This window comes from Salvia hispanica, chromosome 1 (assembly GCF_029641045.1).
Source record: "Salvia hispanica isolate PSC_SH4W2 chromosome 1, Shi_PSC_v1, whole genome shotgun sequence".
In the NCBI taxonomy this organism is placed as follows: Eukaryota; Viridiplantae; Streptophyta; class Magnoliopsida; order Lamiales; family Lamiaceae; genus Salvia; species Salvia hispanica.
Genome location: NC_142692.1, coordinates 68641571 through 68785749, shown reverse-complemented (window position 1 = coordinate 68785749; position 144179 = coordinate 68641571). Strand labels below are relative to the sequence as shown.

At 33.4% G+C, this 144179-nt stretch overlaps 14 protein-coding genes, 1 long non-coding RNA gene and 1 pseudogene across 22 annotated transcripts; 7 read left to right on the top strand and 9 right to left on the bottom strand.

The window, feature by feature from the left end:
* Positions 1-2104: 2104 nt before the first annotated feature.
* LOC125218631 (growth-regulating factor 1-like) lies at positions 2105-4663 on the bottom strand. Of its 2 annotated transcripts, none has more exons than XM_048120345.2 (4): positions 4118-4663; positions 3214-3405; positions 2857-3076; positions 2105-2763 (listed from the first exon to the last, which is right to left on the bottom strand). In XM_048120345.2, exons 1-4 carry the CDS (start codon positions 4410-4412, stop codon positions 2244-2246), a joined length of 1227 nt encoding a protein of 408 aa, XP_047976302.1. In that variant the 5' UTR covers positions 4413-4663; the 3' UTR covers positions 2105-2243. The 2 variants fall into 2 exon arrangements, with proteins under 2 accessions (XP_047976302.1, XP_047976303.1); XM_048120346.2 differs by having other exon boundaries at positions 3214-3402.
* Positions 4664-30810: 26147 nt separating this feature from the next.
* LOC125185661 (homeobox protein knotted-1-like 2) lies at positions 30811-35432 on the top strand. 2 transcript variants are annotated; one of them, XM_048082227.2, is made up of 6 exons: positions 30811-31417; positions 31538-31663; positions 31743-31878; positions 33479-33538; positions 34193-34446; positions 35029-35432. In XM_048082227.2, the coding sequence occupies exons 1-6, from the start codon at positions 31139-31141 to the stop codon at positions 35230-35232; spliced, it is 1059 nt and encodes a 352-aa protein (XP_047938184.1). In that variant the 5' UTR covers positions 30811-31138; the 3' UTR covers positions 35233-35432. The 2 variants fall into 2 exon arrangements, with proteins under 2 accessions (XP_047938184.1, XP_047938185.1); XM_048082228.2 differs by lacking the exon at positions 33479-33538 and having other exon boundaries at positions 30813-31417.
* Positions 35433-41847: 6415 nt separating this feature from the next.
* Positions 41848-44494, top strand: LOC125223269 (uncharacterized). The gene is made up of 3 exons (XM_048126341.2): positions 41848-41981; positions 43581-44003; positions 44112-44494. Exons 1-3 carry the CDS (start codon positions 41937-41939, stop codon positions 44325-44327), a joined length of 684 nt encoding a protein of 227 aa, XP_047982298.1. The 5' UTR covers positions 41848-41936; the 3' UTR covers positions 44328-44494.
* Positions 44495-46010: 1516 nt separating this feature from the next.
* On the bottom strand, positions 46011-48363 carry LOC125185270 (uncharacterized; annotated as a pseudogene). Its single transcript, XR_016130761.1, has 2 exons — positions 47553-48363; positions 46011-47200 (listed from the first exon to the last, which is right to left on the bottom strand). The product of XR_016130761.1 is annotated as an uncharacterized LOC125185270 (transcript).
* Positions 48364-50542: 2179 nt separating this feature from the next.
* Positions 50543-52469, bottom strand: LOC125185135 (1-aminocyclopropane-1-carboxylate synthase 9-like). The gene is made up of 4 exons (XM_048081629.2): positions 52335-52469; positions 52113-52244; positions 51878-52038; positions 50543-51413 (listed from the first exon to the last, which is right to left on the bottom strand). The coding sequence occupies exons 1-4, from the start codon at positions 52467-52469 to the stop codon at positions 50543-50545; spliced, it is 1299 nt and encodes a 432-aa protein (XP_047937586.1).
* A 6768-nt stretch (positions 52470-59237) lies between these two features.
* On the bottom strand, positions 59238-62546 carry LOC125219797 (putative pectin methylesterase CGR3). Its single transcript, XM_048121866.2, has 6 exons — positions 62328-62546; positions 62176-62215; positions 61584-61622; positions 60501-60875; positions 59873-59928; positions 59238-59562 (listed from the first exon to the last, which is right to left on the bottom strand). The coding sequence occupies exons 1-6, from the start codon at positions 62448-62450 to the stop codon at positions 59410-59412; spliced, it is 786 nt and encodes a 261-aa protein (XP_047977823.1). The 5' UTR covers positions 62451-62546; the 3' UTR covers positions 59238-59409.
* Positions 62547-64583: 2037 nt separating this feature from the next.
* On the top strand, positions 64584-65292 carry LOC148934482 (EPIDERMAL PATTERNING FACTOR-like protein 2). The gene is made up of 3 exons (XM_089064129.1): positions 64584-64773; positions 64869-64906; positions 65000-65292. Exons 1-3 carry the CDS (start codon positions 64689-64691, stop codon positions 65267-65269), a joined length of 393 nt encoding a protein of 130 aa, XP_088920255.1. The 5' UTR covers positions 64584-64688; the 3' UTR covers positions 65270-65292.
* A 7672-nt stretch (positions 65293-72964) lies between these two features.
* LOC125218651 (uncharacterized) lies at positions 72965-73495 on the top strand. Its single transcript, XR_007175995.2, has 2 exons — positions 72965-73103; positions 73195-73495. It is a non-coding gene; the product is annotated as an uncharacterized LOC125218651 (long non-coding RNA).
* An 864-nt stretch (positions 73496-74359) lies between these two features.
* On the top strand, positions 74360-85204 carry LOC125224491 (uncharacterized). Of its 5 annotated transcripts, none has more exons than XM_089057713.1 (17): positions 74360-74431; positions 75435-75498; positions 75919-76000; positions 76946-77099; positions 77274-77388; positions 79145-79195; positions 79295-79466; positions 79736-79919; positions 80464-80565; positions 80674-81003; positions 81077-81160; positions 81405-81563; positions 82452-82535; positions 83364-83501; positions 83946-84058; positions 84280-84431; positions 84799-85204. In XM_089057713.1, the coding sequence occupies exons 2-17, from the start codon at positions 75459-75461 to the stop codon at positions 84900-84902; spliced, it is 2064 nt and encodes a 687-aa protein (XP_088913839.1). In that variant the 5' UTR covers positions 74360-74431; positions 75435-75458; the 3' UTR covers positions 84903-85204. The 5 variants fall into 5 exon arrangements, with proteins under 5 accessions (XP_088913839.1, XP_088913837.1, XP_088913836.1 ...); XM_089057711.1 differs by having other exon boundaries at positions 79136-79195; XM_089057710.1 differs by having other exon boundaries at positions 79145-79466.
* Positions 85205-87470: 2266 nt separating this feature from the next.
* LOC125222228 (inositol-tetrakisphosphate 1-kinase 3-like) lies at positions 87471-91383 on the bottom strand. Its single transcript, XM_048124734.2, has 10 exons — positions 90847-91383; positions 90266-90347; positions 90135-90167; positions 89158-89278; positions 88892-88984; positions 88645-88752; positions 88348-88524; positions 88135-88190; positions 87961-88045; positions 87471-87864 (listed from the first exon to the last, which is right to left on the bottom strand). Exons 1-10 carry the CDS (start codon positions 91053-91055, stop codon positions 87794-87796), a joined length of 1035 nt encoding a protein of 344 aa, XP_047980691.1. The 5' UTR covers positions 91056-91383; the 3' UTR covers positions 87471-87793.
* Positions 91384-95256: 3873 nt separating this feature from the next.
* LOC125223268 (putative inactive poly [ADP-ribose] polymerase SRO3) lies at positions 95257-97317 on the bottom strand. The gene is made up of 4 exons (XM_048126337.2): positions 96288-97317; positions 95864-96102; positions 95640-95773; positions 95257-95546 (listed from the first exon to the last, which is right to left on the bottom strand). The coding sequence occupies exons 1-4, from the start codon at positions 97235-97237 to the stop codon at positions 95451-95453; spliced, it is 1419 nt and encodes a 472-aa protein (XP_047982294.1). The 5' UTR covers positions 97238-97317; the 3' UTR covers positions 95257-95450.
* A 9202-nt stretch (positions 97318-106519) lies between these two features.
* Positions 106520-111256, top strand: LOC125221749 (amino acid permease 6-like). The gene is made up of 6 exons (XM_048123975.2): positions 106520-106933; positions 107547-107640; positions 107867-108081; positions 108240-108385; positions 110131-110358; positions 110589-111256. Exons 1-6 carry the CDS (start codon positions 106606-106608, stop codon positions 110997-110999), a joined length of 1422 nt encoding a protein of 473 aa, XP_047979932.1. The 5' UTR covers positions 106520-106605; the 3' UTR covers positions 111000-111256.
* Positions 111257-111429: 173 nt separating this feature from the next.
* On the bottom strand, positions 111430-114934 carry LOC125221748 (receptor protein-tyrosine kinase CEPR1-like). Its single transcript, XM_048123974.2, has 2 exons — positions 112412-114934; positions 111430-111994 (listed from the first exon to the last, which is right to left on the bottom strand). Exons 1-2 carry the CDS (start codon positions 114903-114905, stop codon positions 111594-111596), a joined length of 2895 nt encoding a protein of 964 aa, XP_047979931.2. The 5' UTR covers positions 114906-114934; the 3' UTR covers positions 111430-111593.
* A 693-nt stretch (positions 114935-115627) lies between these two features.
* LOC125219992 (uncharacterized) lies at positions 115628-118122 on the bottom strand. Its single transcript, XM_048122091.2, has 2 exons — positions 117767-118122; positions 115628-116839 (listed from the first exon to the last, which is right to left on the bottom strand). Exons 1-2 carry the CDS (start codon positions 118032-118034, stop codon positions 115917-115919), a joined length of 1191 nt encoding a protein of 396 aa, XP_047978048.1. The 5' UTR covers positions 118035-118122; the 3' UTR covers positions 115628-115916.
* Positions 118123-123526: 5404 nt separating this feature from the next.
* Positions 123527-124543, bottom strand: LOC125224507 (protein RESPONSE TO ABA AND SALT 1-like). Its single transcript, XM_048127916.2, has one exon. It carries the CDS (start codon positions 124359-124361, stop codon positions 123696-123698), a length of 666 nt encoding a protein of 221 aa, XP_047983873.1. The 5' UTR covers positions 124362-124543; the 3' UTR covers positions 123527-123695.
* Positions 124544-132178: 7635 nt separating this feature from the next.
* Positions 132179-134407, top strand: ZF14 (MATE efflux family protein). The gene is made up of 2 exons (XM_048121330.2): positions 132179-132477; positions 132571-134407. The coding sequence occupies exons 1-2, from the start codon at positions 132352-132354 to the stop codon at positions 134062-134064; spliced, it is 1620 nt and encodes a 539-aa protein (XP_047977287.1). The 5' UTR covers positions 132179-132351; the 3' UTR covers positions 134065-134407.
* Positions 134408-144179: the final 9772 nt, after the last annotated feature.

Below are 144179 nucleotides of genomic sequence, written 5' to 3'. Positions count from 1 at the left end.
AATTGTCAGTACTAATTTCAATATTTGTGTAACATTAGTATCTTTCATGAGTTTTGATGATTTAGAAAAGTCCACTAAGATCACCTTCTGTTTTTAACATTAATGCATCATGAATTGGTTGAAAATGATGAGTAATATACACATTAACATCGACTTAAATTGAGCTGTTTCAATGCTTCTCCTGTGTTTAGGTACTTTGTTAGGTATAGTACTGTTTTAATGATGGTGATGTTCCATATGAATTTGCTTAGCTGTTGTTTACAATTATGTTACTATAATGTTTATGCAGTTTGCTGCTAAAATCTTTTTGATTAATAACTGATTTTAAATCAAGGAACTGATTTTGAAGGAGTTGGTCACATTTGAAATATAGCAAAGTAGACACATTGTTTGCTGTATATTTGGCCTCTCCTCATATTGAGTTTGGTGGTGTTTTAAAGCCTGAATTTAACTGAAAATATACCAGAAATTTGGGTTACGCACACCTCCATATTCCAGAAAATGGTTCTTGTCCTTTTGATTCCTAAATTTCACTCTTTAACCTTCTTTTTGTTATAACCTCACATTTTGTAAGTATATTGATCTTTGATGATGCCGCAGGCTTTTCAAAAGCTTGCCATTGTGAAGAATATGTGCTGCCTTATCTGTATTGCTTATATTTCTTGTTATCCCAACATTTGTGTGGACAGGTACTTTCATGTCTTCTCTTTGCTGTTTTAGTGGACTCGATCTGTTACCTTCGAACCCGGGCTTTGATATTTTCCCGAATATGCTGGAGAATTGCTTACTTTTTGTGATGAAGCTTTGCCATTGGCTTGTTTATTCTGTTTTCATGTAGGTCTTTAGAGCACGTGATGGATTTGTTGAATAGATTCTTTAGGGATGGTTCAGAGTGAATTTGTTCTCTTGTGTTTTATCATCTGAATATAGAGATATCATTGGCTTAGATTTTACTATAGTGATGGAAGAATGAGGTCTTGAGCCTTTGTTTATTGTAAAAACAATGGATCATGTTTGTCATTTTATGGAAGTATCATTTTATCTTATTCTTTTGTTAGTCTTCTATTCTCTTTAAATAGCAACTGCTTAATGTCATTCTCCAGTATCATAATATACCTATTAGAATGCTACAATCTCTACTATAAATATTGTAACCAATCATGCTTTATAGCTAATTACTATCTAATTCTTGTCATGCCTTATTTTATCATGATACTAGTGTTTTTTAATCAATTATTCATTTTCTAGGTAGGGTTTAATAGTGACATTGGCAATTTGTGTTTGATCAGAGTCCCAAATCCAATAGAAGATTGATTTTGTACAAATATATATTCAACACAAATATTTCATATGCAAGAACCAACTAGCTTGGGTAAATATCTAATGCGTTCCATGGTCGAGTAGGATGCCAAAATATACGCACAACTTTGTCGAGAACGACAAGCTGCATAAATGTGACTCATGCTCTTTTTTTAGGCTCTTTAAATTCGGTCACCAACTAGCTTAGGTAAATGTGACCGGTTCCTGTCAAACTCGCAACATTTATGTAATTTTCTTCGTTCAAATTATCTACCATATGAGTACAAAAAAACATTATTTGTGGTGAAGTCACATTTATTCTTATTGAAGAGTAAAAGAAAAGTCTTAAAATGGACCACACGAGACTAAAGTAATGAAAAGAAAGATTTCTCAAGCATCCAAAAAGATTTTCATGGTCCAAACCTTTATCTACTAAGGGAAAAATCAAACTTATAACTTACGTAATGGTTTATTGCCAGTAAATCCTCAAACTATAAATGAATTTTTGGTTTTTAAATAACCACAAAAATCAACGAACTTTATTTAGTAGGTGAAAAATCAGAATTCACTGATATTTAATAATCAAAATTAAATAATTTTTTTAACCAATTTGATTTGGCCTTTCAATAAATTAGTGAGTACTACTTCTGAAAAAGTCAAGAAGCCTTTAATTGCAATATAAATACTAAATAGTGAAAAGATATGTTATTAGATGCCCCACCAACTACAAATCACAACCACAAAACAAGCATGCTCCCCTCCAACCAACCTAAAACAAAATCATGATATATCTCAAACTCAAAAATCCCACCAAACAAGAAGCCTATTTAGATAACAATAAATCAAAGAGTACCACACAAAATATGCATAAAAGTTTCAACTAATAATACAACAAATATCTAGCACTATTACAAGTGAATTGGTTGTGTGAGCAATTCTTGTTCTTAGAGCAGTGATGGATAAGTTGACACATCGTGCGGCGGGCTGCCGGCCGCGCTGCTGTTGGAGAGGGACGCGAAGGCGCCCCTCTGCAGGACTCCCGTGGGAGACGCGTCGAGCCGGGGGCTGTCCCATCTTTCGATGAGGTTGAGCTGTTTCGCGTTGCCAGTGGTTGTTGTTGATGTGTTGTGGAGGACCTCCCCGAGAGGCCCTCCGATGGCACTGGGCTCCCATGAGATGGGAGCCCAGTTGTTGTTGCTGCTTGGGCGGTTGCCCAAGCCTAGCCCCATCTCGAGCTCCCGAGACAATCCTGATCTCGGGGGTGAGGATGCCATGGATATGGAGAGCTGTGTCCGGTCCGCGTCGCGGTCGGGCTGGTCCATGAACTGGCGGAGCTCGCTCCGGTTTAAGGGGTTCACGAGCGAGTCGGAGCACACGAGGCCGAACTCGTTCCGCTCCCAATCTTGGCGTTGGGAGTCTTTGGGCTTGGTTTTGGAGAGAGTGGTGGTGTTCTCAACAATACTTCTACAAAGGGAGAAAAATGTCAAAAGTTTGTGTCAGTGGCGGACGCAGAAAAAAAAATATTTTAATTTTTTGAGTTTGTTGAGATTTTCCCACCTAGCAACGGTGGGCTTCGCGGTGGCATTGGAGGCGGCGGCGGATTGGGCTTCCACAGGCTTTCTTGAACGGTGGCGGCCTCGGTTCATGTGGCGCTCGCAGTACTTCTGGTCCACGACCGCGTCCCGCGAGCACCGCCACTTCTTCCCATCGGTTCTCCGGCACCGACCCGGCTCTGGGTCGGTGCTGGAGTATCCCAAATGGAAACCATTCCATCCCACTACTCATATCAAAAAAAGTGTTTGTTAGTTAGTTAGCTTATAAAAATCACACAATTACATATTCGAGACATTTGACCTCAGACATTAACTACGGAAACAAAAAGTAACCAACTTAAGAGAGAGAAGGGAAGCTTACAAGGATTGGATCTGAGGGAAGAGAAACCAACAACTTCAAAAGCTTTTCTAATGGGATTGAGAAGATAAGAAGGAATGGGGACATTGGCAGTGATGTATTTGTAGATCAAGGCTTGATGCTCTAACTCCATCCATTGTGATGGAGTGAATGGCCCCCTCACACCATGCTGCATGCTTCCACCATTCATCCCTACTACAAAAACAACACACACTTAAAAAGGTGCAATTACATGATTACATCCAACAAAATCACTTAATAAAACTAAAAAACAAGAATCTTTAAATAATTTGCTTTGTGGTGGTGTAACATATTGTCCTAAAATAAACCACAGTCTCAAACATCACAAATTCTTCTTCTCTTTTGTGAAAGAGATAGAGAGAAACAAACAGTGCCTCCAAAAATAGGGGGGATAAGATGATGTACTTCCAAGAAAGATTTCACAACCACAAAAAAATCTAAACCAGAGATGAATTCTTCAAAAAACAATAACAACCCAACAACCATACTAGAAAAAGGTAAGATCTTTACAAACCCCATTTCAAATTTCCTCAACTTTCCTTAATAAAACTAAAAAATCTTGAATCCCTTTGATTTGTGGTGGTGTAACATTATATCCTAAAACAAACCACAGTTCCAACTTCTTTTCTTTATCCTTTTCTTCTCCAACAGTGAGAGAGTGAGAGAAACAAACAGTGCCTCCAAGAATAGAGTGGATAAGATGATGACACAAAGCATATTTCCATAAAAAAATAAAAACTAAACCCAAGATGAATTTTTCAAAAAACAAAAAACATACCCAACAATCATACTAGCAAAAAGATAAGATCTTGACAAACCCCATTTCAAATTTTCTCCTACTTTTCATGCAACAAGAATGTAAAAAAGATAAAAATCCAATCTTTACCTGCATTTCTAGCAAATGCATTGGAGGAGTAGTGATAGTAAGGCAATGTGAGAGGCTGTGGGTTTGGGGAGGAGAAGCTGAGCATCTCTGCAGAGGAGAGACCACAGCCGTTGGATCTCTGCAGCGAACCCTCACCGCAAGATGAGTTCTTGGACATCTTAAACTCCCTTAAATCATCCTCATTTATTGCTCTGTCTTGCTTGAGAAATCCGAATCCGTGGCAGTATTTGGGCTTGTCGGCGTCGCCATTTTGCAAGGAGAAGGCTGTGTCGGAGGGGAGGAGGGCGAAATCCATGGAGAGAGAGTGGAAGAGAGAGAGAGAGAGAGAGAGAGTGGGGGGATTTAGGAGGGGGAAGAGACAGGGAGAAGCATCTTGTGTTTCTTTGCTTTGCTATCTATGTTTGTGGGTTTGGGCAGAGTTGAAAAGGGGGAATGAAGGTGGTGCTTGTTTGGGGAGTTTGATGTTTGTCAAAGGAAAAATTATTGGAGAGAGAGGGAGGAGAGAGAGGGGGAGCTGTCTGAGAGCTTTGTGGCATAAAACTTGACTAGTTGTTGGTTGCTAGGATGGAGGGCTTCTTTATATACACACACATTATAAAGAAAGTGTGTGTGTGTGTGTGTGTGTGTGTGTGTGTGTGTGTGTGTGTGTGTGTGTGTGTGTGTGTGTGTGTGTGTGTGTGTGTGTGTGTGTGTGTGTGTGTGTGTGTGTGTGTGTGTGTGTGTGTGTGTGTGTGTGTGTGTGTGTGTGTGTGTGTGTGTGTGTGTGAATTCTTTTTGAAAAGAAATTGGAGTATAAAGTGTGTTTTTTTAGAAATGGAAAAAAATTTGGTACTCCATGTATGTTTGAGAATAAGCTTTTTATGCACTCATGCACAATTCAAAATAAGTAATTTGTGATGCTCATTAGTAGGTTAATTAGTCTCTATTAGCTTGTTAGAATTATGATTAAGTTATTATTGTTAAACAAATTTGTCTTGTTAAACTAATCATTATGTAATCTCTTTGTAGATGAATTTTTCTTGCGATTTTTGGTACTAATAGTTTTGATGTGTTTGTTTCTTTTTTTCATCTGGGGAGATTTTCTGTGTTATAATTGTTATTGTTCTGCTTTGTTCGTTGTTCTTCGTTGTGTTCATTTATATGCTCTTACAATACATAGATGCAATATAAAACACTTAGTCATCAAATTAAAAGACAATAGTGCTGCAATATTTTTGTTGGCGATTGAAACTAAAAAACAATATTAGAATTATCTCATATCGGTGTACAAAGAGAACTGAAATTAATATATAAGTTTTATGGGCTCTCCTCCTATCATCAATTGGTTTTATGATGGAACCCATAGATTTCTATCATGGTATTAGAGTGGCTCGCCGATGGTGGGTCAAATTTAACTGACCCAGCAGTATATCTGGCCGAAACCGAAAAAAATGACCGACCCAGCAATATATCTGGGCTAAAAATTTGGGCTAGTGGTCCAACCGATCGGAAAAAAAAAAATTGGGCCAATCGTCCAACCGATTAAAAAAAAGTTCAACCCCTCCATGGTTCACCTTGAAGGGTTTGAAGGAGGGTGTTGGCTATTGAAAAAAAATAGTATTATAATGAACACTCCTCCTATCACCAATTGACTAATGGAACCTATGGATTTCTATCCGTTTTTACAGGAATCGTTCGAGCGATAGCACCACAAGACTCTCATTTACGAAAGGCCGTTTTGATTCAATCAAGTCGGCTTAAATATGATGTAATGTGTGTCTCGTTTTATTTGATATATTATAGTGGTCTTATCTAAATATAATACTCTAATTATCATCGCATAGTATAATATGGAGTATTACGTAATTTAAAAAATAATAACATGATTACATGAAATTAGAGTACTATTTCACTAGGTTATATAAGCTACTACTACATTAAATGTGAAGTTATGTTTCAATGTCAAAACGTTACGTATTAATTTAGGGAAAAATAAGAATTAAAATTATTCGAATCATCACTTCAATTATCACTTGTCACGTAGTCCTACTATTTATGTGGCTAAAAATCGAATTTCAAGATGTAATTATTAAAAGTTTAATGGTTTCAACATTTAGATATTGGTTAACTCTATATTGTGATACAATTGCGAAAAGGTCATTACTCAATTGTTTCGACCTAGAAATGTGTAGTACATAATTTTCCTAAAATATAAAATTAAAGATTTATAGTGTAATTTAGAGGTGTAATCCGATATTCCTTTTTATGATTTGGTGGGGTCATCGTAGTGGCTACTAGTTCGTGGCCAGATCTAGGTTTGGGGTCTAGGATCGGTGTTCAATAGTTCAGGCACTTATCTTCGTTAAAATGTTTGGTGGAGTGTAGATCACTATAGGTACGTGTATGTGCGATAATAGTGTTGATTTGTGGATTACAAGAGATAAATCAGAACCCAAAAGAAGGAATATAAATGAAAAATTGAAACGAAATTACAACTGAAATAATTGAAACAAATAAATCGTGAACAGTTGTTAGGAGTTTTCTTTCGGCAAGATGAGATACGCCCCGGTAGGTCTCTTCGGATTGACGTTTCGTCCCCAAAGATAAAACGGCTACGTCTCTGGTGAAGCAGCACCGCTATCAGCAAAGCTCCAGCGAACTGGATGGAGAAGAGGGCAGAACTTCGAAAGAAAGACAATGTAGAGAGGGAGAGAGCTTATGATGTGAAGGATTTGTGAATTGGTGTGGAATGCATGGGATGGCTAGTCTATTTATAATCATAGTCTACTGCAGGGGTCAACAGCCATGATGACTGTCATCATTGTGAGTCTAGTAACCGCAAGACAATGTAGAGAGAGAGAGAGCTTATGCTGTCAAGGATTTGTGAATTGGTGTAGAATGCATGAGATGACTAGCATATTTATAATCATAGTCCACTACAGGGGTCAACAGTCATGATGACTGTCATCATTGTGAGTCTAGTAATCGTCGAGCGTTACAAAACGTCTCGTCACAACCGTTATGGAGCTGGTGAGGTTAATGAGGTATGAGAATCATTTTGAGTCCTTCAACCTATGGGGAATGCATCTTCCAACTATAAATGAATGCCACACTTGTGTTGATTGTTGAATCTTGGAGGGGGCAAAATTTTTGTATTTATTCGTTCATTTTCCATTTATTGATTTTTATGTGCTTGTTTGTCTATTTTATGTGTTTGTTCATCGCTCTCAATTCTCATGATTGATGTTTCTATTTTTGCAATTGAGTTATTTTAAGTGAGACAATTTGAATTTATCTTAGACTATAATCTCCATCTAACATATTGTAATTCAAATACTATGATTTTATTACATCACCTCAAAGAGTATATCCACTTAAATACTCTATCCCTCCACCATTTAAAGTACCTTTTGCCATTTTTATTTTATCTACGATTTATAAAACCATTTACTTTATTCCACTTTTAATGTGTGAATCCAATATGCCACCAACTTTTTACACTCATAAATCAATATAAAACTAATACTCCCTCCGTTCCATAGTAATGGAGGCAATTCTTTTCGGAACGGAGATTAAGAAAAATTGTGTTAGGTGGGTTAAGTAAAGGAAGAGTAAAGTAGGAAATGAAAAAGGTAGAGAGATGTAGAGAGAATAAAGTAAGAAAGAGTAAATAAGTGAGAAGAAATGTGTTGACTTTTACTAAAAAGAGAAATACAATAATGGACGTACTGAAATGACAAAATGACTCTATTACTATGAAACGGAGGGAGTACTTTAAATGAGTCTCACATTCCACTCACTTTCTCCTTTTACTTTTTTTTATAAAGTCGAACAATTTTTTAAAATCTGTGCCGAGTCAAGATGACTCTATAAATAGTGGATGGAGGGAGCATTACATGCTACCAAAAGCTAATCACCCACTAAACTATGTGTGACAAGCTAGGGAATTAAGCAAAAAAGAGATGTATGATGAAATGAATATTTTGCAATGAAAGCAAAAAGGATGAGAAAGTAGAAATTGGTTAAATGCATGCATAGGTAGGGTGCAGACCCTCGTCACATCATCCCATTGGAATCCATCCCATTGAAAGGATATGAAAAAGGACAAGGATAAGAATTGATGAGTGAGAAAGAGAGATATATACACATTTTATAGAGATGGAGAGAGTGTGAGTTTGTACGTAAAGGAGTGATGGAGACGTGTCAACGGTGGGTGTGCGGCCCACTTACCACTACTATGGTCCCCAGACAAAACAACACATTTATTGCTTTTTGTTGTATTAACATTCATTAGCTATATGATAGCTTAATCTCGAGATAATATAAGATGAGTAATCGCTTCTTGGGTTGTTTAATCTTTGGTAAACTTGGTTCGATTTGACCTTGTTTAATCTTTGATAAACGAGTTCATTTGGATATGGTAGTATTGTCTTGTGATTAGGTTTATCTATGTTCTAAAAAAGCTCATTTGAGCTTACATAGTACAAGCGAGCCAATTCGGCAGATTTGTTTGAGTCTGGTGGTACTGTATCGTTAACTTGTCTTGTGGAATAATTTACTGTAAAAAAAATACTCCGTTCGTTTGCGTAAAACAAGTTACATACTAGTAAATGACACAAGATTTAATACAAAATTAATAAAATAAAAGAGACATATGACTATTCTCATTGGATGATGGAGTACGAGATACTCCATTTATAGGTGTAAGTACTATAGTTTCTACTCCCTCCGTATTCAAAAAATAAAAATATTTGAAACGACACTGGTTTTAATGTATAATAGGTAAAGTACATGAGAAAAATTGATAAAGTAAGAGAGATGAAAAGAAAAATAAGTAAAGTAAGAGAGAGAAAGAGAAAAAGTTGTGCAAGTAGAGTTAGTGTATTGTGGGGTGCATGTTATAAAATAGAAAGATTTTAAAGTTTCTATTTCTAAGGAACAACCCAAAATGAAAATAGTTGCTATTTTTAAAAAAATTGAGGGAATATAAAATCATATGATTACATACATATCAAATAATCAATCATTTACAAAATTCGTTTAAGTTTGAATAAGCTCGTGAGGTCTGAAGTCTAATAACGAACACTCGAGACTCCACTATACACAACAATTATAAAATAAAAACTTATTGAATTCACGTACAAATTCAATGGTTATAGTCAGAGTATGTATATATATGTCCAAGAGAATACAACACCATATCAAATATTCAAAAATCAGAAAATAAATTCATAGCAATATGGAGTAATATATAAAGTAGAGAAAGACACACAGTGGAGGGGGAGTGTGTGTATTGCTGCCGGGTTAGATAGAGCGAGATGTAAATGAGAAGTGGTTCGTTTCCCCTTTGCCGACAGGGATAGGGTGGGACCCATACACTCTTTATTTTTTTCTAATAATTCACCATTCTGATATTTTTTTCCTGCCATTCTTCAATTTAAAGATAACATTATTATTCCATTATTGCACCAAATAACTAGGCTAGATTTTCTCAATTAATTTGGATGTCAAGCACACGAATTGTGCCACTCACACTTGACTCATCTTTAAGAGCATCCGCGAAGGTGCAAGAGAGTGCACCGGACCGGAGCACGTGATGCAAGCGGAGATGCAGGTTGAACTGCGTCTGCCGCCTTGCCTACGGACCTATCAGAATCGAACATATATCAAAAGTGTAGGATATTGATTATTTGATAACTGACCGATTCTAATTCAGTTAGAGATTAACTTGTAACTGACCAATCGAATAATCAATTCTATTTTTTTAAAACTCTTACACATTAACAAGGTCTTATTTTCTTTTTTTACCTTTCTTTTTTTACTTTTTATCTATCCGTTTTAGAGTCTAGATCAAGTTGCAAATTTTATCCATCCATCATTTTTATGTTAAGACAAAGGATTCGTTTAGCCTTCGTATATAGTTAGGGTCTATATACCACTAATGACAAGTCTAGAAAACAAAACTTGTGATTTTAAACCTGATGAATAAACTCATTGTTGAAATTGGAATAAGAGGCAGTCGTCGCAAGCAATGAATGCTAGAAGAAGAAAAAAAAGAGGACCTTGGACGGAACTATCACATTGTACTATCAACGACAATCCAAAGAGCAAATCAATAGAATTTTCCGACTTTCATGTGCGACAGTGAAATCAGTCAATTCAATACTCAGATTGCAATTATATACAAGCAATAAAAGTCCTAATATAATTGCATACAATACAATATTCTCAAAATTTCTCCCTAATATAATGACATACAATAGAATATTCTCAAATTTTCTCCAACCTAATCCCATGTGGGCGAAATCGTTTTATTTCTTTGTAAAAGGACACCATATGGCATATTAATATACTACTATTAAATTGTGTTGTAAGAACGGTAAAATGTAGTAATAATGAGCTGTAATTAATGTTTTATATTCACGTAGCAAACCTAGTGGTGTGATTTAGGTTTATAGACTTCACTTTTTTTCTATAAACTGTAGCCTACACTATACTTGTAATTATACGTTCACACGAGTCAACTGTTGAATTAAGTTTTACCCCCTATATGCATTCAACCTACTAGGGTTTTAAGCTATTAATATGAAATTTTCAAATTTATAAGTGTATTGGTTTTCTATGTTCTGTGGGAAAAAAATGATTTTTTTTTTAGAAATTAGGATTCGAATTATGAAGGTCGGTTTTCTAGTGCAGTTATTTTTACCATCAATATCATAGTAATGAACCTTTTATTTTAGTCAATTAATTGAGAAGAAATTGACATGTAACTCAAAATTAAATATATTAATTTTTTTTATGTGTCAAAGGATGGAGAGAAGGATTCACACATATTTTATGATTAACCCAAATGATGTTTTACATGTAAGCTTTAGAACTTAATCTAAGAAAAACCTATCTTGGTATATAATTTACAAATTTTAATACCCTTATAAACACATACAAAATCTATGTGAATAGACATATTAAATTTTTCACTACCGGGAATTTGATAAAAAAAAATCATGGACTTCGGCTAATAGAATCCATAAATACATGAGTACGTACGTAGATGTTCGTATACTATCGTGTAATAACTCGTTTTGAACCCGAATGCACGAGCATTTATGCATTCATTAGTATAGGATAATTTCGTTGTGTGTTCTCTTTATGTTTTTTCAAAAAATTCGAATTTTTGCCTAAAACATAAATGGCTAGGATTAGTAATTTAAGCCTAGTTATAAAAAAAATATAACTCAAAATCACAGCACAAAAAAGAATCATGACCTGTAAATAGTTGGAAGAACAAACTTGATTACTTTCATAATTGCAGCTTTTGATTATAAATTGACATTAATATTTAATCATATTAATTTTTTTGGGGTACACAGAGTATGTATGTATGGGTAGTTACTGCTCCAAAATCTCAGTAATTGACATAAAGCAGAAGATTGCAGTGGATATAAAAAAAAATATTGTGCATCAATTGTGGGAATTTTAGGAAAAGAAAACATTACTTATATAATACTACTATTAATATTTAATACTCTTGATTGGAATTGCCCCAACGCTGACACCAGCTTATATAGTTATATATGCATTGGAACAACACTTGATTATTTTTAATTCAGTCTATTTAATTTTGTCCAAAGAAGAACATCATAAACCCGCGGGTATAGATGCTTGAGCACATTAAATTAGTAAATGCAAGAGAAATTAAAATTTTTTTGTACACTTGTGTGTAAATCCCAAAGGTATGTCTTATCATGTTGGTAAAAAATACTAACCAATAGTATTGATTACATGTGTGTATACATATATGTGTGTGTGATTGTGTGTGTAAATATGCATGCTTGAGGCACATCGAATTGGGTGTCATTTATATAAGTAATAATACTATTTTGTAATTAGGCTCCACATTTCCAAGCTTCCATCTCTAGGGTTTATACTCCACATGCCAAACACACACACACACATATGGATCAAATGCTCATATTGACTATTTGTCTGCCAATATTTTCTTTGATTTAGGTGAGAGTTGAAATTAATCTCAATAAATGTAATAATACATTTTGTCATGATCAATTACACTATCAAGATAAAGGGTTCTTTACACACTAAAGTTTGAGGTATTTATGCATAGCTAATCACACTTCCAAGATTTCTCAAAACACCTATGATAGAGAAAGAGTGCAAATTACAAATTGTAATTAATAGTAATGATTTATACTTTTTCTCAAGTCACCATTATCAATGCATAATTTGATAGGTGTGTTACATAACCTACAAAAGTACTTAAGTTTACTCAAGGTAAAATTCTTTAGGGTAAAAAAAACCATGATCCCCAAAGGAGTTATTTAAATGTCAATATTCTATAATTTGAAATTCTAGATTTAAATGCCAATATTCTATATTTTAAAATTCTTTACTTAATTTTGAAGCATGCACCTACCTAATGATTTTGTTTTAACCCTTGCCCTCCCCACACACACTCCACTTTTAAAAAATAACGAGTTATTTGTATCATTGAGTTATTCGTAGCATAGAGTTATCGATTTCGCTACAACATATGCACTATAACTAGTTGTACGTGTTCCTTATTTCCATGTGTAATTTCTATACATTTGATATGTAGTCGTCCACCAGGTCATATAGGTTGAAGTAGATTCCTCTTCAGGGTGCAATAATAGAATTTATGTGCGACCCGTTTAGATCATGAGCTGAAACAGAAGCCAGAGGTAGAATTGGAAGAAGTGGTTAGGCTTAAATTCAAAGATGAGAAAGAATTGAGGTGGTCCAGCTAATAGAGATTAAAAGAAATGTAAGTGTATACATATGTTTGGCTGTCCAATTTGACAAATTGCATTTATGCATATGTTTCTTGAATTTATTCTTCGATGTCTCAACAGCCCACATGGCACGTGACCACAAGAAAATTGGCCACTTTTATCTTAATTTCTTTTATATCTCATTAATTATAAAATATATTTCCAAGGCTAACCTGGATTAAATCAGGCCTGGAGAATGAGGCTGATTAGGTTGACCCTTTGGACCAAATTCCAAAGATTTTATTCAATTTACTAATGTGATTGGAATTTGGGAGCTACTCATGGCTACAACTATCTGTCTAACTAGTAATTTTACATAGCACAAAACCCTAGATAGGTTAAATACTATACTTAGTGTATTTTATTATTATAAATTAGTGGAAATGCATTGGGGAGTGAGATTATTATGAATATTGTTGGGTTGGCGACCTAAAGATGACAAAAGCTTGGTCATGCAAAGTGAGATTAATTGGGAAAACCACCATAGGTTTCAAAGTCTATTATTAGTTTAATAAATCAAGGTGAGATGCTTCTACCCTTAATTTAAAGTATTATAATTGATCTAAACTAACGAGATATATTTGATTAATAGTAATAATTAAATTGAAGCTCGATTCGTGAAACTATAGTGCTCACAATTAATTTAACATACACGAAGTTAGGTGGGGCTAGTTGAATGCTAATCTTCAATAAAATTGGTTGATTTTTAATTAAATATATCAAAAAAATCAACTAATTTTTTTTAATTTAATGGGTAAAAACGAGCTAGCATCTTATGGCTTTGTATTTCATCGCAAAAGGCAAGAATTGGGTCTGTCATCATATGTGTGATTTGTTTGTCTAATTTATTTATATCAAGCTTTATCATATTTCAATTCATCATACTGAATTTGCAATTCCAAAGAGAGAAAAAAACATGTAGTACCTTTTTTGTAGATGATTTCAATAATAAAATTTAAGATATCAAAATCAAAATAAATGTATAAAATTAAACGGATAAGTACTATACGAGAACAATGCCCATGTTTCAATTTAATTGTGTGCAACATAACATTTATATGTCTATGACTATAATGCATAACACTATTCCATTTTCTCTCCAATTTATTTTCTCATATATGACCCATTTTTCTGTTGATTATTTATTTAAATTTGGTTGATTTTTGAATGTGTTATAGTCACAATAATCTCAAAATTTTCCGATTTAGGAAGGGTAGAAGTGTGAATCCATTGAATTTATCCAAGAAAAAATTAAAATGAGGCAAACATCTCTATTGGTATTTGAAGAGTAGCACACACACATTTCAATTCATAAACATGCATAGTCTTCAAAGCCCAACATTTCGAGTCACTCAATTGTCACACCACATGCAATTAGATTAAAAATTCAAACAAGATTGATTAGATAAATGATTAAAAGGGGAGAGATTCAATATATATCTTTGAAACATTAACTTTATATTATATAATTTAGATTCAATTATCGAATATTCGCACGCATTAGACTTATATCATTATTGTAATAATGAATTAGTTTGTGTCATGTGACAAGATCTTGGGATTGAGTCTCTCTGCACGAGCTCAAGGACTAATCTTATCTTACCAACCCCAAGAAATTTAATTATTAATTAAAGATAACCTATACATTTAAATTTATTAAAATCTTTGTACAGTATCAAAATGTGTAGAGATCATTTTATTGTTTTTGTTGCACATGGATTATGGTTATTTAAGTGTTTCTTTCATTTATATTCCCCTCAAGATATCTTATCTTTTATTATCTCTTATAGTATATAGAAGTACTATTTAATTCTTTTCTATAACTTGAAGTACATTAAAAAAAAAAAAAATTGTAGTATTCAATAAAATAAAGGTCTAGTATATATTCGATCTTAAATGCAAGAGTTTAATTACAACACCCCAAAATGGTTACAAGTGCAGTTGTACACAAATATGTTCTCCATAATCTTGTTTTCATATTTTCTAATAGAGTATGTGTTACAAGAAAATTAAATGGACTTTTAATTAATGCACTAATTTTTAAATTTCAATTGTTGAAGTGGGCCTTATGCAAGTGCTAGTTTTTCTCTTCCATTAATCAACAAGCCCATGACCAATATCTAAGTCAATATAATAAGTCGAAGTATAGTTTTAGCATAAAATTAAAATCCCACATCGAAATTCTTACAATAAAAAGACATGTACATATAGACATGGCAAACAAGAATAGTTACGACCTTACTTGAACAGGATCTGTTCTATAGGCTGGACTTGTTTTCTAGTAATTCTTGAAATTTTCAGTCAATTAATGGACATGCCACTTAATCACAAAAAAAAAAAATTATTTCTTTGCTCATTTTCCCTTTAACTTTTTATTTGTTTAGAAAATATAACGGGATTAATTCTACCAAACAAAGTGAAAAATGTTTTTTTTATAGTTTAAAATATGTTCCCTCTGTTAGAGATGAGATATGTTCTTGTAATAGTGGCATATAGCATTTTTCAAATTAATCTATATATGGAATATGGCAGGATTAAGCTTGTCTGATTAAAATAAAACTATAATGGTCCTCTGTTATTTAAATTTTGAAGCGGGCCTCTTTTAATAGATGGGCCTTATGCAATAATGCAATGAAATATAACAACCTTTATTTTTTAATTATGGTAACCAAACCCAAAAGTGAACTCAATGGAGTGCAATTAGTAGGCTAGATTTACACTTAGATTAAAAGTTCAAATCATTCAAGATACATAACAAGTCCTATAGTAACTTCTCTTTAGACCAATTTCTATAACTCTTTTGCAATATACTATCCACACATGACTAATTAAATTTAGGGATATTGGTAAATACTATCCACACATGACTAATTAAATACTTCTCTTTATGGATATCATCAAACTTTTAAAAAGTTGAATTTTTTCCACGAATTTTAAATATTACAAACTTATCCCGGATTTGTTTTTTCCCACGAATGAAAAAATTAATGTTATTTTAATAGATTGAAGAACAATTTTGGAGGGTGTGCTTCAAGAAAAATTATCTTCAAAGATTGAAAAACTTGAACTCTCAAAATTGTTGTCAATAAATTACGAAAAAAAATCTGTATCATAATATTATTTGTGAGAATTTTTTCATTCGTGGGAAAAACAAATCCGGGGTAAAGTTCGTGATATTATTTGCCAATTTTAAAGTTCATAGAAAAAACACAATTTTTTGAAAGTTTCATGATATTAGACGCCAATATCCCTTAAATTCATGATATTAGACGTCAATATCCCTTAAATTTATCTATGGGCTCGCATTTTAAATTAGTAAAAAATGTATTTAAAGCCCATTATAGAATATGAAGCCTGATTTTGCATTTCTTGCAGTAAGCCCACTCCATTGCAAAGAAAATTTTTAATTTCTTTCCTCATTTCCCCTTTACCTTTTTTATGTAGGAAAGATATAACAACAATAATTCTACCAATATATAAAATAAAATAAAAGTTAGTAAATTAAACAAAGTGAAAAATGTTATTTTAATAGTTGAAATTATGTGACCTTTTTCTAGAGATGAAATGTGTTCTTGTAATAATGGCATAGTGGTCATGAAAGTATATGGAGTAGCATTTTTCAAATTAATTTACGGAATATGGCTGGATTTAGTTTGTACGATTATAATTATAATGGTCCTTTGAAATTTAAATTCGTGCTTCGAATCATATTTTCATAGAAACAAAAAAGTCCCTTCAAATTCTGTAAAAAAACCAGGAATTTTCAAATCAATATGCAGATTCACATCTTTTCATAGTCAAACTAAATTCAGACACTTCCATTGTGACATGACTTACACAATGTTCAGTCTCAGATGTCATCATTAAAAATAAAATTTCAAAGTTGAGGTTTAATTTTTAGCGTTTATTTTTGACAAGTTTTCAAAAGGTGGTTAGTGAGTAAAGTAAAAAAAATTAAAATAATAAAATATTTCAAAAAGAAATACAAAATCGAGTAACTTGAGTGAGTTATTTTAAATAAAATTTCTTAAATATTAGTAGTAATAAATTTATAAATTTAAACTCTATTATAATTCAAACTCACTGTTGTACAATAACATGCATACCACATAACTGAGATAGTGGGTCTTATAAAATATATGTATACCACAAGTATATTATAAAACCAAATTTAAATAAAAATACATTGATGAAATTCAAACTCGACATTTAATATCAAAATTATCGATAATTATTTTTAATTTATTTTAAGATTGTAAGTGGTGACACTTGAAACTTTGTTTGCTTTGAATTGGATACTCTCCATCTTGATGTTGTTAGATAAAAAAAAGGATATTTATCATCTACTATTTAGGAAACTTAGATTTGACGTATGTGGCTCTTATACACTTAACTTTACTTTTCAATTATTCAATACATTCAATTCGAGCTGCCCGCATTTACTTATTGTTATATGGATAGCCAAATATCGAAATAACAATATTCAGAACGTGAAAATCAAATTGTACTGAATGTGTTATATACATTGGACATATAAATAAAGTTTACATATGTGATTTTTAGGGGTGGGAAATACATCGATATATCTAATTAATTGTACCGGAAAATATCAATTTTTGTTATAACGTGATTTTTGATAAGGTATTTATGATTATTAGGGGTGGGATATACACTGATATTCAGGACTCATCATACCGAAAAAATTTCAAATTGATCATTTTCATTAGGATAGACCAAAAAAGAAAATGACTCATTACATTAAGACATAGGATGTTAGTGTATTATTTTCGTATGTAGGGATGCTATTACGCAAATGGATGTCTACTGAGAGGGCAAACCATATCCCACATCGGAGAATGAACAAGAGTTGCAAGCATATAAATGAGCTACCCTACCTCCATTAGTATAAGGTCTTTTGGGGAGTACCCCAAGAGCAAAACCGTGAGGGCTTTGCCCAAAGCGGACAATATCATACTAATGTGTAGTTCGGGTGTGCACCAGTGGTATCAGAGCCCTAGTTCAGGGCTGGGCCTGTGTGGCTCGGGGTTCGGTGGTTGCGCTTGCAAGTTCTCCGACCAAGACCTGCGGTGACCTGGTGACCTGTAACATGAGGCAGACACGTGGTCTTGGTTTGAGGGGGGAAACCAATATCCCAACATCTATTGTAACGCCATACCGTTAATCGCATTAGGGTCTGCCAGAAATTCCATGATCACATTCGATTCGATGTTCAAAATACTTTGTGGCATCTTCAGAATGCAAGAATGAGTCAATTTCCCTCTAAGTTGGGTCGGCCGGAAATGACATAATCACTATCGATTCACATCTTTTTAAAATTTTACATCGGTATTTACTCTAAAAATCCTACATCATACATCCTCGTTCGATTATACACACTACTTACCATTTACACACCGAAATTATGTTATGAAACCGCCACCACGTATACTAATAATTCATGTTATCACCATCAACCCTAGTCCCTATACATGATAATAATTCATGAAATATTAGCAATCACATAACCATATTATCCATGTATTACTATATGGGTGTATATATGAATTGTAGTTGGGCATACATTGTTGTCACACAATCATTTGGGAGTTGCGAAAATCACCGGTGCGACCCACCGCCCCTAAAGCGGCCGTGGCCCGCCGTCACATCGAATTGATAGACTCCCACCACCAATATCTTCACCACTATAAAACTAATTACTTTTCACTATACTATGATTGGACCAATGTGTGTTTATTTTAGTTTGGTGGGCCTAATCTCTTCACACACAGTTCCATTTTATGTCTGCCCCCATTTGCCCCCACTACCCACATGCCCATACACCAACCTTGCCGGACCTCTCTCTCATTTCATACAATAATTATCAACTCTAATTATTGCAATTTGCTTCTCAAATTGTTTCATGACTATGTGATTAGCTGGGGTAATTTTGCTAGGGTAATTTAATGGAGTGTTGTCGCTTACATTACAACACAATTTGTTTTCTTCCTAGTTTGGAAATAGTATCTGAAAACTTAGGGGTCATATAAAATGTTTTATCTTTGTTTTAATTTAATACAAAATGTATTAGGTTTACATGAATCGTAAAAAAAATTACATTAGTATTTTTAAATTAATACATCTTGTTAAATATTATAAATATCGTTAGTTAGTTTGTAATAGGTTCAACTTAGCGGCATAATAATAGAATAATTAGAGATTTAATACAATTAATCACTCTAAAAAATAACAGTTAATATCATTTCTTCCTGCAATTGATCGTGGTTTTAAAAAATTATATTTCTCAATATACTCTATTTTTATAAAATGTGATTAGTAATTTTACATATATCTAAATTATTTAAAGTTCACTCTACTACCATTACTGTTGTGTAATTAATCAAATTCTCAATAGGAATATAGTTAAATAAAACGGATGGGAGACACTCACTAATAAAACGGACCAAAATAGCAAAACAAACAACTAATAAAATACATTTCATCCTACAAAAATATTGTAACCATCAACCTATCATATTTCACTAAATAAATAACATTGTGTTGGTTAGTTAGTTACTTAACAAACTTCGATACACTATATTGAACACCTTTTATATTTTGAAAATAATGAATAAATATATAATATGATGATATATATAGTTAAGTGAGTGTGTGTGTGTTGAGGAAACAAGTCCCGCGGTGTTTTCGCGGGCTAAGAAAAGAGGGACCCTTTCACCTTTATTATCACCCGATATGTCTTGCATCGTCTACACTGTTTTTGTACTTTCCTTTCTACCCACTCCTTCCCCATTAATTCATGTTTACTTAATTAAATAAACTCATATCTTTATGTTTTTCCGGAGTTTAATTAGTTTAACCAAGAAACGTATTCGTATGCTCGAATTCGGGCGCTAGTTTCACCACTAAAATTCATCGCCGACGTGCGATTCATGGCTGAAGATCGGATGTTGATGAGCTTCAATACCCTTGTGTTCTGCTATCGTTCGCTGTTGATATTTAGGTTGGAATCATTGCGCATGACCGGCCAAATTTAATGACCCTGTCAATTTATGGCAAAATGGACCGATTTATAATGTTTTGAACCAAAGTCGTAAAATGTTTACTGGTTTAGGATGAAAATAGACTCTAGTCTAGTGTTTAAGTTACAAAATAAATCAACAACGCTTTTTATTCCCCACCCGTCCCAACTAAGTTGAGTCGTATTACTCTTTGGGATATCCCAACTAAGTTGAGTCATTTCCTTTTTAAAAAAAAATAAAACATCCAATCACTCTTACTTTATTTCATTATTTACTTTACTCTCTTTTTATTTTTCGTATTTTATTCTTCTCTCCATACTCCCTCCGTTCCAAGATAAGTGACCTACTTCTTTTGGGCACGGGATTTAAGGAATAATATTTAAATAAGTTAAAGTGGAGAGAGTAAAGTATGAGAGAGGGAAAAGTAGAGGAGAGAAGAGAGAATAAAGTAAAAGGAGAATAAAGTAAGAGAGATGACTTTTTGCTAAAAATGGAAATAAGTCACTTATAGTGGGACATCCCAAAAAGGAATACAAGTCACTTATCTTGAGACGGAGGGAGTACTTTTTAACACAATTTCTTAATTTTCATGTCCAAAAATTTTATCTAAAATCACAACCTTGTAATGTTTTGGACTTGTAATGTTTTAGGACAGAGAGAGTAATGTTTTGGACCTGTAAATTGTTATACATCCAGACTAAAAATATAAAATGATCATAAAAAGATTAAAATACTAGTATATTTTTGTTCATGGATTTTCATCCCTTAATGAGTTATCACTCCTACCAAACATGCCAAAGTATCTACCATATCAGACCGCGGGCTACACTGTTTATATTGATTTGGATTATGATTTTTTCGCTATAAATTTTTAATCATAACCTTGTAATATTATGGGGTCATTTGGATCAATCCTTGAATTTCATATTTAATTGACATCCTTAGTTATGGATTAGACTAAAATCGTAGATAATATCATTATGATAAAAAAAATCAACTACCACACGCCATATGAAGTGAAAAAGGGTAACTTAAAAAATAATCCTTTCCGATTATAGTCAATTCTTCTATCTAAATCACCATCAATTTACCTATTCAAATTCATTAGATAATCAGTCATCATACCTCTTTAGTCAAAGCAAACATTGAAATTTAGATTTATGGAGAATATTTGAAGCAACCCATAAATGACAGTTGTACATATTGGGATTAATTGAGTTACCAATAATGCTAAGCAGCTGGATGTTAGACAAATATTTAGACCAATCAATGAATCAAAGAATGATTAGTTAGGGAAAGTAATTAGGTAAATGATGGTAATCCACACAGCTATTTTACTATATAATATTTGTGATTAATTATTTCCCATCTGGTCCCTTTTTGAATGACAAGAATTAACAAGAGTGAACCCAAATTACCCAGCAAATTATATGATTAGATTTAGAAGAGATGGATCATGTTATTATGTGGAGTATACAATAGTGACTTCCACACAAAGTTATTTAAGTAAATATTGTACTTCCTCCGTTTCATAATAGATGTCACACTTTCCTTTTTAATTTGTCCCATAAAAGATGTCACATTTCTTTTTGTAGACAATGTTTTCTATCACATTAATATAATCTTTTTGTGGACAATGTTATCTATCACATTAATATAAATATATTATTTTCTCACTCTACTTATCACACAAAACAATATCTTTTAAAATCTAGTATCTTTACCCAAGTATACCATCTTTTATGGGACGGATGGAGTAATTAATATTCAAATATGTTTGTATAATTATCATATCCCACCAATTTTAAATAGATTATATGACTGTTGATTTATTTTCTTTCATTCTTCCCCTTCAAACTATTTAGAGGAAAAACTAAACTATGATTTAATTTATTATTCGATTATAATTCAGTAGTACTTTAAAATTGAAAATTTTATATTACAAAAATTGAAACCTAAAAAAATAGTCATCATTCAACTTTTTTTGTTAAATGCTTGGGCAACAAAAATTTGACTATTTAGGATCACTCTATTAGAGAACCTTAGTATGATATGGTTGAATTAAAAAAAAAAATTGATTGTTTATAGGATTCTTGAAACTATGCTTAATCAATAATTATATTTGTTGTGTTTTAATAGATTATATGAACCAAACCCTTTAGACAAAATAGTTGTAGTTTGTTTGTGATATGAAAAGAATGTTGCAAACTAGGAGTTTGTATAATCGTTTATTGATACACACACGTGTGTTAACAATTATAACCTTCGAATATTTTCAATCATTAGATCATAATGATCTATGATTAAAGACTGAAAATAATTTCTAATTCCTATCTTAAGAGAAACTTTTAATTATTCAAATTAACCCTGTATACTATTCCACATATAATACTTATATTTAATATTTTCCATTTTTAATCTATTAATATAGGGTCTATTTTTAGAACTTCCATAGAAGCTAGCTAGAGCTCCTAAATTCTTAGATAACATTAAATTTCACCTTATTGGCCAGAATATATTATCCTCATGCCTCAACTTTCCATCTTCATTTAGCTAAGATTATATACGAATATCATTAGTGAAAAAATGTTGAAAAAAATTATAATAAAAAAGAAAACCATATAGTTGGTGTAAGGGATAGAGATAAATAGAGCACTGCATATTCAACGGCAAATAGTGAAAAGTTCAGTGACTGAATTGATGTAATATTATGTGTGTGAGTCATAAGATGAAAGTAGATACTGTTTGTGATAAAAACAAAGAGTTTGCAGAAAAATGAATAATACATGCATCCAATTATATTATTCTAGAAAGAGGGTGATATTAATTAGCTATAATTGTCATGTGTTAATTTTGTGAAGTGTGTTTTCAAGGGAGACAAGTGTGATATATATGGCTGGGATGGGATGGAATGGAATAGGTGGTTATTAAATCCCAAGTAGCTGAGATTACATTAAATATTATTGTAGTTTGTTGAGCTTTGGTAATATCATCTTGAACAGTTAGGAGGGCTTAATTTTTTTCATAGGATCGGTCGAAAATATCATGACTGCCCCTGGGAACACGTTAAACGACACCGTTTGAGACTTTTTCTATATTAAGTAAATATATAAATATATTTGTGTTAAAATGACAACACCTCTTAAAGTAACACCATACCATTATTCATAGGCAATCATTTGTACATGTGGACGAATAATCAGCTGCCATGTGGCAATCATGAAAAATGCTCAAGGGTAAATTTTTTCGGACTGCAATATCCAATACGGTAGACTGCAACTTTTGCCCGTCTGCAATATCTAATACGCTAGATTGCAATCTATAGATTGCAGTGTAACATTTATACTATTACAGTGTGACATTTATAATATTGCAGTGTAGCATGGTGTCATAGTATCACTTTAATATGTAAATTATATTTGTATAAATTAATATAATCTCGAGAAAAAGTAAGAGCTAGTGATTGTGTGTCACCATAAAACCATAAATAGAATGAACAATTTTTTAGGAAACTAACTAAAATGTCTAAAATTCAATTCTTTTAATGCTTATAAGAATTTTTTTACTATAGCAGAAAAGAAGAGAAGTCTATATCAATTTTTTATTTTAATGAATCAAATCAATAGATGCATAATATAGCATTTACTTCATAATTTTAAGGACTTTATAAATTAAATCATGTGTGTCAAGTCATTATCGTAGGCTTATCATGACAAGTATACAATCATAATAAGACGTAACCTAACTTACTAAATAATTACACGTATGTTCATATTGAGTTTTGTGTCATGTCCGAAATTCTCAGCTCTTTGCAAATATTGGATCCTCTGTTTTGCTGTCATGAATTGTGAACTCTTTGTAGAGAGAATTATACAATGGTATTTTCTCGATAAATTATATTAAAAGCTTAAACTAATCAATAATGGTAGCAAAGGAGTACCACGTCTAAATGTAATAGATTAAAGGGTTTTTAGCCCTAAAAATCATAAACTTTCCCCGAATTTCGGTTTTTCCCATGAACTTTTAAATTTGTTTTTAAAACCATGAACTTTCGATTCGTATGCAATTTGCCACAACGGGTCAAAGGCGGGTCAGCGGTGAACTCCGGCGTGTATACGTGTCAAAAATAATCCTATTTGGCATATCAAGTGATAGCTGGATCCTGTTTGGCGTTTATCATGGCGTGTATACATTGCCCAGTCATTTTTTCGACGACCACGCTGGACTATTTCGTGCCGGAATTTAAGTGGTAATTAGGTATTCGGGTCGGGTGGGCAGATTGCATAAACATCTAGCAATATATAGCAAACATTAGTATAGTTTGTTTCACAACAAATGAAAACGATTAAAGAGAAACAATTGCAAAGTTGACTTGTTAGGTCGTTCTCAATCAATGAGTACTTTGGTGAATGATTTTGTCATCATCTCCTATATATCTCTGTTATACTTAATTCACTGTACATTGGTCTTTAGATAAACCATATTACTTCCTCCGTACTAATATTTGTCACTATTTGATCCGACACAAAATTTAAGAAATATAATAAAAAGTGAGATAAAATTTTTTTAGTGGAATCCTACTTTTATATACACCTTTCATCTCATTAAATATGAAATATTTGGAAATCGGCACAGAATTTTGTGTAATGTTGTTTTGTGAATTAATGATGAGAGAGTAAAGTAAGAGAAATGAAAAAATAGAAATAAAGTTATTACTGTTTTAGGAAACGTTTCATTTTTAATGTGAAAATCCAAAATGGAAAAACGTCTTATTTTGAATGGGACAAAGATAAAATGTTAGTGAGAATGAGTTAGTGGAATATAAGGTCTATTACCAAAAATAGTACTTCATCTGTCCCTGAAAGTTTGTCACATTTTTCTATTTCCATCAGTTCGACAAAATTTGTCTCATTTCACTTAAAACTTGTTTCTAATTAATACTCCATCCATCCCTGAAAATTTGTCAATTGTTCTATTTTTGTTTTATCTAAAAATTTGTTACTACCTTTTATTTTTATCATTTTTAGTAGTGGATCCTACATTTCACTAACTCATTCTCACTCACACTTTATTACAAACTATTACTCCCTCTGTCCCACTAGAAATGAAACGTTTTCCTTTTTGGTTGTCCCATTAAAAATGAAACGTTTTTTAAAATAGAAATAATTTTATCTCTACTTTTCCCTCTCTCTTACTTTACTCTCTCTTCTTTAATCACAAAACAACACTAGATAAAATCCTGTACCGAAAAGCAAACGTTTCATATTTATTGAAACGGAGGAAGTATATAAAAGTAGGATTCATGTTACACTAATTTTTACAACATCTTCTCTCCGTCCTATTCGCATTTCTCTTTTACTCTACTAATTGTATATTAAAATCTATGCTTTTAGTATAATGGAATATATTTTATCGATAAATACACACACAAATGATGGTTATTTACAAAGACACGCGCATTATTTGCATTAATTTCCCCGAAATTTAAAATAATAGAAAAATAAATTTAAAAAAATATGCATTTAGAAATATCATTTTTAGTTTATCGACAAAATCAGAATTGCATTTAAGTTGGTGTAGATGGGCGTAATTATTTCATGTAGTATTTGAGTATACTATTCTCTCTAAAATGCTTAATATTCTCATTAATGCACGTCCACATATTATATGACACAAAGTCAATGACGTAGCTACTATATATACTTGCTTTTGGTACAATTTGCACCTTGGATATATCGAACTGTACAAATACGGAACACTCCCTTCCTCCCTAATTATTTATCATCATTTGTTTAATTTTGAGAAATGTAATAGAAAAGTATTCAAATCACCTTTAACGAAATAGTCCAACAATTAGAAACATATACTCTCTTTGTTCTATAATAACGAAGGCGTTTTCTTTTTGGCACGAAAATTAAAAAAAATTATATTAATTGAATTAATTAAAGAGAGAATAAAGTGAAAAATGAAAAAGATAGAGAAATGAAGAGAGAAAAAAGTACTCCCTCCGTCCCGCTTTAGCAGTCCCATTGACTTTTCTGCCTTCTTTTTGTAAAAATAATAAAAAATAGTTAAAGTGGAGAAATGGTAAAGTAAGAGAAACAATAATGTAGATAAGACTCTTCTCTATATTATTTTTTTTTCTTAATTTAGCATTTCTCATCTTTAACAATTTTTTATCATTTTTTATAAAATAGGGCAGAAAAGTCAATGGGACTGCTAAAGCGAGACGGAGGGGGTAATAGAGAGTAAAGTAGGTATGGAAAAATGTGTTGACTTTTACTAAAAAGGGAATGACTCTATTACTATGGAACGTATTAAAATAGCAAAATGACTCTATTACTATGCAACGGAGGGAGCATTTGCAGTTTTGACCAATCAGACACCACCTATTATATAGATAAGCCAGCCAGGTATGCATCAAAATAGATTGTTAGAAAGAAAACGTTTTATCAACTGAGTTGCATTCGTGATCAATGGCCTAATCCATGAACTAAATACCTTATACTCCCTCCGCCCCCGATTAAAAGTCACACTTTGACCGGACACGGGTTTTAATAAATGTAAAGAAAAGTTGGTTGAAAAAGTTAATGGAATGTGTGATCCACTTTTTTATATTGGTTTTATAATAAAATGTGAGTAAAGTGAGTTAGCGGAATGCGAGACTACTTACCATTTATGATAAAAATGAAGAGTGACTCTTAATTAGGGACGGACCAAAATGGAAAAGTGTGACTCTTAATCGGAGACAGAGGGAGTAATAAGATAAGGTGTTTCTCCATTCCCCCACATAATAAATAATAAATGGAGTATATATATTGAAGATTGGTAGAGTTAACTTTTAGTTTAAAATGAATATAGGAGAGAGAGGGAGAATGTAAATGAAGGTGGGGTAGTGTCTCTGAAAGAAGAAACGTGGGGGCAGCAGTGGGTGAATAGTGCATACGAATACGCCCGGAAATTACGCGCTACAAATTAGGCACTGCTGCCAAGTCAGTGAATGCATGGGGTTTTTGGGTCCCATTTTGTGAACGAGGTGACATTGCATTTGCTCCTCTCTTTCAATCCCTCTTTTCTCAGTTTTTCTGCACTACTACCTAGATTGGACGTTTCCAAACCTCTCTTCACTCACCTCTACTCCTCTTCCTTTCTCTGTCGTACGCGTGTTCTCTGTCGTACGCGTGTTTTAATGTAAAATTGGAAAAATGCGAAGATGGAGAGACGAGATGATTAGAGATATTACAAGACTAATTTTTGTGGACGGTTCAAAATAAAAATAAAAATGGAACTATTTATTGCGGATGGTGGTGGTACTTTTCCTCCTTTTTTAAAGTTATGACTGGTAAGGATCCGGCCGCACGTTTAGTATGTAACTTGAATCTTCGACTTATTGGTTAGAGAAGAAAAGTTTGTTCCTTTTTCTGGTATGTAACATAGGCATGGATAGTGATGTTGTTTGACGCTTAAATCTTAAAAAAAATTCTGGACGGTCACGACATTTCCGGTCGTTCATAAGGGAATGTTAGGGCTTCCTGGTGGTCTGGGGCGTCGCCCTGATCGCCCGTTGGTTTTAATAGAGAATCGATCCGATATCCGAAAAATCGGGTTTCGGGTATCCAATTATCCGACATTTTCGAATTTGGATATCGGATATACAATACCCAATATCCATTTTGATAGACTTAGCAAATAATGTGTTAAAATAATGGGTCATGAAGAAATGTTCAAATTAAGATAAAATATCCACATTTTTCGTGGACGACAGTAGGGCGATTTGTTCACATTTTTTGTGCATGCACTATTTTTATAAGAAAATGTTAAAAGTAGTTAATTAATTAAACTTGTTTCTCCACACAAAAATAAAAAGATAGCTTTAGGTTTTTTGCAACCTCTCAAAGTAGCAATGGTGTTTAGACAAATATTCTAGACACATTCTTGTTTGTAGACTTATGATTATGACAAGATGATGTCGCGTGATCCAAAAAATAAACTCCCTATACATACTAATATTACACATCATATATAAATATATATAATAAATAGCACTATTGTGTATATTTGTAAAACCCATACTGAAGTGCTTTTTTGAGTTCGTCAATATACATATATAAAAATATGATAGGTTGTAATTTTTGACATGGTTGTGAAATTGCTTTTTAGGATGGCACATTGCTATCACTTAAAATGAAAAAAAAAGTTGTTTTTTTTCTTTCTTTAGTTTTTCTTATTGAAGTAGATTACTCTACCAACTTGACTTCGTGAACTTCCAAAATTTAATATTGGCCGTGTAAATTACTATTTATCTGACGTTACATGTTGACAAAATTAACATTTTCTTTAATTAGCAAAACATTATCACAAAACCTTCAACTAGAACTTAGTTTAGTTAGTGAGCTAAAAGGAAATCTACACATCTTTGGATAACATTTTATCTCCATAGCCTATACATCTATGTAATACTTATAAAGATACAAAAAAAATGTCATTTCAAATCTAAAATTATACCCGTTTATGAAAAATGACTCGAACTTTAATAAATAATATTTAAAATGACATGACATAAAACAAAGTAGTTTAAGCTAGTAGTATGAAATTTTGAGCCATGCCATTTAAAAAAATAAAAAACTAAACAATGACTTTGACAAGCTATATCGAGATTCTGAGGCCGAAAACTAGGCTCATGACATGATATTTGATGCAAAGATGATAATTTAAAATTTAAATAAACATTTTTGATAAAGCGAATTTAATTTCCAAAATATAGTGCATACTAGTACAATGGAGAATAATAGAACATCAATTGTGGTAAGTATAAGAAACAAAACTATAGAAACATATTTTTAGCCAATCTCAAATTTTGTAATATAAGTAAGTACATGCGATGATGCAATTCTATTAAGCCAAACCAATAAAAGTAAAGTACTCATTTTTAAAGTTGTCAATTTACAATAAGATTCAATTTTAGGCAATTTGCAAGTTTGGTTATAATATACGACTTATCAACTTTTAATTATACAGATAACATGTCTTAATTGCCTAGAATTTCTCAAATTAACTAAACTTCAATGTGACAACTCAATATAAACCTTATCATATATTATCATGATAATTTGAACAAAAAAGTTTATTTCTCAAGAAGGGATTCCAGTGATCACATAAAAATAACTAAGAACATATTATTCACAAGCCACAGAGCTATGCATTATTTTTGAAGAAAAAATCTGATCCATCAATAATTATGTTATAGTACTATATATATCTAAGTAGAGACAGCCTAAAAAATTGTTTTAGTATGGGATATATATACGTATAAATTTTGAGTTTGAGATTTCAGACAATAATTTTCTAATGTTTTATTGTTATCAAAATCAATCATAGTTAGAAGGATTTCAATAATTATCTATATATTCTGACCGCGGAGGATTGAACCTCCAACAGTTCAACGTATTAATTGAAGAGGAAACATCTTAACAAATTAAACTGTAATACAAGATCCTCTGAGTTGTGTCTTCCAACATAAAAAAAGATTTTTACACGTGTGAGAAAAATGACATTTATCAATATTATAATCTACATACCAAGTAACCTGGTGAACACAAAGGTGCAATGTAGCTCGCCTTACTTCCCATTCAGTCTTTTGATTGGTGGTTTTGGTTAATAAGTGTTTTGTTCGAAAGGTGCACTTCTTGGTTTTCTCTCGGTTGCCTCTTGTTTAGCTTGTTTATTTTGGTGTGAGGTGTTTTATTTTCTTGTCTTAAATGAACTAGGTTTTTGTTCTGAACTTTGATTCCTTTGCTCACCAATCCTAGAGCTGTTTATATCATTTTTCTTTTATAATATAAATACTATCTAATCTTCGAATAAAACATGAAAATGAAACTATTTAGGAATACTAACAATATCATACTCTCAAAAAAGCTATAAACAACTAATTAAGAGCATTTATTTATATTCAACCTTGCTTGTAGAACCATATTACTCATAATCATTGCAACAAACAATTGGCCACAACTAGAAACTGATAATGTTAGATGTATACAATGAATGTTAGATGTATATAATGGTCATATCTTTTAATACGAAGTACTTGAATTTAATGTAGATAAATCCATAGTGCTGTCTATTTTCATTTTATGACAAGATAAATTTGAAAAATGAACCTATAGTAAATTCTATCGGGACAAGCTAGAACCTTAACATTATGGTGGGATTCAAACTTTAGTTTTTTAGGAAATGAACACATGTCATCCTATGAATTATTTTCACCTTTTATCCATTATGGTTGTCGAAGGAAACTGTCATAAATTTCTTTAACCATGAAACTCTTGTAGTATCATTTTTCACAACACATACTTTTTGGTTAAATTTAAAGCAATTTCAACTTTCCTTTTTACAGTCGCAAAAATGCACAAAATTGATATCAATCGACGAGCAGAATTCACCGAAAAATATGACAATCCAAACAAAATAAAAATAAAGTTGGGACAACAATATCAAAGTTACTCATCTTCTTTAGCAAAGATATCGATCTCGCCAAACATCACATATGCTAATCCGTCGATAAATAGCAAGAAACAGAAAATTCACTAAGAAAAACATTACCTAATCCAAAAACCTAACCCGAACAAATCAACTATTGAAGGCCTAATATTAGAATTAAGTTAAAAAAAAGTCTCATGAAAGTTAGTGGAGGTAAGAAAATAAGAGTAATAGGAAAAGAAAAAAACATAAAAGGATAAAAGTAGAAAAAACTAACTGGATTAATTGTCAACTAGTGGTCTACCTTTCCAACATTTATTTCTCTTCAAGATTTTATATTTATATATATATTCTACAACTCCCATAATTTATTCTTTGATAAAGAACATCTCGTCACCACCCACCCACCCCACCCCACCCCCACACCGCCGTTGCTGATAATTCCGGCTTAACTCCGCCGCCAAATTCCGGCTTCTTTTCTCAAAATCAAACATGCTCACATCTCACACCTCCATCTTCCATCCAAATTAACAAAAAAACACCCTTTACTTTTCTAAATATAGATCAATCATCTCTTGTTTTGTGTCACATAATTTTATTCATTCAATCTCCACAACTCTTCTAGCTAGGGTTTCATTTTCCACCCTCACTTTCTCAAATTCCCAATAACAAAAAAAAGGGTTTTTCCACTTTTTCAATATCCGAATTCATCAAAAACTATGGAAGAATACAATCATCACCTCACCGAGACCTCCAATTCAAGAGGCGCCGCCTTCTTCTACGGCGGCGGCTCCAACGGCGGCGGTGGAGGCTTCCACATCCACTCTTGCTACGACTCCCCGGCCGTGAAGACCGAGGCCGGAACCTCCCACCCTAGGTTCCAATATCCGTCCACTTTCAATAGTCTCGATCCGATCGAAACCGACACCATCAAAGCCAAAATAATTGCGCATCCCCAATACTCCAATCTATTGGAGGCTTACATGGATTGTCAAAAGGTTACATTTCTTTGTTTTTTTTATTACAGCATCACATCAGACATTAACCACTTTACCGCTTATATAAAAAAAAAAAAAATTATTTCTCCTTACATGATTTGACAAATTTGACATGTGAAGGTTGGGGCGCCAGCCGAGGTCGTGGCGCGGCTAGCGGCCGCGCGGGAGGAGTTTGAGGCGCGCCAGCGGGCGGCGGTGGCGAGCCGAGACGAGTACTCGAAGGATCCGGAACTCGACCAATTTATGGTAGTACTATTTAATTTTTTTTTTGGTAAATTTGATTTAATAAATTTTGATCATATAAAAAAAATAAAAAATATTTCAGGAAGCTTACTATGATATGTTGGTGAAATATCGAGAAGAGCTAAATCGTCCCTTGCAAGAAGCCATGGATTTCATGCGTCGCATCGAATCGCAGCTCAACGTCCTCACCAACGCCCCCGTCCGCATCTTCAACTCCGGTAACACCTCTTTCTCGAACTCCTGACCTTTTGATTTGAGGGGAAACGTCTTATCAGCTAAGATGCGACTGCTTCTTACTTTTTTTTTTTTTGAACTCATGACTTACTGAATTAAAAAAAAAAACGTTTTATCAACTGAGCAGCTGGATTTTTTAAAACCCTCAAAAATGTGTTGTTTACGGTTCAAACTTCTGAGCTATTGATTTGAGGAGAAACGTCGGAATTGGGGGTTTATTGTCTGCAAAAATTTACTGCAACTGCTTGTTGTTGAATGAATAGTAGAGATGGTGGGATTTACGAGTGAACAGAAGTTTGACTGAAACTTCCAATTAAAATAAAACCCTAATCACGAGCTGTATAGTAAAAAGATTTGATTTGGTTCCATTATGATCAATATAATATTATCACCTTTAAAACAATCATATATAATCACTCTATTTTATTACTTCTTTCCCTTTTCATGGCTTCTCCATTACTTAATTCTTCCATCAGATTCCAATCTATTTTTCTCCATAATCATTGTTTAGTTACCTCTCTCTCTCTATATATATATATAAATTTAATTTGGTTATTGTGAAAATTTACTAACATGTTTGCTTTGAAATAAATCTTATTTTTCTCCATAATCTTCATTACCTCTCTCAAGATATTTATTTAATTATGTGTATGCTGTGAGAATTATACATTTTACAAAAATATGAGAATATTGTACTGAACATGTTGGTACTAAAATAACTGTATTTTTCTTACAAGAATACATTGAATATATATAGGGTTTGAATATTGTGAAAACCAAGTACATTCTTTTGTCTGAATTATTTTACTATGTTTTACTGCACTAAAAAAATAATAGTAATTGTTTATTATATATATGTATATAGTGCATTATGGTGGAATCTGAGAGTTATGTCTGAGATAGGTGGGTAGACATAGATGACACACAACCATTAAATTTGTCATATCTTTAGTTTTGCAATTTAGCTTTTTAGGCTTTGGAAAAATGAGAAACATAGGATGCTGTTCAAATCTGTGAGCTGCCCCATCCAGTCTCTGTACCAATTTAATTTTCAGGTTTTCTATTTTATAATATTTTTTATTTTATTTCTTTCCACTACATGCTGCCTTTTTTTTTTAATTTCTGCTTTTTGCATATATTTGGAGGTATTGTAATATTCTAATATTTTCTAAGGTGAAATAATACATGCCATTTCTATCTTATTCTTTTTATAGTGGTGTCATCCTTTTGTTGTCTTTTCTGAATTTATTTCATCAACAACTGTAGATTGAACCATCACTTCGATGTTCTATTGAGTAGCCTCTTTCTTTGGTTAATAATTATAGCCTATTGTATATTGTGTCATGACTTATACGAGTCACATTTCTTTTTTACTATTCGAAAATCACGACTTTCTGCGCGTTATGAGAGTATGCAACAACTATCTTTACACCCTATCTTTACACGGATTAGGCGTGATTTGTGATATTTTTTATAATGTGGAAATTTACGGTCGCAATCTTTAGTGCGCGTTGAGTGAAGCGCGCTATTTCAATGTGCATTAGGGCTTTTGTGATATTTTTTCTATGTCGCGAGCTTATGCAGTAGCTATCTTCAGTGCGCATACCGGGAAAAGCCCAACGTGTGAGATTTACAAAGACATTGGTGAGATTTGAATATGAGACATTTGGCTCTAGAAAAAATGATAAGGATTGATTATTTTGAACCGTTTGAAAATTTGTAGTGTTAAAACCATGATTAACTCATTACATGAATTTAGATCTTATTTTTATCTATATTTCCCATTGTGTTGCTACTTTAATTAGGTCTACATGAGCTTCACATCCCTTTTTACTATTAATGAAGAGCAAAAGGATTGAACAATAGAAATAAATGGTTTAATTAATATCTACACATCATAGCCTTTGTAGTTACCATCATTTTCTCATTTGTGCCATGAACTATTCTTCTTTGACCTTTCTTATCACTGATTTTTTCCTTTTCTTTGCTATCATTCATTCTTTATTTATTTTTACTTAGAATTCCAATTGTTTTTTGGAACTCTTCTTTCAGCCAGTGTTGTTGTGAGTGAGCACTTTTATCCCTTTGCTTCTGTATTCTTGTGTTCGTTTATTTCTTTATTTATTGTAAATTTTGGATAGAACGCTTGATTTAGATTTTACGTTAAATTTATTCTTTTTGTTGTTATTTCTATTCTGAACCGCTCGTCATCTTTTTGGTTTGAACATTTCAACACAAAAAAGTGCAAATTTTTTATACAACTTCAATTTTACTTACCTTGTTTGTATTGTCTGAAAGAGGACAAGAGTGAGGGCATCGGTTCGTCAGAGGAGGAGCAAGAGATCAGCGCGGGAGAGACAGGGCTGGCGGAGATCGATCCACGAGCAGAAGACCGGGAGCTGAAAACCCACCTCCTAAAAAAGTACAGTGGATACTTGAGTAGTCTCAAGCAAGAACTCTCCAAGAAGAAGAAGAAAGGGAAACTGCCTAAAGAGGCTCGCCAAAAACTTCTTAGCTGGTGGGAGCTTCATTACAAGTGGCCTTATCCATCGGTATGTCGTCCACGTACTTCCATAATTGTTCGACCCTCTAATAGAACAGAATAATGAACTTTGGTCAAATTCTGATTCAAAATTCCGCTAAAAAAGTTATATAGTAGGAGTAGTACTAATTTATATGATCAAAATTTTATTATATGGAGCGCACAAAATCAGAATTTGGCCGGGATTCATTAAGTTACATGTTGTTATTTATCCCTAATGAAATTCTAGATGGCTCCCCCTCCAATGAAATTATCAAACTTTGGCCAAGTTCTGATTTTGCAACTATATTTTAAACGATTATGATTTTATGTCTGAGATCGTTTTACCGTATATGGTGATGATATGGTCACATGAATATATCAAGGCCGTCACATCACCATAAATTCTGGTAAAATAAATCTCGATATACTAATATACAAGAAATGTCCTATTGTTGTCAGTAAATTATCGAACTTTGGTCAAATTCTGATTTTACTAATGCTATACTAATCGAGATCGGTTGACCCTAATTGGTGATGATAAGGTTACATAAATACATCAATTTCGGTAGAAATTAATCTCAAATTATTTGACAATTGTGTCTCCTTGCAGGAATCAGAGAAGGTGGCATTGGCAGAATCAACTGGTTTGGACCAAAAACAGATAAATAATTGGTTCATAAACCAAAGAAAAAGGCATTGGAAGCCCTCAGAAGATATGCAATTCATGGTGATGGATGGACTTCATCCACAAAATGGAGCCCTCTATATGGAGGGCCACTACATGCCTGATGGTCCATATAGGCTCGGGCCGTGATGCTACACATGCCTCGCCCTATGTATACGACGTCGTTTTGGGTGAAGTGAGTTGTAATAGTTTGCTAGCTCAACCTTATATATATATAGTTGTAAGCTATTGATTGTGAGCAATAACATTATGCATGAAATTAAGTTAATTTGCTTTTGATATTGGAAAAATATAAATTACTATCAATGTAATGTTGTTACTGGTCTTCATTTGGAAGTTTTATTTTATAATTTATGTGATGTGTGAAATTGTGTGGTGTAGCAGTGGATTAGTGCATATATATAAAGAATGATTTGTTTAATTGGTCGATTGAATTTGTTATTTTCAATTGTAGGAGAACTGATTTTGTTTTGATTTCTCATTTTTTTTCACTGGAAAATATAGAGCACATAGTGTCAATTTATAAATATATAGCATATGGTAAATCAGTTTATATTAAAGTAGAGCATAGGGTAAATAAGTTTATACTAATATTCAAAATTGTCCTATACATTTGAACAAAAATCTTTTTAGTCCTATGCAACAAGCGTGATAGCAAAACAAAAAAACGTTCGTCTTTCACATCAAGTGTGATAGTTTCTGATTTCATGTTCTAGACCATATGTTTTTGTTTATATTTAACGGTTTTATAAAAAATTGACAAAACCATAGTTTGAGTGAACTAATTAGGTAATTATAATTTTAATTAATCGTTTTAGCATAAATTAGTTAGTCATATTAACCTAATTATTTTATTTTATGTGTTAATATCTGTTGTATTTAAAGTAATAACTTAATTAGTTTAAAATGATTAACTAAAATTATGTATAACTCATTAATCTAGTGAAAATGCGTGAGTATTTGCTAGAACCATTAAATATGAACCAAAACATATTGATTAAGAAAAAAAAAATATCACACATATTATATAGTTTGAACAAATGCACTACAAAATCAATTTTAAATTTTATAAGTATTATTTTTGATGACCCTAAAAGTAGGAAAACATTTAAAACAAATGATTCATCAAATGGAAACATCAATCATCAAAAACATGATTCCAAAAGTAACCTAGGAGATAGTTTTAAAATAAAATAAAAAGTTACTAGCAGTGTACAACAAGGTTTGAATCAAAACAATAACAAAAGCACAAGAACAACACAATGGAAAACAAGACCATCCACCAAGACACAACAAACACCAACCAAGAAACAATCCACCAAAGCAAAAAAGGATATTGGAAGGTATAAACATCCAACAACACCCAAATAAGGTCACCTTAAGCATCAATCGATGAGTCTATTTTGGCTTCGGTTCCTTTCCTCCAAACGAGAAAGGAAATTTCGAGCACCAACCTCTAATCCTTAGCGGACTTAGTCCTTCGAGTATAGGTTAGGGTCAAGACAAAGTCTTGTGCTGAGGAACCAACTGAGGCCCTTTTCTTTTCTAATGGTGATTTTGTGTTCAACCACAAATCTACCAATTTCCACATTTCCAAAGTGGGAAGCAAAAGCCTTCCTTGCAAATATATCTCTACCTGAAAATTGTTGGTGTTAGTTAGTATTTTTGGGATAATTAATGTTTATAATTAACTAATAGGTTTATTAAATAAGAAATGTTTAATTGGAGATGGGATTGTATACCTCATTTTCACTGCGTAAGTGGAGCTTTTGCATGAGATACCTTTTGATAGACGAAATTGTAACATTTCCATCCCTGTAAAATATCCACAATGAAATCAAATGAAAATTCGTTAATTGTTCTAGGCTTCTAGCAACATTCATCATGCAATCCAAATTTTACAATATTCTTTTTTATCATTTAGAAATTTAATTCTATTCATATATATTTCCGTGTTAGAAAAATATTATATTTGCAACATTACCATTATAAATAAGGGATTGTATTCAACCAAACAAAAACATAATGAATTCTCTATGAAGCCAAATAATTAATTTTTGTGATTAACTTACCTCAGCCTTATGTACCTATGTGGTATTTGCTCCAACGGCACCTTGCATTTCCTATAATAAAAAACAAAAGGTCAAATAAAATAAAGAATTAGTTAAAAATATGAATTTCCAAAAGACATAAATATTTGATATGAAAATATAGTATAGCTCACTGGTTTTCAGAAGCAATAAGAGAAAACCAAATTGTTTTCACTTTTTCATTGTATTCATCATCATCGTCGTCGTCCTCGGTATAAGATATAGTTTTAGTTGAATTTCTTGATCTTCTAAGTGCAATAATTGAATTTTCTTCTCTTCTTCTTGGCCTTAACTCTCTAGTTTGATAAAATGTTCCATCTTCATACTCAACAAGATATTTCTGTAAAAGCAATACAACGATTGATGTACAAGGTAAATGTAGAATTATTCATAATAAAAAGAGGAACATTGCTAGAAAAACCATGAATGTTGGTTTGTCTCGCGACTTTAATCAACCAAAAAAAAAAACGAATTTTACCAACATTTTTCTCAATTTTACAATAACGAAAGAAAACAAAACATTTGCAAATGCTCTCGTCCTTGTAGAATTTTTCGAATACCACATTAAATGCAATCAAATTAGAATTCATGGAAAAATTAAGGAAAAATTTAAAATTCACAATTTTTAATGCTGATTTATAAAATTGCATGACACATCAGAATTTGACATAAATTCAAATGAATTTTTTTTCCAATTTTGACTTTATAAAAATAATAAAATGTGAGTTAGAACAAGAAAAAGTTTAGCAAATGGATTGAAGAAATTGGCTACCTGTTTTTTTGATCCCTTCACATCTTGTTTTGAAACTTGAACAGATTTTGCCAATTCAAATTCCCTATTTTCTCTTTTTCTGGCCAATAATATAATCCAGTCAGTTAGATGAATGAATATAATATAAAAACAATAAAAATAAAAACTAATTATTCTAATTAATATTCAAATACTTTTACATACTTAGATTCTCCAACCAACCATAAAACAGAGATTTTGATTATTAATATAGTTTTCCTTGTTATTCCCACCATAACTTTTTAGATACAAAAACTAAACTACAATTAACTTTTAGTTTTATCCCATATTAATTGATATTCAAAAGTATATATTCTTGCATGGTGAAGATGTCTCACTTTTTTGGGGATTATCCCAATAAAAATGTCATGTCACACTTGCATTTTTTGAAAAAGAGGTAAATCATCATTAATATATTTAGTTGTATTTTCTATCTCTTTATAATTATTTAATTTGACCTTTTTCTCCTTCCATTAATACAATTAACTACAACTGTCTCAATCTACGAAAAACCGTCTTGTTTCCGCTTTGATTCATTCCTCAAAAGTAGACTCTATTTATTTATGGCAAGATTCTCTCTAATAAGTGATTTCCATTTTTCATTAATGGTATTTATATTTCGACCACTTTTTATCTCTATCGATAGCTTACTGTATCAACTCTACATTGAAACTTGTACGTCGTGTCGTCCACTACCAAAATTATTTGGACCAAAACTATTTGTAAGAACATGTTACATTATTTCATGAACCATATCTATATATTGAAGCCAACTACATGCTATATAGCAATAAGAGAGAAATTAATTTTAGAAAAAAAGAAGTGAAATTGAAGTTCAAATTTGTACCTGAGTCTTTGAAGAGGCTCAGAAGCAAGATCAACGTTACATATCGGACAATTGTGCAACCCCTCTTCAATATCTTTTGTCATGCACTCTTCACATACTATATTTTCCAAAATAAATAATTTTAATAATTAAATATTCTGGTAGTCCACGAAATAATGACTCATTTTGGTATATTCAAATAATCCCCGTTCTCATTTGATTTTCAATAATAATATCCTACACAACTTGATTAATTATAATCCACAACATTAAATTTTATTTACCAGTACTATAATCATTGGACCCACCACAATTATTATTCCCTGATAAAAATGAGATATTCAATCAATTTAAATTTACAATAAAAGTAAAATTCTTATTAACACACTCAATTAATTTCATTACTACAATTTTTGCCAAAAGCAAATTGGGTCATTTAGTCATTACTTGAGAGATGGGATGGGATAACAAAAGTGGTCTGCTTATTCAACTAGAGTACATCCAACCAAATCATTCTAACTTAAAATTACACTAAAAAATAAAACCGTTATATTCATCGCTACGCACTCAGACAATTTTTTAAATTACGCGCGAAAAGCAAATTGGGTCGCTACGTGGTAGCCAAAAGAAGGATAACAAAAGTTTACAATTAATTAAATTACGCACGCAAAAGCAAATTGGGGTCACTACTTGTTAGACGGAAGGCGGATTGCAAAATAAAGATTCTCCGTGATATTTTATTTATTCTGATTATAAATTTTGATTGGTATATGTTAAAAACTGACTTTCAAATAAAATTATGCCTTTTGACATGTAAAATAATCTTTCTAAAGAAGAAAAGTTTCAATCGAATAGGTAATGAAGCATAACACAGAGAAAACAGGCAACACGAAAAATTGAGAGGTATGATAAAAAATTAAAACTCACATAGATGACAACATTCTTCAAGATTTGTGACTTGTCTGGGAAGCTTATGGCAGATTGGGCAAGACATAGATCTCCTCAAATTGCTTTGTCTCAAAGCTAAATCCATTGAAAACCTTTCTTTTTCTCAGAGAATGTGTTGTATGTATGAGAGAGGGATAGAAAGGGAATGGGGTTTTTGTGACAAAAATTAATGTATAGAGTTTTGCATTTGTGTGTTCATAGCTGTTAAAAAATGAAATATCTTGGTAATAAATCGGCAACACTTTATTGCATACTCGTTTTAAGTAGGTGTGATATAAAGCCATGTTTTTGTTTGCATGTAAAAAGATTTTCAAAATGGGTAATTTTATTTTATTAAGGTTAAATAGGAAATATAATAAAAACTTTTGCAATATTGAGAGTATTTAGATACTCCTATCACAAAATTCAACACGTACTTATTTCCAAAATTGTTAAGTACGGAGATCTTCTAATAAAATTGTTTATTTTAGAAAAGATCGAATAAAATTGTTAAAATCTCTCAAGGAACAGAAATTTCATTTAAATTTAATTTTATACAGTCAATGAAATAATTTTAGTATTTTTAATTTATGTTAAAAATGTTTTGTTTTTTTATGTTAATATGTCCTATATGGAGTATATTTTAGGCTTTATACGTACATTCGACGTAAGTTTGGAGTATTTTTGTATTTAACTTCAATAAAATATACATATGGGTAATTTAAATTGTGAATTCATCATGCGCCATATATTTTCTACAAAATTAATTTAATATCTATATTTGATGTGTGATCGAATTAATAAATTTCGTAATGCATGGTAATATAGATATAAACCCATTTTCGTGTGATGACTAAGAGCAACTCCAAGAGGAGAGGGTAAATAAAAAAGGTATATCATGTTTATACCTTCTTAAAAAGTGTAATATAATTTTCAAAATATAACCAACTCCAAAGAAAAAGGTATATTGAAATGGTAAATAATTATTTCCTTAAACATATTAACCAATAATCTAAACATAAAATATTAAAACTAAACAATACATTTATCAAATAATATAAAGTGTTAGAAAAATATTTAAAATATAAATCAGCCGTGAACTAATCAAATATAAAGGCATACGCCTTATCTATATGAACCCAATTATATATTTAACAAATAATATAAAGTAACTAATAATTTAAAGTCTTAAAAAATATTAAAAACATAAATCAATCCTAAATTAATTTTGCCGTAGACATTCTGTTGCGTTCTCTATATCTCGCCAAGATAAAAAAAATAAATAAATTATTTTTCTCTTTTACCTTCTCTTTAATGGAGAGGTAAAGATACCTTCTCAAAATGAGAAAAGTTATAATACTTTCTTATATACCTTTCTTCTTGAAAAATGTTTTTCCATAAAAAAGAAAAAAGCAAATTTGATACTACCTCCGTCCCTGAAAATTTGACACAGTTTACCATTTCGGTCCGTCCCTGAAAATTTGACACACTTCACTTTTACCATTTTTGGTAGTGGACCTCATATTCCACTAACTCATTCCTACTCACATTTTATTATAAAACTAATACTTTAAAAGTAGGACTCACATCCCACCAACTTTTTCAACTCACTTTCCATTACATATTTTAAAACTCATGTCGGATCAAAGTGTAGCAAATTTTAGGAGACGGAGATAGTAGTTATCATACTTTACCTTCTTATTTACCTATTCCTGAAGATGCTCTAGCCTCTAACCAATGAATGTTTGGTAAAAAAAAATAAAGAGAATTAAGTAATCAGTGTTTGGTAAATTAAATGTAGATAAAATAAATAATTTAAAAAGGCTAAAGTTAATAAGATTGATGATAGTGATAAATGGCCGTAATTGTATTATAAAAAGAAATGATTTTACTGCAATAAAATGATTGAAAAAGAATTATTCAACTTGAGTAAAATTCAAAATAAAAATGCATAATCTAAAATAATAAAGTAGCAGACAAACAAGAAAATAATTGGTAGAATATATCAAGATTATATTTAATTTTTCCCAAACTCATTATTTTATTGGATAAAACAACTTTTGTTTAGAAATAAGGTTAATTAAATAACTTAAAAATAATAAGTGTAAATTCTGCTAATAAATTTATATTTCAAATAATCCATTTAAAGCTTTACTCATTTGCACCCTCACCGCCGCAACGACCTTCAACGACGGCGAGAATGGCGTCCGCGGCGGCGTCCGCACTCACTCCTTTGAATTCACCTGTAAGTTTGTACAAATTATTTACTCACATATATCTTCGTCTTTGTGTGAATGAGTCGCATTACAGTTCATAGAAGGGGAGATAAACCCCTAGGTTTTTTGAACTCAATTGTGATGGGAATGGGGGAGTATCACCATCGCTCAATGCTGCAATTGAGAAATTAGGGGGAAATTAGAAGTAATCAGTGTTATTTACCCCCATTTGTTTTAGTGGATTTGCTAATTGAGATTATGCCGTTGTAGGATTTCGATTCAAGCTTCGATATATTAGGCATTTCACATTTGATTGTGCTGAGTGAGAATTCAGAGAGAGAGATTGTTGATTTTGATGTGAAATTAGGTATATTATGATTTAATTGACAATGTGTAATCATAGATGAATTGGGTAAATCTTTGTTCTCTGCCTGTTATCTTACTCAAGAATGGTTTTTGATGCATATATACACGCATAGAATTCTTCGATCCGATACAGTATAGAGAAAGTCGGATGTTTATTGATATTTGATAAGATAGATTCATACAGAATGTTCAGTGGAGTGCAATGAATTGTAACTAGACTATGCTTAGTGGTAGCCTTCAACAAACCAAGTGGTGTTGCAGGCTTGCAGCTGACATAGATCCTTCCCGACTAACTTCCAGCTAGCTTCCGTTCCTCTTTGGTCATTAAGTTGTTGAATGAATGCTTACACGATCATCTTCCATAGAAACGACAAGGGGCCTAGTTTGTTTTTCCCTAGAATTCCAGCTATAAATCTGGCATCAGTGGTACATTTTGTATCACTTCATTTTTTATGAAAGTAGTTTAGTCTTACCTCTTATTTCCGAGTTAAAGGTATGATTCACTTTATTTTGCTGTGGAGCTACTTTCAGGAGCGGGTTGCATGTAGTTCGGTAGTAGTATGAGTATCTATAATTCACAATACTAGATTCTGAAGAGTCCTTTTTGCAAATATTGAACTTCAACCAGATATATAAATGGTGTTGATTTACTGTCTATGACTCTCTGTCTGCACCTGGTAACTATTGAAGATTTTGATTACAATATTATTCACAAATATAGTGGAAACTTATTGAAAGACAATATTTTGCATTTTCTTCTGATGGAAATACCAAGCGAGTCACCTTGGTAGCTTGTCTTTTTTATGTAGACAGAAAAGTTCCTATTCGAAAGTATAGTACGGATGCATTTTTGACGTAAATCTTTTCAAGCCATCAACATTGAGCATGATCTGTTTGTGCTGTGACTGTGCTAGCTCAAACTTCTACATGTTGAGAATGGTGATTGATTGAAACAAATTTCTCTATTAATTTGGCTGATGGGTACATATCTCCGACTTATTTCAGGCTTGAACATAAAAAACATGTATATATTCGTTTCTTCGAGCTATTTTTGTGCCATACATGTTCGTTTCTTTTCCTTATCAAATTCAAATCTGTATATGCACAAACTGAACATGGTAATTGATGAACTATTCTGTATCTGATCACTAGAAGTGAACTATGGTTCTTTGCTGCTTATCATTCTACCAAAATCTGGTTGAAGCATTGTTCATTTCACTTCCTAATTATTCATGGATTTACATCTGTTTTGTGTTGCACAGCTTGCATCATCTAAAAGCCAACTGCATCAACTCCGTAATCCCTTTCTGATAAATGTCCCGAAGAAACACATTTCAGTGTCCTGCGTTGCAAAATTGCCAGGGATGGAGCACTTCAACGACCCTTCTAAGCTCGTAGTCATGTTGAGTAATACACAGAAGAAATTGTGGAACATGATGCCGGATTCAGTTAAACAATTTCCTTGGAAGAAAGCAGAGACTGTTGCGCTAGAAGAGTTTTTCGCCTTAGCGAAGGAGGCACTGAAGTGGTGTCTGCTTGCATACTTTGCATTTAGCTGCCTATCTGATATCTCATATTCTATCTCTAGAAACAAAGAATTGGTTATCCCATTAGGTCTCTTTGTCGGAATCATGACAACCAAATTGTTCGATGAGATATCCCGAGAACTCATGCCTGACCACCAGGTAAAACGCCCAAACGGGTCATGACACTATATAAATCAGGATATTTAACCCGACATTTGATCTTACACAAGTTTTTGTCAAATTATTAACTCAGTCTTCTTCCCTCAGGATGGATGCGTTACTTGGAGACTTCCGAGCATAGCTTTGTTCTTCGTTCTTGTGAAGGCTATATCAACATATTTGCTCGGAGTAAATCATTTTCTTATGCACGCTGCAAACGGCGGACTGATGCAGGTCCTGTGGAATTGGAAAGACGTCCAGAAACACGATGGAGACGAATCTTATTCCGATGGCTCTTCGAGCCCTGTTGATGCTGGTAATTAGGTACTCTTTGAGCTTGGTTAACTTCCAATGTTGTAGTTTTTGTGACGTTTTTGAATGATATATATTGAATATTAGTGTCATTTAGGTATGTAGCCCTCTCTCAAAGGCATTAATATAATCACCATTGTTGATTTCATAAATATATGCAAATTATGATTCTAAATTAATCACTACAAGTTGTTACTTTATGGGCTTGTGACAGACTGTTTATTTAACTATATGCATGTTTTACGATGAATAAAGTTTGTATTGACATAGTGCACCACATAAGTCCTCAAAGTGACGAAGATTTGTACAAATTATATGTCGAATTTAGTTTACGTCACTTGGAATTGATTTTGTCAACATTGATAGTCAAATTTATCATTATCCTTATTTTATGAATCACTTTCACTAAAAAGGGTAATTGAGATGTACCATGTCTCACAAATGCTATCAAAAGTATGCACCTAAACAAGTAATATAGTTGTATTTCAATATTTTATTGCGTACTTATAAAGTTTTGTCACATCTTAAAATATTGCAGCAAGAAATTACAAATACCAATAGTCAAACTAATTTTTTTTCAAAACTTTAGACAAATCGCTCTTAAATATATATACGTCATAGTCTTGAATTAGACCTTAATTAACTTATGTGGTGAAAATTCAATGGAATTATATGCTTTAATATAGTTGAATATTGTTATTATTCTACTAATAAGAGTATATAATTTTTTTTAATTTAATCTCATTTTATTAGATAAAAATGTTTATTAAAGTTCGATGTGCTTCACTTTCAACATATATTCCGTGTATATAATTTCGACTGACACATCAATATCCCGCTAGCCGAAAACTTTATGGAACATTTTTAACTCAAATATGATACCTTTTGGGATTAACCTAAATAGTAGGACAATTTCGAGTAAACATCTTAAACGATGCGATAACATCGACCATTTATCTTGAACTCAGTCTAATGTTTTACATTATAATGATTTATATTTTTTATAAGCAAATAAAACAACGGATAGGATTAAAGTTTGTATAGTTTGTATTATAGGGGGTTTGTATTTGATCATAAATCAAAATTGTATAAAATCGCCGAATTTAAAATATTTCATTCATTAGGGAGTAGTAAATTCTTCAGTTAGAATGTGACACAATCCTGTTTTTGTAAATCTTCACGTTGCTTTGAATTCTTATTTTCTATATATTCATTATATTTTGTATTTATTATTTGAAATTCTTATGTTCCGTGTATAATACGAATGTTAATATTAGTTACTCTTATAATCAACTATCACCATGCCTATACCATCATGCCAAAGAATTAAAATAACATACATATGTAAAAATTAAATACTTATGTTAATAAAGAAAAATAACATACATATGAATACATTCGGTTCAATGGGTAAGCCAACTTTGAATGCTCTTTGACAATATTCCAAATCATTTTTAAAAATCGAAATACTCTTTAAATAAAATCCCCAAAAAATAATTTAACTGATTTATTTCACACTTGGGGATAAAATCACATATTTTCAGATATAATTCTCGCACTAGAAAAATGCAAAAATGCACAATTAATTCATTTGGCTCACAAAATTCAAATATTTGAACTTAACACACATTTGAAAATAATATAATTCACATATTTTTAAAAAAAAGTCGCACCAAATTTACCTCAAGAGTCGGCTGCTCATATCATCCATTTGTTTCACACCGCATGATCTACAACAAACAAAGAAGCACAATGCACATTGAAATCCAGGCCAATCATACCAATCTTGATGACATAGGTCACATCTCTTTTTCTTAGTTATGATTTGCAATCTAAGAGGATGGCCATGAATACGGGGAATCACATATTGTTGCGTCCCAAATTTGATGTTTCTGTACCGACCCGACATTGCAGGAAAGCATTTGGGATGAAAGGATTGATCGCAGTCTCGACAATGGTACATCCATTTCCTGGGGTTTATTTGGCCTTCGCAGCTGCTACAGTAGAAATCACCAGGACGGTTTACATAGGCATCATATGTCAACGACAACAAGTGATTCTCCAATCTATGCTTATTTGTTGCCGGTAGAATCACACAACTACCACACACAAGGAATCTGCAGCTATTGCATTTGTATTTTCCCTTATGTGAACTTACATATAGATGACAGGAATCACAAAAACCAAACAAGACGTTGGCCGAAACTCGATCGAGATAATTATGTCGTGGGTGGGCTGCATGTTTGATGGTATTAGGTAGAGAAGCACACTTGATGTCTATTGTGAACCAACAGTGTTTGTAGGTACAAGCGTAATAGAGACCATTCGTATAAACCACACAAATATCACATTGTCTCCAACTTGTAAGCATGTCAGCATTTTGAAGCCTTAGGCTATGATTTTTGAGAGGATGAATTGGAAGAGAGGGGATGTGTAGTGGTAAGTTGAAGCAGGATAAATGGAGAAAGTATTTGCATTCATCACAACTCATATAACCACTCTCGTACCCATCACCATCTGTTTGCTTCTTTTCATATATAGGCAATGTGCACCCATCGCATGTTAATTCCCATCTTAGAATACTATCAAAATCATCTTCATCAACATCATCATCATAATCTTTTTTATAGTGGGCATGAGAGGATGATGATGATGTTGAAGCTGAAGAAAATGTAGTAAACGTTAGTAGATGATCAGGGTGATTGAAGAACCTGTACTTGCCACCGATGTACTGATTGTCATGATCATAATGAGGGATGATACTTTGTCCTCTTTCTCGCTTAACGAAGGGTTTGATTATATCCTCATACATGTCTTCTACTGCTATCGGAAACCTAGTAACCTCTTTCTCATCATCACTTGCGTTTTCATTCTCATCATCAAACCTGTGAAAAAAAATCAACATAAATTAATTAATTAAATTATACTCTTTGTTCCCCAAATATTGTCTCTTTTTGCTGTTTTAGTTTGTCCTACAAAATTAACACATTTTTTTAAAATAACTTTTCCATCACACATTACACTACTAATGATATGGGTCTCACTGTCTAGGACCACTATTTCATATTATAGTACTTAACAAATTAGCACTATCGTTTCCGACTTATTTATTTTTAGAGAACAGAGAAAGCAAAAAGTCTTGGGCCTAAATCATATTGACTCAAAATCTAAACATGCATGTTTTAACACATCTAAAAAAAACGGTATGAGTAAATAGTAAATAGTAAAAAGTATTACTTGGAGGTGGCACAGTTGAGATGGACAACATATTTGCAAAGGCGGCAATGATAAACCCAATGTCTCAACGGCAAAGTTGAGCTACATATAGCACAATCAAATCCATATTCGATGTACTCAGATGGAAGAAAAAATGCGAGGGAGAGAGGGTGAGCGGGGTGAAGACGAGGGAAGTCCGCAGACAATGGGAGGAGCGCGCAACTCTCGTGTATGCAATAGTCACATACAGTGCAGGTGTAGGAGTCCCCTTTCTCAATGGCACCACATGCATCGCAGGGGAATGGGCACCACCTTGTTTTCTTGGAAAAACGAAGCTGATGGTGAGGGTGGCTTGGGTGGTGCACAAGCGGCTGCTTATAATTAAACAACCCCGCGGTGCATCCCAAGTGGATCCAGAATCCATCACAGCCCCCTTGGCTACATATGTAGCCCAACCTACGCACACTCTCTTTACAAACTTCACATTCTTTAAAATTGGAAATATGCCTTCTATCAAAGAGTGTGAGAGGGTGAGAAGGATGGATAGGATGCATAATCTCTCGCGGCATTTCCATGCATTCTTTGTGTAAAAACCACTCAAATCCACACTTGAGATTGCATCCATACAGTAGATCTCCACTCATGAAGCGTCTTCCACAACCATAACAAAAACATACATAACGACTATACTTGGAGAAGTCGGAGATCAGACTCAGCGGGTGTTCGTGAAAAATATGAGAAAAACTCTCCTCCTCCATACTTTTTTTTCTCTTAAACAATTTTTTTTTTATCACTACTCACATTGGAAAAGATAATGCTTCTATATACATGGACTGGAATTTGAGGAAAGAATAATTTTGAAGGATGACAAAGAAACGCATCTTAATTTTATTACACACCTCATGAGTTAATTTTCTCACTTTTCTATATCTTTAAAGATGCCCAACAAAAGAAAAGAACAGAAAAGCAAAAGTAAATCTAAGCTTTAGAAATATGAGTAATAATGGAATCAAGCAAATCCGGAGATATCATTTGGACAAAAGAATAATGAGACGACAATTTGTCTTATCAATTTTTTAGTTATAACCACTTTCCAACAGTTTTAGCATTATATGAAAAAATAGAAGTGTGACATTAAGGTTGGGCTATATAGATTGCATACACAAGAATTCGAATGAAAAAATGTGAGAAAGAAAAAGAAAAATAAGTGCTGAGTGTATTATACACATAAGAGTAGCTAATTTGAATTTCAGTTAATATAATTAGATGCGACGATACTATATGAAAAGGAAATTAAATCATATATAATATCGACATGTTAATTAAACAATTTGTAAGGAATTTCGAATGTGGAGTTATTAATGCAGACCCATATTAATATTATAAGGTAAAGAAACTGATAAAGAAAAATTGCCCAACAAAAGAAAAGAAAAGTAAAGTAAAGTAAAAGCGGTATTAAAATACTTCAACACTAGTATTAATTTAGTGATAAAGAATAGTACTATGAAAAATAGTACTCCTACTACTAAAATTTATTGGATCGAAACAATTGTTTTAGTATTATACAAATGACTGATTAAATGTTACGACCCAACTTTGCTAATTATAGCAAGGTTCGATATACCGTGACTGTGGTGGATATTAAGAATGTGGGTTGAGTACGAAAAGAAGGATTTGATGGTTGAACTTTCTGTCCGCAGAACATTGCTTTGTTCTTCGTTCTTGTGAAGGCTATATCAACATATTTGCCCGGAGCAAAATCATTTTCTTATGCACGCTGCAAACGGCGGACTGGTGCAGGTCTTGTGGAATTGGAAAGACGTCCAGAAACACGATGGAGACGAATCTTCTTCGGATGGCTCTTCGAGCCCTGTTGATGCTGGTAATTAGGTAGTTTCTGAGCTTGGTTAACTTCCAATGTCGTAGTTTTTGTGACATTTTTGAATGATATATGATGATTGATGAATATTAGTGTCATTTAGGTATGTAGCCCTCTCTCAATGGCATTAATCACCATTGTTGGTTTCATAAATATATGCAACTTATGATTATAAATTAATCACTACAAGTTGTTACTTTATGGGCTTGTGACAGACGGTTTATTTAGCCATTTTATGTATTTTTAACGATGAAAAGTTTGTATAGACATATTGCACCACATAAGTCCTCAAAGTGACGTAGATTTGTACAAATTATATGTGCGAATTTAGTTTACGTCACTTGGAATTGATTTTTTCAACATTGATAGTCAAATTTGTCATGTAGCCTTATCCTTCTTTCACTAAAAAGGGGTAATATAGTTGTATTTCAATATTTTATTGCGTACTTAAATAAGTTTTGTCACATCTAAAAATATTGCAGCAAGAAATTGCAAATACCAATAGTCAAACAAATTTTTTTCTAAAATTTAGACAAATCGCTCTTAAATATAGATACGTCATAGTCTTGAATTAGACCTTAATTGACTTATGTGGTGAAATTCATACTTTTTTTTAGATTGACTTGAGATTCAATGGATCATATCTCATTCACATAATTTAGTTTCTTTAATTTCAATTTATATGCTTAAATAAAATTGATGTGTTTATTATACCTTATAAGAGTATATAATTATTTTTTTTGAATCTAATATCATTTTATTAGATAAAAATGTTTATTAAAGTTTGTGTTTCACTTTCAAATATGCACATGTGGGGTAACCGAAAACTTATGGGACATTTTTTCCGCAAAAATGATATTACCTTTTGGGATCAACCTAATTAGTAATGTCTTAAACGATGCGATAACATCGACCATTTATCTTGTACTGTTTTACAGACATTATAACGATTTGTATTTTTTTTTAGAAAATAAAACAATTAATTTAGTGACCGAGCATAACACATAACACACAAAAAAGTAGGAAATCAAATCTCAATAAAAAAAAAAAACTCGACTATATTTACATCCATGCAAGTAATGCAACAACATATTGTTACATAACATTAATCTCCTTACAACACAAATGGCTTTCACCGGCGCACCCCGGCATCCGCCACGACGGCCTTAATCCGCCTCAACGCCTCCCTCAGCGTCTCCTCCGCCACATTCGCGAAGCAAACCCTAAACCACCCCGGCTCCGAGCAATGGCACGACTTCCCGGGCGCCACATTCACCCCAAACTCCATCACCATCCTCCTCCACAGCTCCGCCTCCGCCTCGAACGAGGCCGGCCCGGGCCCCATCGCCCCCCTCATATCCACCCAACAAAACAGCCCCGCCTCCCCCCTCAGACAACGCAGGCCGGCCTCCCTGAGGCCGGCCCGCATCACCCCCCGCCTCCTCCCCAGCCTCCTCCTATTCTCCCTCGCGTACCCCCGGATAAAACCCTTATCCGCGAGGATACGCGAGAGGAGGAACTGCGACTGCGACGAAACAAGCCCAAAGCTGGACATTTTCGTCGCAGCCGCCACAAGCTCCACATTGTGCGAGTATATCGCGCCAATGCGGAATCCCGGGAGGCCGAGGTCTTTGGATAAGGAGGAGACGACGTGGAGGCGGGACCAGGCCGGGTGGAGGGGGTCGGGGAGGAGGCGGGAGAGGGTTTCGGTGAAGGAGGGGGTCGGGAAGGAGGCGGTGGCGGTGTAGATCTCGTCGCTGACGATGTGGAGGGAGTGGGAGAGGGAGAAGGAGAGGAGGAGGTGGAGTTCTTGAAGGGAGAGGGCGGTGCCGAGGGGGTTGGAGGGGTTGGTGAGGAAGAGGCCTTTTACTTTGAGTTTTAGGGTTTGGGCTCTTTGGAAGGCTTCTTGTAAAGAGGGTTTGGTGATGGTGAAGTTGTTGGAGCTTGAGGTGTGGATTGGGATGATTTCCACTCCTGTTCTCCACTTCAAGTCCCTATCAAACCTTAGGAGAGAAAAATAGATGAAATTAGAGGGATGATTTTTTGGTTAGTATGCAAAATGTAATTTTGGTCCAAGTTCAATAATTTGGTGTAGGATGGAGGGAGTTTAAAGTCAAAGGAATTTGACTATTGAAGTGACAAAATAGATTTTATTCTTTGTTATACAATAAAAGGATACTCATTTAGGCAAAAGAGTAGGTAGAAAAGTATCATATTTAAGATGGTAGTTGAAAATGTAAAATCCACCATCATATTTATGTTTTATGAGTAAATCATCATACTTGCATATCTAAATAATCTTTTGTGATATGAAATGTATGTGTGTGTGTGTATACAGTGACGGATCCAGGTGGGGTTCTTGGTCAGGTGGCAACAACCTTCTTCATTGTGTTTTTCGATCCCATAAATTATGTTTTGTGAATTCGTCGTTGTATATATTAGTATTTCGGAAGAGTTGTGTGGTTACCCTGGATAATATGGAGTCGGGATCAAGAACGCTTCTCCCGGTTCGGCCAGACAAAACATGAGAATCTCATTTGCTGAGGTTGAACCGGCTGTGAGAACCAGCTTGTCCACATCAAATTTCACCTTATTTCCTCTTATTTCAGACATGTATTCTGCCAGCACCTGAGATATATGTACATATATATATATGAGAGAATGAGAGATATAGAGAAAGAAATAGAGAGAGTTATACACACTTTCTTGAATTCAGGAAGGCCATGATAGTCTTGGAAGAGAGCTAGCTCCCTAAACACAGATCCACCTTGTTTTCGATACCAATTCGATTCTTGATTTTCTTCGATCCAAGACTCAAGAAGATCGAAAGAAAGCTGCGGTTAACAAGCCAAAATGTTAATATTTCATGCATGAAAATGTTGCTGTTTAAGTAGGGGCGGACGCAGAAAAAAAAATATTATTACCTGATTCTCGGCGAGGCCCATCTGGATGATCCCGGATGGGTTGTGGATGGGGTCGAACGGGTTTTTCTCGTATTCTTGCCATCCTAGGAAGTAGGAGGAGTCTTGGCCATGTGATGTAACTTTCCTAGACAACATTTTGTTTGCTATCCTTAACACAACCTAGCTTGGAATAAAATTTAGTGGGAGACAAAGGTGTTGTGGAAATGTGACAAATTGAGGGTCTATTTATACAACAAGAGATGGATTGAGACAAAGGGCCGACCATGTTCTTCTTCAACGGTCATTAGATTTTTGACTGATGATGCATCATAAGTAGTTGCTTTGTTGGACTTTTTGTGAAACTATAGTCTTGTCGAAGTTAATGCCCCATTTCTTGGAAAGAAAAGAGAAAAAGAAACTAAATGTGATTAAGTAACATATCTTTTGGTTTATGGTGTGTTGGATTTGGATATGTGAAAAATGTTGCCACTTTAAGAAACTATGAATTATATGCCCGAAAACTATATTTTTTGTGAGAACGTGAGATCAGTGCACTGAATAAAACGTATTTAAGTTGTATCGAGAATTGTTGATGTATCAGATTGACATACACATGAATAACGAAAGGAGTGGATTCACCTGCAAGATTCGACCAAACTTATTTAAAAAACACAACAAATAAGTAATCGTATCGGTTGTGTTTAAGTGCTTAAGTGCAAATTGATCACTCTATCATCACTACAATATTTAGGGATTCTCATGTAAACTCTATCTCCTATATTTCATGGATTACTTCATGGACACCCAAAAAAAGAAGTGATTAGTTTGTGTCTGAGATCAATCATGCATGCATGTTTTTTCCTTATGTGGAAGTGGAACCTACAGTGTTAGACTCTTATCCATTGAAACTAATTAGTGCAAAAAAAAGAAAATACTTTAAGCTCCAATTTGCTTTGGCAAAGTGAATCATATTTAGAAACACATAATGCCTTAGATAAAACATTCTTTAGTGAGACTTTTTCTTTCCAAGATAAGCTAATCAGCTTCAGAGACTGCAGTGACTAATCTAGGGTTTGCACCTCGTCTCTTCTTCGATGAAGACGACGGCTAGCTTACTCGCAATAGCCCGGACGATCCGATTGATTAGCTCGAAAATAGCCAAAATCCGATAAGATTGGGCTAAATTCCTTGTGGATAGAACTGATAACCAAAAAAAAAAAAAAAAACTAATTAAGTAATTATCAAATTGCAATATGATCACAAAATTACTTTCCTAATATTATACTAGTAAAACAATGGTTTCATATCTAAGTGGATAATGGGATTGTGATTGATTCTTGAGTCTTAGAATAATGAGGACAAAAATGTTGTCACAAGACCATTATAGCTTACGATGGTATAAGTCATGTCCTAATTGTGACACAAAACCGTTACAAGTCAAGTTGAATAATTTCTCTACATATATTTGACAATCGTCACCATTAATTATTCTATTCTTGAGGCCTTATATCTCACATCATTCTCCAAATTAAAATGTGATGAATATCAAATTACATACTCCATATAACTTGTACATATCTCCACTCTTAGAGTCTTAGTTAATAATATTCGAGACGATGAAACGAAGGCGTGGAAATAAGTACCCCATGCTATATTTGTAACTATAATGTCCTTACATGTGGCGCTCGTTTGCTTCTGTTTCCATGTGATTTTAGATAGATCGCTACTTTATTGTTATATTTTGAATTATTTACAATGTTCACTCACTATTATTAATTTTATTTGATCGCTTTATACTATATAAAAAATATGATATTCGGGCTAAATATATCACCAACGGATCAAATTTCAAGCTATTTTTCAAGAATAAGCCTAACTTGCATATATGCCTTTAGACAAAAGGCATGACTAGACAAACTAAGTCATTGATGCCTACGCAACAACTTGTCCTCCGAAAACATACTACATGATAGAAATTTGACTATTTCATCAACTTTGCATAATGGGACTTTAGTGAAATTTATCCATGCATACAAGTAAGCCAATAATGCACCATTTCCTTTAATGGAAAAACTGGAACTTGGCCCAGCAACACCCCACTCCCATTGGGAACTTTCCATCACCAAAAAGGTTTTTAGTTAGTCAAATGAAGTGATTATTTGCACATACTAATAATACTTCGAAGACCATAGTCACCAATTTGCAGTAATTTCATCCCAATTATGAAACTCTAACTATATACTTACTATGTTAGTGTAGGATATATAAGTGTGGATTTTGGTTTAGTTTTCTTTCGCTTTAGCCATTTAACCTTTTGGATAAAAATTACTAGTATATATAGTGTCATTGAAATTGAGTTGAATTGGAAATCTTATCCAATTAAGTTTGTGTATTTTTAGTTTGTGGTGTTTATTATGGATTCCACTCAATAGTGTATTAATTGCATTTATGTCTTTCATCATTTTCGAAATGAAACAAAGGTAATTATAATGAACACTTAAAGATCGACAAATCCTATAATATAAAATAGCCCCTCAATTAATTAATTATACTATATATTCCTTTTGTAAATGTTGAACGTGATGAGACATGACTACATGCAATATTTCTCACTTTTATGGAACAAGGGGACATTATATATATATATATTGGTCGTGATGAGATAAGTAATATTGCAACAATAGAAATAATAGTATAAATAATAGTTTTAAAACCAAAATATATCCCTCTCTGATTTAAATAGATAAAAAAGAATATCATCTGTATGATTCCTCTAGTTAAATTGGGACTTGAAAATTATTTAAGTGCATTTTTATATATATATATCAATATGGTTTGAGTTATATATGGGCATTGGGTCAATAGGATTATTTTCTTATATATGATTTATTTAATTCATAGTTAAAATATGGAGTAATACTTAAGTCATATTATCTCGATTAAGTTCAAAATTTCTTAGTGATTGTAGTATTTTTTGTCGTTCGAATCTCTTGTTGGTTGTAGTCTGTTATCTCTGTTATCTCTGTTATCTTATCCGAGTTACATTATTTTAGCGTTCCACATGTGTACACGAGGCTCGCCACATTTAGTGATTTTTATATTTTAAAAAGAAGTGTTGGGTGCCGGTCAAGTCTTGACACTCAACTTGTAGAAAACGTATAGAAGGAAAACTAGCAAAGGCTTTTAATAATCTACCCCTTATTGGAATCTTGCAATCTTGTAGAGGAGTTGAGTAAAAAAGGTGTTGGCCTATATAAGGGTATGAAACAAACAAGTTTAATAGTAGAATGTCTAAGAGGAAAGGTCCTTTTTGGTCCTTAACATATGGCGATTTTTTGATTTTGGTCCATAACATTATCTTTTGAATTATTTGATCCTTAACAAATAAAAATCGATCACATTTAGTCCGAAATGGACGGAAATGGTTAAATCTAACGGTCAACGAATATTACTTGAATTTTGATCGGATTAATATTCAATCAACTATTTTTTTAATTGAAGTAATTCAATGCCCAACTATAAACAACTCATGCTCACTATTTCAAACTAAGATATAATGTTGCACATATATATTCTGGCACTAGTGTCACTTCTTGGAAACTTTACAGAAAATGAGTAGAAAATGAAGTTGGTGTAGTTTTTTTGGTTTAAAATGGCAGGGGCCACTTTTCAATATATTTAAGTGTGCTTCATCAAATGCCAAGTGTAAAGAATTTGATAGTTTAATTTAGTTTCTTAGGCCTAGGATATTCCATTTTATATCCCTTTTTCTATTAGTACTCTTTGTTATGGTTATTTGTTTTATTTCATATAGTAGCTAAAAATTACTTAAAATTAAATTTTTGATTTAGTCGTTTTGTCTATAACTTTAAGTAAATGAATAAAATAAAAATTTGAGCCATTTTATGTTAACTTGTATAGTAATAAAATGTCGATAACAATTTTAATGTGCTAGAATCAAACTAAATGCATAAAATAAAATAAATAACGTTAATAATGACTAAGAGTAGTGATCACTGATGATGCTCACATAAAGTATGTTGCATAATATATATCAAAGTACAGTAATATGTACTCGTATATATATTATGCAACATAATTTACTTGTGGGTTTTTTGTTTTGTTGTTGTTTTTATTTGATATCTCTGCTGAATGAGGATAAGTATTCCGCTAGCTAGTAGTGTCAGAATGTGTGTTCGCTCATTAATTTTTTTTTTCTTATGTTCGTGCAATGCTTTCCTCCTGTAGTTTTCAATGTAGTGTTAGTCATTGTCTATATATTAATTTCGTTGTCTATATTCTTCATTTTAATGTGAAGAGAGAAATGCATAATTTCTTCAATCTAACTTGAAATAAATAGCTTATTCGATTTAATATACGAAGAGGCACACTTCATCTCTAGCTAGTTAAATCCTAATCAAAGATCATCCCAAATGAACTATTTGTTCTTATACTTTGCAATTCACATTTCATTATTATTAACAGTAATAACATATACGATGCATGAGAAAAAGAAAAAGAAAATACTAGAAAATAAAAGTTGTTCATGTGCTCACTCTTAAGAGAATGCCAAATTTATTAAAGGATAGAAACACATGGTACAATAATTCCATAATGAAATTAACAATATAATGTGAGGCTGTTGGAACTAGATAAATATAAGTATAAGTATATCTTAATTGTGGTGACAATATAACATGTGTATCATGATTTGGTTTTTTACTTGGGCAAAACCGACCAATTGACAACGATAGGGGAAAGCTAATTAAATCTCTTCAACTAGATACATATTTCAATTTGTTATAATAGAATTTTTTATGTGTCTATTGTGTTTCAAGGATTTCATTCAATTGAAAGTTAAGAAGAAACGATTGTTTTGGCGCCTTAAAACTTAGCCGGAAAGTTGGCGTCCATACTTCCCCTTCTCGTCGGAACATATTTGTTGGTTTTGTTGCTTCGTCGGCTGTGCTTTTTTATTTGATTTTGGTTTTGTTGAACTTTGATTGGTCCCGATCCACCTTCCAACATCGGCAACAACCTTTCTTAACTGTGTCTGATCGCACGAGTTTTGTTTTCTGGATTTGTCATTAAGACCAAATAGCATAATTCTATTAAAAATTAGTACTACAAAGTAAATGTAGTGGATAATATTGAAGAAGCGTGGGTTGGTCGGCACACTGAAATAGCTAAAAAAGGCAAAGCATAAAGCAATGGAATTTATGAGGTTCCATATTTGTATAACCCTTCATCCATATTTCAGTCTACCATTTATAAATGGAACCAATAATTGACTTTGCAGCCTACTTTTCCCTCTCTGCGTTCCCATTTGTCACGCACCTTTACTACATCATATAAACCCTAATTCATTATATTCATTATATTCATCGATAGGTTTGTGTTAAAATGACAATTCCTCTTAAAATGACACCGTGACACCACTTATACAACAATATTATAAACGCTACACAACAATCTATAGATCGTTGTATAGCGTGTTACATATTGCTGGCTAAGAAAAATTGTTGTATAGTGTATAACATATTGCTGGCTGTCTTTTTCAGAATTTTTTTTTTTTTTTTTTTGCCACGTGGCAGCTTATTATTCGTCCACGTATACAAATGATTGACTAGGAATGGTGGTATGGTGTTATTTTAAGAGGTGGTGGCACCCTAACATTCCCCTTCATCGATATTCATATATGTGTGACGCATGTATATTTATCTATATTCAATCTCCATATATTATATACTATATAATATACATCATATCCAGAAAAGAATGAAAGTGAACCTCAATCTTGAAGAGTCGGACATAGAGAAGAAGATCGTCACTGACATCCAACGCAAAGACGGTGTAGCGGTCGTCATTGGTGATAGCTGACAAAGAATGAAAGTGAACCTCAACCTTGAAGAGTTGGTGCGGAGCTCAGCTAGCTGCCGCACTATAGAATCGGTAGAAGTTCCAAAAACCGAATTTAATTTAATGAAATTTTCCAATCCTTCTAGTTGGATCAGTTGAGTTCCAAACAATACAATATATTTAAACGATATAACAAGTGTAATTTAAATTTTCACAATGCAATTAAAAAAATTGCTTTACGTGAAGACACAATAGATCTTGAAATTAATTAACTCAAATCCATAAAGTATATTGTGTCAGTGGAAGATATCTTCTCTTGTCAGATGAAATAAATTGTTGAATATTGGGGTTATGTTTGAAGAAAACGTACAATTTGTGTTTGTTTTTAACTACATTTTGCTGTGTTTTTTGTCAACATGTTTGATGTTTAAAATTCTTTTACTAAAACCAACTTGAAAACAAACTCTAATGTTCAAAAAGTCACCTTTTTAATATCAAGTTGTTTGTACGAAAAAACATGTGAATCTAGTTATTTGATCCACATTTGAATATCTCAACATGCCTTCTTATTTCGTATTTTATTTAGGATCACATGAGCGATGTCACCTCCGGGAGCACATTCAGCTCGAGCAATGGGCCTGTTTTGATACCATGTTAGAGTTTTATAGAGGCTGGATATAGTCTCATTTATTGGGTAACGTTTCATCACCAATTGGCAATCGAAGGAGAAGTTTACTAGGTATTTAGATTTAAAAAAAATAATAATAATTATAAAAGACTAATAATGGTTCTGACTTACCTATATAATAGTAGTGATTATTCTAACCCACAACGTATTGATTTGAAAAGGAAACGTCTCACCGCAAAGTTGTTTAGATTGATCGTTTTCTACTTTACACTTTCATATACGTGGAACAACTCATATGTGAATATCTCCGCACATGACATGTAGACAAGTCAATCGATTCACTTTCCATCGAAATCAATGAGCTGCAAGAAACAATCTCTCTCTCAATTATAAATTTCATATTTGAAAATGAACCTATGATTTAATAAAATATGAAATGAGAAATGTTCTACTTTCCCATATATTGTACTCCTAGTAATAAAAGAATATGACCCTATTTTGGGATGAAACAAAAAAAGAGAAAAATGAGACAAAATTTGTGGATTTCTTTCTGAACTATTCAACATTTACTTGATATATATGCAGAGACATTCTACACCTACTAGGACATCATCGGTAAGACTTGAGATGAAGTATTTGGCAATTTGAGGTGAATGAACTCTTTGCTGCAGCTTGCTCAAACTTCTTCGTTGCAGCTTCGTTCTCCTCTAGGCTCATCTGAAGAAAATATCTTATCCACCACGTCGAACTCCTCAACTTAGCCTATTAGCAAAGCATAAGGAAATGGCCTTAAATTGCACGCAAAATAATGTGTAGTTTATGAGCAAAATATTAGGATAACATATTTCCAAGAATGATATCTTTGAGGAGATTAGGTGTTTGGTAAGAACATCAAGCAAGTTCCCATTATCGAAGCTCAGATTTGAAAACCTGAGCATCCAATTACGGAGAAGGTTGCTTAATCCGGTTGGCCATATTTAATACTACTTGATATATTGTTCTCAACAGTCCTTGAGCAAGAAAGGGCAAAGTTAAAATGGAGGAAAAAAGCGTGAGATAAAGATAAACTTACAGAACGTCCATATCTGGCTTTATTAACAGACATTGCTTTTTGTTTGTGCGGATACCCTACAAGTTTATAGTAAGGTACTAGTTAATATACAAGGTCATGGAAGCAGTAACAGCCATAAAAAGGATGACTTGAGCAACATGAGGAAAATAAAGAAGTAGAGCCGAGCGCGAAAATGCAGAACATGTATGTTAATACATCTAAGCCAAGGTGATTGAGTCCTCTGCTACCTTTAGTGGCCAGAAACTTGAAGTCACAATAAGGTAGTTCCATAAATCAATGAAAGTTCTAAGATCAGTACTTGCCAAGCTACTATCTTCCAATGAATAATGACCAAAGTTGGCTTTTCCCAATGGATAATCACCATCATTGTAGGGAAATGACATAAGCAAGAATTTGTTTGTTGTGGAACAGGATCCAATCTAGTTGGTTAATATAATAGGTTGTACAAGCCATGTATAAATCAATAACCGGTAGTCCAGATTAGTTTTTCGTCATGTATGATGCGTTCTATGAGGATTTTTGGCTGTAAATTTGGAGATAAAATGAAATAGACTAAATCCCATAAATTCAGCTAACAAAAAAAGAATTTCAATAAAACATGTAAAGAAACATGGCAGTAACTACTAACCTGTGAATATGACCAGACCATCAGATGATAGCCTTGTTAATGCAGGCAGGCTCCTGTTGAGATATCTCGGAGACAAGTAATCCAACGCATCCGACACAATGACAAGAGGAAATGATTTTGCCTTATAGGGAAGAGGAAATTTGATATCAGCCACACGAACAAGGCCTTTGTGCACCAGTCTCTTGCATGCCTCATCAGCATCTTCAACATCATATGGTTCCACACCAAAAGCTTCAGTGCCTTCCTCCTTTATCAATCTTGAAACAACAAAACAAGTCTCTGGACCAACATGCAACACCTTGAGCATACTGTTACCATATACTTTTTTTAGAATTGGAATGGCACGTTCAACTTCAACAGTGCATGAAACATCTCCTGCATGTAGAACATGATATTGAACATCAAGATAAATGTCAGCACGCCTACCAACCTTCTATTCTGATCGTTAATCATTTACGTGAAATCTCCCGAAAAATTGATAAGTACTACCTCCTGTTTTATTGTAAAACCCTTCATACAAGTGTTATTTCAGGTAAGACTATATGCAGACGAGTCAAAATACAATGAGACTATTTTAGATTAGATAGGGAAGAATCAAAGAAAGTTTAACAAAAGCTGAATAGCCATTGACTGTTCTGGAGCTCTATATGATGCAAGATTTTAGCCTAAATCAGCAGGCAAACTCATGAAGAAACTAATAGCATGCCAATCAAGTACAACAGGTAAATAAAAACGGAGCATATCTTACCCGAGAAATATATTCAACCAGCAAAAGGTACTAATTTGATGTGTTAAATTATGTAAACTGCTAAATAGAAGTGTCTATTCATGAACACTGAAATTTCATGAAGCCTCTACCCCAAAGTCAGTATTCCTTTCTCAACAAGAAACAGGACAAAGCAACCTAGACCATGTTCCATTTATATTCAAAAACGTCTCCATCATAGTGAACTATAGATCCACCATCATGAAACAGGTTATAGACAACAAAAGAATCAGAACTTAAGCCCCGTTTAGATGCACAAGATTTAAGATTGCAAATTTACAAGATTAAAAAAAATAAAGAGCTCGCAGTATGATTACCTTCCACGCGATTCAGAGCTTTAGGATTTCCAAAACTACCTATCAAGAAAATCATTTCCTTTCAGTCAAAGCATAATAAGTATAAAACACATCAGTCGACATAATAGCATAGAAGCACAAAAAGCACGATACCGAAGTATCTCAAGCTGTTCAAATATAACACGATAAACCAACAGGTCAGACAACCAAAACCGAGAAAACTATTACCATGCTAGTCATTTGGAACACACAAAGCTGCTTATCTTCTAATATTTGAAAATATTAGCCCTCTTACATTCGCCAATATCAGATTAAATCCTAAATGTCAATATAAGCACTTCCCTTCATGTCGAAACATCACATCCATTATATAAGAGCAAAATGATATACACCACTACTCAAGTTTGCAGACAATTTATAGCAATTCAAAAGCAATTCATAGCAAACCTCCAACATTTTTGCAGCACTACGCATTGATCATCAACTACTACTAACATACATTTTCAGCATCCCCAATCTACATGAATTTGATTTCACTTAAAATCCTTCTAATCAGTAACCTAATGCACAATTCCAGAAGCAATTAATTTTTTTTTCAAAAAGCAATTCGAACCTTGGCCGCGATATAGATAACCAATCACAAACAATGCCCCCTGCAAAATCGAGATCAAGCTGAACAAGTCAAGCAAGGAGCGCGTTCAGGTTCAATTTCGCCAATCAGAATCCGCTTCATTCAAAAACAAATTGAATCACAAATGAATATACCAGAATGAGCGCAATCGACAAATAAGAAGGAGAGCGGGATCTGGACTGCAACGAAGACGATGATAAAACTGCTCCAGTCTCTGATATGCGCCGAGAGGGATTAATCGGCCTTCTAGCTGCCATTTCTTTGCCAAGCTAGAGCTGATGTGTGTAGATTTTGTGGAAAAAAAATCTTCAAAAATGAAAATTGAATCGCTGCAGTGTGTGAGAAGTGATGGAAGATTGATAAAACTAATTCATTAAATTTTTTTTAAAATTTTACATAATCATCACTTATTTTGTGTTTATGATATAATTATCCCTAATTAATGACACGGCAAAAAGACAATCACAAATTTAATGATAATACAAACGGATTTGATACGAGACTATAATTAAAAAAAATAATTAAAAATCTAATTCAAATAGAGTCGATTAATAAGGCATTTGGATTTATCGTTAAAGGAACGTGATCAAATGAAAACTCTAAATACTGTATAAACTCAAAACTATGAGCTGGACATTAAAAATGTCAACAGATCACAAAAAAACATCTAAAGGAAAATGTCAACAGAATTTCAACGGTAGTCAATTATTAATGTTGTGTTGATATCGTGTTGACACTGTGTTGACATTAAAATCTTGAAATTTTACACTATGTTGATATTGTATTGAAACAGTTGTGGTTGAAGAGTTTTGAATTTGGGTTTGCACCATATATAAATTTGCATTTATCACTAATCATAATATAAGTATAAAATTATCCACAAACAAGTTTTACAAATTTTAGAGTGGGTTCCAAAATTGTAAAAAGTGAAATTTGTTATACACTTTCTTTTGCAATAAATTTTCTACCAAACTACAATACTCTCTTCGTTCCAAAATAAGATTTACATTTTGTTATTTCAGGTTTGTCCCCACAATAAGAGTCATATTTCACTTTTACCATAAATGGTAAGTAGATCTCACATGAAAATCAATATAAAAAGATGGACCTCATTCATATACCTCTGATTATTCCAACACATTAGTTTTTACAATTCATGCTCACATCAAATATGAATCTTATTATAGGACGGGGTGTGTACTTAAAAAAAAATTCATAAATTATACTCCTATTTATTCACTTCTCCATCATTAGTGAACAAGGAATGTTCTTCCGACGTTCCAACTTCCAATAATTTTCTACTTTTAAAGATATGATGGAATTTAATTATCAAAGAAAGATATACAGAGGATTAAGTAAATAATTGACACATGAGTTCTTGAGAGGTCGTTATCAATCTGGGATTTAAGTACGAAACATATAGTAAAATACACAAAAATTTAAAAACTTGGGTCCTTAGATAGTAACGTTTCTAGATGAGCCAAGAGTGGACCTAAGTTACAATATATACTATACACATGCATTGTTTAAATGTACCTGGAAAAATAATTCACTTGTTCACTATAACTTAAAAAACTTCATACAGAATCAATGACAGATTTAGGTGGGGTCGGAGGATCAACCGATCCCCAACACCAAACATAAATTACCTTTAAATTCGGACTTTGGAGTTGGAACCGACTCACATTGCGACAACAACATCCATCATTTAGGGCTATGATTCGCTTTCGCCCTTCGACCGCCATTCATTGCGAGCTAAACTCGTAATATATACCACTTTACATTCTGAAACCATCAATGACCTTATTTAGTGTCCGATCTTACAAATTATGTTTACTGCATCCGCCATTATTCAGAATAATGTCATTGTTTGAGATTGATCCGAGACATACATGACATTCTCACGATATTAAATATTATTGTACTAAGAACTAACCATGTATGGCCTATCTAATCAACACATTCGTAACACATAATCTTATCTAATATATCAAACCGAACAAAAGATAAATACACTTCTCTAATGTGTATACATTTTCAAATATATGTGGTGGGGACATAACGAAATTACGCAAAATCCATGAAAATGAAACCCCATAAGCTCAAATCCCTATCTTTCTTGATCCAATAAAATGTCACCATTATATATCTTTTTTGCAGGCAATTTGAAAAAAAACAAAAATCCTTTTTATTCTTTTCTTATTGGTATCATCCTTTTCTCATCATTCCCATATTTTGCAGCTGTCTTCCTTGATTTTTTTCTCCATTTATAAGGACTCATAAATCTAGGACACATTGAAAAGGTTGTTTCCCTTTTGGGAGGGTTGTTTTCACACTTCATCTTTTGCAGAACACCCTTTTGTCTTTAAACTTCAATCATTAATCATTTTTTTCTATTTATATTCTTGTTCATTCTTTTTTCTTCTAAATCCACCCCTTTGAGAAGTTGAATTTGTATCCTTCCTTTTCAACTTTCTCTCCCTCAAAAAAGTTCAATGGCATGCATGAAATTCAAATATTTGCTGGCATTGGAGTTTTTGTTGTTACTAACTTTGAGCCCACTCCATTTCATGGTTGAAGGTAAGTAAACTTATACTACTAAGTTAATAATTATACATTTTTACCAAGCATTTAGCTAATTAGTGTGATATGCTATTTATTATTTCATTTTTCAGGAAGACAAATCTCCAAACTGTCTAATGATCTCACAATGGTAGGTTTAATTTCTTGAAATATTTATAGCAAGAGTTTGAATTTTAGTAGTAAAAATTATTTTGTATACTGAATTGGTTATGTATATATGCAGAAAATAGGTGAAGAAAAGGTGCTCAAAATGAGACCATTGATAGGATCAAAGCCTCCAAGATGTGATGGTAAAAAATGTAAATCTTGTGGAAATTGCGAGGCAGTTCAGGTTCCAATTGTGACACCAAAGAAAATCATTTTCCCAAAACAATTATATTCTCCAAGAATTAATATTATTGCATATTCGAGAGGAGATTATATTTCAAATTATAAGCCAATGTGTTGGAAATGTAAATGTGGAGATTTATATTTCAGCCCTGGAGAGGCCTAAGAAATCCAACATCTATACTTTCTGTAATTTAATTATGTTTATCGAGCATATATATCATTTATGTGTGTTTACATAAGATATAGAATTGTGATTTGTGCAGAATACAGAATCAGAATCAAAACGCAAATGTTTTTTTAGATAGCATAGAAGTCATTTTTAGTTCGTTTTTAGTTCATTTTAGAAAAAGATGACTTGTGAAGCAATATTAAAATAACCTCCGTATTTCTAAAATCCGAATATACTAAAAACGAACTAAAAATGACATTTGTGTTGTCAAAAAAGTGACGGGTCTGTGTTCTGCAATAAGATGTGGTTCGATTTTAATCTATCTATACATATATAAAAGGCGAATTTTGGCCTTATTTTGAATATTTTTGAATTATGGGCTTCAGTTTGAATATTTAAAAGTTTTAGACCAGATTTGTAATAGATCAAAATATTGGACACCAAACTGATTCAAGCGTTTTCCGAAGTAACGTGCTAACGTATATATACATTGAAGAATTTCAATCATTAATTCATTATAAATTAATTCACAAAAGTTATATATAAGAAGTTTGTTGGATGCATCATGCGTTAGTTTCATTTTATTTTATTTTATTTTGTACATTAATTTGTTTGACATCAAGAAGGAATTAAGGAGGGGTGGAATATTTGATGAGGCCGTTACGGGTGTTTCTCATCCAAATATTGATGCCATTTATTATTTGCTAGAAATTTGATGTTGTGTTTCTATTGATTTAACGAAGGATTGCAACTTTTCTCCCATTATGCGCACGTTGCCTTCATTAAATACAAAGTTGTATTCAATCTTATTAGTAACGTATATATTTATATACAATAAAACTAATTCAATTTCAGTCTTTGTATAATTTATGTACACAAAACGCCTATCATAGCCCGCCCCTAAAACCCTATTTTCTCTCTATAAATAATCTTTCACCCAACACATTTATTCAATCAAAATTCCATATTTGTGGTAGTAGTGACGGTGTGGAGAGTGATATGCCTTCGAATGAGTATAGCAGGATCAGTAGCAGAGGATTTGAGAAGAATGAAAATTAGAAAGTGAGGCACATCTTTTATAATTTACAAAATAATTCTAGAATTAGTGTAAATTCTTGGACTACATTATCATTGTTAATCATATACGATAAACATACGTTTGTTTTTTGAGTTTTCAAATATATAGTATTTGTTCAGCTTCTAGAGTCCATGATCTCATTTTACATTATTTCATGTATTTATTCTGCTTCTAGAATTAGTGCGAAAAATTAATTCATACCCTAAATAATGTCTATTTATTAAGAAGTTTATTTTCGTCTATTTTATTGATTTTATGTTTCGGTTTTCATGCAATGAATTAATTGAGTCATCCTATTCAAATTACAATAATATTCTTTAAGATCAGTATATTTTGATTAACTTGATTTTTTTTATTAATTTATGGCAGTATAATTTTTATGGTATTGAAGAAGTCACAATCTCATTTTCATTATAATACAAACCCCACTAATTTTATTTTTATTAATAATATATATTTGTACTATGAGACGGTCAATGACAGGGTGAGGATTAAAAAATTATCATACACCACGTAATAAAGCAAATCAACGCTCTTACTAATGCAATAATATGGCAGTTACAATTCTTATTACAATTGCAGATGGATATGTAAATGCCCCTATAATCATGCTCTCAATTGTAGATTTAATTTTGTGGGGAATGGCTAGGGGTGGGAATACGGGTATCTGTAGATACCCAACCCGAAAAAGTCGGGTACTTAAACTCGAAAATCATCTAAACGTCTATCCAAAATCCGATTCGATATATTTTCGATTACTCCAATGCCCGCCCCGGGTATTCATACCCGACATATCGGGTACCCAAATACCCACTCTTTACATGTGTTAATAAATAAAAAAATTCAAAATTTATTATATTAATATAAATATAGAAATATTTTTAAAAATTGACTAATATCTTTAAACATATATAAAAGGAGGGTTTTGAGAATATTTATAGAAATGCCATTTTAATTAAAAAGCTTTTTATTGATTAAAATTATTATTATTAATAGAATTTTTAGATATTGCAGTTATATGAACGTGGTTTGAAAGGTAAAAAACTGCTACAACGTGGAGTGCTAATTGAATGCATGTAATTGTTGTAATATAAATTCAACCATTGGTACTTTTGGAAGCTTATATTTTTATATTGTTAGCCTATTTCGCAGGATACAATAAGTTTATTGATGCATAGATGTTGTATGAGTATACTTTTAATGTAGGGTTACATTATGTGCTTCTATGATTTATGGTGGAATTTTAAACGTTTAGAAAATTTATGCTAACCTTTAGTTTTTGTTTATATCATTGTGGAGTTAATTTTTTCGTGTGGTTCTGTGTTTTTTTTTCATTTCAGGGCGAATTGCATAAGAGAATGAGTAGAGGGTCGTGGACGAAGGTCGACAATGTGGTGGTATATCTGTGTTGCGTCATTTTACTGCTGCCATACTCCTATTCAATTTTGCATGGATTTAGTCTTTCTCAATATTTATATTATTATTATTAGTCTGATTAATTATAAATTAGATTTATTACTTATTGAAATGAACTATTGGCATTCACTAAATTTAGGTTTCTCTATATTATTTGCCAATTATATTTTTGTTTTTGTTATTAGTCCTCACTAATTTATATATTACCACCATTTTATTTATTTTTTTCATACTTTAATAATTATAATTTTTCTTTTCAATAGTAATCATTAAAATTTTCAGTTGTCATTCTATTTATATATTATTAATTTTGTAACATATATTTTATTATTTAAATTTTGAATTATATATGTATTTTATTATAGTTATAAGAGGTGCAACAAATGGCTCTAAGCAAACCGAGTTATTTTATCTTCAAGTGTTGTTGGAAAATGAAAAGAGCAGTAAAATTTTGACGATTTTAGTTTGTGAAGACGATGCTACTGGTTCTTTAAATTCTAAAATTAAGTGTATAATAATTGACGGAAGTGGATTATAGGAGTTTTAGTTGGAGTAGTGGCTATTGATTACAATTGGAAGTGGACCAATGGATGTTTTATTTTAGTGGGAATAGTGACTCTTAATTAATCTTGGAATGTGGTTTACAAAGATTTAAAAAATACTCCAAATCCAATATACTAACAAATACATGTATATTATAGTGAAATAATTGGTGAGTGACAGGATTGAGAAATGTGTAAAAGTGGTGATTTAATTACCTACTTTTATAACTTATAACTTATGAGATTAACCAAAAATCAATTAAGAAATTATGATTTAATTGACTAATCATAAAATAGATATAAATAACTATCATAATGTTAATAATAATAATATGTATGTATATTTTTGCCAAAATCACCGATCAATATATTTGTGTGTTATTTTTTTTCTTTATTTGATTTTATATTTTTTAATAATTCTATTTTATTTTATATATTTATGATTTCACATTTCATACAATAATATTTTTATGAATTTATAACATCATTTTACATTATAAAATAAATTTAAATAAAAAAAATGAATCGTGCATCGCATGTGGGTGATACTAGTACATATATAAAAGCCGAGTTTTGGCGTTCTTTTAAAATATTTATAAGTTTTGTCCTTATTTTAAAATATTTACAAATTATGGGATCAATTTGAATACTACATTTCGAGCCTATACTCCATAAGTTACGGTGGGAGTTTTTCTTATATTCAACCATGGGTAACTAGCATATACGTTCTAATTACTACCTTTTATTACCATTACAACACTAATTATCATTATCATATTTATTACCATTACCATTACAATTATTCAATATTGGGATTAAAGAATGAGTGCAATTTACCACCACCACCCAATTAATTTGTTTGAATCATATCTATGAATTAATGGTGTATAATTAATTTATAATGTAGCACTGACAGTTATAAACGATGACTGATAAAAAATCTGTTAATCCAAATAATTTTTATTAATGGATTATAATTTGAAAGGTCTTCATTTGTTATCAATTTAGTTTATCACATATAATATTGGCTTAAAGTCACAAAGAATATGAAAAGGTACCCATTTTCTATTTTCTATAAATTTGGCTTTTACAAGGATACTTTGCGAAAATAGAAACACAAAGATATTGAGTTCCACCAAGCTGAAAAGCTTGAAGAATTGAAGAAAATTCATTCTTGCTAGGGGCAACTTCAACAATACTTCAACTCATTTTAGGATTGAATAGCTCCTCAATCATTCTACAAAGGGTATCATGTTTTCTTTTCTTTTTTATGCTATTTTGTACAATATCTACGATCTGTTGTGTTGAACTATAACACCCTAAATATATATTTTTTTTCAAATTTCATTTACACTATTACTTCTTTGTTTGTTGAATAAAAAGAGGGAGAGATGTCACTGTTTGAACTGACCAATGAACAAAGCTTCTGTAGGAAGATGTTTGTCGTCCGAAAAGAAGATGATACATGAATATTTGACGAAGAAGATGAGAATGATAGCTATCTTTGCTAGGTTAACATGTATTATGTGAAAGTTGGAAGATATTATTGTCCCCTAATATTTTATTTGTATATAAAATATTTCATTAGATTTATATACTCTTGGTATATACTCCTAAATTTTTTTAGTCTCACTTATTTTATTTATTCACAATATGAAGTACAAAAATATTCTAACTCGCGTGTGATACGCACATTTCATGTAGTATAATTTTTCGAATGTGATATTCGTATTGTGTTCTTTGTAAATTATTTCATAAAATGGTATTATTTTTTCCATTTAAAAGTACTCCAAAAGACTACAATAATTACCTAGGCAGTTAGAACTACAATGGAGGTCCCATAAATATATACCAATTGCCAACACATTTAAAATGCCTTTATCCCCACTCCCTCTCATTAAATCTCTCAAACTACCAACTTTTTTCACATCCACTCATTTTTTAAACTTTCCTTCTCAAGCCAATCTCTAGTAATCTTGAAAAGGGGTCTAGCCACAAAAGTGAGATTACAAATATATCCAAAGATAATGTTCCCATTATTCAAGAATCAATGCTTACTTCACTTTTGCAAGTGATATGTATGATTCCTTTATTTTCTTTATATATTTGCCTCTCCACACTCTAAAACCATTGGTGAGTTTGCCATGCATCCAAATTTGAGAGCCAAAGGCTTGAAGGTGAAGCATGTCATTCGCATACTTGTGCTTGTGGCCATTTGTGTGTGGTTTTTTTACAATTTCAAGAATCCGCAACACGTGGAGAGCGATGAGAAAATCGGGAGGAAGGAGCTGAGGCCGCGGGTGGATGGGGTTGAGAGAGACGGAGGCGAAGATTTGATGAATGGAGAGGTGGAAGTAGAGCATGATCAAATGCAGGATTTCATCGATGAAGACGACAAGGATTAGCTTTAAATTTGGTAGATTTTCATGAAAAGTTGAAGAAAAAAAAGGGTGGTTTGATGAATATTGTATGAGTTGAAGGCTACCAAAAATGCAGCTTCTTTTAGAGGTGTGTAGTGCAAAGTTTGTGTGTTTTAATTGTATAGCATTTATTCTTGGTGAATAATCAAAAGCATCTTTGTATGGAGCTAGAGCATAATTACTATAAAATGGAACTGATTAGATTTATTTAATTTCCTGTATAATTAAATTATGAGGTTGTATAAGAAAAAAAATACTCTTTATACTCTAAGAGTTTAATTTTGTTTTGGTTCGTCCATAAATATGAATTTTATTTAATTTGTACTCTTATAATTGGTAAATAGATGATTCTCATGAATTCATTCTATTCAACTAACTACTACGCATTAAAAATGGAATTATGTTCTATGAACTTTTTTAACTCACATTCCTTCATAAAATTTGGGTTGAAAAAAAAATACTCTAATGATGGATGAATGGAGTACATGTTTCTTAGTTGACACAAGATTTTAGAAGTTGTTTGTTAATGCATTTAATTGAAAAGATAAAAGGTGGGTGTAAGTATTAAATGGAGAGAGAAAGAGAGTTGAATATTTTAATTGGAGTCCGAAAAAGTGGTTATGTGTATTAATTGGAAAGAGATATCGTATTTATCAAAAATAGAAATGTGTCATCTTAAGAATAAACTAAAAAGGAGAGTGTGTCATTTTAGCTTGGACGCATGGAGTACTTATTAGTACTATAAAATAGAAAAAAGAGCTAAATAATTTAGGATGGAGAAAGTAATGTGCAAGTTGATAAATTTTTTTAAATGCCATGTTTTATGTGGAAAAAATTTTCATCTACAACTACTTTAATTTTTCAATGCATTCATTATTTAAAGAAGTTCTGAAAAACTTTCCAGCTGCTTTAAATTTTACTAATTAAAAATAGAATTCATATTCTATGAACTTTTTTTAATTCGTTTTCCACCATAGTATTTATTAAAACCCTTATATTTATTAAAACTCTGGTAAAAAAAGATTCTGGTGGACAAATAGAGTACTAATTGCATAAAATAAAGAAAAGAGGTAAATAGGATAAATTTTTAGAGATTGATATGTTTTGTGTGGAAAAACTTTCCAACTGCTTTAATTTTTCAATGCACTCAATGTCATGAACTATGCAAAAGTAGGTCAAGTGTATCCCAAAATACTCAAATTTATCTTTAAATTGAAGAGTGAATTAAACACTAAGTCACACAAAAGTAATTCCTTTTCTTGAAATTTAATTCTTTCTTCTTAAACATTTAATTTCATCTTGAATTAATGCAATACATATATTAAATGTCTTCTTCAGCCTCTGAACGTGAAACGTCTAGCTTAGCCATTGAATATTGTGTGCTAATATATGTTTGTAGACGTTGGAGAAGTCGCAAATTGGCTATCCAGCCTCGTGTGGCTACCGTAACCGATGTCGCATGGGCCACTCCTAGAGCATTCAAGCCCGAACAAGGGAATTTGAATATGTTTGATATTATACTCTACTTAGAAAATTTTCAAACATTTTATCCCATTAATTTTACTATTTGTTGAAGTCCCTTTAAGGAGCTAGAGCATAATTACTAATCTCCCCCGTCCTATCGCATGTGATTGATACTTTTTCGGCATAAGTTTTAAAAATTGATATTTATTGAGTTAAGTAGAAATGATAAAGTAAGAAAAACAAAGAGAAAGTAAAATAAAAGTAATTAAATATTTTATTTTTAGCTAAAAATTAAAATCACTCACTTCTAATGAAATAACTAAAAAAGAAAAATCGATCACTTGCTATAGGACGGATAAAACACTTAAAAATTGACTAGTTAATTAGCCTATTTCCCATATAATAATGAATGATCAAGTTGTATACGAAAAAAATATTCCTTGAATATGAATCTCATTTATCTTTTACCACTTTAAACGGTAAACAAGTATACATAAATGGAATCCATATTCAACAAACTTTTTTTTAAATCACTTTCTTGAAAAGAAAACTCTAAAGATGGATAATTATAGAGTACTTATTACGTATATAAAATAAAAAAAATAACTAAAAAATAGGACAATTATTTAGAGAGGGAGAAAGTAACGTGCATGATGAAATTTTTTCCAAAACATAATGTTATGTGTGGAAGTAGCCAAGGGCCCAAGTGTATCTCAAAAATACTCAAATCTATCTCTATAAATTGAGGATTTAATCAAACACTAAGTCACAAATAAAAACATCTTAATTTTTAGCCTCCAACATTAATATGGGAGCTAAAGTAATGGCTTTTCTTGAAATTTTTCTTCTCATAGTTCTCACAATGTCACCACAAGCTATTGTAGCTAGGGAACTTCCCAACGTCTATAGTATGTTATTTTCTTCTCGAGCCTCTGAATGTGAAATGTCTAGCCCAACCATCGATTTTTATATGATAATGTATGTTTGTCAATTAAACAGGCGAGACGATGGAGAAGCCACAAATCAACCATCCAGGCTCTTCCTATATTGAAGACCCTATTTGGCCCCGGCCCTCGTGCCGTGGTCACCGTTGCCGCAGCCCTCCGCACGGGCCCACTCCTTGAGCATTCGAACAAGGGAATTAATTTAGCTATGTTTGAGTCATAGTCTATTAAATAATTATTCAAATATTTTATCCACACTTTGGTGTTGATGATCGCGCGTATCAATATATTATGTCATTGAACTTTACTTTGTAATGATTGAGTGACGTATTTTATAAATTTGTAGGTGATAAATATGCGGATGTAACTCACACCATTTATAAGTTTTGAAAATAAGATTTAGCAATTTATAAAATCCGAAACAATATTATCGCAACTCCATTTTGTATTTTTATGATCCAATAAACAACAATCAATTTACTAAAAAAGAAAACAAGATTTGGAAGACACATAAAATCAGATGCACACATATATAATCAACATTGAAAATAACGTCACATTTTGTGGCTGTATATACTGCCCTCAATTAGTTTTCATAATTGCAAATTACATTCAAAATTGATTCATAATTGATCTCAAATCTTTATATTTATACAGATGTGATTCCTCCATCCCAGAAAGATGATCCTAATTTATTTTTTGCACCCATTTTAAAAAAATTATAATAAATAGGTAAAGTTAAGAGAGAGTAAAATAAGAGAAAGAATAATTTATGTAAGATTATTCTCTATATTATTCTCTTTTACTTTACTCTCTCTATTTTAACTATTTCTTATTACTTTTGCAAAACAAGTGTGAAAAATGAAATGAGACAATCTTTCTGGGACAGTGCCGTCGTATTAATTAGTCATTTATTTTCTGTTGCCTTTCACTTTAGTTCTATGATATAACAAATAAAAGTGAATGAAAATTATAAGAAAAAATGAATCCTATTTTTATAATAAAATACTAGTAATAAATAAAATGTTAACTAAATATGGTGTCAATTTATTAAAAATAGTAAAAATAAAATAAAATTACCAATATAAAACATTTAATTAAGTATGAAGAATAGAATTTTCAATTAAATCACTACTATATCGGGTAATATTTATTCAATTTACAATTAAATCTTTTCAAATTGTACGGCTCCAATAATCAGCGGTTATTTTATAGCTATAGCTACTGTGCTAGCGTCGGAAGCAATTCTCTCTCTCTCTCTCTCTCTCTCAGTCTTCAATCGGAAATTCTGGGTTAGTATTTGCAAATTCTCACGAATTTATGATTGCACATTGAAGCTAAACTAGCTAAGTATATATATACGTGCACGAAAATCTAAAAATTCTCACATTTTGCTGTTGTTGCTTCGTTGTTTTGGCGTGTTTTGATCATCATATACAGTGTTCCCCTTTTTTCGTAGGTGGTAGGGTTTTGGTGACGAGGCAGCTATTTTGTTTTCCCGCTTCGTTCGAAAATGTTGAAATAGCTTCAGCACCTTTTCAATAGTTTGATTGCATGGCGTAGGGTTATGATATTTTGTGTATGCTGCAGAATTGAGTGATGATGTTTGATTTTTTGAGTGTTCCTTGCTTTTTGTGTCGATTGATTTTACTGTAAACGTTTTTTCGTCATTTGAAATTTTGCTAATTTGTTGAGTTTTTGAGCTGGATCTTTTGTGTTGTGTGTGAGGCTGGCGCTGTACTTGTGAGTGTTTGTGCTGCTCGTTGAATGCACCGAAAGTGATGCTCGTAGTGCTGATTATAAGATATGGCTTCATAATAGTGTTGCTTTGGTTGATGATGGTGTGATTTTTTATATGATTGCAAATTCTCTTGAATAAAAAGCTCGGTAGTGCGAGGTATCTAGGTGGTGAGTTAATTGCACATGCTTTAGATGAGAAAATTGACCGGTGGCGTATTTCGAAGTCAGGTCAGGATGTGATTAAGGCGCCGATGATGTGAATTAGAAATGTGGTCGGCTAGTGTTGAGAGTTTGGTCAATGGTTGTACACCACCTTCTCCCACTGCTCTTGAGTTTTTACTGTGTGAAAAGTATGGTTGAAACAATGATTTGTGTGCTACATATCACAAGCTGCATATGGCTGTGATTCGTGGGAATGCTATCGTTGAACTTTCTATTTCTCGTTCTTAGATGATGCTTTTTCAAAAGATTTGTTGCTAAATTGTAAATTTATAAAATGTTTATTTGTTGAGCTTGATTAAAGGAACTTACCCTATCTTCTCTGTTTCCTAAAAGTTACATGTCGTGACTGGATTTGTAATGGGGGATCATTTCATGGAAGATACTCCAATGGGAGAAGGTGATTATTGCACTTCAATTCATCCGCGTTGAATAATTCTTTGTTTCTTTTGTTCCCGTAAATTGTCTCCCCCCCCTCTCTCTATATGTGTGTGTGTGTGTGTGTGTGTTTTCTTCTTTTCTTTTTTTTTCCACTCAAATGAACATCACCTTGGTCAAACATATTTTCTTTCACATGCATCCATATTGATTAGTTTATGAGATAAGAGAAGGACCCCACCCCCCAAAAAAAGATCAATGGAAATTTGTACATTGCATGTTGTGAGTTAAGTTGGTGGATTTATGTTTTTTGTGCATGAGCTTTGATATTATGGCTTCTTTTACTCATCCACTCATGTAAGTGCTTTGTGAATGAATAGATTTCAACCAAATTAAGCCTTATAGGCTTCTATATTTGACCTTTTGATGCAATGTTCTGTAGGGTGTTCCCAGACTCTTTTTAAACTGACAAAGGATAAAAGAATTATAAGTCGTGCAGCATGTGTCAATCCACCCAGCCAAATGTAAGTCACGACTGCAACTAATGTATTGACATGTCCTTTAAGATTCTCAATGAGGCAACATACATCACACTCATGCTGTATATGATGTTTTGTGGAAGTTAATATACTATGGTTCGTCTTCCCTGGACCTTGTATATAGCTCTTCTACATGCCCATGGTTTGTGGATTTTGGTTTGTATTACTGTAGCATTGAACATGATACATTATGCTTATTATTCCACCCAATGGGTAATGTAACTACAGGTTGAAGTAGCCTACTTGTTGCTAGTATATATTTAAAATCTGTCAATTACAATTTTGATTGCCTGATGATATTAAAAATAAGAAGGTAACACATAGGAATTCTTACACGGACTAAAGGATAAAAGTAAATGTATAAATTTTTATCAACCTCACTTGTTTGACTAATTGGGGAGTTGAGTAGAAGTATGAGTAGATGAGAATCATACTCACATTAACTTGTGTTAGCTGTCATGAAGGCACATAAATGGCCTATATACATAATGGCCCAAGCATTTATGCTGTCCCAACAGAGCTTGTATCAATCAACACACATGACAAAAACTATTTTTTCACGAAGTCTTGAAATTTTACCTGCATTAACATATCTGATAGTAGAAAATGGAACAACTATCAGTTGGATAAATAGAGTGCAAAATCCAAAACCATTTGTAGATTTATTAGTTGTCTTCTCTCAATTTCACAATATATGGATGTGGACTGTGGATTTATGAACTTGTTAGTACTTACTAGTAGTTTGTCTTTATGTATACATGCTCCCGCATAGATACTGATCATGTCAAAAGAGCCTGACAGTCTAGCAATCTTTTTCCCTTTTGATTTCTAAGTTCTTCTTGTCACTATTTTGTGCCTTTAATTTGGAAATCTAATTGCATTCTTTGGTTTATAAAATATCCAAGCCTTTTAAAAGTACATGAATGACAGGCCTGCAGTTTGGGACATAACTTCCATTGTCAGGAAAGACAAGGTCAGATTTCTATCTTCATTGCCTGGTTTTTCTATAATACCAGCCTGTGAAGATTCCCATCAGGAAAAAGAATGGGGGCAGTTCTTGGATTTCCTTCAGAAGCATAACAGGGTAATATACAATTACAAGTATTCTGGAACTCTTTTTACTGAAGTAATGCTAGTCCCATGCTTAGAAGGTGACAAGAACTATTTGCTTTTTGTGTCTGGGACTTATTATGGACCTAGGTCTCAGTTCTTGTGTTTTTGGGGAAATGTAATGCTGTCATGTTTCCTAAATTTGAAGGTTGCTATATCAAACTTCGGATTGTTTGAATTCTACATACTACCTTCCCTTGAACGCTCAAGATCTGACCTTGCAACTGTTCGATACAAAGGGAAAGCATCAAAAACATCTCCAGGTTTGAAGCATAACATGACTGTTGAGATTTATCATCACTCTTGCATTCTTAAACCCCCTAGTAAATGGTGGTTCTTTGCTATTTTACTAATTATGCAAGTTAGGATCTAGAGAAGAAATATAATGTGTTGCTTTGATCTAAGAGCTTCATATCCCAAGTTTTAGAACCATTGACCCAAAACTTAAATGAATGATAATCAATGTATCCTGTCAATATGTTGTAAGTTGTGTTATACAACATAAAAATGGAAAATGGGAGATGCAATAATTGAAATTATCTTAAATACAAGATAGAAAGGAAAATTGAAAATATCTTACTTACTTAGCAAGTTCATCTTTAAATTCTGTAGATTCTCAAGAATATTCCATATAGGCCGTGTTATCATTTTTCTTTACATAATACTCCCTATGTCCCGTGTTACTCGCATTTTTCTATTTCGGCTCGTCCCAAACTACTTACACTATTTCGATTTTAAGTAAGAATTAGGGTATTTAATTAATATATTAGAGTTAATTATGTGTTCCTTTATTAATTGATCTCACATTACACTTAAAAATACTAATTTAATTATACTAAAAAATCAATCCGAAATTTACAACCTAAAATGAAAAGTGCGAGTAACATGGGCGGAGAGAGTATGTATGTAAGAGGTGATTGGTACTAGAAAAAATGTAGCTAGGGGACATTTCCTATAATTGGTATGTGCATTGAATGAAGCATGAAAGAAAACATCAATTGTATTTTCATAGTATAATTTATAAATTGAATAAACTCGTTTGTATGATAAACTTTTCTTATAATTACTCTTTAATTGAAGTGTAGTGAGTAATATTATTAATTTAGTAAAATTGCTCTTTCATGCTTAAGCTACATTCTTTTGTAATACTATTATATAAGAAATTTTAAAAAAAATCATGGATTTAATTAATAGATATATTTTTTTTTACTGAATGTGATTTCAAATATCGAAATAAATTTACACTAAAATTAATATAAATAGCAAACATTTTAGCAAGAAAAAATTAATTAATTCAAGTGATGATTTTTTTTTCTCTCTAATTTTGTTTTAACAAATTATTTATTTATTGAACTATGAAGTGGATACAAGGTTTTTTTTTCATCAATAGCATTTAGTTAAAAATAAATAAAAAGGTAATCATGTTTTTCTTACTTTATAAAAATGATGTATAAGTAGTAGTAGTATTTATTTTAAGGGGGAATATGATTATCTTTTATTTCTTTTTCATGTGAATATATGAACTAATACCAACAGGATAATTTTTTATATTTTTGATAGGAATATATTTTTACTTAGTAATATTTTTTTACTGTCCATTTACAGTTAAACTAAAATGTCAATTTTAGTTATAAAGAAATAAGTAAGTAATAGTATAACATTCATTACAAATAAGGAAAGTAGGAAAAGCCATCTATTTGTTCTTCCTGATCCCAATGTTTTCATCAAATCATGAACAATGCAAATGAACTTCCTCTGTTATTTTCATGTTATCTATCCAGATAGCAAAGTTCAATTTTTTATCCTTGAATGAATCATATGTCCTTCCAGCTGTTTTTGACCTGGATACTGCTCATCCCATCTTTTATTGGAAATCATATAAACTGAAATGCTTGCATGGTAATAAATTTATGCATAACTTCTAACTCTTAGCATAGAAGAGAAGAAACTAAAGTTACTAAACATAATTTATTTTATATTGTACTCAAATCTTACGTTCTTCTATTTAAGCTGGAGCAGGGGTTGCTGATTCTGATCAAATATCTCCGCCTACATCTCAATCTCAGGCTGGTGAGGTTGCTATGTCGATCTCAAACGTTTCTCAAGATAAATATTCTCCTAAGATACAATGTGCAGAAGTAAATGGAGATTCCTCTTGTGATTTGTCAGCTAAAGCTAGCAGTCAATTAGGAAATTCTGTTGAAACAGTTAAACCCTTTCAGAGAAATTATGTAACAGCACATCCCAGTTATCTGAAAACACTTGGTCAAGCACATTCCAGTTGGATATTTGGGGCAGTTGCTGAGCTTGTTGATAATGCAAGGGATGCAAAAGCAACCAAGTAGGTGTACATGTTTTCTCTTCTTCTTGGTGTTGAAGTAACTTATACATAACCATTTTTAAACAGCATTAGTTTTCTAAGTCCAAAGTAGTGAGTTGTCTTTTTTTGAGATGCTTGGGAAAAATGGAAATGACCAACTATTATTGTTTATATGTTGTTTCTATGTGTCCCCCCTTCTCAATTGTAATTGCATGTTTCATGTTTCCTTTTTTATTTTATATTTTATTATATTCTCTTTAACATATATGATATCTAATGTTGTTTTTCAGACTGGAAATCGCTATCAATAAGTTCTATTCTAAAATTTCTTGCAAAGAAATTCCTATGTTATCATTGATCGATGATGGCCATGGAATGAGCCATGCAGATATCCAAAGAATGGTATCATTTGGCCACGGGAAAACTGAAGTAGATGACCCCAATCATATTGGAATGTATGGAATTGGGTTTAAGGTACTTCTTCACAGTCCAGCTTAGTTAACATACAGTGGTTTATCTTCATAAATATTTTCAACTAAATGTTGCCTTTATGTATGTTTATCTTCATACAAGAGAGGCCTTATTGAATATGATACCAGTTACTCTTACTTCTCATACTTGTCTCTACTTTTCAATATGTGAAGTTCTGTATTGAAGCTGATATTTGTTTGTACTATTTCTTCCCTTCTAAAGTTTTATACTGAAGCTGATATTTGTTTGTACTCTTTCTTCCCTTCTAAAGTTTTATACTGAAGCTGATCCCCAGTGGTTAATACTAATTGAAGGTCTTTAGTTCATAATGTAATGCATATAGCATGGGTGTTATATATATATATATATAATAGCTATATATGAAGACTCTTACTGTGGTAAAACATACCTAATATGAATATGTTCAGTTTCTATATATATGGTGCAAGTCTTGGAGGATTACCTGTGTAGTCTTGTGGGCCACATTGGAAAAAGCTATTGCCGAACAATGACCAGAATATGTATTTTTGTTTGGTTATTTTCGCAGACTGGCACTATGCGACTAGGAAAGGATGCTTTGGTTCTGACCCAGACAACTAACTCCAGATCAATTGCATTCCTCTCGCAGTCGCTGAATGAAGGCAAAGATGCAAGTCCCCAATCCCAATTATATATACCAGTGATGGATGTGGAGTTAAATCTCTAGTGTTGCTTGTTCTGAACTAAATTGATTTTTCTCTGGCATGTTATTTTGTAGAATCTGGAGATACCCATTGTAAGCTACCGCAGAGTTGGGCAATCCATGGAAGTGGACACAGATGTCCAGAATAAGGATGCGGCAAAGTTGTACTTGAAGATCATTAAAAGATATTCCCCATTTGATAAGTATCTTATTGGTGAAAAAGTGGGTATCTTTGGGGCAGATGGTACTGGAACACAAATTTATATATGGAATCTGGATGAATGGGGATCAGATTATAGTTTAAAATGGGAAGCTGGGTTCACTGGCGGGAGTTCGTTTCATCAGGGTGGTATATTCATTCGGTCAAGAAGGACAAGATGCCGTCCAGGGCAAATGTCTTTGTCGGTGTGTCTTTTTCCTGATAGCATCTCAAATGAATTATTCATACAAAAACTAAGACGTGGTTTCTTAATTTCAGGTTCCTTTGGACTACTGTCTGAAATCGTATTTGGAGGTGATATTCTTAGATCCAAGGATGAAGATCTATGTACAGGGAGCACTGGTAACAAAATTTATGTGTTCAAGGCACCAAATTTGTGTTTATAAACATTTCTATACATTTCTTATGAATGTAAATGATTAAGTAGGCGATCTTAAAACTGAGACATTTCTTTCTTGAGATGAGAGAAATTTAACATTAGTTCTTTCTGTTTTGCTGTAACACGTGTGCTTGATTTAGTGTGGAGCAAATTAATTAATTTTTATCATTATTTCTATCTCTCACCTTCCCCCACGTTTTTTAATAGGTTAGAAGTCGACCCCTTGCAAAATCATTGAGTAAGACTACTGTTGAAAATGGCACCATCTTAGGAAAACCAGTTCAACTTACTCTTGGCCGTTCTCAATTGGAATGGGAGCAAGCAAATAGTGGAATATTTTTATATTGGCACGGACGTTTAATAGAGGTAAGCGTACACTTCTTTTTCCTTTATTTTGTTGCACTAGGAAAAGAAATCATTTAATTCCCTAACCTGTTCGGTTTGCTTCTTGCACTTCCTTGGCACTATGGGAAGTGATGTATTTTGTCATTCCAACATTATCTAGTCTCTTAGATACTGTATAAATGACATTGATTTCAAGATTTATTTTGTGTTTCTCATGCTAAATGATACTTAGATCATGTAGCATTGGCACATGCTGCTGTCTTACTTAGTTTATACAAGGGTTTAACTTGAACCTGACTCTAACGACTTTCTTGCTTAAGGTCTTAAAGACATCTGGAAATTGATCCGTAAGGAGGATCCTTTTAATATTTTTTTTGCATCTTTTAGCCATCAAGGAAATTATGGTAGTTGACCTTCTTGTTTAAAGAAAATGGAATCTTGCCGCATCTTAAAATGGAGTATATCTACATCTAACTTAACTAAGAAGCATGAGGCCTGGAAATGAATAAGATACAGAGACGATAAGACATCTATTATCCTGTTCGAACCAACGGCACTGCTGTCACGCCTTGCCTCACCCCCCCCCCCCCATGTAGTACGGATCAATTTGAGCATGGTGTTTCAGTCGTGTCTTGTTTAATTCAATGTATCCTAGCAACTCAAAGTTATAATCCTTGAATTATCCTAGTAAACAATGATAGTGCTATAATTTTCATAAAAAGAACAATTATAATCCCCAAAACATGCACATTGAGGGTTATATGAACCCTACAGAATATCCAATAGAGTCCTACTAGGAAATAATAAGAGACAAGGAAATATATTAAAAATTTAAAACTAAATTCTTATTGTGCATCGCGTTATTTTATGCTGGGCTTATAAATTCATATTGTGCATCACGTGTTTCAGGCTTATAAGAGAGTTGGAAGCATGGTTCACAATGGAGATTGTGGACGTGGCATCATTGGTGTGGCTGATGTTACTAAAATAATGGTAAACTTCGTAAAATGATTTTATCCTTGGTTTAGTTATCATCTCAATATGTTACATGCTAAATTGAGAGTTTAGCCATCTTGGTACAAAAATAGTGCTTTGTCAATCACTGAACAGAAGTCTAAATCTGCACATCTGAAGATATCTATCTTTGTTGAGGCTCCATAACCAGTCCTAAACATGTCATCAATGAGGGCCCAATCCTATATTTTACTAAAAATGAGCAGAGTCTTGGTTTTCATACTTCTCTACAAACTTGCATTTTATTGTACTTTATGCTATGGCAAATTCGATTCTTGTAAGTTTTATTAACTTTTACTGCAATTAACAATGGGTGTGGTAATTTATTTGTGTTCAATTAACTGAATTAAGTATAACATGTCAAATTACAAGTTATTATATTTGGTCAGAATTGTTATTTTATTAGTAGGGATTATAAGATCTTTTGTTTTGTTCAACTGCCCACCTGCGAAGGGAGATGAGTATCCTGGATCTTTGTTCATCCACTTTGTTTAAATCAGCAAAAATCAAAGTCCTCGTAACTTAAGCCAGACAATACCTTTGAATATAAAGCTAACCTTTTGTATGTTGAGGTGATCTTTTGTGATGTGGGTTTTTTATCTGAATCGGTGATGTTCGATAAGCTGTAACCATTAGTAGCACTGACATTAGAATCTGTGATGACTCTTCCCTCATTAACAGACTTTTATACCACAATAGTTTTAATATCGTTTTCTTTGGCCAAAGGACTTCCACTATAATAAAAAAGATATCAGCAGTATTGAAGCAGAGACAATCTAAATTTTCTTCTCTTCTATTCTTTGACAGGACGATGAGAATGGTTGTGTCTGGGTGCACAGCAACAAGCAAGGGTTCCAAGACTGTGAAGCCTATGCTGAACTGGAGCAGTGGCTGGGTGAAAAAGCGAATGAATATATAGACAAATATGTTGATAAGATTCAATTGGTAATTGATTTGCTTTCTCCTAAAAGAAACAATAACTGTCTTATTAGCTTCTATAGTATTGCTTCAAACATTCACTCTACAGCATAACTTCATCCGATTTTAATCTTCAGAGACTGGGATGTAAGCAGGAGCTTAGCCAAGATCTCTTTGAAAGAGAATTGGATGCCTAATCGGCATGCAACATTAACTATGCTTAGTAGTTACACTGTTACACATAGAATTTATGAAATTTTCATATTGGCTAAGAAATAACATAAAGTTAGAGGCTTGACTCATCAATTCTGAATTATGATTTCCTTCTATTCTTTAAGATAAACTTCGTTTCTAGTTTCTAATCTATCCTTTACCATTTTCTATTTCAGTATATATAGTGTTCTCATAGAAAATTTACCCTACAAGATTAGTAAGGTTAGTCTGGTTGATATAGATTTGTTTCTTGTACAGAGAAAGGGTAATGCGTCAGACAAACCTGATCATGAATGGGTGCAGTGTGACAAATGCAGAAAATGGAGGATGCTAAGCGCTGATTTTGACAGCAAGACATTACCTTCACAATGGTTATATATCATTTTCCATTTAAAATTTACTCTAAACATTTGGTAGCTCCATATACACAACTGTTAGAGGATGTTTTCCAAATCATCAGTAGTATTAGTTTTATTTTGCATTCATGCAAATATTATACTCTATTCATAAACTTATAAATTACAAATGCAGACAGATGTGATATTTGCAGAATCAACATAATTGATGAATAAAATCTTGTGTTTGGTTTTAGGTTCTGTTACATGAAGCCTTTTACTGGTCTCTGTGATACACCAGAAGAATCAATCACAAGTGGAACAATTACAATATCAACCAAGCGTCACAGTTACAACACAAAAGATCCAAGAAACGGCTTTCGTGAAAAAGAAGCCATTAAATCAGAAGGTTTGTTATTTCATTATTTTGCTTCTTAAATATGTCTCTTCCCTACAAATTTGTTATTTCATTTTTTAGCTTATTTTAGAGATGGAGTATATGATTGTTTAGCCCGTGAGATTTTTTGCGCACTGATGCAGAAACTCTGTAAACGGTTAATATAATTGATACATGATGTCCAGAATGCTAAGCTTCACCATATTCTCCTTTTGGGCATTTGGAGGAAGAAATTAAAATTCATATTATTGTTTTTAATGATAACATTAAATTATTAGTACTTGTTTGAGTTGCATTATGCCCTCAAGTTCTACGATTAATCACATGAAAGATCATTCATTCAAAGTTCAGTAGGAATAAATTTTATGCTTGTGTGCAGGCATTAGTAACTATGCTAGTGATTCGGAAGGGGACGATGTGAAGGTCTCTGTAAAGCGGCAGATGCGATCATCTCTTCCAAGGTTCTGTAAGAAGAACGGATGATGTGAGGTTTAACACACCCTTTCTGCTTCCATTCATCGCCATTTTGTATCGTAGCTCCCAGATCCGGGAAGAACACTCCCTATCTAATCTCACCAAAATATAAACCGGTGACTCGATTTTAGTCCTTTTCGTAGCTATTTGTGTCAATGATTTTTTGACAAAATCTGAAGTTGCAACCTGACTGGGTTAGAGCAGATTCTGCGAGAGTAGATATTCATTAGTATTTTAGAGTACAGAAGTAAGAGAAGTTGTTCATAGTAGTGTGACATGATGCTTCAGTTGTATTATCTCTTTTTTCATCCATTGAGGTTTAGCAGGCTATTGTCTCATTTCTTCATAAAACTATCTTCTTTATTCATTTTTTTTTTTTTTTTTGTGGTGGGATTGAAATATATAGAGGGGTGTTCGGTTTGCAAGATTGTATTCCAAATTAAATATGTAGTGTGTTTTGTTCATGAGATTTAATTCTGCAATTCAATCTTAGATGAATAATCATGAGATAATTAGTCATAGCTAATCCCCTATGACTAAAATAATTTTCACAACTCAATTCTATATTGTATATTGGTATTATTTTATCTTACAAACCGAATACCACTATAATGTAATATGTATGCTAGAATAGACAAGATTGTATATTATGATTATTGTTTGGTTGAAGTGGAGGGAGTATGATATTAGGACATGTTGAAGTAATCACTGAGTTATATATATAATTATATACCTCAAAATTAATAGAAAACCTCGCTTTATGAAAATTGGAAACTAATTGAACGGGAAAAAAAGACAATAGTTCATAGAATTCAGCTTCTTTGTTGAGAATTTTAAGATTCTTGTGTCTCATAATTTTCCACTAATAATTTCACTATTTTAAGTTTTAACAATATGCATTATAATTATAAAAAAATTATTGTTATTGTAACAAACTGATTTGTAAAACAATACTTATTCCGATGTTCCACTAAATATGAAATATTTTTTTTATTTTTTGAGAAATATTTCATTTTTATAGGGACAACTAATAGAAAAATATTTTATTTTGAATATGGGGGGTAGACGAGTAGTATATCTTAAATTTTGAATAATTAATGAACATAATAAAATTAATAGTTGAAGATGGAGTAAAATAGAGAAACTATTTTTGTAGAATTTCCATTTTCCACCAATTATAAAATAACAATTCTTATCAGTTTCATCATCCAACTCTTATCCCTTCATTCCTTCATCACTCACAATGTCAGTTTCAGCCATTTTCGGGGCAAGACTGGCGCTTCCGCCCCCCTCCGCCGCAGCAACCAAGGCTCTCCCACCGCCACCGAGCCGCCTATCGCTCGGCGGCGGCGGCGGATTGGCGATCGAGTGCTCTTCCCGACCGCAGAAAAAGGCGACGAAGCATCACATGAAGTCCCGCCCCCGCAAGAGCCGCCCTTCCGACATACGCCACGGCCCCGCCGTCTACCCCCCGCTCCCGCCTCTCCCTCCGGAATGGACTCTCGTCTCCGGCGACTCCGCCGCCGCGCCGTCGCCGTCGCAGCCTGCTGTCCAGTCCGAGTGAAGTTATCCCCAATTTGGGGAAATTAGGTTTGCGTTTTCGACTGTACCAATTTAATTGCCGCAATTAGAGAGCTGAATTGCTGTTGATATTGTTGTTGAATTTGAAATTCCTCGGCGTTTTTTTTGAATGATTTGGATATTTTACTTATTTTGTGAAAGAATTTGATGTTTATTTATTTGGATTTGAATGCATTATCTTCATGTTTAATGGTGTTGGATGTAGTACTCCATCTGTTCCACATTAAAGGAGACAATTTTTTTTGGCACGAAGATTAAGAAAAATGGTGTTAGGTGAGTTGTAAAGGGGAATAAAATGAAAAAAGTAGAGAGATGAAGAGAGAAAAAAAAAAAGAGAAAGTAAAGTATGTGGAGAAATGTGTTACTTTTATTAAAAAGGAAATGACTCTATTACCATGAAACGTACCAAAATAGCAAAATGACTCTATGAAGTACTATGGAACTGAGGGAGTATATCGCTAGGCAACTAATTTTTAATGGTTGAGTGCTCCATATTGTTTGTTTTCAATATTTTGGTTAAAGGATGAGATCATGCTAGCAAGTACTCCCTTCGTACCGCTTTAACAGTTCCATTGACTTTTCTGTTTTTTTTTTATAAAATTGATAAAAAATAGTTAAAGTAGAGAAATAGTAAAGTAAAAGAGACAATCACCTAGATAAGACACTTTTCCATATTATTCTCTCTCTTAATTTACAAGTTCTCTTCTTTAATTATTTTTTATCATTTTTACAAAAAGAGGCGGAAAAGTCAATGAGACTGCTAAAGTGAGATGGAGTGAGTACATTTAAAAATGTTTCTCAATTATTTTTGGCATTCGACAATGGAGATTTACATTGGGTGCAAATTTGGTAGAATTTTATGTAATTTCACTTATCATAACTGATTTTGAGGTCAAATCTAGTATTATAAATATGAGTAAAATTGAGATGATAGAAATGAAATTTTTTATCATTCCAAGACAAGAAAAACTCATCATAGAAACGAAACATATCAACTTCCCAAAAAATGAAAAAAATGTGAATTAGGCAGCAAATTCCGAGAGAGATACATAGTCTATCTAACAAGAATTTACAAAACTGAACACACATCGATCAGATCAAAAATTAATACTAACTGATTAGCGCCCTACCCAGCTGCTTAGCAGGTGAAACACAACAGGCCTTGGCAGATCACGACGAACCACAGACGATTGATCGATCATCGCCTTCACAACGCCACAAAGTCACTGCCAAATATCACCATAAGGATATCGATTTCCTCGCCCTCCAAAGCATAGTGATGTGTGTCGATGATATGGCTCTTGCTGCAGACGATGTGTCTACTTGCTTTCAACTAGACTCAGAAGGAAATCCGTAAATATGTGCTCGTATTCTGGCATTTTTCCATATCCTGGAGATTCGAACGACCCCTTTCACAGTTAGACGAAAGTTTATTGTTTATATCAAATCTATTCGTAAATATCTTATGTTTGAGTAGATGGCATACCTGGAAAATAGTTTATATCTATCACATAATAGTTGTCTCGAGTTCCATGCTCTCTGATTATATCCAAGTTGAATAGCCGAAGACCCTATGGCAAGAGGATTGAAACAACAAATGATCAGATCAATATTACGAGGGTAGCAGATGTAAAGAATTGCGGAAGACCAAAATGTGTACCAGCCGTCGTCTTAGTTCTTTAGCCAATCTCTCGAGTAATGGCCGTGGAGGAAGCTCTGCGTGAAAAAAGGGCAGCAGAAAAATAAGAACTGACAAGAGCTCAAAGATAAGATATTGAGGTTGCTGAGAGACGAAATAAACTGTCTAGGCTAACAACTAAGCAAAATGCCAGAAAAAGTGAAAAACCAATATGTTCGAACATAATAAGCTCACCAGCAACACAAGGATCCAAGTCAGCTTCATCGGCAGATGCTGCAGCACAAGAAACTCTTGGGAAGTGGTAAACACCAGCACTCTTTGACAGTTCACATTTGCTGACATCGGGTAAGGAATAACGCCTAACCACTTTTATTGCTTCACCAACAATATAAACCTTGAACAGCACACCTCCTACAGCACGAAAGAAGAAAGAAGGTCCGTTTAAAAAAACTTAAGTTTTTTTATCCGTCTTAAGGGAAACCACTGGAAAAAGCAATAAGAGGACACAATAAATCTCTCCATAGTCCATACCATGGTTAATGAATTCCTGTAAAACGAGTGGTGGTTCGAGCTTCTGGAGGGAGAACTCGTCATAGGCAAGAGACAGTTCATGTGACTTTGCAACCAACGGCTTTGCCACTGAAGCACAGAGATTTTGTACAAAGAGTTTATTTTCCAGGTGGATTGTGAAGATAGTTCCGTTAATTAGATAAGGAAAGAAAACAAGAAAAATACTACAGCAGGTACAAAAAAGAGAGGAAGATAAAGCACGACATACCAATTGGTAGCCTCAGACCTGCCTTGCTCACCGCACCGGGAATTGATGACGGGTCTTTCTTGATAACCAACTGTTTAGGAACACCGACTTTTCCTGCACGTCACATAAGTGACATGTATCCAAAAATAAGTCCGTATTCAATTGAAAAACAGCTTCATTATAATCTACCAAGGAACAACAGTGAACAAATAACAACAGGAAGACTTTAACAAGGAGAGGAGAAGCTTAAAAATAACAATACTGTAAGCAGTATAAATCAAATTTACCATAACGGTCTGACAGATTCAGGTCGGCAACTTCTTGTAGCATGGATTGACGATTATGTACTTGCTGTATCGCTCGAGGAGGATCCAGAACTGTGACCTCAGGATGTTCATGCCAATAATCCTGCAAAAGTAGTAAACAATAAATGACAAGAAACAATCATAGAAATGCTGTTCGTGCAAAGGATATTTCGCAAAGCCTTTCAAGGTTATTGAGAAATGCTGCATACATGTTCGTGCATATATGACAAGAAACAATCTCAGACTTCAATTCTATTTCACAAATACAACCACATGAAAGGAGAAGCTAAAAAGGGAGACGATATGCACATTAGAACCTTAAAAATTCCAGATTAGCATAAAACTAAAAGAAATACTATTAGAAAAGAACTAATCATCATCATCATCTAGACCTTACATATTTTTGGGCGGGAGGTGGGCATTAATACTCAAAAACCAATTTTTATGTTAATCACTAGATTAAGTGAGGCATGATTGAGAATCGAATTATCTAAAATATATGTGGTCATAGAAGATGATCGACAAATCAGAATTAAAATAATGAGAAGAAAACCTCCAGCAAGACGAGAATAAGGCAGTTTTTTTTCAGCTAGAACATATGTAGAAAAGTAAGAAACCCCTCCGTAATATACGTCTCTTTCTCTTCTGATACAACCAACAAAGAAATTCCTTTCAATACGAAGATGTATTTGTTAAGAAAATCATCTCTTCATGAGGATTCAACTAAAATATGTACTCAAAACACTCAAGAAGAAGAAAGCAATATCTCTGCAAATTATGTTATACTGTGAATAAGCACAATAGGCATGACCATAGTCAGTCACAACAGATGCACATGCCACCATATAATCAATGATTCAATGTGTATCATTCCACTTCCTAATACATTAAAATTTTCTAATAAATAGTAAAAGTTTCACCAGTTATTAACAAAGGTCACCCCGAAAGATGAAACCAACCTCTAGTACTCGCCGCCATTCTTTTCCAGATAACTGCAGGAAACACAACGAGATTAAAATGCATTAGATTCTCATAGTCATATGCGTCTTAAGCGATTCAGCCGGAAGTGGAGAACGAACAAGGAAGTCACCTTATGCAACACAATGTCGAAAGGACCTTGTTCCGAAAGGGGTTTGCTTTGATCAATAGCCACAAACAGGATTCCCTTGTTCCTGAATATCAATTAGTAATTGAAAACTGTCAGGATTAAAATTATATTATAATTTCACCATTGTCTGACAAGATAAAAATGCCACATGACTGCCTAAAGATTTAGACACCAAATTGTGATCTTTGACAGTTCAAAATCCTTTAAAAACAGAACATTTAACAGCTGTACCACAACAACACACACACATGTGTATATATATATATACACACACACCAAAAGGCAAGATCATCCAGCATAAAGAAAACCATTAATTAAATAGCTAGATATTAGTTCCAGTTCCAATTCCAACTTTAAAAAAACGATTAATCAAATCAAACACATCGGCAAAGACGAACTCAAACCCTCACCTCAATCCAAACAAGTAAACAGTGAACAAACAAACCAATTCAATTCTCAATGAAAGAAGCATAAAAATCACTGAAAACTACATCAGCCAAAATTGATCTTCACCAACACTCCAAAAAACACCAATCACGAGAAGATATCAATCAACCAGTTACCTCGCTAAGCGTTCAAACTTGGGCTGCAAAAAGCTCTTAACTTTCTTAGACGTAAGCGCATACCCCACCACCACCACTTTCTTCGGCGGCGGCGCCAACCCGCCACCGCCCACCGACGGCGCCGAATACTTCCTCTCCGCCGCCGCTACTTTCCCCTCGTCACACCTCTCCTTCTCCCCCACAGTGAGGTACGCCATCTCGCCTCCCATCCTCGTCCCCCAATTTCAATTCAATCCCAATTTATCGATCGATAATCCCCACCAAATACCCTCAATCCCCCCCAATTTCCCCTTCAATTTCAAATCCCCCTTCGCTCGATTTCACAAAATTGAAAAAATTGGGGCTAGGGATTTCGAAAATTGAATTCCCAAATAAAGAGTGGATTTTTTCTACAGCTTGAAGCAGGAGGCAGAAGCAATTGAAGCAATTGAAGACAAAAAAAGAGAGAAATTTGTATCTCATGCGCATGTATATATAGATAGAGAGAGAGAGAGGGGGATTTGGGGGAAGCAGAAAAAGGGTGAAATGGAACGCGTGGAGGAAAGAGATTGAGAGAAAGGGGTTGTCTTTATAGATGGTAGCTGTCGCCATGGCCATGGGAACTGATACTGATGTAACGCCCTACATTCATGGGGTGGGACCCACCTGCCATTCCCAATTTTTGCACACATATGCATGCATTGAATTGTCTATATTTTTCCGGGATGTCAATTCGGCTCGAAATTCATCTTATCAGAATGAGTAGATTAAAGGTAATATTTCTCCGTCTAAGAAAAATTAGTCAATTTTTATTATAGAATTTTATTATTGCTTTCTTTTGTTTTATCAAATTCTTTCTTTTTCTCTCTTACAATTATGTGTTAGAACTCATGGAGTTTATAACTGGACGAAAGGAGTATTAATGACGAAAAGTTCTAATTTGAATTTCAAATTGAATGATGTGTTGGTGTAGCTACCTAGCTTGGTTGAGTCCAAGATAGCTTGAACGGGCTAGCCTGAAAATCGACTGACTAGATCGTTTAAAATGTTACTCATATTACTATTTTTCATTTTTTAATATATATATTTTTTAAGTTACTATGAAAAAAAATGATATACTACTATTTTCTAGTTATTATTTTGGTTTTTATAGTTGGTAATTAGTATGATGAAATGAATTAATACTCCATTACTAGTACTAGATTGGTAGATGTATAATTAATTTAGAATGATGAATAGTGTCTCATGAATAAGACATGGGAGTACTAGTATTTAATTTGTTTGGAAACAATTGATTTTCCACTTGAGTGCATTTAACATTTTAAATTGACTAACTCTTGTATACTAATTCAGGAGTGTAATATATTTATTCTATGGAGAAAAGTGATCTCATGAAATTAAATACAAGAAGAAATTTGGTCCTTTTATTACACTCGCGAGTTATTCTATTGAATGAACTTATTCATTTGGACTTTTCTTATTCTCTTCTCTTTGGACTTTTATGAAACGCTTATGACTTGTCCAACATATTCATTCATGCTTAGTCATTGATATAATAAGAAAAATAAAGTATTAATAATTCATTGATTTGAAATATTATTTTCTAAATTGTTAAAGAATTATCTTCATCTATTACTAAATTAGCGTTATTACTGAAGATCAAAAGACATATGATTGCAAAGAAAGTTGATATATGACAAATTCTACATCTCAAAAAGTTGGAAAATTCGATGTGATCCATTCCTTTTGAAGGAGTTCCATGATCAATTAAAATTTGTATAGTTGTGGAATATTATATTGTCTTCCAATATTTACTAAAAAGTCGATCAAAATGGGAGGCCCATAACTCCACGATAGAGAATTGTATCCAATTTAATGAGATTTGTGGGATTCAATTCTCACCACTTAAATTTTTTTCCCAAAGGAAGAATTATAATGTGGGCCACATGCACATGATACATATTTCATCACCTAACATTGCATGGGACATTAGCATGTTGTATACATAGACTATATTACTATATTCCCTTGATTATGGAGTATGCCATTATAAGAATTTAATTTAACTTCACCTATATAAAGGCACATTAGAATGTTATAAACATATAGACTATACATCTGTCGACAAATTATTGATCTAATTATTGATCTTTTATTTGGAGTGCGATAAATAGTTACGCGATACATTAATGTCTGAATAATCAATGAAACTTTGCCTTTTAGTGGTTGCCGAGTTTCATTTCGTCTTTATTTCATTCTTTTCATCTCGCTCACTCTTTGTCGAGTTCCTCCTCGTCTCGGTCTCTCTACCTTTTTGCCATGGATATTGAACAATACTTATGTTGTAATCAAGTATGTATATTGGATTTTTTTTAATCAAAGAAAATGCTCAAACCCCCCAAAGAGTGAGCTCAAATCCTCCAAATACAAAAATTGAACAATAGGTGGTTGCCACACAAACCAACATTACCTAACCAAAAGAAAAATCAACAATAGACAACAAGTGCAACAACAGCATGTGAGGGCATCCCATCAAATTAGTTAAAAGAGCAAGAAAAAAATAATTTGAAACCTTTGTTATTTATCTTTGACTTGTATATATATATTTTGTTCTTCACCTTTGATCAAATTGATACTCTCAAACTACTAGCAATTGGGGTGCCAATAGCCAAGTGAGTGACAATTAATTTTGGAGTAATTATGAATATGAAAAAAAAACTATGCACACGAGAAACTAATTTATTTTAAATTTGTTTTGATATATATTATGATAGGACTTAGTGCCACATTGCAATTGAAAAGACACGACAAAGCCACGCCACTAAACTTTTTTGTCATTTTCGTAAATATTATAACATGCAGAAAACGAAATTTCCTTTGTCCCTTGCGACAGTAGTGCAGAAATTATTATCTTTGAAATAGTAATAGTATTCAGTAATAATTAATAAATATACTGCTAATACATATTATGATAAAAAAGAATAAATAAATTAAAAGAATAAATGAATTAACATATTGATTATTGAGGATAATCGTAGATGGAAATAGATTCATTTTTCTATACATGCTAAAATGATAAAAATTGACTAGGTATTTCTTTTGCGGAGTATACTCTTACATTTTATTTGAGATTAGCGGCAGATTGGGGACGAGAGGTGGTGGTTGCTCTCGTGCCAATAGTAGAGTTTAATTTTTCCTTAAGGTCAGTCCGAAAATACTATAGTTGTCCGCACAACCTAGAGAATTTTATTTTTTTATGAAGAAGTTTCGAGATTTTTAAAAAACTCACACCGGATATTTTTAATAGTAAAAAAAAACTCTTTCTTCATCTTTCTTAATTCACTTTATACCTTTAAGCCATGCTATTTTCACCTAATAAATCCCTTGAAATTATAATAAAAATCGATTAAAATTGAGAATGACATGCATATCTAGTTGAGTAGTTGAGTGGAGTTTGCTTTATTCATTCTAGTGAAATTTTACCAGCCAAATGTGTGGACAATCCAAAACAAATCTCATCTACATATTTTTTTCAATGACATTTATATGCCTCACAATCCTTCACGTGCTTTTTATTCAACTTTAATTATTCTTCATTTAACCGACCAATCAAAATTTAATGTCATTATCGAATTCTAAATCATTGACATAATTATAAATCACACGTGATTTAATTGAATATGTAGTCAATTACTAATATGAATTTAGTTGAGTAGTATTTGACATATTTGATCACTTCTAAATTTTGATGGTCAAGATCATAACATACACGAAATCTATATTTGAATGTTTTTGGTAACCAAATTTATACACACTTATTTGTATAAAATACATACGTCTATTTTGAATAAAATACATATACCTTTAATATATATGCAAATTTATAATAAATACAGATTCAATTTGCTGTATATGCAAATTCATTTTAGAAAAGATGGAGTGATCAAAATTTACTAAAAATGTAATTAATCAAAGAAATAAAGAACATCAAGCAATCTTCGCAGAGGATTGAACCACAAAACTATAAACGATTGATGAGAATCTGTTGAACCGATCAATGTTTTTCTACGAACAATAAGGCAATTCAGACAACGTACCAGCTAAGAATGCTCGAAAATCTGGCCCAGACCGCTGCCAGCAGCCACATTTGAGGCACAGCCACCAGCCTTGGTGCCTACTGCCTGGCAATGTAGATGCTCCTTCCTTGTCGAAACTGCACCTCTTCCAATACTGCCCCTTCGTTATCGAAACTTTGGATGGACATACTCAATAATCAACAGGAGTAAGATTTCATTTAAGGCATATTAAAAGATTAAACTATTTGCAATACAGAACAAAATAATGATGAATAAAGCTTTGTAAATGTGAGAAGAAGATGAGGTATAACAAGGGAACTAGAAAAAAGAAGATGTAGAAACTGTTCAAACTCTATAACTTAATTCCATCTCTTATTCTAACTGAAGAGGGACACCAATGCAATACAAATCTTGCCCACATCAAACTAGCTTTGCTAATTTGATCAAGTTTCTCAATAAATCCATACATCCCTATTCCAATAGGTTTTGACTAAAAATATCTAATTCTATTCTGCCAAATACGAACATACAAGTACAGAAGACATATTCTCAGCCACGAATGTCATGAATGGTAGAGCGCAGCACATCATCTCCAACAATTAATCGTAATTTTTTCATGAAAGCATGTTTCCCCAACTTCCCTTTCTGCAAAAAGATATGTTTTATACTTGAATGCGTAAGTTGCAAATTAAACCTAACTAAACATTCTGCATCAGATTGAGGGAACAAAATTCTCACCTTACATGACTCCCACGAAGTTTGCAACTCACAAAACTGCGGGAAAGGAAGCGAGCCTCTCAGCTTGGAGAATAGCTTTGCAATAAATGTCGACGGATTAGGAACCCTATTCTTAGGGATACTATTTACAGAACCTGAAATATCAACTAACGCGATTTAGTTTCAAAGGCACATGAAAATTCGATCAAAGTTCACATCTATAGAAAGCTATCTATTAGGAGTACCATTTATATTTACAGGCCGGTAGCTGACCACGCATTCTGGCAGAATATGAGTGTTCATATTCCCATGCCACACGGTATACCACCTAGGATTGTTCAAATCGTCAACACCAGTATCGTACTCCACACTTGATGGATACGACTGAAGCGACCCTGCTTCAACCTTCTCACATCTTCCCAATATCACTCTACACAATATGACATGCTTTTCGCCATTCTCATCCACCTCAGCCAACATTGCACTGTCCATCCCAACCAAAATATTACTAGAAAATACACAACTCCAGAAACATACACCAAATCCAAAGCCACACAAACAAATACATATATTCCATCTCAATAATCAACCAAAACATTATCATTATAAGAATTAACTAGCACATACGGTAATACGATGATAATAGCACGAGTATGCATCGATTTATACCTATTTTGGGGCAATCGTATAGGCGACAAGTGAATTCCAACGCCATGACCGGCTGACCGAGATAACTTGCTAGGGATTCCAAACCCGTGCATCAAGACGCTCTCCACGCCCCGGGACGACATCCCACACCACGCGAAAACCACATTACTCCCACCTCTAGCTCGTCTCACGACCTCCGTTTGCTTGGCAAAAACCTCGGAACGCGCTTTATCCAAAGGCCCCGTCCGCACACGTTGATGAATCGCGGTAACCATAGCACCCGGCTCCACATTCTCCAGCCCGGATAAGAACAGATTCCTCACTATCTCATAACGTTTCTCCCCAGCCTCCAAACTCCTCGCCTTCGGCCACCGCGACGACTGCGACTCACTCTCCTCTATTTTCACCCTCTTCGCAGCGGCGCCACAAAAACTCTCCTCCACATCGTCGATTCTCCCCCTCTTACCTAAATCCACACCTTCCTTCAACCCCTCGCCCTCGCGATCCCCCGAATTCTCAACAATTCTGACATCAATTTCAATCCTCGCGCAGATCTCATCGCCATCGCCATCGCCCAATTCCACCTCACGATCATTTTCGCAGCTATTGACGAACGTTTTAGGGAAAAAGCACTTACCATCAGCATCAATCCAAGCGATGGAGCGCTGATTACCGGAATCCAAATCGATCTCGAGCATGCGGTACAAGTCAAACAAACAGCTGTACCCGAGCAATTGCGCCTCCACCACCGCCCTACCCTCCGCAAACCCTAATTTCAGCAATTCCGCCACTTCCTCGGAATAATCAACCCACGATCCGTTCTGGTAGAACATCAATCGCTCCGGGCAAGAGCTCCGCTTGAAATTCGAATAATTCTGGATCAACGGCTCGCTATGGACAACGGCCTTCGCGCTGCCTCTCACCTCCGCGGACCTCTTCGCCGTTACCGAGGCGGAATTGAACGAATTCATGGCTGAAACCTGAAGGTACAAGTAGAGAAGCTCTGCGTACAAGATCTGCTGATTTAGCGCTGCAACGAGCTTCTGAGGTAAAATGAAGAAGTTTTGCCGCCTTTGTAACCCGCGACGGTTCAGGTCGGTTATCTGTAAAGACAAAATTGCCCCTGCGGATCTGGCTGAAAAGACAATAAAGGGCACTTGCAATGTTGAAATTGTGGCATGCCTTGCTTGGTGGTTAAGAAAAATAATTTTATCATAATTTCATTTCTTGTACCAATTGCTTTTGGCACAAGCATTAGTCAGAGGTTGACTTTGAGGAGCAATAAATCTTTATTAACAATTTTTATAAAATAAATAACCACATAAAAAATATAAAATTGATTCTTCAATTTATTTACATAATGTAAATAGATCAATTTTTATTAATAAAATATAAAATGGTAATAAAGTGAAAAGTTCAAGTTAACTAAAAGAAATATTATGAATTCTGGATCATACAATCAGCGGCGGATCTAGGTGGGGTCGTGCGGGGTCGGCCGACCCCACCACCTGCCCCGCAATGCCACCGGAAAGCTACTTTCTTCGGCCTCCGACCCTACGGCGTTCACGTCTCCGCCCCCACCTGACGTCCTCTCCGACCCTATGGCGTTCACGTCTCCGCTCCCACCTCACGTCCTCACGCCGTGTGAGCAGCGACCGAACTAGCATAGGGCGGCAGATTTTTTGCCTTTACACAGAAAAAAGAAGAGGGATGGGAGACGAGACAGGAAATAGAGAGAGATAGATAGAGGTTCAATTTGTTCAGTTTATATTGTGAAAACGAAATTAATTTTTGACCATTGTTATCTTTCATTGTATTTTTAAGTTTGGCTCAGAAAATTTGATTCATGTGCAATTTTTCTCTTACTTATCGAATAATCACCCTAATCTAAAACGTTGTCGAATATATAATTATAGTACTCCATCAATTATTGTTTATTTCTATTGTTATTATTTGTATAAGTACCATATTTTATTAATTCCTTATATTTATAATTTAATTTTAGGTTTATATAAAGCTAATTTAGTAATCTTTGGAACATCACAATCTCTATTTATATACTATATATATATAATAAATATATATTGAATTGAGCTTTTCATTTTACCTAATTTTGTTTTATGAGTTAAATGAAGAGAAATAAAATACTCCCTCCGTCCCGGAGTATTAGACTCACTTCTTTTGGGCACATGATTTAAGGAATTGATATTTAAATAGTTAAAGTGGAGAGAGTAAAGTATGAGAGAGGGAAAAAGTAGGGGAGAGAAGAGAGAAAAAAGTAGGTGGAGAATAAAATAAGATAGATGTTTTTTGCTAAAAAAGGAAATGAGTCTAATATGTTGGGACATCCCAAAAAGGAAAGTTGGTCTAATACCTTGGGACGGAGGGAGTAATAATTATATGTTTATTTGATAAAATATGGTATGTTACAAAAAAATTGTGTTATGTCCCACCATAAACGACTCGTATTATTTTTAGTACTTCATCTTCTGCTTTCTTCTCTTCTTGTCATTGATGCAGGTTAATGTGCAATTACTGATATTTATACATGTTTAAAACTTCTCTGGGATGTCAATTTCACCATATTCCCAAAAGCTTTTGCCTAATTATCTAACCAATAAGAATGGCTCTTAGTTATTTCAACTCCAAATAAATTCAGCTGTATTTCCAATTTATAAAGCTTAGCTGAACATTGTTCCATTTTGATTTAGTTTGATTGGTGTTACTCTGGTTGAACTATTGTTGTCAAATGGCGGATATGGCGGTGCTATGATTTCACGTGGGCAATGATTTCCTACACGGGGCTCCTCGTGTACGCTCGAGCCAGACGACTCCGTTAGAAGAATCTACGTTCACCCAGCGATTCAGAACGGATGAAGTATTGGCAGTGTGGAGAGGGAAGGAAGATTTTAAATCAAATGGCAATTCACAAGGTTCGAACAATGCAAGTTATGTTTATGTATTTTAATTTAATATGGTGCACAGATTCTTCTTATTTTCTATGACATGGAGACTTGCATAGTTACAGCTTCTAATCAAATGAAAATCGCAATTAATTAGCTACTATTTATTTGCATTGCAGGCCAATAAGGACTGGTAGAAATATGCTAAGTCTCACTTTAATATGCTAAGTTAAACTTCACTTTATAATCATTATTTATTTATTGGAATAAATAATTTGCTAAGTAAAAGCCCAAATTGTATAAAAAGGAGCCCAATAAGGAAAAAGGACTGGTAGAATAAAATAAACATTTTAGTAGTAAAATAATTAAAATTTGGGTACCACCAATGTTTTAAGAACCAGGTCAATTGAAAACTAGCAGTTCATGTTTAAATCGTTCTGGACAATTTATTGTAGCAAATATATATTATAATTAAAAAACATTAATATATACTTATATACAGTATAAATTATAAAAACTATAAAATTAATTAATTATTTTAATAAGATTATATCTTCAAACACGAGTTATTAGTTAGTGTAGATGCAAAAATTGATGCTTTACTATATACTACATATTTATTTACATTATGTCGCAGCCAATGATATATGCATTTCACGTCTTGACAATAAGTGAAGCACCATTCCCATTAGACACATATTTAAAATATTTTAAAAAGAAAAAAAGAAAAATCGATTCAATCAAATTGCGATTCATGACTGAACTGGTCGGTTTTTCGAGCTTAGTTAGGACAATTTTTGGTACATCTTTTTTTTTTAATAAAAATAGGCTCAAACCAAAAGATGGTGAGCAAGAGTTCAACAACACTACCTAAATAAAAAACAAACCTACCAAGACCAACGCAAAAAAAAAACTAAGCACCAACAAAAACCAAAATTAAAAACAAACAAACGACCAAAGCTCACACCACCTCAGCTCATACCAAAGCAAAAGCCCCCAAGCAAGCAAGGCCAACAAAGCATTACATCAAACCGAGGGCAAGACGAACCTCATTAGTGGTCTTTGATTGCAACCTTAGCCTTATGTTTGATGTCAGTCCATCTTCTAACTCGGCTCAGCTCCTCATATATTTGTTCCGGTAAAAAAGGAAACTCTGGACACCATTCCTTAGCCCACGAACCTAACCTCCACAACAAGAGTCTCTTCTCAGTTTCCAGCTTGGGACAATCTTCTCGAAAGCAATTTTTGGTACATATATTTACTTTTTGGATTGTTTCCTAAGTTAAATATTTAAACCCACCATTCTCATCCACAAGTCAAATGAAATGAATCAAACTCAATTGGTTACCTCACTTTCATTTGCAAACCTAACTAATATTGGTTGCTGAGTATTAGTATTTACAATAGACTTTATTTTCTCTAAATATAAAAATAATTTGCATCAAGAAGCAACATCAGTTGAGATGTTATAACACCCCTTATTCAGTCAGTAAACAACCAAATAAAATATGCTACAAGTATCGTCGAGTACGATAATATATAATCCATTTTACAACCATTTAAAAAATGATCATTTTATCAACGGGTTGTAGCACAATTGACAGCATGAAGCTGTGGTGACTGAAGTCACGGGTTCAAACCCGATCACTCGTTAGAAGACTTTTGGCCTTAATCCACAGACACGGTCCAACATGATTAGTCAGATTTCGCCAAAAAATAAGTTTTGTACACATGTGGTCACACAAAAAAAAAAAGATATATATATTTTTTTTATCTCATTGGACTAGTGACTTATATTTAATCCTAATTTCAGGTGTTACACTCAAAGTTTACCCTTTTAATGTATCTATATTATTTGACTTATTATATTGGTTTTACTAATGTTTAGATTGTGACCATTCGGAGTTGACTTTGCTAGGCTTTGAGCATCTTTCGTCGATCAAAAGTAATATCGTCCATTTTAATTCAAATCTGAAAGATAAAGTAAATCAAATAATTCTTGTTTCGCAGTACTAAATTTTCCTCAACCTCCACAAAATTTAATAGGGATTGTTTTGGTTGGGCACTCTAATCTAGAGAATATAAATAGGGTGAAGGTCTTAAAGGCAATTTGAGATAAAATTATCTTTTACAAGCAATCACATAAAAAGAATATTTTATAGGAAAAAGAATACTCCTACGTTGAGAAGTCCAATACAATCTCAATGAATAAAATAAAAAGTCAAATTAAAAAAATACTCACTCCTTCCGCCATTAGGAGTCCCATTATTCATGGGCGACACGGATTTTAAGAAATGGTAAAAAAAGTGGGTGAAAAAAAGTTAGTGGAATAGAGGTCACACTTGTATATATTAATTTTAAATGAAATGTGAGTGGAATAAGTTAGTTGAAGGTGAGATCTTATTACCATTTATGATAAAAGTGAACCGGGACTCCTATTCGCGGATGGATTAAAATGGAAAAACGGATCTCCTATTCGCGAACGGAGATAAATATTTTATTTTGAAATACTATTAGTAGTTCTTTTGGAAACATGTATTACAAGTTGTAAATTAAATTGAAATATAATAAAGAAAAAAAATAAAATATAGGTGAATAGAGTTATTTTTTCCAAAGAAATAAACAAGACGTCTCGAAACAAAATACGAATCAATGAATTGAGACGTAGGGAATATATTTCTATTTTCATCTTTTCTCTCGTATTTCTCTCTTAACCAAATTCTTCTTAATTATCCATCCTTGTCTCTTAGCCAATTGGATTAATTTGGTGAGTAGGTAGTGCTCTGTTATTTGTTCTTTTTCTATTTCAAAAAAAAAATCACCATCTCTTTTGAAAATTCAAAATTAGATATGAATAATTATAGGCACTTTGCTATTGGATGCTACTTTTATCATCTCAAGTTAATGATTCGTATTCCTTTTGGGACATCCAAGGTAACTAAGTCATTTTCTCTTTGAAAAAATTAATTAGTCCTTTTAAACTGTATCATAAAAATATAGACATATGATATGACACGAGAATTTAGAAAAAATTGATAAAGTAAAAGAGATGAGGAAAATAGTAGTTAAAGTAGTGTTAGTAGATAGTGAGACCCACATTATCATTAGTGTTTTGATGATAGTATAAGTTGTAAATAACTTGACGTATATGGTAATAAATTTGAATAACTTTCCATAAATGGAAATGCCCATATTTTTATGGGTTGGACGAAAATGAAAAATGCTCATATATTTATGGTAAAAGAGGGTATTATTTTTCATTTATCTACTTTATTATCTCTATATTTTACTCACTAAACATTCCTTTCATAAGCCACATGTTGAAAAGTAACAGATTGATTATCTTGGGACATATGAAGTATATATATGTGTATATATCTTACGTGGTGCGTTAAAATGACAACTTCTCTTAAAGTAACCTCATACCACCATTTTTAGCCAATCATTTGTACACGTGGATGAATAATCAACTGCCATGTAGCAATCAGAAAAAATGTTCAAGGGTAAATTTTCTCGGCCAGCAATATTCAATACGCTAGACAACAATTTTTCTCGGCGAGCAATATCCAATACGCTAGACAACAATCTATAGATTGTTGTGTAGCGTTTATACTATTGCTTGTAGCGTTTATAATATTGCTGGATATGTGGTGTCACAGTGTCACTTTAAGATGTGTTGTCATTTTAACACAAACTTATATCTTACTCTCCTTATCCATAACTAATAGTCTGAATAGCGCACGCCACAAATTTTAATGCAAAATTAATAAATTATAAGAGATAAATGGTACCAAATGATTATAGTATTGTAAATGGAGAATCATTCATAATCTAGAAATTTATCAAAAATGGAAGATGATTAACTTTTGTGGGCAGTCAAAACTAGAAATACATTACTTCTTATTGTGGACAAATAATAATATAAAATTTATTGTAAAACATCAATTTGATGCCAATTTTAGTATAAAATGTGTTTTGTTCTTAAAGTGTACACTTGAGTTTCTTCAAAACACAATAAAAAAAATACTCCATTAACATGATGAATTGTTATTGTTCAATATGAAAATAAGCTTTTCAATATTTATACCGGATAAAAAAGCTTAATAAATTGGTTGTTGGGAGAACAAAATCGATGATAAATAGTTGTATTCTTAATAGCACAATTAACTATATTTTTCAATTAAATAAAAGTATTATACCATGGTTAGGACCACTATAATAACCACATTAATGAGTTTATAGTACAGTTGAGAGGGCACAGTTGTCAGATGTGATTTTAATAATACATTTTAGCTATATTTATTCACAATTTCTTAATGTTCAATATATATTCTTTTATAGTTCTATTTACCTATACAGTGAATATTTTTAATGAAATTACCCTTTTTTGTCCATCAATCTATTCCTCAAATTGGAATTATGTCCCTACTCCTAAATAACTTTAAGACTTTTCGTACAAAAACAAGACGTGATAACTCAACTTTTAGTCCCCTTCACAAAAAGACTTTTTGAGGTAATAAAGATGCCACAAAAATAAAGTCGATTTATATCGAAAAGATTAATCAGTCTTATTCAAGTGTTGTGTTATGTCAATCGCAAAAAATAAATAAATTATGAATAAAAGTAAATTAACACGCGCAAAAAAAAAAACTGAATAATAAAATGGAATTCCATGCAGGACGCTAATTTGTATTTCCGAATACAGTATCACCACTTAGAAAAACATCTTCATTCTTGGTGTCCCAATTAAAATTATGTTATGCAAACGGAAGCGTCATAAAACATTAAAAAATTAAAATAATTTGTCCCTAACTTAGTGACATTTTCTTTAACATCCTAAATTACTCAATTTTTCAAAATTTTCCAATGCAAATAATTTTTATTTTTTGTTATTAAAGCGATTAGTTTCTGTAGTGGATATACTCTTAGTTAGGAATGTCAACCAAACCAACTCATTGGTTTTATCAATCTATTCAATTTCACTACTCTCAATTTTGGTAGTCAATTTTTTTCTAATTATTTTCTTTGAACAAAAAACCAAGTCTCCTTTTCTAAATTAAAATTTACGCCCCTTCTATAACAGAAAGGAATTTACTTCGAATTGAACTCACAAAAAAAATTCAATATCATGCCACTGAAAAAGAAAGAAAAAAAAGAAAGAAATACTATGAAACACGAGTCCACCCAATCTACCTAGTCAAGAAATCAAGTCAATTTCAAGAATGATACCTTGCTCAATTCTACGTATAACCAAGTGACAAAGCATGATGCAAAAATTTTATAAAATTGATTGATTTTTTTTATTATTATTATTATAAGTCTGTCTCTTTTTTATGAGGACTCACCAAACAACCAAATAAAGAAAGATATGCACAAATAAATGAAATTGACTTACAACAACAACAAAGAAAGCCGAAGTCAACGGCGGCTCCATTTCAATTTTATTCACAATAATATAATACAAATTCTATTTGAATAGCTAAAACATTATTATTAGTGCATCACATTTGATGGTTCGAACCGTACCATTTCCAAAATATTATTGGCATTATATAGTTGGAGAATTAGAGCCACAGAAATAAAATAAAAAGCATGCACCGTCTATGGTGGATGAAATTATTAATACAAGAAAAATTAAAGTAGAAGAAATCACTCCTTGGAAATCATCATTAAAGACCAAACCAATGTCCTAAATCCCACATAAGTGTGTTTTTCAAGGTTTCTTGAACAATTATTTTATATTAAAGCCAGCAATTAGGGGTTAGTATATTCATCTAGGCTTTATTCTTCCCCAACTTTGGGGATAAGGTAGTTTTTTAATTATAGTAGTTAAAAATTCAAAATATGTAGAAATGAAACCACATTATAGCTGTCTACACAATGTATTTTGAAATTCTTATTTTTTAGATATTAATTTTGTAAACTAAAGTTTAATCGTACATATTTTAGATTTAAACTATTGATAAATTATTAAAATAGAACAATTAAATTAATATTTATTAATTAAAAGTATTAAGTTTTATATATCTATTAAAAACGATTTGTATGGGTTGCTTGTGGCTGCAGAGTTTTATTGCACAAAATTATGTCTTTAATGTCTTTAACTATTGCTTTATATGATATGGAGATTATTAATATGGATACACTAATAGCTTAATTAATTTAAAGTATATTCTGATTTTGCACAATTACTTTGAGAACCTGATAAAGTTAAATATTTATTCATTGGATAGATATGGAATCTTGTGTAAGAAACCATAATTAATTTGGTCAAATATCCAGTATTATATTTTAATTAAATTCTGAATTTGCATAATAATTTGGTTTGAATGATAGTACATGAGTAATGAGTTAATCCAAATTAACCAAATGTTTATTTTGTATAATCGTATATCTTAATTTACCCTCCACTGTCCAATTTCAAAGTATAATTATGACATTTTCCTATTTTATTATCCTCTAATTTACTCTAATGAAAACTCAAAACTCTGAATCTCTGACTTATTGGGTATATTGGATGAATGAAAATTGTCCTTATCAATTTGCAATCCATTGTCCAATTAATATGATTGCAATGAAAAATTTATGCCATTTCTGGTTTGACAGCTGCTGCCACTTATCAAAATAACTCAGGAAATAAACATTTATAAGTGAATACTACTATCAATATTGGAAGTTGCATTTATGATTTTTTGGCCATTAATTATAATATCTAGGCAACAGATGTGTGACATGAGACTAATATATATAAAAGTTAAACATAATTAAATCTTGAAATTGAGGAGTCAACAGATGAATTTCATTAATAGAGGGTTTGAAAAAAGTATTGGAAACATAACAAAAATATATACTAGTACAATAAGAGAAGAAAATATTTAGGTAAAACACTCTTTTCATTTCCACGAATATAACTAAAAAAGGATCCTATTGCTAACATGACCCATTATCTCTACATTATTTTTTACATTATTCTCGTTTAATTTTCTTCATTAACATATAAACTGTGAAGTAGTTAACTCGCTTTTGTAATTCACATTCATTTCATTGTTTATCATTTCGGCTTCTAAATTGTGAAGACTTTCTATGTTCGTACAGATAGATTCAACAATCAAATTTCTCTGGTGTCATATTCTAAAGTCAAAAAGAGAAAATCAAATTAATATACTATGTAACTTTTGTGTGTGTGTACACATATTTTGTAAAGAGAGGTCTAGTATCCAAACTTCACTCAAAGTCAAAGAAAAAAAACCAAAAATTAATACTATAATTTGTATTTATGTACATACTTTATTAGCCTCTCATTTTCAACCCCTCCCACTCTATAAATACCACTCCACACTCCCCCTCTACTCTTATACCAAATCACAAACTCAACCTCTCCCAAAACACACACACACACACAAAATCAAGAACTTTTCACACACAAACACACACTAATGGGGAAGGAGTTCTCCTCAGTTGATCCTATGTACACCGAATCCGCCGAGGTCACCAAGAGCTTCGACGACGACGGCCGCATCAAGCGAACGGGCACATTGCTAACGGCCAGCTCGCACATCATAACGGCCGTCATCGGGTCTGGGGTGCTCTCGCTCGCGTGGGCCATCGCGCAGCTCGGATGGGTCGTGGGCCCCGCCGTGCTCATGGCCTTCTCCTTCATCACCTACTACACCTCCACCCTCCTCGCCGACTCCTATCGCTACCCGGGCCCCGTCCAAGGGACCCGCAACTATACCTACATGGACGTCGTGCGCGCCCATTTAGGTAAATCGAGAATTTTTTTCGAGTTCCGTTAGTTTTTTTCCTTTGTTGTCTTGAACTTTTGCTCTGTATGACGAACTCTTTATCGCGCATACATTTTTAATTAAAAGTGACATACATATACCGTTCTATTTTTCTTATAAAATGGATGTAACAATTTACTAGTAAAATTAGTTTTTCTTTTCAATTTAAAGTGGTTGTATGATTTTAATGTTGACTACTTAGTTTAAGTGAGTAAATTTACTTGCCGATTTAATTTGGAGTGCATATATGATTTTAATGTGTTTGACTTTTTTTTTTTTTTTAAAGTGTGGGAAAAAAGGTAAATCTGCAGTACCTAACTAATAATTATTGCTGCTCAAAAATGGAAAAGACAAATAACATTTATTATCATGTCATATCCTCACATCCTTTCATTAATTATATTTTCCACTTTTCCAGTTAATCTTGTTGTACATTGATTTCGAAAATCTAGCAATCATCTATTTTTTTTTCTTGAAAATTCACTATAATTGCATTATTTAATCATTTTTTTGCAGTGTTTTATGTGAGGAATTACTTTTATTTTCCCCCTAATTAATTCATTTTTTCTTGTGTGATTTTTTTTTTTAATTAGGTGGTGTAAAAGTTAAGCTGTGTGGACTGGCGCAATACGGCAATCTTGTTGGAATCACCATTGGATACACAATAACTGCCTCTATTAGTATGGAGTAAGTACCAATACAAATAGTTAAATGCCAATAAATATAAGTTTGCATTCAAATATACTTTTTGGAGATTTGTTAAATTTGTGTAAATTGAGTTTAATTTTTTGCTTTGACTTGAAAAGAAACTACGTTGAGAAAGTTGTTAAATATCTGGCTCCGCCATTGGTCTCACGCAAAATTGTAGTAGTAACTTTTTTAGTGTTTGAATTTGCTTATTTTGAATTTATAGGGCCATAAAGAAGTCAAACTGTTATCACAAACACGGACATGACGCGCACTGCTCTGAACCGACCTACCCGTTCATGATAATATTTGCGGCAATTCAGATAGTTTTGTGCCAAATACCGGATTTTCACGAGCTATCGTGGCTCTCTATTGTGGCCGCCGTTATGTCCTTTGCATACTCTTCCATCGGCCTCGGCCTCTCTATAGCCAAAGTTGTAGGTAATTTATACGAGGGCACGGACGATTTAGCTAGGGTGTATAATTTATTCATTTCTTAATATTTGTTCAATTCAAAAAAATACGACATTTTGTATATGGATAGTCCAGCAATATTATACTGATTTGCGCGATTTTACATGAGACTTTTCGGACTTTAGGTGGTGGAGACAAGGTGAGGACGACGCTGACAGGGACGACGGTCGGGGTGGACCTATCGGGATCAGATAAGGTGTGGAGAACATTTCAATCCATTGGAAATATAGCCTTTGCTTATGCCTACTCCACTGTGCTCATCGAAATCCAGGCAAGTCAATTATATCTTTATTATTTGACTTAAAAATATTTTTTTGTTTTAAATTTATGTAAATTAGCCTTAATTTATTATGTAGAGGTTTCGTGGTAGTGCATTGTAGCCAAAAATAGGGTAAATTCACCTATAAAAGGTTGGTGGTTGTGAATTTTTGGTAACATGTGAAAGAAATTATATTTTGAATCTGCCGCTATAAATAAAAAAGAGAATAGTAAAGAAAATGCTAACTAATGTGCCAAATTGATAACAACCGACAATAGGTAAGTGGTTACATATCTTGAATCATAAAATGACAAAAACATTGAGCCCCCATATATATGTCCAACTAATGTGCCTGATTTTGTGATTCATGTGATTCCTTAACATGATATCATCCATCTACAAAATATACAATGATCAGATTTTTATCTCCCAATTTAATGTGTCACACATGTATATTATATTCCATCGGTCTACATATATATGAAGGCCATGATCAGTCACCTTTCCTCTTCAAATATTTTGTTTAAGAGAATTAGGAAAGATAGAATATTTGAAATAGTAGAATAAAATAATAGTAGCCATCCTTGTAAAATTTTAGAAATAGTATCCATATGTAAAATTTTAGAAATAGTATCCATATTTGTTTGTGAAGTGATTTATTTATCCTTGTTAAGCGTTTACATTGACTGATAGGATCAATTGATAAAAGTTATCCAAGTAATTCACTATTTTACGTTGATATGGGACATGGGTCTATCTTATCATTTAAAGTAAATGCCTCGAAATGGTATAACTGATTTATTAAAAGTCTTATTTATTTGTGACATAATGCTTTAATAAATTGGTTGAGTGTAATATGAGTCGAATACGTGTTTGGAATGTGAGATTTACTTTTATAGCAATACTAATTTTTAGTGGTATACGAAGTGAAAATCAATGAGTGTAATGTGGTCACACCTACCAAAATAGAATGAGACAATATTTAATTATAGACATTATAAAATACTACTAGTAAATAGGATAATTTTTATCATAGACGTTTATAGTATTTTTTTTCCTTGTGTAGATTATATTTGCTACTTCAAAATAGTTATAATAATATCTCATTAGTCTCATGGTGGATGTCACTGTTATTAAAACGGACCACATTTCCTTATTTCTCATATGAAAGATCTCCATCATGGATGAAATCAATCATATAACCCTTTTTATAATAAATTTCATATGTATTTACAGTAATTATTATTTCCGTTTGTGGTATCCATTTCTTACATTGGGTCACACCTTTTTTTGGGGGCGGAGAAATATTAATTCAAAAATCATATTTTTATTAATTAAAAAAATTCAAATATTTTACTTTTATATTCTCCTAGATTTGCCATACTATTACGTTTTACTTTGCATATTTATCTATTTACTTAATAAATATTTTGAAAATGTTTACCTGTTTCCTTATAATTTATTTTACAAAATAATTTTAGATCTTTTTATACGTGCCTTGTCCAATCGAACTATAAATAATTGAAATAACTCAAGAAGGGGCCATGTCATGTAATCATGTCACTAGTACTACGAATCGAATATTATTTCAGATTTGACATGTTTAACTAGCTAGAAAAAAACAACCAATTAAATTGCTTATAATGAATTATATATTAAATTTTTCTCTAGTAGTACGTAGTTAATTTAATGAATTATATATTTAATTATTCTCATTTTGGCTCGAATTAATGTTGTACCACGTGAAAAATGAATAGGACACATTGAAGTCAAAGCCATCAGAGAACAAAGTAATGAAGAAGGCTTCATTTATAGGAGTGACAACCACAACATTATTCTACATGCTATGTGGCTGTGTGGGTTATGCTGCTTTTGGCAATGATGCTCCTGGGAATTTCCTCACTGGATTTGGATTTTATGAACCATTTTGGCTAATTGATTTTGCCAATATTTGCATTGCAGTTCACCTCATTGGGGCATACCAGGTAATTAATTTATTACATGCTTTTTTTATATTTAATTTACAACTTTTAGTCATATTATTTTTGTTAATCCAAATTAGATATTGATTATATTTTTTTACTAGTACTATTCCATGCTACATAGGTAATGTAACATGGAATTGAGAACTTTTAGCGTATTCGAGAAAATGTCCCCAATTCACGTTGTCTCATAAAATAAAATAAAATAAAAATTAAATTAAAAACCCGTGCAGGTGTTCGCGCAGCCGATATTCGCCTTTGTGGAGAAGTCGTGCCAGAAGAGATGGCCCGAGAGCAAGTTCATAAACGCTGAGTACATGCCTTTCATGGGCTCCCACGGCTTCAACACGTTCCGGCTGGTGTGGCGGACGAGCTACGTGGTGGTGACGGCCGTGCTGGCGATGATCTTCCCGTTCTTCAACGACATTTTGGGCCTCATCGGGGCCGCCTCGTTCTACCCACTCACGGTGTACTTCCCCATCGAGATGCACATTGCGCAGCAAAAAATCCCCAAATACTCGTTCAATTGGATGTGGCTCAAGATCCTCAGCTGGAGCTGCCTCGTCGTGTCGCTAGTGGCGGCCGCGGGCTCGATCCAAGGGCTAGCCGAGCATGTGAAGACCTACAAGCCGTTCAAAGCTTAATTGAGGGTAAAAAAGGGTATGAAAAATTGTGGGATGAAATAAGAGTTTTTAGTGTTAGGGTTTGGGGTAATTATTGTTGCTTTTATTGGGAAGAATCATGAGATAATTAAGGTGTATGATTGATTAAATGTTCATTAAGAGTAAGTCTTTTCTTTTATGTAATGTTGTAATTGTTCCTAATGGGCTTTTAACCAATTATGGTTTGGCAAATGTATTAGAATTCTATCGATAAATGTATGAACTTTAAATTGTTCTGATTTTTTGGTCAACTTTTCACAAATCAACATGTGATTTTCTTAATATTGTTGCATACTTTCTAGCAATAAAGATAAATATTAATCATTAATTTTTTTCTAACCATTATTTCCTTTTTCTCTATGAAATTGACTCCCACCGAATCACAACACCTCAATAATTGAAGTATATAACATAGAGAATAATTACCTTTTTGTGTCAATAAAGCAGTCCATGGATATACATAAACCAAGATTCCAAATTCTAATGAATATGCAAACAAGATAGGAATTGAAATGGGTGCATATGTGGGGTGACTATTGAGACATTACTATAACTTTAATTTTGTAACTAGAAAAATTAAAAATTGTTTTCATTTGGTTTAGTAGGGTCATCCATTAATCCTTTAACTTCTTTGGAAAATTTGCAGCAGTTGAATTTGCAAGGGTCCGCCTCTATGAGGTGCTGCGCCACCTCATTCATGGAGGGCCGGAGGGCCGGAGCTCCACCCGTGCAACGAAGGGCGATGGTCAACACTTTGACCATGTCGTCCTCGTACAATCCCGACACTCGCTTGTCCAAGACCTCCCTACTCCCGTCCTCGGTCGTCTCCTCCGCCTTCGCCCTCGCCCACGACACGATGTTCTTGCCCTCTCCAAACGTCGCCTCCACCGGCTTCTTCCCCGTGACTAGCTCCAGCAGCACTACTCCAAAGCTGTACACGTCGCATTTCGTAGTCGCCCTTGATGAGTACGCATATTCTATCACACCACGTGTAAAGAAATTAGGAAACAATAATAGTGGCAGAGCCAGATATTTCACGTTCGTGAACCTAAGAAGACAATTCACACATCAAAATTTCTTTTAAAATAATCTTATTTTTGTTGTATTAATATTAAAACAAGGAGGAGTAACAAAGTTGGAAAAAAAATTGAATTTATCATAAAATTGTTTATGTGAGTAAAGTTACTAAATTACCCCTATCCAGCCATGTAGCTCAACTATAGTGTATTACTGTATATATATGTGGTTCTAATGAAAAAAATATTGTGAGAACTCTGTACTGAACCTAGTATTGCATTCGAAACTGAACCTATAAAAACTATAGGTTCAGTACAGACAAATATTCAGTTCAGTGCAGAGTTCTCATAGTTTTCGTATATACACGGACCACGTACCTGGCGCTAAGTAGCCATAAGTCCCTGCAATAACATTTGTGGTCGAATCATGGGAACCCCTTGCCTGAAGGATCTTAGCAATCCCAAAATCCGCGAGCTTAGCCTCGTAGTTAATATCCAAGAGTATATTAGTCGACTTGATGTCTCTATGCACGATCGGAGGCATCAGATGGTGGTGGAGGTAGGCCAGTCCCTGGGCTACCCCCACCGCGATCTGGTGTCGGATTGGCCAATCCAACACCACTTTCCCCCGATGCAACGCCTCCCAAAGATTGCCATTTGGCATGTATTCATACACCAACAAACTACAATCAAGGCTCGACAAATAGCTATAGAGCTTCATTATGTTCTTGTGCCTGATGCTTCCGAGCGTCTCCACCTCCGTCACGAGCTCCTTCTCCATCACCAGCTGCTCCTCCGAGGCCGTGGGTTTCCGGCCCCAGAGCTTCTTCGCCGCGACCACTTCCCCACTGCTGAGCTCGATCTTGTACACCGTGCCCGACCCCCCGTACCCGACTATGTTTTTCTCGACCATCGCGTCCATGATCTCGCGCTGGTCGAAGCTCAGCCGGTGGAAGCTCTTCATGTCGTACGAGAAGAACGAATTCGACATTGTGTCGTAGGTCTCCACAACCTTCTTCTCTTTGGTGTACCATTTTTTGGCAAGAAATGCAATCCCAATTATCAATATTGCTAGCAAAATGGATGTTAATGTCCAAATACATGCTGCCCTTTTCTTGAAATAGGGTTTTTCCGAGCAAATTGAGAGATTTTGAGATAGTGGTGATGATGGATGGAAGTTTGAAGGTAGGCAAAGATTAGGGTTTCCAAGAAAGCTCTCCAACATACCTCCCTTTGTGAAGGGGGTTGGAATCTCACCAGAGAGTAAATTATTTGAGAAATTCAAAGATGTTGGAAGCAATTTGCTCAAGCTTTCCGGAATTTCACCAGTCAAGAAATTGTTGGAGAGATCAAGAGCATTCAATGACTTCAAAGAGGATAACGATTCCGGTATCGAAGAATTCAGCTTGTTGTTCTGCAGCATCAAGATGTTGAGGCTTCTCAATCCCCCAATTTCATGAGGAATTTCACCAGAGAGAAGGTTGTTGCTGAGATCAATCTTGACAAGATTTGTAGCAAGAGAGATCTCTCTAGGGATTGAGCCATTCAACCTATTCCCTTCCAAGAAAAGCTGTGACAAATTTCTAGCATTTCCAATAGTTGGTGAAATTGATCCAATGAAATTATTAAACCCTAAATCAATGATGGATGCAAGAGGCAATGAGAAAACCCCCTTTGGTATCTCACCTTCAAGATTGTTATCACTAACTCGAAACCTCACAATCGACTTACACTCACCGTAGCTCCTCGGAATCTCCCCGGAGAAATTGTTCTGCAGCATGAGGAGGTAGTGGAGCCTACCGCCGCTGCAGAGGCCCTCCGGTAGCCTGCCGGAGAGCCGATTCTCGGCGAGGTCCATCGCCACGATCACCGAGGATCTCCCGAGGCCGCCCGGGACTTCACCCGTGAGGAGGTTTTCGTAGAGCGACAGCGTGTTTAGCGTCGTGGAGTTTGCGATCTCGGGCGGGATTTCTCCGGTGAGGGCGTTGGTGTAGAGCTGAAACACCCTCAGCTTCGGGAGGCGGCAGAGGGAGGCCGGGATCTCGCCGGTCAGCTTGTTGACAGACATGTCTAGGTCAACTAGATTGGTCAAGTTTCCGAGCTCGTGAGGGATCTGGCCCTCGAGCTCGTTGTAGTAGAGCTCGAGGTGCGCCAGATTCTCTAGCCGGCCGAGTTCTCTGGGAACTCGGCCGGATAGATAGTTCCCACTTAGCTCGAGATCAACGAGCGAAGTGAGGTTCCCGACTAGGGTTGGGATCTCTCCCTCCAACATACACGTGGAAAGAATCAATGATTTGAGGCTCGTGAGCTTGGTTAGGGTTTGGGGAAGCTGCCATGAATTGAAATTAGGGTTTTCGTTGAAATTTAGGGTTTCGAGATTGGTGAGGTTTGTGACTGAGAGAGGGAAGTCGCCGGAGAAGAGGTTGTAGGAGAGATCAAGAACCTTGAGAGAGCTCAACGGCGTGAAGTCGGGGAGGATTCCGGTGAGGAAGAGAGAGGTCACGTTGAGCTCCTCGAGGGACGTGCAATTCGCGATGGGGGAGAGGGAGAGGTTGAAGCTGTTGTGGCCGAGGCGGAGGAGGCGGAGTTTGGGGAGGTAGGAGCATAGTTGGGAGGGGAATTCGTCGGATAATGACCAGCCGGAGATGTCGATTCCGACTATGTTTTGGCCGGAGGAGTCGCAGGTGATGCCGGAGTAGCTGCAGAAGTTGCTTCCTTTGGTGGAGTAGTCCCAATTGGAGAGGGATTTGCCTTTGGTGTAGTTGCTCATGAGAGTGAAGAAATAGGTTTGGTTGTGATTAGGGTTTGTTTGGGAAGATGTGTAGGTTGAGATCATGAGAAAAATAAGAAGAAGGTGGTGTTTGGAAGCCATGGGAGAGGATTTGGAGTGTTGTGGGAGAAGGGAAAGAGATATATAGGTGGAGATTGGTGAATGATGGTGACAAAAAGGGGAGGTTCTTTGGTGATAACATGAGGAAAGTGAGATGGTGATAAATGGATATTACTTTCTTTTGAAAAGTTTATACCTTATCCATGGATTATGGAATAAGATCATCATTGGGGAGGTAGAGGACCTTTCTATCATAATTTAGTTTTGTTTGTTATGGCGTTACGAAATGTTGAAGCTAAAAAGATGACGAGAAACCCAGTAAGTTTAGCAACAATACGAAACAGTTCATGATATAAACAACTACCAAAAAGAATGAAATTAACGTATTGACAACTATAGAGTTGCCTAAGATCGAGTTATCGTCATACTTAGGGATGCGTTAAAAGGACTAAATGAGGCTCTGAAACAATCACTATTCCGGTATCGCCTCGTTTTGATACACATTTCTCGTTATACGAATTGCAATAGTTTCATTCAAATGAATATTTAAAAAATGAATATTTCTTATACCCCGCTTTTGCATAAGTGGGGATCTGATTTATTCCCACTATTTTAAATATAAAATAAAAATATAACATACAAATAAAATTTTATGAAAGTAAGAATCTTTTTACGTTAGTAGTATTATATTATAAATATGTTAACTCAACTAGTAATTAGCCAAAAATTTAAGCCATGATTGATGAAAGGGTATAGAGATCAAAGTGTAGAAAAAACTATACAAGAAACGGGTCCGAAATGACACCACGTATTCGATTATTCGATAATCGAGTAAAGGGTGTTACAAAAGAGGAAATTCACCATCAATGATTGTTGCTGATATTAAAAAATCTCCCTAATTGTTGATAAATTCAATTGAATCTCCCTAATTTCTGCAAACATTTTTCTAAATTTTAAACATCTAACATAAATCTTTATCCATAGAAGCACCTACGATAATGAAAACCAATAATAAACCCTATATATAAGGAGAAGAAGCCATCCGATTTTCACCTAAAATTTCCAGCGGCGGCAGGGGGGGTGAGAATCCGACCAGCGAGCTCCACATCGGTAGCAGAACTCGTATCCGCATCTGCATGTGATGTGCATACATCCCTCGCTCTTCTCCACGTACATCTTGCACTTGGGGCACTTCTGCCATCTCTTCTTCTTCGCGAGCTCCTTCACTATCTTATCCATCTTCCCTCCCTTCTTCCCGTACAGCTTCTTGAACTCCTTGCACGTGAAATCCGTGTGCCAGGGGACCCGACACTGCCCACAGAACCACCTCTTGCACTCGATGCATCTTATTTTCTCAATCACACCCCCTAAATCATTCAAGAGCAGAGCTGAGCAGTCCTGGAAAGGGCAGTACAGCGTCTCAGACTCGGGGATGAGTGACATGCAGAGCACCTCGTCCCACTTAACAAGGGCCTCATCGGAGATCATTTGCCTACAAGCAAAAGAGTCAAGCTCAGCGTTGCAGCCTGGTTCAGGGCAAGCTATCTCTGGCACTTTTTCTTGGATCTTTGCTTCAATGTGGCTGGCTGTGCATTCGTAGCAGAACGAGTGTTGACACGTGTCGTTCGCGAACATCAGCCAGCTCGCTTTGTCTTCCAAGCATATCCCACAATAGATTTGGCCGCCCGAACCCTCAGCTCTCTCAACCTTTGTTATTTCTGTATTAAACATAGGTTCTGCCTCTTGCCTTGATGAAGATGGATAGTCCAACTGCGAAGCAAAAAGTGAGGCTATCAGTGTTTCTTCGAACTGAAGCTCCGAGGCTCTCAGTGCTTCTGCGAACTGAAGCTCCGAGGCTATCAGTGTTTCTTGGAACTGAAGCTCCTCAGCATAACCAGCATCATCAATTGTGAATGCGTCCTCGTACAGAACATCAGAAGCAGGGGCTTTGCCTCTCCTAATTCCTCCAGAGTGTGCTGAGATAGGAAATATACAGGGATCAACACCTCGTGAGAGAGACACTAATGCTTCAGCAAGTGGTAAAATACTAAACACAAGTCTATCTACTTGCGAGCTAAGGTAAAACAACAACCACCTGTAATGTACAGCAGGGGACCTGCATAGAGATAAAAGTAACGACTCTTTACATGCTTAAACACCTTCATACGTTGCCTCAAATCCGGCTACATAACCGATTGATGTATGTATAGAATACCACACCGCGAAAAAATGCATAAACACAAAGATTTTGCAACAGGAACCACCTAAGATACAGAGGTTGACCAAAGCATCCCATACATAAATAAAGAAACACAAAACTAGAGCAAACTTGTGCATTTTAGATTAAAGATTTTTAACAAAGCTTATCAGTGATAAAGGGAATTTCCCTTGCAATAAGTTCCTCACACCTAATTGGTTAGAGGAGGAACGTCTTAGCAACTGAGTTTCGCTTCGTCGGATCCTCACACATAATCACAGGCTTCGATATTAACTAGTGAGCTACATGGAACTAATCATGAATTGTTCCAAGCGTATTACTACTCATTGATAAAAAAATCATCCCAATCACACTCAAAACTCAATCTACATGAAAAAAAAATCATTAATCAAATCAACATCACATCAATGATCAATCGAACAGTTATAACCACAAAAAAAAAAAGGAAAATTGAAGCAATATCAGACGCTGTATCGTTACGCAGCAAATCCCCCAAAATTGTGAGCTAAATCATTCACGAATTCCTCTGGCTTAACATAAAATGCAATTAACGGTTGATTTGATCACTAATCATTGATCACCATAAACACAATCAACGACTCCAATTTCTCCACAAAAAAGCAATTTGCATGCGATTTTCGTCTTCCATCAAAGATGAAATCGGAAACAACAGCGAACAGTTTACCGTCATCCAGTGAGGATAAATTAGCAGTAGCCTCCAAATCGGCGGCGCGAAGGCAGGGTTTACTGATTTTCCGGTAGTAGAGAAACATCCATGCAGGCAGAGTGATTGCGAGAAATGTGCCGGCGGAGTACATTGCGAAGGAGGCGATCGACGCGGCGGAATCCGATCGGACGACGGTGAAGAGGCGGTGGTATGCGGAGGCGAAGGCTTCGAGCGCCGCCGGAATTTCGCCGGGAAATTTGAAGGCCGTTAATTTCAGAGCTCTCATTTTTCTAATGAATTTTCACTGCTAAATTGTGTGCGCTAAATAAAATTGAAATGGTTTTGTACTTTGATTTAAATTATTTAATCAATTTTCACATATACTCCCTCCGTCCTCGATGAAGAGTCACACTTTTCCATGTCGATCCGTTCCCAGTTAAGAGTCACACTTCATTTTTATCACTCACATTTTATTATAAAATCAATATAAAAAAATGGGTCCCATAATCCACAAACTTTTTCAACCAACTTTTCTTTATATTTCTTAAAACCCGTGTCCGGTCAAAGTTTGACTCATAATCGGGGATGGAGGGATAATAATAAAGTCAACATACATTGTGTGTGTTAAATTGTTACTATAAAAAAATCAACATTAGGAAAATCTTTATTAAATCAAGCGTCATATTTTATTGTTTTATTTAGATATGAAAAGAAAATTTCTTGAAATGGTCTATTAGTATAATTAGAAGTACTTTTCAACCACTTTCACCAAAGAAGAATTATTTTCGCAAAAGTTGTTGGTACAATAATAGGGTAACTGATATATAATATTCTAAGTTTTTAGAAAATTTTGATTTTGTATATCAACTTTAAATGTATTAATAATAGCCTCTGAATTATTTGGTTTTGATCAAATTTTATTTTGTTCATCTTATAATTCTAATTTCAAACACCAATATTAAAATTCACGTGATTCTACATAAAGGTGGCATTAAATGCATGAAAAATGATATATTTACAAATTTAGGTTTAGCATTTTGGATTTATAGTAGAATAGGAAATTAGTACATATAAATAAAAATATGTGAATCACTTTCACATAAAGAGTTTACTAGCAAACTAAGATGGATTTTGATGTTTATGTGCAAAATCAGAATTTCGTCAAAATTAAATAATAATATAATGGTTATATTTTCAAAATAATGAAGTTTTAAGGCGGCCACGTGAGCATTAAACTCAAAACATATAAGTTAATTAATAGTGAGTATGTTTTTCATATGAATAATAATTTGATCAATATAAAAAAATTTACGTACCAAAAACCCTAATAAATATACTTATATATCATCATATATATGACTGCTAGAGGAAGAAATGTCTATTTTGGGAGGCTAATAATATTGGAGGTGGGGTATGGAAATGACTTTATGTAAATAGATAGTAGTACTAACTATTTTAAAACTATCCATGAAATATTGAGTTCTCTTTAGTTGTTACAAATTTTGTTATATGAAAAACATAAATGAGAAAATATTAAGTCTTTTGACATGAATTTGTAAGTGATAACTTCTTTATAGTGAACAATTCACTGACATCTCAATTACAGTCCACCTTTTGGCGCATAATACTATTTATATGAAAACTGAATAATTATCACGTATTTATTATCACAAATTATCATCACAAATATAAAGAAATATGAATGTTAGACCTCTAATTTCCCAATAAGTTAGTTGGCTCCACAAAATCAGCAAATTTACAGCCAAAAGCAATACCAAAACAACCAAATTGCAATCATGTAAACAGAATTCTCAATTTCCAAATTCATTAACCAAATTCATATCAGTATGCGTGCATAATAGTTTATTTACAACTGTCAACTGCGCATTTATATTCCATTTAAAATCGACACAAATTTTAAAAAATTGTTTGATTTTATGAATAAAATGGATAAATTAATTAGTAGGATGTGGATTCCACTTTTATATATTAATTTTATAATATAATGAGAGTGTAATATAGTTGAATGGTGTGATCCCTTATCTAATATGGATGAAAGTAAATGAGACTTTAAATTGCGAACATCCCAAAATAGAAAAATGAGACATTTTTCACATACGGATGAAATAATATATATAATGAAGCATACCTTTATCCATATCGAATTAAATGACGGAATTGCTTTATTGCGGTCAGATATGTTCTTCACGTATAGAGAATACTGGGATATGTTCTTCTGGGACCATAACCTAGCTATTATTTATGTAAAATATAAAATCCTTTATTTTCTATTCGAATTCTCAACAAAAAAAAAATCTTATATATTAGCTACACTTATTTCCAAAATAAATTAAATATAAAAAATCTCATATTATATGTACATGTATTTCCATAACAAATTTAATATAGATAATCTCATATAATATTTACACTTATTTCATAACAAATTAACTATACTTTAGCCCGAAATTTAATATTTAATAAATCACTATAATTGGACAATTGAAAAATAATTATACATTAAATTAGTTATGTGGAAGGCCCAAGTTTCCAACACTTTTTTCTAATTATCCTACTTTTATTTATTTAGCTATTATAGTATACTTCCTCCGTCCCGCTTTAGCAGTCCCATTGACTTTTCTGTCCTATTTTTGTGAAAATAATAAAAAATAGTTAAAGTGGAGAAATGGTAAAGTAAGAGAGACAATAATGTAGATAAGACTCTTTTCTATATTATTCTCTCTCTTAATTTACTATTTCATATCTTTAACTATTTTTTATCATTTTTACAAAATGAGAGCAGAAAAGTCAATGGGACTGCTAAAGCGGGACGGAGGGAGTAATTTTCTCTATAAAGACATCCACTAGAGATTCATAAACCCTTCGCTTTCAAAATAATGACATGTTACATTATTATAATGCAAACATATCATACCAAGACGTAATTAAATACCGATAGCAAGATTTTGAATTTTGATGTAGTCAAATCCATTCCACTTATTAAGGTAACAAAATTCCAATGGATAAAAATCTTTTCAATTTATATATCTTATAATAGGAATGTGATCAAATGAAAACTCTAAATATTGTACAAATTCAAAACTATAATCTGGACTATTGAAAAATGTCAATAGATAAAAAAAAACATCAACAGGAAAATGTCAATAGAATTTCAACAGTAGTCAATGATTGCTGTTGTGTTGACATTAAAATCTTGAAATTTTACACTGTGTTGATATTGTATTGAAACAGTGTTGAAGCTATATTAAGGAGTTTTGAGTTTATACGATATATAAATTTGCATTTTATCACTACCCTCTTATAATATATAATATGTATCTAATCTTAGGATTGTTTGCGTAGAGTGGATCAGTGGATTTATATTTCTCAACAATTAGTTGGTTTAGAAGTTAAAAGAAAGCTATTTTATTTAAGGTGGCTTAGAAAATGACTTGATGTGTTAAAATTTATAAACTAAAAGATATGAATAAGAAATACTCCGTATGTACTTATAGTTTTATAATCAAGTCATCTAGACAATGTTTATAAAAATAGCTATGGATGACTTTGAAAAATATTAATATTCTCCTAAAAAAAGAACAATATTATGCTCCACTAGACTTTTGATAGTTTTAAATTATGACCTTAAAAGGTAGACTTCTTAATTTATTAGTATGTCTTTGGCGTATGAAATATGACAACTTATTGAATGATAGTGATGTGTGTGTGTGTGGAAATATGAACTGAGAGGGTGTTATAAGTTGAACTAACCTTAATTAAGGTGCAACAACCTATTCCAACTCTAGTCATCTCATGATTCTCATCTATGTATATACGTTGTTCGTTTCCTAACTCAAATTATTGACTAAGAATAGCTGACTTGTGTTCAGTTTGATGGATTAGATAATATTAAGCCTTATGGATATTGTTCAACTGGATGATATAAGTTAATTTCAAGGTATTTATCATGCAGTAACAAATTTAATCTCGCGGCAATTCAGCTCAAAGAATCTTAGGACAAAGTTAGACAAACACTTACATGCATACCACCTTACGATGCACGAGTCATCTCCTCCCCTTCTCTACTATCGCTGCCGCTGTCGTCGCCTCCTCTTCCCTGAGGGAAACAATGAGATCACTTTACGCGCATGGGAAACCCCATCTATAAGTTAATATTGAGCAACGAAAGATAACTATCAATTTTTTAACAATTTCATCTTGGAACAAGATTCGTGACAAAAAAAAATGTGGTATACTAATGAATGAGTAGAACATAAAAATGAAAAGTTAGTAGATCTTTCTAACAAAATACCAAATTTCCAATAGTCAGAGTGCACGACCCGGCCCGGCCCGAGTTATCCGCCCAATTCAAGGGCTGGGCTACCCATTTTCTTTAGGCCCAGAGCATTTCATTTAATTGGGTCGGGTTGTTGGGCCATTAGTGGATCCAATTGAAAAGAAGACTACTTTGTGTAAGATATTAATCACAATTCATAACTAGAAATTGTTATAGCTATTTTTAATCATTCAAATTATAGAAACTATTAAGCTATCGTAATATTCTTTGATTACTAGTAGTATTTGTTATCTATTTAAATTAATATTTGATGGTAAACTTTCTTATGAGGATTAGCCGAAATTAAAGATTCGATAAGACACATAATTACTACGTCAAATGAGATTCAGTATACTACAAAAAATTTATAAGTTTTTAAGTTATTATGAAATTTCTTTTGTATCTCTCTTTAAAATTAATAATTGATGGTAAGCTTCCTTATCAGATTTGGATCGAACCAAGATTCAGTTAGACACTAAACTACGTCGGATGAGATTCAGCATCCTGTCAAAATCGAAAGATTCAGTTAAACTTACTAATTTTAGGCCGAATTGAAAGATACGGTGAGACAATTAATTAAGTCGAATAATATGCAGTATCATACTATTAAATTAATCTTATTCGAAAAAAAATTGAATTTTTTCAACTTTTTTTTAATTGTATTCGCTCTTAAACGAATTTCTTACCTGAATAAATCCATAGTTTTGTGTTAAAATGACAACCCCTCTTAAAGTGACACCGTGACACCACTTATACAGCAATATTATAAATGCTACACAGCAATATTACAAACACTACACAATAATCTATAGATTGATGTATAGTGTGTCGGATATTGCTGGACAAAAAAAATTGTTATATAAGGTACAGCATATTGCTGGCCGTCTTTTTTGGTGGTCTTTTTTTTTTGCCACGTGACAGCTTATTATTCGTCCACGTATACAAATAATTGGCTAGAAATGGTGGTATGGTGTTATTTTAAGAGGTGGTGGCACCCTAACATGTCCCTAAATCCATATACTTAAAAGTGATATTGACATCTAATATCACGAAACTTTCAAAAAATTAGGTTTTTCCCACGAACTTTAAAATTGACAAATAATATCACGAACTTTACCTCTTGTTTGTTTTTTTCCCACGAATGAAAAAATTCATGTTATTTTAATAGATTGAAGAACAATTTTGGAGGGTGTGCTTCAAGAAAAACTATCTTCAAAGATTGAAAAACTCGAAACTCTCAAAATTGTTGTTGAGAACTTACGAAAAAAAATCCGTTTATTTGAAGAATTTTTTCATTCGTGGGAAAAAACAAACCCGGGATAAAGTTCATGATATTATTTGCCAATTTTAAAGTTCGTGGGAAAAATCCAACTTTTTAAAAGTTTTGTGATATTAGATGCCAATATCCCCTGATAATACTAAAATTCAACAAACCCGAATCATAATTCAACATTACCTTATATTATAATTTCCTCCGATTTCATAAACTTTTAACTATAAACCGTTACTTAAAGGTAAAACAGAAAACAAAATTAGTTAATAGATTCCAACATAAAACAGAATTTCCAACGGAAAAAGTCAAACCTCTCTCCCTCTTTCAGTCAAACCAGTTTAACCGTCTCTCTCCACTCCCCACCGCCGCGCCCGGAGCTGAAACCGCCCCACCGCCGCCAGAAACCTCACCCCCTGCACCGGCCCCAGCGCCTCCACCACCTCCCCCACCGTCCACCCCTGCAGCTCGTCCGCCTCCCCCACCACCCCCCTCATCGCCGCCTTCACCTCCTCCACCGCCGCCCTCATCTTCTCCCCCGCCGCCGCCGCCCCGCCGCCGAATTGCTTAATCAAACCATACACCGGCTGCTCCGCCATCGTCTCCTGCACCCGCGCCATCGCCTGCGTGATCTCCCTCTCCCTCCGCCGCGACTCCGCCTTCACCTCCTCGATCCGCCGCCGCTGCCCCGCCGCCAGCTCCTCCTCCGCCAGCGCCGCCTCCATGATCGGGAACAGGATCGACGGCCGGAAACCCGTGATCCACAGCAGCGACCGCTCGAACGAGCTCATCCACGGCGGCGACATCGACACGAACACGTCCTCCTCCACCGCGGCCGCCTTCTCCCGGTAGAACTCCCGGTAGTGCTCCATCACCCGGGGGATCATCTCGCGGCACTCCCGCTCCCGGTCAAAACCGTCCACTGGGGACAGTAGCGACTCGAGCCGTCGGAGGTAGTCCTCCTGACGGCTCAGCCACCCTTCATAAAAAGTACTAAAATTCGCCATTTTTAAATATTATCTAAACGAATCTTATTGGTTAGAGGAGAAACGTCTGGTTCGATGAATATTCCTAATTGGAATAGTCAATTTATAGGTGGAAAAAATACAACGTGGACTTAATAGTTAAGGATGTTTGGTGGCTACAGCAATGAATTTATTTATTTGGAATAAATAATTTTGGCTTAGGAATTAAGGATATATTGAATTTCTTAATGAATAAGAATTGGGTTGTTGGTGAATATAAAGGAGGGGAAAGCGGTGCTTCGGCGGAGTAGTTTGTCGCATTACAATTTTTACAATTATTGAATATAGTCATATATGAGGTGAAATCATTGAATATGGCCATATACATAGGTAGTGAAATCATTGAATATAGTCATTTGTGGTGACTCATTGAACATGCTCTTATTTGGGTACATAGTGTTATGACACCTTGGATGAGTTACAAATAATATATCAGCCTATGTGTAAGGATAAGTTAGAAAATAATATGCTTATTAGAAAATAATATGCCTTCCAACAATTTTAAGTTAGAAAATAATATGCCTTACAACAATTTTGGAAATTTTAAATATAGAAAATTTATTGTCTTCTATCAAATACTCCATATGAAGCCTATAAATTTATACTCCGTCCATATTAAAAAACTAAAAACATTTAAAATGGCACAGATTTAATGCGCAATTAATATAGTAAATGAGAAGAATTAGTAAAGTAACAGAGAGAAGAAGACAAAAAGTAGTGAAAGTAGAGTTAGTGGATTGTGAGGTCCATGTCCTAAAATTGAAAGATTTTAAAGTGTCTATTTTTAAGGAACGGCCAGAGTCAGAATTTCAATACTAAAATTCCAAGAAAAAGAAAAATCTTAATTCTTCCATTTTAACCGTTGTAAAAATCTTTCGACGGTTGTTTGAATCTATTGCGAGGAGTACTATTTTTTTTATCATATGGAATATGGAAGTGTAATTAAGTTAGGGCACGAGTTTTAAAAAATTGTTGGAGTGTGTAATAATTGAAGTAAGGTACGTAGTGGTTGCTGGAGTATATAATGAAGTGAGGTAGTGGAAAGTGGAACCCTTTTAACTTTTTATATGTTTAGGATTTTGTTTTGTTTTATTTTTATAAAAATAATGTTATTTGAGTGTAAATTTCATCAAAATGAGGTTTAATTTTATTTTAAATATGGTAAATTCTAAATGAGACTCTTAAATAGGGACAAACAAAAATGACAAAATATGACTCTTAAAACTGGGACGGAGGGAGTAAGAGATTACTTATTAATTAGTCTTTCAAAAACATTGAAATATTTTAATTAGATTATTAAAATGTTGGTATAACATCATCTTTAAAATTTTCACAATTGTAACTTTTTGAAAAATGAAAGTTTTTTTTATCATAGGTACAAGCTGTACGTTGATCAGCAGAATACAACTATACAAGTATACAACTGCATGTCTTAGAGGTATTTAAAGCGTATCGAACCACCAACCAATATATTTATATACAATTTATGTATAGTTTATATGGAATATTTATATACAAGTAACTCAACATAAAAATATGATCCTCGTGTTGGCAGTATATATATATAGCTCATTCATTTATATTTATATAAACTCGAACAATTTAATTCCATATCTCAATTTGCAGTTTAGATGAACAATATCTGAAATAAATTTGATGACATTTGAAAGTTTAGGTGAAATTTAATTACATGTCTCAATTTGCAATTTCGAGTTATCTATTGACACCTAGTTTAAACGACAAAGTCTAGATACTAAGACGATGTTTGGTTGCCAGGATTCTGTCTGGTAAAATAATTTGATTCCTTAAATATTAAATTCCTGTGTTTGTTTCTGTTTTTAATCAAACTGGGAAAGTAATCAGAATCTCAAAACAAGGAAAGTTAGTACAACTTTCCAAGATTCTGAATCCTAACTTTTCTTAGGTATTCTTTTTCCAAGTTTTAGGATTTTTACATATTTAATGCAATATAGTATAGTTTTATTATTATTACATTAATTAATATTTCAAAAATAATTTAAATTATAAATCATACTTAATTTCAGTATAATAAATATTATTATTAAAATTATCATAATTATAACTATATTATTATAATATTTAAATATAATGTATAGTTCAACTATCTCCTAAATGTGGGTTATAGTTTATTTTTATTTTATTTTATTTTAATTTAATTTGGTATATTCATTCATAAAATAAATGTAACTTATTATAGCTAAAAATCCCTAAATCCAATTAACAAGTAACCTATTATTTAAATTATTTCAGTTAGCTCATCAGGATAAAGATTGATAGTGTCTATATATTTAAAAGCCCAATTTCTAAGTTCACTATAGAATTTATTAAAGCCCAATCTCTTAGTTCACTATAGAATTTATTAAAGCCCAATTTTAATTAATATAAAAGCCTGAAAAAGTAGCCCTTTTAACCAATATAATTAAAAATGCTATGTTCTTATTAAATTCGAACAAAATGAGATTCGAAAATCCAAAAGACGTAGTTGATGGGTTTAGACTTTAGAGTGGGCTGCAAACAAATTTTTGTTATACTTACTAATGGGCCTCAAAATGTTTTTTTTATCTCTTCATTCCTTAAGAATATATCCAATTCGTCGTTTCAACGTCGACAAAAAATGTCCTCATCCTTTAATAAACCTACATAACTCCATAATATTTTACCATTGATATATCAATTCGTCACAACACATTCTGGATCGCAGGTGCGATGAATTACTCTACGAGCGAGGTTCTGTTTCAAGTCTTCCTTAACCTCGGAAATCTAAGAAAAGTTGACTATCACATCATCCTTAGTGTCACTCCGCAAAACCATACATGAGTTTTTCACCTCATATGGCTCCTCGTCCAATTCTTTCGAATGATTCCATCGTTCGCGATAAATACCATTTCGAAGACCCCCACTCACAAGTTCCATACCTTTCGGTCCCCTATTCCGATCATTATCCTCCCACGGATCGATCAATAACGACGTATTTCAATGCTACATCATTTGAAAGTGAAGTATATACTACTTGTTTAGTGTTAAATTTATTAAATTTCCCAAATAGATTAATTTAGTTCAGTGAAGAAATTCCTACATAGTGAGAGCTATGTAAGAATGCAAAACTACATATCTTATCCCTGTGAAATATTTTTGATGGATATTCTTTTTAAGTGATCATCATCAACCTCTTTCTTGGGAGAAAGAAAACACATCCACCATCACCCAATTGTACTAAAAAAAAAATCTAGCACCATCTTTTCAAAATCCTTGATTCCATCTATTCCAGAAAAATACTGAGAATCCTTTACATAAGCCCATGATCAAAACAAACAAAAGTTCTTCGTAGAGCTTCGTATGTCCTAGTCGTATATTTACCCAAACTAGTCCTAAGCTTCGCGAAGAAGCTAACACGACGTTGTCCTAAACCTCATCACCGTACTTTTTCTGCATTTCGATTCTATTTTCCAACACGTTTAACTATTAAGATAAGCAGCAAGGATTGATTCCCGGATGCGAAAAAACACATCATTTTCCACAGGAATTTGCTGCCCATTAACTTGATGTAACCATGGAATCTCATGCAATTTGCTCCATGAGCTGGTTAAGTGATTTTCCTTTTTCTTTTTCTTTTTTTTTTCTTATCTCAATTGAATTTTCGCAGTTGGTGGCTGCAAATCCACCAACTGCGCGTCGCCTAATCGAATACGAGCTTCCATACCCTTGTCTTCAGAAAGCATGGAGCTAGATTTTTGTGAAAATTCTACCTTTTCAGCATTCCTTTAGCTAGCTTTGGAATAGATTCTTATGCTTATTGCATTATCAGTATCTGAAAAAAGGTTATTTTGCCTCCTTGTAATTCTTTGTTACATACACAAAAAACATTGACCATCCTTTTGTTTTAGGACATTACCAAGTGTTCCAAAAATTTCCACTTCATGCACAAAATTTATGTTTTTTTTTTACCTTTTTACTTTTTTTTTTTTTTTTTTTTTTTTTTTTTTATTTGTGGTATTTGGCATTCGGAAAAAATCACCTAATACATTTGGTCGTACATTCTCTACTAGTAGTGTTGTTAAAAGCACGTGCATGAGGCGGAATCGCGCAAGAAAAGTGATTTCAGTTTGAAAATTTAAACTTAAAATCATGTTTTGTTTATTTATCTTTCTGGCTAAATCTGAACGTGTCCCGTAATTTTACCTAATCGACCTAATGCGCGAGACGGTCTTGAATAGGAGAAGGGATCATGAGGAGGCTAGACATCAACAATTGATACTTGTTGCCTTTATTGACATACATTGCTTCACTAGGTGGTGGAATTTGCCAATTATTCTTACACTGTGTATTGATGTTTTGTTTAGTGAAACAATGCATAATGTGATGCTTAAATTCCTCAGGCACTCTGATAAAGAATATAATAGTGGGTGCATATCAATTTATTTGGTGGACTCAAGAGAGACACCCTTCTTCTTTTATTATTTGTAAATACAGAATTTTGTCTATTTTTCAACACCAAAATCAAAGGTTAAGAGCCATTTGGTGAACCCCACTTACCATTTTTATTACACCAAATTCCATGTCTCTTGCTTCACCAAAAGGTGAAAAAATGTCCACTTTAGGGATGTTTTAATAATAGTAGAGTGAGTATATTTCAAGGCTAAATGTTTCAAGTTTTAAATTCATTAATGTTTCTCTTGAGTCTGAGTCAAATTTGTACATTTATCGTTATCCAGTGCGATTTGCAGTCTATTGAGGTTTATATTCAGTTTGATTTGGAGGCTAGAAACATGAAACATGCGCAAATCATAAAAAAAAATTATCCAATTTGATTTGCAGACTATTGCACATGAACAAAAGTCATATGGTCTTATTGTGGCTATAATATGTGTCATTAACATTTAGTGATGAACAGACAAACAACGGTACCCACACAAAAATGTTAATCATTTGACAACCGTAGAAAAATCATTATCCATTACAATTTGCAGTCTACCGTTGTACAACATAGCACATGAACAAAAGTCATATGGTCTCGTTGCAGCTATAATATTTGTCACTAACATTAATCTTGGCCCATCACACAACGATAAACCCCCGAATAAAAGAAAATCACGTATCACCGTCTCACATGAAAAACGTCATCCAATACGATTCGACGTTGCTAGACACAAACAAAGGTTCATACAAGTCTTGAACCGTCACACAACAATAACAACCAACCCACCTAGCCCCACACATGAAAAACGTTATCCAATACGACTCGACGTTGCTAGACACAAACAAAGGTTCATACAAGTCTTGAACCATCACACAACAATAACAACCAACCCACCTAGCCCCACACATGAAAAACGTTATCCAATGCGATTTGCAGGCTACTGCACACGAACAAAAATCCCGTGACGTGGCATCACTACACATACATACATACATGTGGTAGTTTTTCCGGGTGGAGATCTTTTTTGTGCAGGAAAAAAGATCGAGCTGGAAACACGAGGCCAGGGATGTTTCGAGATGATAATAATTCCATTCAAAATAAATGAATAAAAAAATTAATTACTGAAAATTTGCATGTTGTAATTTAGTTCTCAGAGTCTGAGAGTGGTGCGTGCGAATTATATTGAACAGAGCGATTATTATAAAGTGCATGTCGCCAGAGTGTGACAGAGAGGGCAGAGGGTGCCCCCACTTTTAGGCATTTTTGGTTGTTTTTGGTGTGTTTTTAAATGGATATATCTAATTTTATTTGATTGGGATTTTGGACTTACCAATTTTATTTGAGATTGTGTTTCCTCTCAACCAGTCTTGCCGGTTAATATTCACACACCCAATTTTTTTCAAGTTTTTTTATTATTTAAAAAAATTATACTATATCATATATCATAATCATAGTGGTCCCTTTCCCCCCACCCCATAACTTGTTCATCCATATTAATTAATTTCATTTTTATTGCAAACCCCCTTTTTGTTTATTTTTGGAAGCATTTGATATCCATGGGCTTCTCCCCAATACTAGGAATTCAATTCATATTATCTAATTAGATGTTGAGACATCCTTGTTGATTGAGATTGGGTTGTTCCGTCTTAGGTGGGTAATCATCATGTCTCTCATTTTCCTATGGATGATTATAGCATGCACCTCAGCAAAATCTGGTTAAATTTGGGTTTCGCACGTTACTAAAAGATGAAATGTGATCAAATGCAAACTCTAAATATTGTACAAATTCCAAACTTTGATCTGGAATGTTAGAAAAAATATCAACAGATGATAAAATAATAGCAATAGAAAATGTCAACACAATGTCAACGGTTGATGCTGTGTTGAAGTTGTGTTGACATCAAAATCTTGAAATTTTACACTGTGCTGACACTGTATTGACGTTGTGTTGATACAGTGTTGAAAAGTTTGGAGTTTGTACAATATATGAGTTTGCATTTTATCACTACTCGCTAAAAGATTGTGCATATGTAAAATTATATAGACATATATAAAAGAGAAGTTAATTAAATGAGAAAAACACAGCCAGAAATGAGATGGGACCTCATAGTGATTTATGGATGAAGTTGTGCCTCTCAAATTGGGCAAAGTAGCTAAGGTGTGTTTGGCTGTGAGAAATCGGCCATGGACAGCTCCGACTGCGGTACATCACATGGACTGTGAAGAAAAAATGTAACACCCCTCCCACTATGTGTGTTTTTTTGTTTGTAAATGGATAAATTGAAATTTTCACAATAGTCAATTATCCACAACTCATTAATTATCTAATATCCACACTCTTCATTGCTCATTTATACCGCATAGCTTGCTTCTCCATTGCAAATCCAGACATTTTACGTTGGAGACCCAAGAAGACATTTCATATCCTACTTAACAACATTTCTTTGAAATTGAAATCAATTTACAAAAGTATGTAACAAATTTCCAAAAATAGTATTCTTGCAACAAAGAAGAATAACATATATATAGAAATGAATTAGTCATATGATTAAAGTTGCAACATGGAATAAATTCATAAATCTCAGATTGAACTAATTAAAAAAATTTTAAAAATTATAATTTTATCATTTTAATTGAAAATTACATAGCTCATTTATCCAATATTCATAACAAAAAGTTAAAGGGTGAGAGACATGAGGGAATTAAATAAAGAGGGAGAAAGCCGAAAAGAAGTAACAAAAGACAACGAAAGTCGTTTTACGTCAGAAGCGATCAACAATCCGAATCAACTCGTCTCCAAATCAAAAATTCTGGATAAGCCACATGTTGATGCTATGTCACTTCAAGACACAACTAGCTATAGTGAGGGAATTGAATTTAGATTACTTGTCAATCCCATTCACCCTTTTCCACTTAGCATTAAAGATAATATATCTTTTTATTCTCCATGTTTTTCTTTCTTATCTTTAGAGGGGGAGGCGATTAAGCTACAGAAATCCCACCATACCTTAAATACCCAAAAAGATTACCTAAAAAAACTAATTCTTGGCTCAAAACAATGCCGTTTCCACCAATCATATCCATGCATTATTTAATTATGCTACTTAGATATAATATTGAGAATTTTCTGCATTTCCTCACTAGTAACACAGACGTCAATTTTTTATTTCACCACTCTTTACCACAAACACCATGAAAATTTTTATTGTCACTTTTATTTTTTGTACGATGAAAAGTGGAGATAGCCACCCCCCAAAAAAATATTGTAGCTAAGTGGCTTTTTCATAGCATTCTTCATTTTCGACACGTAGTTGATGCATATCGATTCTTGTTTATGTATATATAGACAATGAATGTTTGCCCTCCCCCCATCAAGTTTTGCAAAAACCAAACATCCTACACCAACCCAAAAAATTTGTCCATTTTTTTATTTGCTTCAACTATAGTCCCCCTCCCAAACTTTAGCACTATACCACTTTGTAGTGAAGAAAATAAACAACAACAAAAAAAAGAAGAAAAAAAAAAGAAGAAGGTATGTGCAATCCCAAGCCCTCTTCCCCTCCCTCCAATAAAAACCACTTCATAAACCCCATCAAGACCATGGATGCTGATTTTTCCGATGCAGACGACGACCTTCTTCGATGGCCTAGCACGTCTGAGGTACATTCAAATTATTTTTTTTTTTAAAATAAAATAAAATTCATAACACATGTCACACCATGATCATAAAATAATGTTTTTGATGAAAATTAGGTCCTTGAAGAAATGAAGGAGATAGGCAAAATCTCATGCCCCACAGCCATGACAGGGCTAATCCTCTACTCAAGGGCCATGATCTCAATGCTCTTCCTGGGCTACCTCGGCGAGTTGGAGCTCGCCGGGGGCTCCCTGTCCATCGGAGTAGCCAACATCACTGGCTACTCCGTCATCTCTGGCCTGGCGATGGGCATGGAGCCCATCGCCAGCCAGGCCTGCGGTGCGAAGCAGATGAAGGTCCTGGGCCTGACTCTCCACCGCACCATCCTCCTCCTCCTCGCCGCCGCGGTCCCCATCACAGTGATGTGGCTCAACATGAGGACTATTCTACTCTGGTGCAACCAGGACGAGGAGATATCGTCTGTGGCTCACACATTTATCGTCTACGCCATCCCGGACCTCTTTTTCCTTGCAGTGCTTCACCCGCTCCGGATCTATCTCCGGTGCCAGGGTATCACATTGCCTGTCAGCTATTGTTCATTTGCTTCTGTTTTCTTCCACGTCCCTCTGAACTACCTCCTGGTCGAGTATTTCTCGATGGGGGTAGCTGGAGTGGCGCTGGCGATGGCTCTCACGAATCTCAACCTTGTCCTTTTGCTCTGCGGCTATGTTTACTTCTCCGGTGTTTACGAGGATTCCTGGGTGGGCCCGAGCCGGGACTGCTTGCGTGGCTGGTCGGCGTTGGTGGGGCTGGCCGTGCCGACGTGTGTGTCTGTGTGCTTGGAGTGGTGGTGGTACGAGCTGATGATAATTCTATGTGGTTTGCTCCCGAATCCGAAGGCGACGATTGCTTCGATGGGGATTTTGATTCAGACGACCTCTTTGATTTATGTGTTCCCTTCTTCCTTGAGCCTCGGCGTCTCGATTCGAGTCGGGAACGAGCTCGGGGCCGGGCGCCCCGCCCGGGCCAGGCTCGCGGCCGCGGTCGCGCTCCTCTGCGCGGCGGCGATGGGGGTGGCGGCGATGGTTTTCGCGATTTTGATGAGGGGAAAATGGGGGAGGCTCTTCACGGACGACGCCGGAATTTTGGAGCTGACGGCGGCGGCATTGCCGATCGCCGGGATCTGCGAGCTCGGGAACTGCCCGCAGACGACCGGCTGCGGCGTGCTGCGCGGCAGCGCGCGGCCGACGGTCGGGGCGAACATCAACCTGGGCTCGTTCTACCTCGTCGGGATGCCCGCGGCGTTCGTGATGGGGTTCTGGCTGCGCCGCGGCTTCCCGGGGCTGTGGCTCGGCCTGCTCGCGGCGCAGGCATCCTGCGCCGTGCTGATGCTGGCCGTGCTCGGGCGCACGGACTGGAGGGCGCAGGTCGTGAGGGCGGAAGCCCTCGCGGCCTCCGCCTCCGCCACCACCGCCGCGCAGAGTAATAACAGTAACATTCTGCCGGTCTGCGCGGCGGAGCTGGCGGTGATTGGTGTGTGTGGGAATGATCACACCGCCGCCGCGGTTGAAACGGATCCGCTCATCATAAATACACAAACATTGCATTGAATTAATTTAGGGTAGCTTCATTTTTTTTTTTGTTTTGGGTTTTATTAGAGGAGAGTGGAGAAAAAATCTTGGGTTGGAGATGTACTTAGTGGTGGATCCGGGTGGGGTCGGGTGGACCGGCCCACCGTCGGCTCGGAGAATTTCGGCCTTTCGAGCTGTCTCTGCCTTCAGATGCTGGGACTACCCTGTTTATTGCGTTCGACCGTACGAATTCTATTTACTGAATTCGTTGTTGATTGTATTTACTAGCGTTCTCGATTTGTACCGTTTCACGCTGTAGAGATGTTTTATTTCCATATTCCTTCACTTTTATTTAACCTATAGTAAATGATCGTTGAAGACATGTGTACTTTCTTATATTTAATGTTCTTAAAGTTTTTAGTAATAATTAATACTTTTTCTATTATTAGTGGATTTTATATATTTTTTACTGTCCAATTATAAGCGACTTGTTCTAACAAAACACAATTTTTTCAAAAAAAGATGTCAATATTGTATTGGTTATACATACGTGTGTGCGTGTGTTTTTGTGTATGTTGATGAAGTGTAATAGTCTTATATTGCATGCTTGGTGGGATTTTAGTGTCAGAAAATTAGAGAAAAAGGTTAAGCTGTCGGTTGTTTTAAGGGCTTGGAAAGAGGAAGGATGTACCTGCCCTTTTACTCATGTTTCCCTTCCCAATTATGTCACAACATTCTCTACCTAAAATGGAATGTTACAATATTTATTCCCCTTTTTCTCCCCAATAATTCCATCATTTATTACACTACCAACCCCAAACATAATCATTTTGCTTCAAACTACATTGGGTTCTTTTATTAGTTTAATGTTGTCATATCATCACATTTAATTTCACCACTTTATTATATAAATAAAAGAACAAATGGGATATAATCATGTAATGCAACATATGGCCTACGTAAATTAACATAATCGATCGACCCCACTGTCAGTCGATATAAGTCTGAAAACTCTATTAAATTCAGTCTTTAGAGCTGTCATTGGTCCTAGTCCTTCGAGCATGAGGTTCACTTTTGTTCTTCGTCTGTCGTCTACTGTTAGCGACTATTGATGAACCACATTTGTCTTCCAACCGCATAAATATATGTATGGTTTTAATAATAATAACAATAATAATAATAATAATAATAATAATAATAATAATAATAATAATAATAATAATAATAATACAGTAATAATTTTTGAATGAAGTGATTGAATGGTGAGGCCCAAGCTCATTGACTCTCATGTAGTCTATGTATATCGAACAAATATTTTTGTGGTACATTTTGTGGGACTCAGTTTTAGTATGATAAGAATAAGTACTATACATATATATAAAAAAATATCAATATAGTACAGTACATAAAAAAGTGACCTTTATCATGAAAATAATTGAAGTCTTTTGCTCTTTTCCATTTCATGGTGGTTTACAAATTTCTTCTATGACATTTTTGGCATAGAATATGTGCATCTTTTTTTGTACAAATCTGACTCATTTTTTAGAGAAGCTCACTTGAAAAGAAGTCACTACTTTTCTGACCACAATAATTAAAAAAAAAAAAACAGAAAATGCAAAAAATAAAAACAAATTGGTTGTTAATGATGTGGACATATTTCTTTTTCATTATTTATAATTCTTTTACTAATTGGAAGCTTTAACTTTAATATCTTTTTAATCCAATATTCTCAAATTAGAGAAATGTTGCTCTTTTCCTTGAGCATATTTCTAATTTAGGGAAAAGGTGAATAACCAAAAGCTGTGGGTTTATTCTTTATGTTTGATCATATATGGCGGTGTTTAATTTCTTTCTATTCAAGTTGATGATTGAAGATAATGTACTTTAATTACATGATTTTCATGAATATATGTATGTGTCAATTGCATAAAAGTTCTTTTTAAGAGATTAAGTTAATCACACATTTATTTACTCGGGAATTTATTATTTATGTTTTAGGATATGACGCTTTTCTAAATTAACTATTTTTCTTAACCAAATTAAACTTTTTTGTATTTACAGCCTTGCATTGCTAGCAATAACTTAGCAAAAAAGCAAATACTTCAACAAATTGAAAGTAGAAAAAGGAACAATATATATTTACAGTGGGCAAAGTTATCTATATAAGTGTGGTCCATCGCCCTCCAATATTTTTCAAAAATACTCATGAATTAGTTACTCCATAATTAAGAAAATAAAGTACTATTCTATATCATAGTATTTATTTATGTTTTATTTTTAAAAACATACTTGTTGCTCCTTGAACTTATGTTACTAAACTTGGTCCCCCTCAACAACTATTTCTAGTTTCGTCACTATATAGGTAATTATTCATATACTCTTTCCGTCCAAGAAAAATGTCTCATTCTCCTATTTCGAAACGTCCGCAACTTAAAATTTTATGTACTTTTTTTCCATTTTCAGTAAGTGGACCCCACGCACACCATTCAATCACCACGCTCACATTTCATTATAAAATGAGATCTTAAATTAGTAAAATATGTTTTAAATACAACATGTACTAAGCAATCCTGTCTCTATAAATATACACATCCAGCACATAATTGTACGTAAATATAGGCTATGCACACAACACAACACAATAATGATGATGAAATGATTAATTTAGAAAAATGCATGTATCCATAATTGAAAACGTGTTTACACAAAAATCAAACATCACAAATAAAACAGATAATGTACATGTGAAATACTCACTCCGTCCCAGTTTAAGAGTCACTTTTTGCCATAAAAGTCCGTCCCAGTTTAAGAGTCACATTTAGAATTTTCCATATTTGGTCATGTAATTTTACCCCATTCTTCATCATAATTATATCAAAATGTCATTATCTGCATTAAAATAAACCAAAACAAAAATAAAAAAAATCAAAAAGTCAAAAAGGGACCCACCTTCAACTGACTCACTTCATTTATTACACACTTCCACTCTTTCTTAAAACCCGAGCCATAACAATAACTGACTCCAAAAATGGGACGGAGGGACCAGTAGTAAGTACACTAAGTGCAAGCAATGAAGAGTGGAGGTGCATGTATCTATATTTGTACGTATATGAGTCCAAAATTCCCAACAGAGCATGCATGCAGAGAGGAGTGATGTAATTGGTAGAGAATTTTCTTGTTTGAGGGAGAAAGAGAGAGAAAGATAAAAGGGGGGGCCTGGGTTGAAACTGATGAAACAAAATCCAGCTATAATTAAGCCTGTCTTATTTTCAGATGACAAAAATTTCACCAGTGCCTCTGCACACCAGTTCCGGCCCCCACACCTCTCTCTCTCTCTCTCTCTCATCCTCTTCCAAATATCTACTATATGTCTAATTATGCTTCTTTAGGTTAAACATTCATAATAATGTTGTAACTAATTAAACAAATGGATGTATCAACATATTCAAATTGGTGTGATGGTCTTATTCATTTAAGTAATTATGATGCGAGAAAGAGAAGTACTTAATCATCAAACCCTAATGAAGTTCTAATCTCAAAGTTAAATGTGTGCTACTTTGGGTGGAACATAGGTAATAATGATGTAGTTATAACTTTGGTTTGAAGTATTGTAGTAGTATCAAGCAACATTGTGGAATTGGATGAACTAGTAGTATTTTTGTGCAATTGCTAATATATGTAGTGACAGGAAAAAAAAAATAGTTATATAGGTACTATCCTAAATCAATGATTGATAATAGGGGTGAGAGGTTTATGAGATTTATATACTGGTTTGAGTTCTTTCTTTACAACGATGTGAGATATTGTTATGGTTATTTTTTGTTTCATTTGCCAACACTCTCCGCCAAACCCTTCTATCTGGCCCAAATTTTAAGTTCAGATATACTATTGATCAGTTAAATTTGACCCAAAGTCAGTCACTCGATATGGAATATTGTTTATATTCTTTGTGAACAAAAAGACATTGTTTAATCCATAGATGACGACAACTTCCATGTATGATTTTTGGACTGTTATATCAAATTTAATCTCACTACAACTTTATATTGTGATATAATTGCGAAGTAATCCAAAATTCATGATTTTTCCTGTTGATTTTAAAAGTTACATCTAGCTAGCTAGACCTGCATGTGGACAAACTTCATGTTTTTTCAACGATTCGACCTTCATCAACGAACCCATTTTTATTTATTACCTGATTTTTCTTAATTAAGTGTATTGTATCATCATGCAAACTCAAGATGTCTAACTCATATAAGTTACAAAACTTTAAACTTTTTCAAGTTGGACAAAAGGGAGTAGGCAACATTAAGTACATGCTTCAATATCATGAAAAAGAAATACAAAAGTATATTATCCCATTAACTTAATTCCACTATTGTAAGGTGATACATAACTAAATTTAATAAAAGGGAAGGACAAAGGAAAAGATAGTGAATAGATTGGCATATTATTATATGGTACAAATGTTATAATGCATGAGACTATAACGTAGAAATGCTAGCAAGTTTTCTTCTTCGATAGGTGGGAATCTCCCTACCTAGCTGAGGGATATACATGTATATTAAATATAAATAAAAAATATATATATTATCTATCAAATCTTTCACTTCATATAACAAAGCTCAATACCAAATAATTTCGCGCCATATGCCATGGAAATTATTATTATATATTATTTTATGTATGTTAACATATTACTCCATATTGGAAGATAAAATGCCACGTGGCCTCACTCACCAATAGTTGCTTTTCTAAAATCGGCAAGCTTACTAATAATATGATCATTATGTTAACCAATGAATAATAATAGAACCAACCCCGGGCCACCAAGACTAGCACTATGAATAATAAAGATAATTAAATTAAAATAATAATAATGATAATTATTATTATTATTATTATTATTATTATTATTATAATTATTATTATTATTATTGTAACAATAATAACTTTTCTTAAATTGGCAAGCCTATTGATAATATGATCATTATGTTAACCATTAATAATAATAGAAACAATTATCCCACCAAGACTATGTACAAAATAATGAAAATAATAATACTTCCTCCGTCCGCGAAATGTTGTCCTAGTTTGACTCGGCACGGGTTTTAAGAAAAGTGAATGGAAAAAGTTAATGGAATATATGTCCCACATTTATATATTGGTTTTATAATAAAATGTTAGTGTAATGAGTTATGAGTTAATTGAAAGTATGGTCCATTTATCAGAAATGGAAAGAAAAAAAGGAAGCAAAGTGGACAACATTTCACAGACGGAGAGTTTTGGGAGGGGGTGTGTTTGTTTGTGTGTGTGTTTTAATTATTACTGTTATTCTAGTATTTTAATTAAAAAAAATCAAGTGAAAAAATGGAACTATCGTGCACTAGAAAAGGTACTACAAGGAAAAGCAAGATACTAAATATATTCCATTGGTGCATGAAAATGGTAGGGTATGACCCATTACACATTCAATTAATAGATAAAAAAAATGAGAGAATAGAATAATTTAATTACATACATACATACTTTAATATTCGTCAAGCAATACGTTACCTGATTTTTTTATTAATTACTACTTGAGGAACCTTTAAGTCGGCAAATGACATGTCTAATTTCGGCTATTGGGGATCTCAAGCTTTGCTTAACATTATGTTAATTAAAGAGAAGTATAATATTCATAATTAAGAAAACCAAATAAAAATAGTAGCCAAGTGACTAAATACCTAAGATCATGCAATAGTAGTTATTCTAGAACACATGTACATAAGATCATGTAGAGTAAATGAAACTATTGAACTTTCTACATGTCGTGATAGAATAGAATAATTGTGTAATAGAGACAAACAGAAACATAAAGACACACAGAATTTACGTGGTTTATCTAACGTTGTGTTGGCTAGGTCCACGGGCAGGAAACGAAGAATAGATTGTATTCAGAGTGTTTTCAGATTAAGAGTTATGTGCCCTACTTCTATTTAAATAGGCACACAGCGAAACTTTCGTTCGGCTAGCTGTAAATTATACGGATTGAAGGCATACTAACACTGTGTTTGTCTTTGTGTTTGTCTTCCAATTGTTGATCATGTTGGATGCAAATGGCTAGTTCCATTCTCATCCTTTTTATACTCTAAATCATCTAGCTTATGTGTGCCTATAGCTCGAATAATTTCAATTCATTTTTATTAATTTATCAAACTGAATAATTTATATATTGAATTACCATTCATGATCCATACCAAATCCAGATCATTGTTCAGAAATTTAATTTTTTCGGTGCACTATTTATATTTATAAAACACAAACCCTCCTAGTATGAATATTTTATTACATACAAGATTGAATAAAGAATAATTGTTGATTTAATAGAAAGTAAAGTTATCCTCCAAATTATTCAAAAAGACAATAGTATAGAATCTAAAATAATTGATATTAAATATATAAAAAAGTGGTAACTTTGGGCAATCCATTTGGTGGAATAATAGTTTATACATAGTCAACTTTGATCACTTCAAAATCTTATAGTATTACTCAAAAACTGCAAAGAAGCATATATCTCAATACCAATTTATGTCTTATCAAAATCATGTCAGTTCTTGAGAGTGACAGGTAAAGTGGCTTATCCTCTGAGAAGACAGAATTATTTAACTTAAATTCAATTAATATTGGGAAAGCAAAGGGCACTAACTCTTAACTAACAGATGTTGGGAAATGAAATTTTTATCTATATTAATTAGATTTTATTACACCGAAAGTCACATTTTTTTTTCACTTTTCCAAACATTCAAACCGCCTACATTAATTTGACATTTTAGTTCAAACTGATTTATACTATTAACTTAGAACACTATAAAAGTTTAATCTATTGACAATGAGGTAAAATAAGTCAACTAGTTAATCCGACATTCTTTTCTTTAGATAGAATGATGAATAAAAATATGTTATCTATGCAGATGGAAACACCAATAATTTTTATGTTTTGACATGAATGAGAATATATTGAATGTAGGGCTGGTAAATTGTGCATGTCGGGTTGTTATCGTGTCGACACGATAATGACACGAACACGATAACAACAAACACGAACACGACTTGTTAAGAAAACCGCAAACACGAACACGAACACGACCCGCTACCCTCAAACACGAACACGACACGAACCACTTCGGGTCAACACGACACGATAACAACACGTATTGAAAAATGAGATCGTAAGAGTCATTTAAGTATTGAAAAATGAAAATAATAAGAATTAATAATATTAAAATATTATTTGTTAACGGATAACACAAACACGACACGAACACACATTATTAACAGATAACACGAATCCGACACGAACACGACACGAAATTTTCGTGTCCTTAATGGGTCGACCCGATAAGGACACGAACCCAATAAGCTCTGACCCAAACCCATTAATTTCGTATCGGTTCGTGTCGTGTTATCGTGTCGTGTAAAAAATTGTCAGCCCTATGGTAACTCCAATAATTTTATGTTTTGACATGAATGAGAATATAATTGAAGGTTGGTTAGTGGAGTAAGAAGTAGTAAGAATTAGTACAATTAGAATAAGGTTACATTTAATTGAAACTCAATACATTATCATTATTATTTTGTTAATATTATTGCACCATTATATGTATAGGGTACAAACTTTATAAAATAGAGATAAAATTAATCCAGCGGTGGAAAAAGAGTGGTGGTCTTATCATTCTTGACTATAAATGCACTAGGCATTTAGACTATGTCAATAATATTAAATACTGTTCAACGGTAGCATGCGTGCCTCAGTAATAGTCAGTCAATTCCTCCTATGACTATATATATACAAGCTTCAAAGTTCAAATTAGATAGGAATTGCACATCTTTTCTGACCAAAAATTATTTTAAATAACTCAAAAATATTTTCATATATTCTAGATATTTTATACTATCAATAATGTTCATTCATTACATTGACAAAATCGATTCATTTCATTAAATAATTAAAGATGTAAATTATAATGGGATTATTCATCTCTTTTCCTTCTTAAGCTAAAGAAAAGAGTGATACGTCAAAAAGTTCCCTAATTCATTTTGTATTCATAACTTATTATGCTCTAGTTGTTGTCAATTGATTTTAAATACTCAGAAAACTACCTAATGGTCCAGTTTCGTGTTTTGGACTTTGGTTTAGTTCATGTTGTCATCTTGATATTCTTTTATCTTACTCTTTCGTTATCAGATCCGATTGTTTTGTTTAAGAAAATTGTGATGTTGTTTAAATATGACAGAGTGATGATTTGTAGCTTTGCTAAAGAAGAGGTTACATGCCATATTTTTATAGTTTGTCACCTAAATTTTGTATTTTGTATTGTCATTATTTTTGTGGATTTTGTATGTAAAGTTTCTAAATTTGAGCATTTTTACCCTATTGAAAAAAAGTAGATATTTGAAGGAGTACTTTTCATCTATTTCATTGAAAGATGTCATTAATTTTTGTTGTAGATGATTTGCATCATTGAAAGATGCCATTCTTCATTTTATTTAAATTATTTTATATCATATTTTTTTGGTAGCAAATTCAAAGATGCGAATCGTGTGGCATTCAGAAAAATGGCAGAGCCGTATGGTTTTAGTTCCAATGGCACAAAAAAGAGAAGAAAAAAAGGGTCCACTCTTAATGCAATAATAATAATATTGTATAGTAGTATTTGAGAAGAATTACTATTATCCAATGTATATCTTAAAGTTGGACTGCCTCTCATTTGTAGGGTACATTAAATTCTCTTTTGTCTCTATATTCAAGCTTTTAATTCAACATGCACTACCTTACCTAGCATCATTAATTAGGAATATCTGAATGAATAAAGTTATGCAATCACAATGGCCATTAAAGAGTACTTTTTGTAATTTTTTAATAAAATATAGTAATAATAAATCAAGGGTCTTATTTAATGCTCTAATATATTTGCATTACTACCTCTTAACTATTCTCGAAGAAGGGGTGATTTGACTCCAATAAGAGTAACCATCATTATAAGGTAAATTAAATAATAAAATCAGTTTTATTTGAATATGCATGGCTGAATATCAATTACCCTATATATTAGTAGAAGGTAGGATATTTGTGAATCTTTATTAAAAAGTTATAATTAAAATATATCCTATTGAAAGTTTATTAGAATTTAAAATCTAGCTAGCCTCCAAAAGTCTTTTATGTTACTAAATGTGATTTGTGTTGGTACGTGTTTGATTTCCCTTTGCCCAGAAGTTTAAGAAAATGAATAAAAATGAAGCCATATAAGCAAGATGTCTAGAGTATGGAGATTGGAACAATGTGAAAGAAAGAGAGAAAAGTAATTGGACAACTAACTAATTTGTAGATGAAATTAAGTGGTTTGACAAAATTAAATTATTGTTCAAGTGATTTGACTATCAAAATTTAGACACTAATTACTTTAGTGGGATATATCAACAAATCAGAAAACTAGAAACTGCACGAAGAGTCTCACTATTATAATAATGTGCAAATAAAAGTTATCATCATATAATTATTCATAATTATTTTATTATTATTTAGTATTAATAACTTTGAAATAATTTATTCTAATAATTAATTCTTAATTTTTAAAATACAAATCAAATATAAAAAATAATTATAAACTGTAATTGGATTGGTGAATTCTAATTGATGGCTGTAAAACTAAAATAAAGTAATTGAAATATACTACCTCCTTCCCCCAAATATTGTCACACTTTGACCCGGCACGAATTTTAAGAAATGTAATAAAAAGTGAGTTGAAAAAATTGGTGAGGCGTGGTTCCTACTTTTAAAGTATTAGTTTCATAATAAAATGTGAGTAGTAATGAGTTAGTAGAATATGAGGTTCTCTACGAAAAATTGGTAAAAAGTGAAGTGTGACAAACTTTTAGGGATGAACTGAAATGGTAAACTGTGACAAACTTTCAGGGACGAAATAGTATCTTACTTAATATTTTTTTTACATGATTATGCATGTTATGTTAGCTTTCTTATAATTATTACTCCTATATCAGTAACTTTTTAATAGTATAGAATAATTTAGAATTCATTTTACATATACAGTGGTATGCAATTTAATTTTAATTTTTTATAGTATTAACATAATTAAATAATCATTATTGTCCAT

What these genes read in the sequence shown, in the direction of transcription:
- LOC125218631 (XM_048120345.2), bottom strand. Translation starts at nt 4,412, where the DNA reads ATGGATTTCGCCCTCCTCCCCTCCGACACAGCCTTCTCCTTGCAAAAT. An exon ending in TTCCCTCAGATCCAATCCTT is followed by an intron (nt 3,077 to 3,213) that starts GTAAGCTTCCCT and finishes TGATATGAGTAG; the next exon opens with TGGGATGGAATGGTTTCCAT. An exon ending in GCGAAGCCCACCGTTGCTAG is followed by an intron (nt 2,764 to 2,856) that starts GTGGGAAAATCT and finishes CTCCCTTTGTAG; the next exon opens with AAGTATTGTTGAGAACACCA.
- LOC125185661 (XM_048082227.2), top strand. Translation starts at nt 31,139, where the DNA reads ATGGAAGAATACAATCATCACCTCACCGAGACCTCCAATTCAAGAGGC. An exon ending in CGTCCGCATCTTCAACTCCG is followed by an intron (nt 31,879 to 33,478) that starts GTAACACCTCTT and finishes GAGCTTATGCAG; the next exon opens with TAGCTATCTTCAGTGCGCAT. An exon ending in ACAAGTGGCCTTATCCATCG is followed by an intron (nt 34,447 to 35,028) that starts GTATGTCGTCCA and finishes GTCTCCTTGCAG; the next exon opens with GAATCAGAGAAGGTGGCATT.
- LOC125223269 (XM_048126341.2), top strand. Translation starts at nt 41,937, where the DNA reads ATGGCGTCCGCGGCGGCGTCCGCACTCACTCCTTTGAATTCACCT. An exon ending in TCACTCCTTTGAATTCACCT is followed by an intron (nt 41,982 to 43,580) that starts GTAAGTTTGTAC and finishes TGTGTTGCACAG; the next exon opens with CTTGCATCATCTAAAAGCCA. An exon ending in AACTCATGCCTGACCACCAG is followed by an intron (nt 44,004 to 44,111) that starts GTAAAACGCCCA and finishes TTCTTCCCTCAG; the next exon opens with GATGGATGCGTTACTTGGAG.
- LOC125185135 (XM_048081629.2), bottom strand. Translation starts at nt 52,469, where the DNA reads ATGTTGTCTAGGAAAGTTACATCACATGGCCAAGACTCCTCCTACTTC. An exon ending in TGGGCCTCGCCGAGAATCAG is followed by an intron (nt 52,245 to 52,334) that starts GTAATAATATTT and finishes TGTTAACCGCAG; the next exon opens with CTTTCTTTCGATCTTCTTGA. An exon ending in GCCTTCCTGAATTCAAGAAA is followed by an intron (nt 52,039 to 52,112) that starts GTGTGTATAACT and finishes CATATATCTCAG; the next exon opens with GTGCTGGCAGAATACATGTC.
- LOC125219797 (XM_048121866.2), bottom strand. Translation starts at nt 62,450, where the DNA reads ATGGCAGCTAGAAGGCCGATTAATCCCTCTCGGCGCATATCAGAGACT. An exon ending in AGCTCTGAATCGCGTGGAAG is followed by an intron (nt 60,876 to 61,583) that starts GTAATCATACTG and finishes TTCTACATGCAG; the next exon opens with GAGATGTTTCATGCACTGTT. An exon ending in TGGTCTGGTCATATTCACAG is followed by an intron (nt 59,929 to 60,500) that starts GTTAGTAGTTAC and finishes ATAAACTTGTAG; the next exon opens with GGTATCCGCACAAACAAAAA.
- LOC148934482 (XM_089064129.1), top strand. Translation starts at nt 64,689, where the DNA reads ATGGCATGCATGAAATTCAAATATTTGCTGGCATTGGAGTTTTTGTTG. An exon ending in ACTCCATTTCATGGTTGAAG is followed by an intron (nt 64,774 to 64,868) that starts GTAAGTAAACTT and finishes TTCATTTTTCAG; the next exon opens with GAAGACAAATCTCCAAACTG. An exon ending in TGTCTAATGATCTCACAATG is followed by an intron (nt 64,907 to 64,999) that starts GTAGGTTTAATT and finishes GTATATATGCAG; the next exon opens with AAAATAGGTGAAGAAAAGGT.
- LOC125224491 (XM_089057706.1), top strand. Translation starts at nt 75,459, where the DNA reads ATGGGGGATCATTTCATGGAAGATACTCCAATGGGAGAAG. An exon ending in TGTATGGAATTGGGTTTAAG is followed by an intron (nt 79,920 to 80,463) that starts GTACTTCTTCAC and finishes TTATTTTCGCAG; the next exon opens with ACTGGCACTATGCGACTAGG. An exon ending in CGCTGAATGAAGGCAAAGAT is followed by an intron (nt 80,566 to 80,673) that starts GCAAGTCCCCAA and finishes GTTATTTTGTAG; the next exon opens with AATCTGGAGATACCCATTGT.
- LOC125222228 (XM_048124734.2), bottom strand. Translation starts at nt 91,055, where the DNA reads ATGGGAGGCGAGATGGCGTACCTCACTGTGGGGGAGAAGGAGAGGTGT. An exon ending in GAATCTGTCAGACCGTTATG is followed by an intron (nt 88,985 to 89,157) that starts GTAAATTTGATT and finishes TGTGACGTGCAG; the next exon opens with GAAAAGTCGGTGTTCCTAAA. An exon ending in AGGTCTGAGGCTACCAATTG is followed by an intron (nt 88,753 to 88,891) that starts GTATGTCGTGCT and finishes TCTGTGCTTCAG; the next exon opens with TGGCAAAGCCGTTGGTTGCA.
- LOC125223268 (XM_048126337.2), bottom strand. Translation starts at nt 97,237, where the DNA reads ATGAATTCGTTCAATTCCGCCTCGGTAACGGCGAAGAGGTCCGCGGAG. An exon ending in ATACGATTGCCCCAAAATAG is followed by an intron (nt 96,103 to 96,287) that starts GTATAAATCGAT and finishes TGGGATGGACAG; the next exon opens with TGCAATGTTGGCTGAGGTGG. An exon ending in CCGGCCTGTAAATATAAATG is followed by an intron (nt 95,774 to 95,863) that starts GTACTCCTAATA and finishes TTGATATTTCAG; the next exon opens with GTTCTGTAAATAGTATCCCT.
- LOC125221749 (XM_048123975.2), top strand. Translation starts at nt 106,606, where the DNA reads ATGGGGAAGGAGTTCTCCTCAGTTGATCCTATGTACACCGAATCCGCC. An exon ending in ACTGCCTCTATTAGTATGGA is followed by an intron (nt 107,641 to 107,866) that starts GTAAGTACCAAT and finishes TTGAATTTATAG; the next exon opens with GGCCATAAAGAAGTCAAACT. An exon ending in CTCTATAGCCAAAGTTGTAG is followed by an intron (nt 108,082 to 108,239) that starts GTAATTTATACG and finishes TTCGGACTTTAG; the next exon opens with GTGGTGGAGACAAGGTGAGG.
- LOC125221748 (XM_048123974.2), bottom strand. Translation starts at nt 114,905, where the DNA reads ATGGCTTCCAAACACCACCTTCTTCTTATTTTTCTCATGATCTCAACC. An exon ending in TTATGGCTACTTAGCGCCAG is followed by an intron (nt 111,995 to 112,411) that starts GTACGTGGTCCG and finishes GTGGTGTGATAG; the next exon opens with AATATGCGTACTCATCAAGG.
- LOC125219992 (XM_048122091.2), bottom strand. Translation starts at nt 118,034, where the DNA reads ATGAGAGCTCTGAAATTAACGGCCTTCAAATTTCCCGGCGAAATTCCG. An exon ending in TTTATCCTCACTGGATGACG is followed by an intron (nt 116,840 to 117,766) that starts GTAAACTGTTCG and finishes TTCCTATCTCAG; the next exon opens with CACACTCTGGAGGAATTAGG.
- LOC125224507 (XM_048127916.2), bottom strand. Translation starts at nt 124,361, where the DNA reads ATGGCGAATTTTAGTACTTTTTATGAAGGGTGGCTGAGCCGTCAGGAG.
- ZF14 (XM_048121330.2), top strand. Translation starts at nt 132,352, where the DNA reads ATGTGCAATCCCAAGCCCTCTTCCCCTCCCTCCAATAAAAACCACTTC. An exon ending in GATGGCCTAGCACGTCTGAG is followed by an intron (nt 132,478 to 132,570) that starts GTACATTCAAAT and finishes GATGAAAATTAG; the next exon opens with GTCCTTGAAGAAATGAAGGA.